The sequence below is a fragment of the Panicum hallii genome, chromosome 5 (genome assembly GCF_002211085.1).
Source record: "Panicum hallii strain FIL2 chromosome 5, PHallii_v3.1, whole genome shotgun sequence".
Classification (NCBI taxonomy): Eukaryota; Viridiplantae; Streptophyta; class Magnoliopsida; order Poales; family Poaceae; genus Panicum; species Panicum hallii.
In genome coordinates, this window is record NC_038046.1 from 15,616,071 (window position 1) to 15,750,528 (window position 134,458).

Below are 134,458 nucleotides of genomic sequence, written 5' to 3' on the forward strand. Positions count from 1 at the left end.
AGCAGGGCAGCCAGATGCTCCGTCTAACCCTATCTCGTCAGACCTCGCGACGTCTCGTCCCCTTCCACCCAGCCCGTTCCGGGCTAGCAACATGCAACTTCCCCTTCCCTCCCTGTGGACAGCAAGCAGCACGGCGCCGCTAATAAAAATGCAAGAGCGACCTGACGCCATGAAAAGGGCGGCAGCATCAGGGTACGACTTGAGAATTGAGATCGCACAGCATGTCGTGTGATTTTCTCGCAATTATTCGTTGCGCCTCTGGACTAAGGCATGAGAGGGGCCGTCCGTGTCTTTCTTCCGGTGCCACGAACTTGACCTCACCTTCTCGCAAGAAGAAGAAGAACTTGACCTCATCGTTTCCGGAGTACTTGCTTGAAAGCGGTCTAGGTGGGTATTGTGCACTTGAAAATAGTTTCTAAGAACATGCGTGGGTATATATTCCCTCCATTTTATCATATTTGTTCATAGGCTCGGGAGAATATGTAACTTCCAAAACATTTATTTATGAAAGAAACTACTGCTTCATTGGCTAGTGCACTTTGGTTATCATTTCACACTGTCTTCCTGTTGGAACTAATGCTTCATTGGTTAGTGCACATGATGAGCCATGGATTAATGGACAAACATAGTAAACAGAGGGCCAGAGAGTAACAATTTAGTTCATGTGTACATGAAGGGGGAAAATAAGCAAAAATATAGTTTATCGGATACGCTTGTATCCTTTGTCGCATGCACACTCTATAAATGTCACTATATGAGATTAAAAATATAGTAAAAGATGTATACAATGATACGCTCATATCCTTCAGTGATTGTTTTAGTATTTCTCGAATCATATAATCGCACAAATCGATATATAGGGGCAATACACACCTAGACATATTTTACTTGCTGGTTTTGGCATCATGCCCCTTAGTTTTTTCGAGGGCCAAGGCCAACATCACCAATCAATTTTCCTGCCATATTGTACAAGCAAAATAACTACCAGCACACTTTAGGCTTGGGTTTATTAGGTTCACAGGGCAAGTAGACCATAAAGAAGCAAAGAGGAGCTTTCCCCAACTGCAAGACACATTTTTTTTAGATTATAACTGCAAACCACATGACGACCCTTTTGTTCCAGATAAGCTGCACACGTTTGTACGGCATCTTTCTGGTTGCAAGTTTGGATGCATGGGAACACATGACACTTCAGCCATACACGCTTGGCAGAAGCCAAGAACAGTTGACCAACAAAATTTCATATGATTGCGTATCTTTGTAGTTGCTCACAGAGTAAGCCACGTTGAAGCAATATCATACAAAGGTATCAAAAGGAGGTTACGATGAACAATCCGAGCAATAATGTTTTGATGTCACTGGTTGGCAGGTCAAACTGCATACTTGCACTGTCGAAACCCCCCGTTATAGTTTCCCAACAAAAAAACATATCATTTTTGGGTAACTTCTGAAACATCTGAAGACAGAGGAATGCAAGCAGAGAAAGAATTGTTTGGAGGGCAGCAGGGCACAGAATGGCATACTTTATTCAACACAGCATTTTTGTCTCCAGAAAATGGCGAAACAAAACAATGCAACTGAATAACTGATGTCAGCATAAAAAATAGAAGTGTGGACATCTGTATGACTTTGCTGAACGGAACACCTGGGGAATACATCTGCATTAAACACAAAATAGAAGGAAATGTGATGTTAACAAGCACAAGGTTCTTAAGTCATATTATTAGCAGAACAAAATGTCATAGCTGTGTGATGTTATCTCATAGTCTCAGCCTACACTAACTAAATAGTTGATTCATGATTGATGTGGCTCCTCCTGTTGTAATCCCAGTAAACACCTGACGGCTTCCATATGGAATTTCAACAAGAGACTAGCATACAAGCAGCCAAGCAGGTGATTTTAACACTCATGATATATATAAGGCATCCATATAAATTTGTTCATCTTGCAGACAGGATTGCTATATTAATTTTCTTTGCAGACACTAGACAACATTGTTCAGACTATTCTGGCAGGACCAATGTCCAATACTTTGTGTCTACACCTTCAAGTCTGAAAACAAGAGCTAAGGTTACTGTCGGTATTAGTTGAACAGGGCATCTTTCATTTCCTTCACCATGTTAGCTTCTTTATCTCAGAGATGAGGTCCTTAAGAATTCACACATCAGAATCGGATTAATTGGCCAAATCACTCAGACAGAGACGCATTCTGACTTTTCTAAGAACGAGGGAAAAAAAGGATACTCAGCTGGTTAAAATCTTATATTGATCTTCAGTTTTCATTCAAGAAAACAAATCATTGCTACATGCTTGAGATAAACAAGGTCTAGACGATGACTAATAGATAAAGTGCACTCAACTATTTGATAAATATAAGATAAAATTTAAAATTTTAGTAACCGGATTGCCACCATGATCTTGGCTTGTCCACAGAGGGACTCCATCACAACCATATATACATCTATCCTCGAAACAACTGAAATTTGTGCTTCTGGCACATGACTACATGAGGGAAGTTCATCCCCTCTCAAATTTAGCAAAGCCTGCAAAGGGTACATGAAAGTAACTTCACTTTCACCTGTTGATGTCTCATTTTGAGCTGCACTCTGTTTTCCTAGCCAGAAATTCCCAGAAAAACACACACTCAATTTAATCATCCGTCAGGTAGACTCTAACAGCAAAACAAAACAGATTTGCTTTACTCGTTAACGGCTAACGTTCAACTGTGACTCTTAATAGCAACTCCCCAACTATCTACCATCAAGAGCGAAAACTGACAGTGCGAGAAAAGGTCACCAATCAGGATAAACACCTTGCATCTTCAAGCGCAACCTTTTCCCAGGCAGTTCAAGCAGCGTTGCACCCTAAAAAAAAGGGGGGAAACATCGGGAAACATCCGTATCATATTATCATAACCAGGATGACAGGAATCCAAAAGCAGCGACCGAAAACAGATAATCCTGCAGAAGGTGGCTAACCTGGTCCCCTCGCAGGTAGGGCAGAGGCATGGATTGACGAACACCGGGTCGTGCATCGGCGACCACTCGATGGTGGTGCTTCCCCGGCAGAGCCTGCACGCGTAGGTTCCCTTCCCCTCGCAGGCGCCGCACGGCGTAGCAAACTTCCTCTGACAAGGTGCTGGGGTCAGTGAGTCGCATGGCAGGCGGCAGCAAAAACGAAAGGATTGAAGGGCTCGCTCTTCGGAGAGCGCGGAACGGGCGCGCGCGAACCTGGTTGGCGTCGGAGAGGGCGCGGAGGGAGCGGACGGCGACGGAGGAGGCGGCGGAGAGGAGGAGGAAGCCGCCGCCGAGGTACGCCGCCAACCGCCCCACCGACTGCAGCTGCCGCCGGACGCCGTCGCCGGCGCCTCGTCGCCCTCCGCCCCCGAGCTCCATGCGCGGCGACTGCAGCAGTGGTGGTGGGGCCGCGTGCTATCCCTCCCGGCCTTGCGTCATCGCATCGAGCTGGCCTGGCCGCCCACGTTGGACCTTTGATGGGTCCTCAGGCCCATGGGCAAATTCGACCCAAGAGCCCTCCGAATCCACCATAACAATCGCCGAAAAATCCTTTAAAAAAACAATCGCCAAAAAGGGATCTCTTGGTGAAAATGTTACTCAACAGCAAGCAGCAGTCGATTACTCAGGTAAAAATGGGTGACTAACCTACTTTAGATACTAGAAAATAGCAGCAGAGGATTAGGAAATACCTCGTACAAAACTTTACCATGTATACTATGGCGATATGGCAACCTGAATTTCACCAGGCCAAATCGTTCGCCACCAGTTAGCAGAGTTCTGTGTGCTTCTTACAATTGGGGTTCGAGGCTTTTGCTGGATGTCGGGAGGTAAGAAAGTGATGCCGCCAAATTGCAAGCGGAAAAGCACCAAATTTTACTACGTAGGTGCTGAATTTTGGTACCTCTAATGTATAATTTATTGGCAACAGTGCTTAACAAGGTCCTCAAAACACTCGTGGAGCCTTCAGCGTAGTGTACCTCACTGAGCGCAGGAAAAGGACCATCTGAAACTGCCGTACGGTCATCCATCATTCTTTGACGCACACGTTCACATTCATGCATGCACACTCACCCCTATGAATATACACACAAACTTTATCTTTATGAACGTATCCGAGAGGCTGAGCCGGTAAATTCTCGAGATTGACGAATTCACGAGCCGGTAGATCGTTAAGATTGACGAATTCACCGTAAGCGTCTCGCTGTCGATGCGCACGTCGCCATCTTTAACCTGCTTAGGTGTAATCGAGCATAAGCAGTTCACCTGCCCAATGATCAGGCTATAGCAGTATGAGTGTATGACCGCAGGATGTACTCTCTTCGGTTCACAGTTTATTTTGGGCACACTATCTAAGATTTCCCCTTTTCATCCCTACTGTATCTGAAGCAATCCGTAGCGCTATTCGAGGTTACATGCTTCACCATTTTATGTCACAATATGCAAGACTAGCAGTTTTCATATGGTGGCGTCTCAAGCTACTGGCATGACAGGGAGTATCCAGGCTACATGATCGAACCTGCACCTGACTAGCTCTAGGGAGATACCTCTTCTGAGCGAGGCAATACGGAACCTGATCGGTCGGGTCGGGTTCGGATCAGGAAAAAAAAAACTCTATTTTTATTTCTTGAGCCCGAGCCTGACCCGATCCGGCCCGAGTTGGATTTTCAGATCCTTTCATAAATCTTATGCATCTTTCTACTTCTGTATTTTCCATAGTTTAGACTCGTGCAATCGCATTGAACGGCTGAGATGGTAGCTGACGTACGAACAAACTAGGCTGGCAGAGTGGCAGGAGCATGGAGGGCTGACTGCTATGCCATTGTCCAAGTCAAAAAAAAAACGGAGAGGACACGTGCCAACAGCTGAAAGGAGGAAATAGGAGGGAATCTATCGTTTGAGTTTTGAATTTCAAATGCAAGTTTCTCTTAAACCATCAATCAATTTTTAAATCCGTTTGAGCAATATTATTGTTTGAAATTAATGGAACAGAATAAAATCCAATATGGATATATTTGTTTTTTTAATAAAAATCCAACAAATATGATGTGTTATTTCAACAATTTTGATATAGTACTTCAACATTTCTAAAAAACTGTTTCAATAATCAATGTATCAAATGTTGAACTATTAGTTGAAAACGCTGAACAAGGTTTCATATACTGTTGAATCAATATTTTCAAATGTTAACACATTACGAACATAGATTGAAACAAAAAAGGGACAGTATACTTGATTATTTCCCCTGCTATCGTGCGTACTCACGCCATAAAAAAAAAAACAGGTCAACCTGCAACTGCTAGTTCTTGCGGGAAAGCTGCTGGATGGTTTCCACGTGTAAAATCATAGCAGGCCGGCGACGATGCGAAGTAGTGGGCCGTGGTAGGCCGTGCGACATAAGGTTTATCTACCTCCCACAAGATAGATAGGCCCATCACGATAACGTGGCTTGATATGTGGTTGATTATCTATCTGACTATCTCGCAAAATATTAGGTGCGAAGTACACATAATGTTACCAATTGAATGGAGAAAAAAGTTACAAAGGCTGAAATGTCGAATTGTCACAATTCTTGGTTATTTTTTTCTAAAATACTACATTAGGTATACTAACATTGTAATTGTTGTTTAAGAATTACAATATTGAGGCAAGCTCTTTTCAAATCATTGCATTATGTCTCATAACATGTGCTCATGTGCATGAAGTCAAAATTCCCAATAGCATTACAAAATTTTGGCTTAACATCGTTTTAAAATATTATGTTAGGAATTTTAATTCGTTGCATTAGTCCTTTTGATTTCCACTGCCGCACATATACAAAGACAAGGGAAAGCAACTTCTATTGTTAGATTCCAAAATGTGTAGGAACATGTCCTCCATAAAATTCTTTAGGTCCATTGTTTACAGGTTGAAATTTAATTTTCTAGGTACAAAATTTTTGCTATGCACCTAGATATACATCATGTATATTACATAGTAAAAATAATGTATCCAGAAAAGTAAAAACAACCTATAATTTGCAATGGAGGGATTAAATTTTTGTGGCCTATCTGTAATTTTGTGAGAAAAGTATTTTGATATATGCAGTTATAGGCTTTGAAAAACTGTTAAGGTATGGAATTTCTTAACCTATGTGTGCTTCTTAGGGTGTTTGGTTGGCTTCCACAATGTGTGCCTACTGTTAGACGAGCCACGCCAAATTTTAGTCGTTTGTTTTGCTTCCACATATGTAACGCGCCATCGCTTAGTTCATTTGGACGCCTAGCTTAACCTCGTCAAAAGCGTGGATAGATGTTATACATCGGCAACCAATCGGACCCTTAGTATTGAAGAAGAATATTCTCACGCAGCCAAGGCTGGCGAGATGGATTTTGCTTTGAGTTTAGTCAAACTCTTAAACACACGGATCATAATAACTGCACCTCAATGCCTAGTTGAGGAGGCAGATGTGAGACCACGGATAGATCATAGATCAATGATAAACAGATGTCAATTTGGATGCATACCCACGTTCCGCGTTGTTATCATAAGAATATACACTATGAAATGGAAATTCAAAATTTATGAGCATGCGTTGCGAAAAATAGATGGTGCATGCGAAAACGAGAGCTCGCCATGCCGTCGTTTGGCAATGCAACGCCGCCGTGCCGTTGTTTCATCGGGAGGTCGATCGTTTGAATTTTGAAAGCTCACCACGAGGCACGAGTGCGAGCGGGCAGTTTCGCTCTCGCCGTCCTGCAGGCGCATGGGTGCCCGGTGGCCTGGTGCGCAGGACGAGGGAGAAAAGTTCAAACAAAAGCACCCGAATCGAACTCGTAGGCTCCCCTAGCGCCTGCCCCCACCTCGAACGTACCCGCAGCCCTACGCGCCGCTCGTTCCCCTGGTCTCTGGGCCCCACCAGAAATTATTCCCCGCCCACTCATTTCCAACGCGCATTCACCCAAACCACCCACCCCAACCGGGCCCGCAATTGAGTGCCTGGGACCCGCATGTCAAAGACGTTATGGAATTTCCCTCTCTTTACCGTTCCCGTCGCGGCAGCCGGGGGGCAGGAGCAAGCGCGGGCAGGTCGCACTCACACCCAGGCGCTGACGTGGCGCCGCCCGTCGCCTCCCTCGTCGGTCGGTCACCCTCACCGGCTCACCCGCTCTCCCCATCACGCCTCATGATTCGCGAAACGACGCCCGCTCCTCGGGCCCACCCGTCATCCTCACCGCCCGCCCACCGCGCGCGCGGCCGCGCCCCCATCCTCCGGGCGCCGGGAGCCGACCGGCGGGGCCCGGCTCGCCGGCCCACGGTGAGGTCGGTTCACCCGAGGCGCCGCGGTGGCCGACAGGGACGGCGCGGAGCCGGGCCGAGGCGCCTAGAGGGGGAACCCTAGCCAACCACGTCACCGTCCACGTCACACCCACCTATAAAGTGGAGCGAGCCACCACGCGACCTGACCCCTTGGTCCCGTCTCGTTTCCTCCTTTCCCTTCCCTTCCCCCCATCGCCCCTGGCTTGGCGTCTACCCGGCGCGACCCGGACCGAATCCGAGGCCGCCGCCGTCGCCCGTCGGTGCTGCCCTCCCCGCCGCCGGCTCCCGTGGACACGGTAAAACCTCCTGCCCCCCTTCCCGTGCACGGCGCCGCAGTCGAACCGGCGGCGCCGGGCGCGGTCTCGCCGCCGGCGCCGATCTGGGCGTCGCCGGCGTTGACCCCGGCCGATTCGGCCCGGGCCTTTGTTGGGCTGCGCGACCTGCGCCTGCGCGTGCGATTACTGGGAAATTTTACTCAGCTGCGGGATTCTCGAGCGGATCAGTTGAGGACATCAACTTCTCCGAGATGCTTTCGTCCGCGAGCCCCGTCCTGGGGAGCGATTCGCAGAGCTTTACAATTTTGAGGGGTCTTCTCAGATGTGGAGTCCTCCAAAGTGGCTACCCGTGTCTGATCCTTTGGGAATCTGACTACTGGACCGGATATTTACCGATTATGCGTGCGCCTTCTAGAGGCGTGAAATCAGAGAGTCTTAGTAAAAAAAACATTTAAATCGGAGTTTGCTCTGGTGACGAATCATGAGTGAATTTCATTTTCTGCAGGCTCGAGATAAATACTGTTTAAATCAGAACTGTTTAATCCTTGTTCATCATATATATGTATGTGTTTGAAGGATACGGGACGCTGTTGCTTGCGATCTGATTAAATTATTTCTTCTTTGTATTATGATTTCCTTTTCAGAGTTTGGAGTAAAGAAACCAACCTTGCATCTGTGTTCTGTCTGTGCCGCTTTCCTTTGGATTCCAGAAAATTTTTTCGAACAAGCCATTGCATCTCACTGACTTGAGGTAACTATGCCAAAGGACAGGAGCTCCCGCATTTCCTCCTACGAGAGTCGACGGTCTCGTGCCTCTCCATACTTCTCATCACCGTCGCATGGACGGAGCGGTTGTTCTCGCCTGTCAGAAGAGTCTTCCGCTGCTGCTGCAGCAGCTGCTGCGAAGCAGGCTGCAGAGTGGGAGGAGGTCCGATGCCCTGTGTGCATGGACCACCCTCACAATGCGGTCCTGCTGGTCTGCTCATCGCACGAGAAGGGCTGCCGGCCCTTCATGTGCGATACAAGCTCGCGGCACTCCAATTGCTACGATCAGTACCGCAAGGCCTCTAAGGATTCTTCCAAGGATTCTGCGGCCGAGTGCAGCGAGTGCCAGCAGCAGGTCCAGCTCTCTTGCCCGTTGTGCCGTGGGCCTGTCAGTGATTGCATTAAGGACTACGATGCAAGGAGGTACATGAACTCCAAGGTTCGATCGTGCACTACAGAGTCATGCGAGTTCAGGGGTGCCTACCAGGAGCTGAGGAAGCATGCCAGGGTGGAGCACCCGGCGGCAAGGCCAATGGAGGTAGACCCTGAGCGGCAGCGGGATTGGCGCCGGATGGAGCAGCAGCGGGACATTGGAGACTTGCTGAGCATGCTGCGTTCAGGGTTCAGCAGCAGTATTGAGGACGACAGCGGCGGTCTTGGAGCCACTGAAGAAGGAGAAGAGGACATAGCCGAGAGGACTCCAGCCTCAATAACAATGGTCTTCATCATGCCGTCAGGTGGTTCGATCATGCAGTACTTGACTGAGCGCAGCAGGGCGATCATTGTGGTCAGTCGGCGGCGAGCAAGCAGCAGTGGTGGGGATGCTGAAGCCACAGCTCCAGACAGCGAGGAAGGTGATGACCCTATGCCATCGGCAGAGGCATCGGCTGGTTCACAGCATTCTTATGAAGAAGAAGCTGATGGTGACCCTGCACAATGACAGATGTAAGCTGGAAGCGGTCCCATGGCGTCCTCGTGACCTGAAGATCCTGGCATCCCAACGTGGTATGTGTAGATTTCGCAGCATAACATGCATACCGTACCTCGTGCCTGGGGGTGAAGAAACATGGACGCTGATGCCTCCGAGGCGTAGTCAGGACATTCTGCCTACGCGGGAGAAGGATTAAGGGAATCAACAACACAGGGAAGGGTTCGAAACCGTGGTGGATCAAGAGGTTGGTCTGTAGTGTCCTTTCTAATGTATCTGCTGAGGTTTGTAGCAACGAAGAAAAAGAAAACAATTGGGTGGTTGTATCTATCTGTCTGGATGGGTTTCCATTTCCTTGCGTTGTAATTCTCTTATTTATGACATCAAATAGATTTGTCCCGAACTAAGGAATCTGGTCGTACTTGCACTGGATAATAATCTCTGTACCGCGTAGTTTGCTGCTGCCCTGTATCGAAGAGTCTGATGGCACTGCTGCTGCAGCAATCGCTAATCGTGTCGACTGTCCTGAAGCTGTTAGTGACATTGTTTTGTTAGGAAAAGCCATCGTGATGACTTTATTGATTATCAAAAGTTGTTAGATCCTCTACGATCCAACTAATGATAAAATCTGGGCTTCATCGACCCAATTAATCTTATGCGAAAAGCAAAAGCAAGCTGTTAATGACATTGTTTTGTTAGGAAAAACCATCATGGCGACTTAGTCGATTATCAAAAATTGTTAGATCGCCTACGATCCAACTAATGATGAATCTGGCCTTCATCGACCTAATCAATCTTATGCAATAAAAAAACAAAAACGAGCTATAATGACATTCTTATATAATTATAGGAGCCGCCAACTCTCGCCAGTAGCCATAGCTGTTACGACTCGGAAACATGGAAGGAGGAAGCCTCCGTAAATAAAATGCATGCAGGTTTGGCAGTTGTACTAGTGTTACAACTCGGAGGAGCTCCGTCCCATCGGGGAACGGCCGCCGGCACCTGTTTGCTGTTGCTCTGCTCGGGCCATCGCCATGGACGAAGATAAAGAGCAGAGGCCAAGCTGCAACTGCAAGAAGACCACCTGCCTCAAGCGGTAAGGAATCGGTGAGCTTCTCGTCGCTCTTCTGCTTCTTCTCTGCCCAGCTCACACTTGGTCGTCCTTGCCCTCGCAGCTACTGCCAGTGCTTCCAGGGCCACTTTTTCTGCTCTCACGCCTGCAACTGCAAGGGCTGCTGGAATAGCGAGCACAGGAGGACCTTCGTGGAGGAGCACGCCGAGCTGAGGCTCAAGACGAAGCCCGGCGCGTCCCAGTCCAAAGACTCCGCGCTGGCGGGAGAGCAGAGGGTGCATGGCAAGGGCTGCACCTGCAACAAATCCGGATGCAAGAAAAACTACTGCGAGTGCTTCAAGGTATGCTATGGAAAAAAAACCATTGGCCTCTGATGGCTCTTGCTTGCTTGATTCTGATGATTGTGTGCTGCTGCTCAAATCCCGTTGCTTGAATTGTGGTTCTGAAGAAACAAGTTGCGTGCACCACGAGATGCAAGTGCCAAGGGTGCGAGAACAGTTACGGGACAGGAGGGGAAGGGCTCCAGGGGAACGGTGATCCGGGTGGACCGTCTGGACAGCCTGATGGAGCACCTGACGGCAGTGATGGATCACCTGGCGGTTCCGGCGAATCCGCGGTGGTCATAGACGAGGAGTTGCTGCGTCCAACAGAAGCGGGAGTGGCTGAAAACGTTGTGGCCATTGACGACCCTTTGGATCCTAGCACGTATTCATGGTAAGCTCATAATCTGAAAATTGTTGTGATTTGTGAAATGTGATTTGCAGTCCTGTTAAACAAAAAATAAAGTTGAACTTAATACCAATTTGGTTATAGTAAGGTAGACAACAATTTGATGGACTAGGTCTCCCGGTGATATGTTCATAGCTGTTCTTGTGACAGTTTATTTCATTGGAATAGCACAAATGACTTTCGTCAGATGAATAAACAATGAACTGCTGTACATTAGGTGCCATGTCAGTGTTCTGATGTTGTATTCCTGTTGTGCATCGCTCTTAGGTGGCATTTACTTCCACCAGAACTCTCAACCCCAAAGGAATCAGGCGCCTGTGCAGGCAACCCTGACACATGAAACTCTAACGACGACAACGAGGATGATTCCAATGCAAGTTGGAGAATTGGAATAGGTCACATAGGTATGATTGCACCTGGCACTAGATATCCGCCCCTGTACAATTTGTAGGCTTTGAAGTTTCTTCTATTTAGTGATTTAGTGTGGTACATAGCTATAACCTTTTCCCTAGTTTGATCTTTGGTTAGTGTAATACTTGCACACTGAAGCTTGGATATATTCTATGTGGTTTCATTCTCAATCTCTGATCTTGTCTTTGGATGATTGCGGGAAATATGTTCTGTTGCAAACTCACATTATATAACTTGAAAATGGAGTAAACTGATCTGGAGCCAACTGTATTAAAGGAGACTCAAGAGCATTACTACTAATGTAATCAAACAAGCAATACAATACTACATTACGGGCATCCTCTTTAGTGGTAACAAGGTACATTACTGGTAAACTAACATGATATGTATCTGTGAGGAAAGCACATGGGGTTACTGCCTACCAAGCCATGATAGTCACAACTCACAATTCACATAACCTATCAACCTTCTGCATATTGTCAATACTTTCTTTCTATATCTCCCTATCAAAGCCATCGCACTGCCAGCATGTTTTCGGGTTAGCCGCGAGGTCGGTCAAGCCCCAACCTTGAGCTGAGCCACTTGCTGACATCGTCCATTTCTTCAGGGATGGTATAGTGACCAAGTCTGCATAAAAAACATCTTGTGAGTTCTGAATCTTAGCCAAAACAAAAAAAATGAATTGTTAAAGCGTCGATGACAAAATTGAAGAATATCAATCTTTACCCATTGTATGCTTTGAAATACGTATATTGGAACCCTGAGGATCGCAGAATCTCAGCCGACCTCTCACCGTTCCTGTAGGTGACAACCTCATCGGCTGCAAAAACACAAAGAAACAAACCAGTTTTAGCTCCTTATGATTTGCAGTAGATTAACAAATTTAAACATATCCACTACGAAATATATCAATGTTAACCTCTTCCATGGTTGAGCAGGATTGGCAAGGCAGAAGCTCTTCTAAGTGCAGTCTGTGAGCTCTCAATCTTGCTCCTCAGGGTCCTGAACAAATAGGCATAAAAAACATTATAATTCAGGATATCAAGAAACCGTATTAATATTACCATTTTTTTCCAAAATTAGAAGGCATAATAAGTCATACCTAGAGCAAGGAAGCCAGCCACTTAAACCGACGACAACACTGAGGGTGATCGGATAGGCAATGCCATTTGTGAATCTCCCATGAGCATAGCATGCAGCAGAGTGAAGGGCAGCGGCAGCACCCATGCTGAATCCTCCGATCCCAAGCCTCACTGTCATTGCAATTTGATCACCATTAACGACATGACTAGTGATCAATTTACATTATTGGGAATTGCACAAATTCCAAGGAAAAATAGAAGTCAAGTAGCTGATCTACGGCTTAAAGTATTAATTTCATTTAGCGCTTGACAATTTATGTGATTTCCTTTTGTCTCGCTTCTATTATGTAAAGCATGAAGTTAGTACCATCGGATGGCTCAGAGGACAGTAAGTTTGCAACATGAGCTGCTGAAGCATCAAGTCCTTCGATATCATCACGGCCATCCAATGAAGTCTCCTCCACATCAAACCCTGTTTTAGATTCAGAGAAGAAATAGAGAATCAGTTCTTGCTCAATAAAAAAAAGAAGAAATATCATCTTTGTCTCAGAATCTGCAGCCAAGTGGCAGCATAAAAACAGCCTATAAGCTTAGGAAAGCAATGTTACAGGGTTTGAGCCAAGTCAAATATAGAGTTCAGAAACCCACATGCAGTGCAAGGGAATCCACCGAAAGCCGCAACAGGCCTTGTTGGTGCAGTAGGGCAAATCCATTTGATCTGCACAAGGATGAGATGAGTTCCAGAGTCAGTGAACTTACAAATGCAGGGTCAATTCTATGGCTATCCTAGCAAGCTGGATAAGTTTTATTACTCTGAAGATAACAGGTTATATGTAGATAGGGGAATAGGTAGATGTCTGTATGAAACTATGAATAATTCAATTGCAAAAGTGAAAGTGTAGCATGGTTTCTTACATTGGGCAGTGGAAGAGAATCCAGGAGCTGGGACCAGCTGCAAATGGGAACAAAAATGAAAAGGATAAGGAAAATAAGTTAGGCCAGTGTTTCAAGTACTGCAGCAAGTGAGCAACTGGTGAAGATATTTTAGTTGTAGCTTCTCTGAAATGACATCTTCTAACATTACATATTGAGGGGCTCTAGGAGCACATATCCATGAAATTTAGTTTCTTTTGGTTTTTCTTGAATCTTACAGCCTAACATTATGGGGCAATAAAATACTTAGGTTAGTCGTGAACATGCCGTTTACTCGGTATTGATTTGAAAAGCACGCGCACAAGTGGGGAAAGAACAATTGAAGCTGACACTTTGGACAGTATGCACATTGATTTTGAGGGAAACAAAGCAAAACTTCATGCCAGCATATTCCTTTCTTTGCTCCCAAAACTCAGAGAGCAGGACAACACCAGGAAATTTTCAGTAGTTTAATGCCGCATCACAGAGCTGAGGTGCTCGAGGCGTTCTTGTTGGCAGACAGAACCTTGCATGAGCTAACCCACAGCTTTGAACATTATTAATTTAACATGTTTCATCCCCCACATCCAAAGAAGAAGCTTCAATTTAACGATATTTGAGCGTGTCAGTTTACGCACTCGCTCTTTTATAAGGAAAAGGGAAAAAAAACAGCGCAGATCCTCTATCTTGATCATGAACATTGCTAAGCTTGCATAGTGCTCCTCTTATACGGGATATGTATGAACAATTTTCCTATTCGAAAGGAGTGGCGCGACGTCAGCTTCTGCTTCCTTTGCCCCTCTTGCTGTACCGGAAAAGCGAACCGGCACTAGTCCCATGGTTCGTTGCTGTTGTTTGTTGGGTAGCGAGAGCTAGGGAGAGGCGGCATAGCAGTGCAAGGGAGGGAGATCGCCAGCTTTGGAGCAAAGCAAATCCTAGGAATATATGCATGCATGGACGCGAATTGTGAGGCCCCTGCCAACCATTTCTAGCAAGGGGTTCAGAATAAAGCATTGTGGAGCAGTGTATGTATATGCATCAACATGCGCGGACAGCCTAACCTAGTCCATCCCCCCATGTCATCTCATCGATCACGTCGATCGATCCCGCCCGCCCTACCTTCACATGCCCTTGTTGCATTCAGACTAGCACCAAACAAGCCATGCTTGCTGTTTAATTGGTTGATTTGTCACCTCTGAGAGACAGAATTTCATGGTCACATCTGAGAGAGATAGTAGATAGAGAGTAGCAATGGGCAGTGATCAGCAAGCATGGCTTGTTTCAGTTACCTTGCGCCATTGTCGCCGAGGCCATGGAGCCACACAATGGTGGCCTGGTGCCTCCCCTTGGGCCTCACCACGTAGGTCCTGCCGTACTCCAGCCGGCGCCCGCCGCGCCCGCCTGCACGCACGCATCAATTTTCCATGGCCTGATCAGTTAAGTTGGCCGCACTCATCGGCAGATAGCCACCATGCACCGCCATGGATCGGCGGTCGCCGACGCGACGGCCATGGGGCCGGGCACAAGACAGAGGAAGGAATGTGTTACTGGAAGACACGGACCAGACGAGCTTCCCCCGTAGCTCATGGTGGCGCCTCCGCTGCAAGCTCCCCTGAACTCTGCCGCCCGGCGAGCCCTCTGCGAGCAGTAAGAGAAGCCGGCCGGTGATCGACGAGTACGCTGGAGTAGTGAGAGCTCGGGGCTTTGTTGGTGGCGTTGCTGTTGCAAGTACGAAGTGCACAGGCCCGATTGACCTCTATTTATAGTGCGAGCTCGGCCGGGGGCGGCGAGCCGGCGAGGCGAATAGTATGAACAGCCAGCCAGCTAGCCGGAGCCCTGAGGCTGCTGCTGCTGTATCCGCCCGCACCCGGTAACAGCTGGCGGCCGGGCGGCCGCCATGTGTCGCCGCGGGCCGTCATGCGAAGCGAATCCGGGCGTCGCGTGGAAAGCGAGAGCCGGGATCGCTACAGCTAGCTACGGCAGGCTAAGCTAGGCTACACGCCGTTGGGGAGTTGGCGCGCGCAGGATAAAAAGACGGAGCCCTTTCTTTCATTTTTTTTCTCACAAGAGGGGAGGAGAGAAGAATCCCACTGACCTAGTAGGGCGGCCATTGCTCGTGTGATTGCGCGTTTGCATTTAATATTTTTGCTAGATACTACCTCTGTTCTCAAATATATAAAATTTAGGACAAATTATATTATTTTTAGACTAATTAGCTTGGCCTAAATAATTTTTTTGCAGGTAGGTTTGTCCTAAATGTTATATATTTAAGAACAGAGAGAATATTAAGGAATATTTATTTCACTATTTTGAAATGATTTTATTTCAGTTGAGCCTTTGCACTTGCACCAAGCAGGTGTGCATGCAGGCATAGTGTGCGCACGCCTATGACGACACCGTGAGAGACAAGGGTTAGGGAGGAGCAGGGTGGGCCCACCGAGCACCTACAGCATCACACAGGTCCTAGCAGGATCAAGGAGGCAAGGAGGCATTTGTGTTGGGCAGGGCACAGGAGAGAGGGAGGGAATTGGAATAGATGCACCCTTTGAGAGTGGAAGGGGAACCGGAAATATACAAATATTACTTTCTTTTCCAAAGAAAATATATTAAATATTGCTTAGGAACCCCTTTCAGCCGCGCCTAGCTATAACCATCCGATTTCCGCCCCTCTCTGATCCTGATAAGGAACTAATGCCCACTAATCTGGCACAATTCCTAATATATAACCTTAATCGAAATGACAAGGAATAAGCATAATTGTACATTGATTTTCCTATTAATTCCCTGGTGAAATGAAGTAAAATAATAGTTAAAATAAAGGCGGTGAATGTCACACTGTCTCGGTGGTGAGGAAATGCTCCTGTGGACAAGAGTAACACCACCCCATGTTTATTAGCAGCAAAAGGCGGAATATTTCGCGCTTTTTTCTCCTCTGTGGGATGTTCCTGCTGGAGGCTTGTTTTCACCATCCTGTCCTACTGTGATCAAAAGTTACAACGGATTCAAATGGACGCCAGCAGAGGTGTGCCATCAGCGTTTTCGGTCGAGCATAAGGCACAATTGGATGCTGAACTGATGGAATTCTCGATAACTCTGCATATGGGTACTGTTCCATATGTATGCTGAAAATACAGTGAAGAACTATGCTGCAGCTAGAAAGATTCCTGAAATATTTTGAAGGTATCTTCGACATCGACAAGAAACAGATATCTTGGGCAACTTGGTACAATTGCAGGTCCTGTGGCACTGCAAAGAATTGAAGTTTTATTTGGTAATAAGGTATCTAATTATATTTCAAGAATTAACAGTACTTACCGATTATATCGTGTGAGTAGCCTTAATCATGGGCATGGTGGGACTATTTATGAATATATCCAAACTGCAGGACAGCAAACTGAACTGCTCAACAGGAAGCATGCATAGGGAAGTGATAACCTGACAGCAACACTTAACTGAAAAATTGCACATTGACAGTAACCAGGGGGGACTACTGTACCGAAGAATTTTCGCGCACCTTCCCGCCCTCTTTCGTACTACTTACATCGCCATTATTCTAAATCTCGTCACGTTTACATCGGCGCAAATATTCCCAATCAGCGACATGCATAACAAACTGCTGTTCTGAGGCTCTTGGCTAAAAGGAAAGCGATGCACCTTTTGTAAATGCTTCAGGGCAGAGGTAGGCTCCGATCCCTTCTCGACAGTGCAAATTTAAAGCCGATTAAAAAAGGGCCTAAGTCAAATCTAAACTAGTAGTGACCGCTAGGCGCACATTGCAGAAGAATAATGCAAAGGAATTGCACTCGGTTTTTTCATCTCAACATGTGACAGGTCCACTACATGCAGTGCAGCAGGCGGAATCATATGCAATCCACCTCTGCAATTTTCTATGCACTGTGATTACCAGCGTGGGGGCAGCTTCAGCTAGATTATGTGAGCTATGCCTGGTTTTTGTCCCTATGTTTGCTTGAGACAACAGATCTTAGCTGAGGTTTGAGGTTTCCCATGGAGACAAGGATATTAACTACCTAATGTTTGCACCTTTCATAGAGGTTGTAGGCCATGATTGTGTTCTGCCATAGGGCTTGGAGGCTGCATATTCATATCTTTTCCTTATATAGCATAGGTTTCTTCTAATGCAGATGCTCCTATGAAATATGAAGCATCCATAAAGTTTTGGTAAAAAATTAATTGTTCTGAAAAGGTTGCACGAGTGAAATATGAACAATTGTCGTTATGAAAAGCTCACAGTCTGTCTGCTTATGTGAACGGATGTCGTTTGCAATTTACTTTTTTCATAATTATTTTCGGTTTAATATATATACATACACCAGTCAATTTTGCAACCAGCTAATCATAAGAAAACTGATAACTTCTTTTTTCTTCCAAAAAAAATTAAAAAGGAGAAAAAAAAACATTGGTATCCTCAAACACCCTGCAAGTAATCTCTCCTCTTTTTTCTGTTGATTGCTAGCAAAAGTTGCAAAGACAAGAAACCGACAAACGTTCACATAAATGAGAATTCAAAGAGTTAAATATATTAGTACTGGAAAACTAGATTTGTGCCTCGATACTTAACACATTACTTTTACAAACTTTTACATGTCAATTGCTATAGTCAATATTTGAATTATCTAAGTGGGCATCAAAGAACAACATTATCACAATATGTGATCACACTTCAACACGGTTTCATATAAAAAACTTCTTCCTTTCTCACAGAGGTCAGAACATACTGCTGAATGTAGTGTGTTTCAAGCATGCTTCTGATTGCACATACTGTTAGGTACCCTTGTTCATCATCTACAACCGAGTAAAACAACAAAAAGATGAGCTACTGTACCAATTGAGTCCACATCAAGGCCTTAGGCCTACTCGAAAAAGGTCAACGACCAAATTGCAACAAAGAATGATGCAAAAATAAAGAGAGGTATTTGAGGCCACCATTGTCTCAAGAAAGAATAATGCCATCTTATAAAGTCTCCAAATTCTCCTGCTGGTTGTAATTACAGGACCTCACCTGAAAATTCTCGAGTAAACCCGTTTCTGTACTTTCTTTCCCTTCTTAATTCTGTTGCATTTCTTTTATGTATTTGATTTGTGTCCTTTTTATTCAGTGTCAGCACTTTGAGGCATTTGAAAGCCTTTTAGGAAGGAAAAGGAAATTAAAGCGGATTTAGTGCTGAACATATACTCTGATCAACCTTGAATAATCCAGAACAAAAGTTGTTCCGTTTATCTGGCCTCTTCTGAGATGTGATAAATGTTCCTGCATGTGGCGGAAAAAATAAGATGACATCAAAAGCTAAAAAAATTATAATATTGTTACCTTCAAATCCAGCTTTTCACATGACCACACATATCATAAGGTTTCAAATATCGGATTTTATTCCATCATTGGGTGGAACCATTCTATGTGGGGAAAAAAAAAATTTGTCAGCATCCTGCGAGTTTATTTAATGATCAGCATGCCATGAGTTTCAAGCCCCAGAAAAGCCGCAGTTACAAGTTCATTCTGCTTGCAGTAACTCCATCTGGATGCACTGAATTAGCTGGGGAAAAAAAGAAAAGGAAAATTCCAACAGAATATGATGATGTGTATGAAACCGTCCTTTTCACACTTTTTTCACAAGGAACTATGCATGGCGCACATTTCCATTAACTACTATACCGTCAAGATCAAAGGGGAAAGGAATTTTATCTCATTTACCACTTAAGCTCCTCTAGTCATTTGAGGTGACAAAATGAAATTGCAAGCCCCCTTTGTAAATATATGTGTGTGCGGCATCCGAAGACACCACGAATTAATGCCTGAAAGTAACACGGCATGAAAGGAGAGGATGGCATTGTCACCATCATCCGGTTCAGCAAACGCCGCGGGAATTTCTCTCCTGTTCTTGGCGCCCTTCTTTTCGCTCCTATTTGCCACTACTCTGAATCGCTACAACACTAGCTGCTGGAAGGTTATGGAATAGGGGAGAATCCAGCAGGCACAACCTTTTCGCAGCCTCACTTTTCTTTTTATCGAAAACTCGGAGAATACCATATCCTGGCACAGGACGTCGGTTTCATGTACATCGAAGGAAAGCCCAGTACATACAGCGGCTGGAAAAGGAAGGGATGGGGTAGGTAGGAGGAGGAACATCGAACAGCTAGACAGCACTGCGCCATCTTGCTTGCAAAGGACGACCTGCAAGACACTTGAGGCTTGAGAAGTCGCCAAACCTAGTAAAGAATCTGATCTCCTTCATACTGACAGTTCTGCGCCCGGGTGTCGTGTCGGGCCGGTGTCGCCTTCGCCGCCGGTGATCTGCCACCAGCGGCGGAGCATGGGCGGAACATTGCTCTGACGCCTCCACATCATTACCCATTCACCCAGAGCATATTTTCAGTTAACGGGCAGCGAGTACGTCCCCTCTAGAGGCGGCGCGCTCCCAAATCCGGCGTCCTTGTCAGTTGGCATCACCGATCACCTCACCGGCGTAGAACCTTTGGCCTTTCTGAGATTTTCCGTAGAGCAGGGAATATTGCAGTGTAATTTGCGCGATCAAAAAAAATTTCTTTTCCGGGAGAATTCGATTTGTGTAGTGTAGGTAGCATAGGGTGTCTGACTGTGCATGAGATGATGTTGGTGCTGTTAAAAGGAAGGACTTGTAAGAGAGTGAGGTGGTGATTGGGAGTATGAAATGCACACAAGAGTAGCTCTCCTTTTGCAATGGCTGGGGGGCTGTAACCAGTTGAGCAGACAGGCCAATTAGCAACTCAAATCGGCTACTGCAGACACGAAAAAGTATTGCATTGTCGTTCAGATCACACATGATAAAAAAGAGGCCTTTTTTTGCGAGAATTGGAAAAGGTGATGGAAAGAACGGAAGAAAGATGAGCTGATTACCCGCCTTTCTCGCTATTCGCAAGCCTTCCCATTCGTCGAAACTGGAATTTTTTGCTACGCAATTCATGCTGGCACGTACGACAGGACGAGGAACAAGTGACACAGAACCTCTTCTTTTTCTGAATGTTGTGAGCTACAGTGTCTCTTGTGCTCAATAGTCAATTGTCGCATAGGTGCTGGTATCTTATTCCAATACGAGGGCTGCCTCCTGTACGTCCAATCTATGCTAACTGAGCTGGCATTTGGCTCTCTGGAAAGTTCATGTACGAGCGTACTTTGTATGATACATCTTCAACGTTCAACCAATGACAGAAATACATGACTACTTTCAGGTTGCATGTTTCAATTTTTTGGTTGATGCATAGACTATGACGATGCTAAACGGGCAGTTAACACGGGGCGCACTGCTGGTACAAAATTATGTATCATCTCATCTCAAGAATCGAAGATCAAACACACACCAAGAATGCAAATTGAACGGGGCAGCCTATGATCCAACTTGGCGTACCATTTCATTTCGCACAGATGAGATACGTACAGCAAAAGAGCTAGGGCAGGTCACAATGGATTTACCAGACCATGCCCACAGGCCTATGGCATCACTGCGCAGAGCGCACCAAACAGACTTAGCCGTGCTGCATGTAAAAGTTAGAACCAGTGATAGCACCATTTGTATCTATGGTTGGTACGATCAACAGCATGCATACCACAAGCTGTAGTCATTATATATTAGCACTTGGAAGATTAAAAAAAATGAAGACTGTCACAGAATAGCACAATTATTCAGATAGCAAAAATAACGAAACAATTATTAGTGGGGAAAAAATCTGTGATCGGTTACTCTCATACTCATAAAATCATTGATCACCAAACTGTCTTGAAACTAGTCAAAGATTTAGGAGGCCTTTTGTAAACTGCCTGCCACACTAAGCAAAGAAATAGGGCTGTTGCATGACTGATATAACATGTCCATCGCACCCGATGGGCAATTAGGTAACAAAAGAAAGCAAACTGATGCAGTCATCTTTTATTCGATGATGCTCTGAAAGAAATGCACAAGTCAAATCGCAAAAAACTTTTGTTTGGACAAAATCCCTAGGTGAAAACTACCACCTGCTTGATGGCCAAATGTCTATATTCATAAACAAGGACCCCGTAGAGCAGTTTGGTGCTAGGAAATAAGTATAATGAAATCATCTGCCTCATCAAATTCATTATTTTCAGAACCACGAGGCATCCTTAGTGATGTCCTTCATCGTCGTCATCATGACCATCTGGATCTCCACCATCACCAATGACCTTCAGCTGCACAAAGCAAGCAACACGAGATCAAAATGGCCCAGCAATGTGCAGACTGGCAATAAATTCATAATAAGCATAACAGCGATTTAGCAATTTAAATTACTAATTACCACAAAGTATTGCGAGCAGACTGGACACTCATGTGGCTCGTCTTTTTTCAACCAAAACCATACAACATCATGTTCATCCTCTGCAAGTTAAGAAGGTAAGGAAAGGTTAAAAAAACAAATAATTTGTTACACAATTGGTTCACACCTGCCACTTAGTGTAAATAAATGAAATGCCAAGGACAACACTGACTTACCTCCTTCACCACCAGGGCAACCGACTATCCGCTTGTTGTAGTAGGACTCAATGACAGCTGGTGCCTCCTGCAGTAGCAGCATTAAATGAAGCAATGAATAACATGGGGCAGAGTACATGAGAAAAATGTAAGAAACTCTCCCTGTTTAGATCCACTGTTAAAGGTAAGAAAGAAGATAGAACAGTGAAACTCTCTGTATTTGCATTCAATACCAGATTTACGCAATAAAGCAAAAAGCTAAGTTTATAATAGCTCATTAACTGTAAGGTGATAGCTTAAATGGTAAGCAACAAATATTATTGCTATGTCTATGAATTTTTTTATAGAACAAATATGTAAAAACTCAATAACAAAAACAACAGACAGATCATCCAAAAATAAAAAGGAAATCAAATGCAAGACATGGTACAGATATATCCTAGTTCTTTGATTCATGTTCGTCCTGAGAACACTGTGCAGATAAGAAATGTGTGTACAAATGCTACAGCTCATGTAGTGTGGACGTTAAATCAGTGCACTTGATGTCAAGAGTTACACAAGGCATTTGATAATACACGTAATATGAATCTAAGAATCTTGATATCAAGGCAGAGTTACATATCAAAACAAAAGCAACCATGATGCAGACTTACTTAAAAAATCATTTTAAAACTTATGTTAATGGTTAAAACTTTTACAATGCACTGTTGAATTATCAAGTTTTTAGTCTATATAGCATTTCAGAACAGAATCCATTCCGTATATCAGACTCCTATTGCAATACTACTTGAGCCAAAGAATTAGTGATACCAGACTATCAGTGTGTCCATTGGTTCTCTAGAACCAAGCAGGCTAATGACAACACTGTGAAGGTAGATATCTGCCATTCAAAAGTCATTTTGTTAAAAGTATAAACATACAATTGTTCTGAGCAAGTGCATCTCACGATTTGATCAGTTTGACATTATTGCCTTTCATGTCTGCATTGCAGCATGAGTATGCAACGAGCATATCCCACTGGCTATCCCAAAAACAGCTTGAAATGGGAAAGGGAACATATGCATGAATGTACAACAATAGTTTGAATCTGTCCAATTACTAACATAGATAGTGTATAGCCTCAAAATTTGAGCTGTATTGTTAGTCCGGTAGATATTAGGCAGGTTGCAGACGTAAAGGTAATATATGGTGTCTAATACATGGTAGTTTGAAAACAAACAGTAATCTATCTAATATGTGGAAAGAAACTTTCTGTGAAGCAGCCAAGCAGGCTTACAGCCTCCCAGAAACAGTCATAAAAGTAGCTATTCACGGCCAAGCAGGCTCACAGCCTCCTAGCTCTAGTCATAAAATTAGCTAGGAAATGTGAATGATTTGCATAACCGTGTGAAACAATACTAACAAATATTCAGCAGAAGACATGGTATGCTAGAGACACAACAAAAAAAAAAGATGAAACACCAGCCGCAAGATACTGCACATGACCCCAAAATTCTTAAAACAATGTAAGATAAGCAGGCTTGATGTTATTATCCAGGCATAGTACAATCAGACAACAAAGCATGAATACTGATAAACGAGGCACCAAGACACAACATCACATATTTTCCCAAATAATCAGGCCAACAGCTTACAGCACAACGCAAACATGATCACTTGCAAGTAATTTACCTAGATGTTATCAAATGTCAGAACCAGCCATTTCATTACAACACCAATACATGAAGCACCAAATGACTCAACAAACCTAAACATTGCTGCAATATATGATCCCGATCCAAGATTCAGATAACAGAAACAACGATCAAATCTATGGCGACCAACTCACCTTGGTACCGAAGGGGCCGACGGGGGCATCCATGTCAAAACGCTTCTTTCCCTGCAAAACCCAGACCAGATCGAGGAATCAGCACCCATTCGACCCAAATCGGACGTGCATTCCGCTCCAGCGGCCCCCCAACAGAGCCCCGAGAAAGGACCGGGCCATCTCACCTGGAGCTCGGCTTCCAGCTCCTCGCGCTCGAGCCCGGTGGCGATGGGCATGACGTCCTCCACCCTCGCCGGCTTGTCCCCTGCAGCACACCCACGCGGTCGCCGCCACTCGATCAGCGCCGGACGCCGCCAGGGAATCCAGATCCGGGGAGAGGGGATCCTTACCTGAGAGGAGCGGGCTGGTGCGGCGGAAGGCGGCGGCCGCCGACGAGAGCGGGGCGGCGCGGGCAGCAGAGGAGGCGGGCGCCGCGGGGGTGGAGGCGGCGGCGGCGGCGGCCCGGCGCAGGGCGGGGGCTAGGGTTTGGACGCGGCGCCACATGGTGGTGGGTGGGGCGGGGTCGGGCTCTCTCTCGACGGCGGCGGTGGCGGCGGCGGCGGAAATGGAGATCGGCTCGATGCGATTTGACCCGGAGATGGAGACGGCGAGGGGTGGAAATAGCCACTAGGGGACGGGGAGGGGCTTGCTCGGGCGGCGAGTCGGGGAGGGGTGGTGGTGGTGCGCGTCAAAATTCGTGCGCGGGTGTGATGGACGGACGGGATCGGGTCTGGGGCGCGTGCGCGGGACACGGGCGTGTGGCCGGGAGCGTGGCGAGGAGACGCTCGCGCGTGAGGTGGCACGTGTGGGAAGTTTGTTGATGGGGTTCGATGGACGGACGCGATTGGATGGGACGCTGGGCTGGGTTGCCAATTGGGAGTGCCAGCTGAGGCTGGATCATGGCACCACTGGAGGTCTAGCTGGGAAGCGCTTTTTTGTTCTTGGAAACGCAAATGAGTTTGGGACGTTTCACCGAATTTCTTAGTCTATTTTGCTTAATAGATTTGTGCTCAAGCTCAACAGCCTTCACTTTTGATTTTGAGGAGACAAAGTATTACACTGAGATGGAACAACCCTCAAACGTCTATAGCAAATTAATTTTTATGATACGTAACAAATATATATGTGTTCATGATAATGGTGTTCATACAAGTGCATTGAGCCCTCTATCATCCCATGTGAAAACAAATTTGATTGAATCTTTTATTTTCTTTCTACAAATAGAACAATTTGGAAATTGCATATGGGGTGTTTATACAGGGTGGATTAATTGGGTGATTTCATTTGCTATTTTGTCTAGTGCCAAAACACAGGCCAATAACCCTCATCCTTCTTCTTTGAGTTGTCAACAAAGATAAGTCCTTTTTTCTCTTGCCCATATTATTCTTACCTTACATTTTCCTTCTTTGTTCTCACCATAATTCGCTACTGGACCATTTGATCAATCGATAGGATAAAAATAATTGTTGCCAAGAGTAATCGTCATGAAAAGCCATTCACTCATGTTTCCTACAAGGCGAATAGCATTAACTATGTCTTGTGATTTCTTCTGTAGAGCTTGACCAAGTTGTTCAGTTATTTCAAAAATTTCCCTCATCATACATAGGACAAACACAAATTCAAAAGATGTCATGTACTTGAAAGAAGTATCTCCATCGGCACGGTTTGCACCAGCTGTTGAATCGGCAGCTAAATTTTGAAGAACTGAACTTACTGGATCGAACATGTCCATAAGGTTGGAAACAGAACCTAAGTGAGAACCCCATCTAGTCTCTCCTGGGCGTTTCAATGAGTGGATTTGATTTGCTCCTTGACCTGTCTCAAGCTCATCAATAGCTAGTAAGCGTGCAAGTTCAACCATTTGGGCATCATGGAGCTCGTCATGACGCTTCGATGATGAGTCAACAGTGTTTACAATAAAGACCAGGTGCTGAAAAAATTGGGTAACAGGAACCACATCCTTTGCTGCTGCGACAAGAGCAAGTTGCAGACGATATGCATAGCAATGGACATAATATGCATAAAAGGACATTCTCTCAGAAAAAGTGCTTGCAGTCCATTTAACTCCCCCCTCATATTGCTAGCACCGTCATAACCTTGGCCATGGAGGTCTAGATATCAAAGGAATACTTGGACAATACAGAACATGATTCCTCTTTTAGTGTCAATGCTTTGGTGTTCTTGACATGTATCAAGTCAAAGAAACGTTCTTGTAAAACACCATCTTTATCAACAAATCTGAAAACAAGTGCCATTTGCTCTCTTTTTGCCACATCACATGTTTCATCCACAAGAATAGAGAGCTTAGCATTGCCGATTTCCTCACGGATATGCTTTCTGACTTTCATTGCAAAAATACTCAATATCTCCTTTTGGATCTTAGGTGAGGTGTAGTTGCAAAATTTTGGAGCACTTTCTAAAACCACACTAGCAATTTCAGGATTGAACTCTGCAAGAAGTTGTATCATTTCAACAATGTTACCCCTGTTTTTTGACTGAGCTGTCTCATCATGACCTCTAAAAGCACACGACTGAGATATTAACCACTTAACAGCTGCAATTGATGTTCTCAGCCGTAAACGATTTTTTTCCTTCTTCCTGTCAGTTGCCACTTCAAAAATATTTTCTATGTGATTTGGTTGATTCAGTATAGCTTGACATTCTCTCACTGCATTGTTGTGATGTGAGCAAGGTGTAGATCCTACATGAACCAAGAATGCACACTTTTTCCCATCATTAACTTTCTTCCAACTGTCGAAACCTTGTGCTGTAAAGACATCCAAACCACCTCGCTTCTTTATATTTTTGCTGCAAAGGAAGCAGAAAAAACAGTATGCACGGCCTCTACTCACTGAGTATTCCAACCAAGAAGGAAATTCACTGAACCAAATGTAATTGAAATGGCGTTGATGCCCTTTGGGTCCAGAGGGCTTGTATTTCTTCAATAACGGCTGCATGGGACCTAACTGCAATTATGCTCGCTGGACTTGATCTCTCTGATCATTTGGGTATTGCCAAATTTGTGGACGCAATGCAGGATCTCTCTCTAAATATTCAATGCCTTGAAATATGACAGATTCATTTGTTTGAATTTCTTCTTCCTCTCTCCCTCCTGCTCCTACTTCTTCTGCATCTTCTTCTGCTGGTTCTGCTTCTGCTTCTGCTTGTTGGTTTTCTTCTTCCCTTGGGGGTTCTGTTGGAGCACGACAACGTCAAGCACTACGCATGCAGCGCAACAGACGCGCACGCCACCATCCGCTCGCTCCGCGGACTGCGTCGCCTCACGTCCAGCAGCTCCGCGTAGATAGCTAGGGATTAGTTATTCTCCTCACCTGTTGTACATGTATATAAACGAGCTCATCCAATCAATACAGATGCGGTTGGTTCAATCCCTTGTTACATGGTATCAGTTATCATCGGATCCTAATCTTCTGCTCTCTCCGCTGCCTCTCTCTATGCTCTGCTCTGCGCCGCCATGGCTTCCCCGGCGCACTCCAACGCTTCCTCCTCCAGCTCCTCCGGTGAACAAACTCCTGCTTTGCCTGCAGCCGCCTCGGTGTTGCAGACCGTCAACATCCGCTCCCATGTGCCCGTTCTTCTCGACATGGACGAGTCGAACTATAGCCAATGGCGCTGCCTGTTTGATTCGGTCCTCGGAAAATTTGGTCTTGAGGCTCATGTTCGCGCTCCTCCGCCCATGGCGCAACGCAACGCGGAGTGGCGCATGATTGATCACTGTGTGGTCAATTGGCTCCACACCTCCATCGCCCAGAACGTCTTCGACATCATCTACAAGCCTCGTGCGTCGGCGTTCACCGTCTGGTCCGACACTGAGGGTCTCTTCCGCGACACCGAGCTCCACCGCTCGGTCTACATCGAAGCCGAGTTCCGCAGCATCTCTCAGGGCGACATGAGTATCGCCCAGTACTGCTCCCGCCTGAAGCAACTCGCCGACAGCCTGCGCGACGTCGGCCAGCCGGTGTCCGAGCCCTCGCAGGTGCTGAACTTACTCCGTGGCCTCAACCCCAAGTACCGCCATGTCAATCCGGTGATCACATCCAAGTTCCCGCCGCACACCTTCACGAGCGCTCGCTCCTATCTGCTCCTCGAGGAGATCCAGCTCCAACACGACGCCAAGCAGCAAGCCGGCCACGCTTTGTACGCCGGCCACGGCCCCGCGTCTAGCTCCACCGACGGCTCCAACACACGCTTCAAGTCCAAGAACAAGAAGCGCGGCCGTGGCGGTGGCGCATCCGGCTCCGGTGGACCTTCCTCCGGCGGCCCGTCATCGACCAATGCCAGCGGCAGTGGCGGCGGCGGCCAAGCGTCGCAGCCTCGCCCCACAACTCCATGGGCCGCGGGCTACAACCCATGGACAGGCTACAACCCACGAACGGGAACGGTGACGCTCCGCTGTGATTGCCCTGGCGATCTCTACCCGCTGAGGCTTCCCCAACATCATGCATTCACTGCATCTTCCTCAGCATCGGTGGAATTGTGGCATCAACGGCTTGGTCACCCCGGCACAAGTTCCCTTTCTCAGGTTTTAAGATCTTTTGATTTTCAGTGTAATAAATCAGTACCACATTCATGCCATTCTTGCAAGATTGGCAAACATGTGCGGCTTCCCTTCACCCCACATATTTCCCTTTTCAACTTGTTCACAGTGATGTTTGGACCTCACCAATTCATAGCAACGCAGGGTTTAAATATTATGTCGTGCTTCTTGATGATTATACGCATTATATTTGGACCTTTCCCATGCCCCAAAAGTCTGAGGTCTTCTCTATCATTCACTCATTCTTCTCTTATGTCTGCACGCAATTTGGGCTCCCTATTCTTGCGCTGCAGACATACAATGGCAAAGAATTTGACTCTTATGCCTTGCGCCATCTCCTATCCGAATACGGCGCCGTTCTTCGTCTCTCCTGCCCCTATACGTCCCAGCAAAATGGAAAGGCCGAGCGCATATTACGTACGCTTAACGATTGTGTGCGAACTATGTTACTTCACTGTGCAGCTCCAACTTCTTTCTGGGCCGATTCGCTGCACACTACGACGTTCCTCCTAAACCACAGCTAACAAGCTCAGCCCGCGACCCACGGCGTGCATCCTCATCGGCTATCCGCGAGATCATCGTGGGTACAGGTGCTACGATCCCGCGACTCAACGCGTCTACACGTCTCGCCACGTTGTCTTCGACGAGCAGCACTTCCCGTTCCGCAACGTCAACGAACGCTCCTCTACAACGCCCACAGCTCCTCCTGGCGAGGACACGGTCGTTGTTCAGCTGCCGGTCCCCGCCGCGCCACCGGCTCCACACCACGCCTCCCCGAGCCCAACATCAGCGCCGGCATCCCCGAGTCCAGCACCAACTCCCTCGGCACCGCCCTCTCCTTCTGCTTCGGCACCCGGCACTTCATCCTCGACTCCGACGGCACCTGCCACCACTCCATCAACTTCGCCTACCGCTGCAGCGTCTGCCGTGCCGCATCCGATGACGACACGCGCTCGCGCGGGCATTGTCAAACCCAACCCCAAGTATGCTCTCACAGGGACTTCGCCGACCTTGTCGCCTACACCGACATCCGTTCGAGATGCCCTGAAGGATCCTAATTGGCGCGCCGCAATGGAACATGAGTTCACTGCTCTCCAGGCCAATCAAACCTGGACATTAGTGCCACGACCGCCCGGCGCACCCATCATCTCCGGCAAGTGGGTTTTCAAAACCAAGCTGCACTCTGATGGCTCCCTCGACCGGTATAAGGCTAGGTGGGTGGTCCGCGGCTTCAACCAACGCCCTGGCGTGGACTTTGGTGAAACGTTCTCGCCCGTGGTGAAGCCCGCGACCATCCGCACCGTGCTGACGCTGGTCGCTTCCCGCAATTGGCTTGCTCACCAACTTGACGTTTCCAATGCATTCCTGCACGGGAACATCAAGGAACGTGTTCTTTGCCAACAGCCAACGGGTTTTGAAGATCCTTCACGACCCAATGATGTGTGCCTTCTGTCACCCTCGTTGTACAGACTCTGGCAAGCACCTCGTATAATGGTTCACGCGCTTCGTCGAGCACATCACCAGCATCGGCTTCGTCCGGTCCCGTGCAGACTCCTCATTGTTCGTGCTTCGACAAGGCTCCTCCATGGCCTACCTTCTTCTATACGTGGATGACATGATCCTCTCCGCTTCTTCATCGGCACTTCTCCAGCGCGTTGTCGCCAAGCTCAAGACAGCTTTCGCCATCAAGGACATGGGACCACTCAAGTACTTCCTCGGCATCGAAGTACACCGTTCCTCGACCGGCTTCTTCGTGAGTCAAGCCAAGTACGTCGACGATGTCCTCGATCGAGCCGGCATGTCGAACTGCAAAGCTGCCTCTACACCGGCGGAAACCAAGTCCAAGGTCTCGTCATCCGACGGTAAGCTTCTTCACAATCCCAGCTGGTACAGAAGCATGCCTGGAGCTTTGCAGTACTTAACCCTGACGCGGCCCGACATCGCGTACTCGGTGCAACAAATTTGCCTCCACATGCATGCTCCGCGCGACGCCCACGCCACCTTGCTGAAACGCATCATGCACTACGTCAAGGGAACATCTATCTACCTTCGGCCTTTATCTCAGCACCACTTCATCGTCGGCACTCACCACCTACAACGACGCCGACTGGGGCCGCTGTCCTGACACCAGGCGCTCCACCTTAGGATTTTGCGTCTTCCTCGGTGATTCGTTGATCCGGTGGTCGTCAAAGCGCCAAACCATGGTGTCACGTTCCAGCACGGAGGCCGAGTACCGTGGCGTGGCGAACGCGGTCGCCGAGTGCACCTGGATCCGTCAACTCCTTAGTGAGCTACACTGTGACATCCACGGGCGACCATCGCTTACTGTGACAACGTGTCAAGTGTCTATATGTCCAAGAATCCGGTGCATCAAAAGAGAACCAAACACATTGAGCTCGACATCCATTTCGTCCGGTAGAAAGTGGCTCTCGGCGAGCTGAGAGTTCTGCAGATTCCCAGCGCCAGTCAGTTCGCTGATGTCTTCACCAAGGGGCTCCCCACGTCCATGTTCAACGAGTTCCGCTCCAGTCTCTGTGTCGGTACACGATCGGCTGAGACTGCGGGGAGTGTTGGAGCACGACTACGTCAAGCACTACGTATGCAGCGCAACAGACGCGCACGCCACCATCCGCTCGCTCCGCGGACTGCGTCGCCTCACGTCCAGCAGCTCCGCGTAGATAGCTAGGGATCAGTTATTCTCCTCACCTGTTGTACATGTATATAAACGAGATCATCCAATCAATACAGATGCGGTTGGTTTAATCCCCTTGTTACAGGTTCCAATCCTAACTGACCTCCTGCTGTTCCTTCTTGTTCTTCTTGTCTTTGAGGTTCCAATCCAGGTAACCCAAGTGCGAGAGGACAATCAAATAGGTCTTCCCCTTCCCCAACAACCTGTTCATCTCTTTTTCTTTTGTAAAATGAATGGAGAGTTTTCAGTTGAACCATTGCTACCTGATTCAGACATTCAACAATCACATCTACTCAATTAATTGTTAACTTGGCAATATCGGACTTATAAAGAAACTAGGGCAAAAGATTGGGGATTGCAAAAATCACCTGCAGGCTGCAACCAAGTTCCAGGAGCTTCCTGCAGTCGAGTGTGACCCTTGATGGCTTGATCTGTTTACCTGCGATAGGATGATGGCGAGCGTGCAGGCGCAGCTGCGGTGGCCGCCTGGCCGGAGCGCGCGGAGTGAAGCCCCGCCGCCGCCGCCCGCTGCGACACACGACTGCTGGCTTCGGCCACGGTTGCTTGCGTGTGTCGATGGGCTTCGCTAGTTAGCTTGTTCGTTTCAGCGCTGAGCATGGGACATCGTGGGCTACTGGGCTGGTAATTTTTACGGGCTGCAGAGACATAGTTTGAAAATTTCTTTTGGGTAGTGGGAGCCCAGTTTCGCCCTCAATGTGGTCCGCCAGTGATTGCCATCACAATTTCCATATCCTAAACCTAGCTATCAAAAGGTACTAGTACAAGCAAGTCGATAACTCACTCACTCGAGAGTAAGGAGTGACCATTTTTTAAGGAAGAAATGGAGGCAAACATCTTGATATTCTTTTAGCAACTTTACCATGTCCGAAAATTCTCATGTATGCAGTGGGACCTAACATATTTATTTAGATTGTAGACGTGGTGAACTATAATAAGAAATATATTTTATTATATCAAGAGGATTCTACATAAATGAATTTGTTCAAATACATAAAATCTTGACTAACTTAGGTATGTGCCATCGTATGGATTTCTGCTGTGCTAGATTTTTACCTTATCTTTCGCACAATAAAGCATGGGGTTCAATTATAACCTCAGTTGGGTTTCCCCTTCTTATTTTTTATATCTATCAAAGTGTGACTAGCATAGATATTTTTACATCTTTTAGATTTATGTGTAGTGCTAGTGGATTTTTCCATAGCATTTCCCCTTAATGTTGTATGTTTATGTATGGGTATAAATCTAGTAGTGCTATCCTTATATTATAATGTATTTTTTTATATGAAATCTGCAGTGCATTGGTTCTAAATTGTAGGTTGTTTTGATAAATATAGATACATAGTTTTTGCTATATATATTTAAATATACATTTTGTCTAAATATATAGTTAGATTTGATAAAATAACCTATAATATAATTTAGAGTTTCACCGAAATTAAAATTTTCAGTGGGAGTGATAAATTTCGATACCCGAAGAAAATTTGTCGGGGTTTAACAGCCGCGCATTCACAGAGTTGACCGGTGACCACTCAGTTCATCAGCTCGGAGCTGTATGTGCCGCAGCCCGCCGCCGCGGACTCTGCTCGGCCGTCGGGGGTGATGGAGGCGCCGGCACCATGGAGAGTGCTCGAGTTCTACAGCGGCATCGGTGGCATGGTCGTATCGGGCACCCTGCTCTCGACCCCTATTCTCCGCATCACCTATCTAATCTAGCGGCGGCTAGGGTTTCGGCGCCTTACTTAATTTGCTCGCAGAGGTACTCGCTGATGGCGTCGGGCGCGCGGGCGGAGGTGGTGGAGGCCTTCGACATCAACGACGTCGCCAACGACGTATACGAGCACAACTTCGGCCACCGCCCCTGCCAGGTACCCTCCGCTTTGACCCCAAAATTGTAGGTGGTTTCGCAATCCTGAAACCAATTCGAAATGTTCTGCGCGGTGCAACGGTATCGATTAATTGTAGCGTAGATTTATCCTAGACCTAAAGCAAAAAATTGCAGTTGTGATGATCACTTGAAGATTCAGAACCTTGGCTATGCAGCCTGATTTACCGCGACCATAATTTGCTGATGTGTATGCATATTGATATTTCGGTAAAAAGTTATCTGTAGCTATGGCCAAGTTGAGTTCAATCAAGGATGCCTTTCTTCATTGCTTGCCCATAGCTTGATGAATTAAGGCGAGTTTTATTAACTCAAGGGAATAGTGGGGAGGTCACATGTATTTCTCATTTTCTGTAGAGTTATGCACTTGGGGCATGTACCTGTGTCCTCCCTTCATGAACGACATTAGCATCTTACTCAAACACTGTTTTTTATGTTTTAGTTTGATTTGTGAATGAACTGAACTATGATATGATTATTAACCATGGATCATTCTCGAACAACAGGGGAACATTCAAACGCTCACTGCTAGTGACCTAGACAAATACAAGGCACATGCATGGCTTCTTTCTCCTCCATGTCAGCCATACACACGGCAAGGTTTCCTTCTCCAGAAGATTTATTGTAGCACTATCTGCTCCTCTTCAATTTTGATCCATAGATAAACCATCATATAGGGCTTCAGAAGCATTCAGCTGATGCTCGTGCGTTCTCGTTCATCAAGATTCTTAACCTCATGCAAAACATGAGCTACCCTCCACAAATGTTATTTGTGGAAAATGTAGTAGGATTTGAGGTTGGTATAAACTTTATTTGAAATTTTATTTTTGGTTTTAATACTTCAGTAGTTCAGCCTCTTAACAGTGTATGGATCTTATTTGTCAACGCCAGGTGTCTGATACACATGACCAGTTGCTGGAGGTCCTTTCAAGTCTAAATTTTAACTTACAAGAATTCATCCTAAGCCCATTACAGTTTGGTGTCCCATATTCTAGACCTCGCTACTTTTGTTTGGTAAGAACTTTTGAGTATTTTGGCATGTCTAGATTTTGTCTCACTGTTATGGCATTCTGGCAGCCCTTGTTTTTATTTTTATTTGCTTATCGCTTTTTAAACTCTCTATTACCTGGGGAAGTCCAGGGAATGTGTTATGTAGGGTTGTTAAAATATGATACTTTTCCAAGCATGTTGACAAAGGCATAATTACTGCAAATGTATCTGTTTCTGTCAGAAACGAGAAACTGTGTCTTTATGGTGCATTTTATGAAAAATCCACTGGATTGTGTAAAGCAATTCTGTGACTACCTGCCAATTTTGCCTCGACAGGCAAAACGAGAACCTATGCAATTTCAAAATGCATCAGTCAACAATAAGTTGCTCCGTACACCTATGTGCCTAAGCCAGACAGTGAACAGTACATCACAGGATAGTGACCACCAAACTGAAGAAGAGCAGGATCCAGTATGTAAACCAGTAAAAGACTTTCTTGGTGAGTAGGAATGGTCACCTGCCAGTCTTGTCAGTATGTTAAGGTCTATGGTTTGTATTTAAATTGACATGATTTTATTTGAGGAAGCTGATTCACAGTTCTAACAACACTGCATTTTATGTAGTCAAGGAGGCTGATGGATGCATTCAAAATGGAACAATTTTGCAAGATTACATAGTCCCGCTAAACTTGATTGAGCGGTGGGGGAATGCTATGGGTATCCTTGGTTCTTTCTTGTACTAAAATACCTTCTTTTTTACTATTTTTATTGTTCCTTAAGTCGGGTTCTTTCTGTTTGTTACTTTGATGCTTTTTAGTTAACTTGTAATGATCAATGTGGTATTGTGATGACTCTTGACTATTTGCAAGATATTGTATACCCTGAATCCAAGCGGTGCTGTTGTTTCACTAAAAGCTACTATCGCTATGTGAAGGGGACAGGCTCCTTGCTGGCTACATCTGAAGTAAGACTCACCCTCAACACTCTTCTCTTTGTGTTTATGTTTGACTCGTTTATACATCCTCTGATTTTGCCTCTTTAATTCTGAGTTCTGATGAGTTCTACATTTTCATAAATGATAACCCACATCAAATACTAGAACCTCAAATGGGTTCCTGAAGAGAAGCTTCCAATTTCTTCACTGAAGGAGTTACGCCTACGGTTTTTCACCCCTCGGGAGGTAGCTGCTTTTTCACATTCTGTATATTTACATCCTTCCACTGGCTATCATTTAGCATGTGTTATTCATAAATTCTGAGGTCGCCAGTTTCCATTTGTTTTTTCCAGGTCGCCAATTTCCATTCCTTCCCTTCAAGCTTCTGGTTCCCGGATCACATAAGCTTTAGGCAACAGTGAGTTTGTGTTCTGCTATACATTCCTGATTTGCTTCAGTGAACTTGTAGAGCATAAGGGTCCGTTTGATTTGGCTTTTGGACGTGCTGTGGCTTTCTAAAAAGTCAAAAGCCAACCAAACACCTGGGCTGTGGCCTTGCTTCTTTTTCAAAAGCAGCTTTTCTCCAATGCAAATCTCACAGCACCCTGGGAGCTGCTTTCATCGGCTGTGGGGGTATGTTTTCGCTAAAATTACCCACTGCCACTGGTTAAGGGCATACCGGTTCGCGTCTTTTTTTCATCTTTCCCCCTCCCCTCCACCCGAGTCCCCCGCTCGCGGCGTCGCCTCCCACCTCGTGACTCCCAACTCGCTACGGCGCGCCTCTCCCCGCTGCTCAGCACCGGCTCCAGGCCGCCTGCCGGCTGGGCCGCCTATCCCCTGCCTGGATCCGGCCTTCCCCTGCCCGGATTCGTCCGTTTCCCTGCCGAGCGGGCGCATGCAGCCCCGCTCCCGCCGGCTAGGGTTGCAGGGCTGGCGTCTGGGAAGGCCACGCAGGCGGCCTGGAAGGAGCAGAGGAGGAGGCCTCACCTCCTCGCGCGAGCTCCCAGCAGGAGCAGCCGAGCGCGCGAGCTCCCAGTAGGGGTGGTGGCGCGTGCTCCCCCGTGCCTGGAGGAGGAGGCGACCGTGGAGGAGGCTCGCGCCGCGTTCCTTCGACCGCGACGGCGACGGGTTCATCGACGCCGCGGAGCTCCGGGCTGTGCTCGGGTCGCTAGGGTTCGGCACCGCCTTCAACCGCGACGGCGACGAGTTCATCGACAGATACAAGGATCATGAAAGCAGTTCAACTCAAAATCTATAGATGTGGATACATGATTTTTTTAATAGCCTTTTTACGTTTCTTCAAAAGCTACAAGGATCATCTGAAAGCAATTCAACTCAATTGCAGGAGAAAGAACACCAAGATTACGATTATAGAATGCAAAATATTGGTCAAGAGAGCACATAGGATGCTCAATGGTTAAGAGAATTTACAAAGAGTTTTTAAAGATTGGGACCATATGTTAATGGTGGATGCAAAATCTAAACAAATTAAAATTTTCTTTCTAAAATAGTTATTTACACATATCAATCTATGAACAGTACAGTATTTTAAGATAATTTTGCATATAAACTGTCTTTCAGGACTTCAGCGCCATTACAGGCATTTCGTACCAAAGCCACACAGTCACAACCAATTCAACCAAATGGCTTTCAGCTTTTTCACACAGCTCGCAGTCCACAACAGCTTTTTGCATAGGGCTTTCAGCTTTTTCACAGCTCGCAGCCCACAACAGCTTTTTTCATAGCTGACAGCCCACAACAGTTTTTTTCACAGCCACAACCCCACCAAACAGTCCCTAAGAACTACAATCGATATAAGAACATGAATGATAAATCTATTTGTTTAGTAACAAATATAGGTCACTATCCGAATGGCTTATGATTACAACCTGCCAGATAACTTGTGAAATTCACATTTTGCAGGTATGCTATGTTGGGCAACAGTCTGAGTGTAGCAGTTGTGGGTCCTTTGCTGCGCTATCTGTTTGCTGAGGCATAGAGAAGCCCACCAGTCAGCTGGTGATGTTAACCTGACACAAACACTTTGGCTGCTCGCTGCTGTGGTCAAAATTTTTCATAATTTAAGCAAGGTTGGTAACTAAGTATGATATGTTCTTCTCCACTTCTCTGTGGGTTTAGATGTGTTGGTCTTCTCCACTTTCTGAACCTGATTGCTTCAGTACAACCATGCTCATTTGAACGATTCTCACACTGCAATGCAACTTGTTAGGTTTTGGGATGTTTGGTTAGTGGTAACATTTTGAAAAGGAGGCTGCTACCCGCAAAGGCGCAACATGTATCACTGAAACTCTGGTGGATCTAACCTACAAGAGAAGCTGTTTCTGCATTGCCTTCCCCCCATGCGCACGTCGTCATGTTGAATACTTGAATGATGGTTGGAATTGTGACATGTGATCCATTGATGTGTACTTGATGAGGTTATTGTAATGATTGTGGATCTGAGCACAAGGAACTTCCACTGAATCCTGTAGCCAATTATTAATAGCGAATAGATTTACCCTTTTTTTTCAAGTTCTCTGCAAGTCCTAAGTTTCACCATATGCATCATCAGTATCCTGTATTCACCACAGCTGTAGAACCAACCACTGAGCAAACTGCGGCTCAATGTACTAGCATACTAGCGATTGCTTCTTCAGTTCTGCTAATAGACGGAATGCTAGATTGCGACTTCGAATGATGATGCAGGCATGCGGATCATGCCAGCAGGTGAGAGCCAGATTCAACTGAGATGCACCTGTGCCTTTGGCTAGGAAAAAGTTTCATACTACCTCCTTCATAGCCTCAAAAAAAACCCTCTATATATTTTATGACGTTTAGGACAAACAAATTACTAATTCAGAAAGAACGGAGGTATAGTATGAAACAGTACGCTTTCTATAGCAATTTGTTAAATCCTTAGAATTCTGATGAGATTGAACAAGAAATGAATCATCGCGAATGGGGAGATTTTCGGAATGTAAAACAGTACAAAACCAAATCTTAGGAGCTGACTTGACTCCTCTCCTGGGATTCCATTGAACCCTGGAACCCCTTCCGCGCCACCATGCGCCCATCACGGCTCCGCGCCGCCGCCGCCTCGCCGCCGCTCCCACGGCGCCGCCTATGCACCGACGCTGCAGCCACCACCTCCTCCGCGGCATCTCCCTCTCCTTCCCCGCCGCAGCAGTGCGCCGCCCAGCCCTTCTCCCCTCTATTCGCCAGACCCCTCGCCGCCCGTGGCCCTGCCGTCGCCGATGACCTCGCCTCCTCCCTCCGCGCGCTCCTCGCCTCCTCGCCCACCCACCCGCGCGCCTTCCCGCTCCTCCGGTCCGCCGCGCTGCAGACGCCCCTCCCACCGGACGCGCTCGTCGACGCCGTCCTCTCCGCCGCGGGCGCCGGCTCTCCGGCCGCGGCCGCGCTCCTCAGCAGCCTCCTCGCCTGGCTCTCCCGTGTCGCCCGCGACTGCTCGGCAGCCACGGCCGCGTACGCCCGCATGGTCGCCCGGGGCGTCGTTCCGGACGCCAAGTCCCGCACCGACCTGCTCGTCGTCATGGCGCGGGGCGCGTCGGCCGCGGACGCGCTCGCGCTGTTCGACGAGATGCGGAGCAAGGGGTACCACGCCGACGCTATGATGTACGACGCCGTCATGCGGGCCTGCGTCAGGGGAGGGATGCACGGGGACGCCGTCAGGCTGTTCGACGAAATGGCCAGCGCCGGGGTCAAGCCCGACGAGTGCGTGTATTCTCTCGCAATCGCAGCCTTGTGCAGGCTGCGCGATGCGGACAGGGCGCTCCAGGTGCTGGGGGAGATGAGGGAGGCAGGCATCAGGCCATGGGGCTACACGTACAATTACGTGGTGGATGCGCTCGTGAAGGCAGGGATGACAGATAAGGCATACGAGCTATGCCGACAGATGATAGAGCAGGGATTGTTGTCAAGCGCATATGAGTTCAATTTGGTGATCAAAGGTCTCTTGAGAGACAAACGGTGGGAGGATGCCACCAGCTTGCTTGAGGTTGTGGTTGATACTGGGGTACTGGATGTCTACACATACAATTGTCTAATTCATTGGCTCTGTCAGCATCACAAACTCCGAGAGGCACTCAACTTATGGGATAAGATGAACGAAAAAGGAGTAAAACCATCTATTATGACATACCACAGCTTGCTTCTGGGTTACTGTGAGAAGGGACGCATGGATGAAGCACTCACGTTATACTCTGAGATGCCTGGGAAAGGATTCACACCTAATGAAGTCACTTACGCAACTCTGATGAAAGGTTACATCAAGAAGAACTCTTTTGACAAGGCCTACGCCCTCCTCGATGAAATGCATCAGCATGGGGTTTCTTGCAACGACTATATATATAACATTCTCATAAATGGACTTTGCATGGTCAATCGTGTTTCTGAAGTTGATGAAATGTTGAAGAGATTTATAAGTAAAGGTTTTGTTCCAACCGTAATGACATACAATAGTATCATCAATGGTTTTGTGAAAGCTGGTATGATGGGCTCAGCATTCGCTATGTATCAGCAGATGTGTGGCAACGGTTTAACTCCCAACATAGTAACATATACCAGTTTTATTGATGGTTATTGTAGGACAGACTGCTGTGATCTGGCAGTGAAGCTGCTCAATGACATGAGGCGCAAAGGCATTCGACCTGACATTGCTGCATACAATGCTTTCATAAATGGGTTCTGCAAACAGGGGAATATGTCACATGCACTCCAGTTTTTTGTTCTTCTATTGAAAGATGGTTTAAAACCAAATGTTACTGTCTACACTAGTTTTATTACAGGGTACAAGAATTTGAAAATGATGGAAGAAGCTTCCAGGTTCTATTATAGCATGCTCAAAGAAGGAATTGTTGCTGACACGGCAACCTATACAACCTTAATTGATGGGTTCTCAAAAGCTGGCAATGTAGCCTTTGCTTTGGACCTGTACTCAGAGATGTTGGCCACTGGCAATATTCCTGATGATAAAACTTTCACAGCATTAATACATGGCCTTTGCCGAAGTGGAGACATTGATGGTGCTAAGAAGTTATTGGACGAGACGAGAAGATTAGATGTAGATCCAAATATTTTTACTTATAACATGCTGATAAATGCATACATCCGTGATGGTAAGCTGCAAGAGGCATTCCAATTGCATGATGAAATGCTGAACAGCGGAGTTGTGCCTGATGATACTACATATGATATGCTAGTTGGCTTGAAACCTGTGGAAGCAAGTCCCGCGGATGCAGAAAATCCTGTTTTAAATTCTGCCAGTTAAAGTATAGAGAACCTTAACTCGAGGCTTGAGCAGATTGAAATTTCCATTGTATGACATTGTTGAGATTGGAAATTTGCACTGTAAATAAAATGGAGTTTTGACAATGTCATATGGAAGCGAAGGTAAGAAGTGGAACATGAATGTAACTGATATTTTTTCATTTTTTGATTTCTACACCACTGTTGATTCTTTACAATAATTTCCACTCCAACATTCCTCTGTCTTTTATCTGTCATAATTACCCTTTTCCAATATTTTTCTTAGTTTTTCTTTTTTATCAAAACTTTCAGGTTCAGTCTTTGGTTGCAAGGTCCAACTGATACTATGTGTACCTTGTGGATGTTCTGAATTCAAACACTTAGTTGTTGGATCTGACCTGAATAGTCAGTGTGTGCCCTATCAAAATCTGTAATAGCCCTGGTACCCACGACCTTTACATTTCAGTATATTAGATATATGTGTGGTATTGCTTGTTGCAATGGCTTATAATTGTTCCTACATAAACTGGATCAGATCAATGCCAAATAGAGCCGGGGTGATTAGTTATAATAGACCAGTTAGATTAGACAAGATTGGTGTAAGTAGATTTATCATGAAAAATACTTCCATAATATATAACTATTTCTATTTGAAATTGTATATTTTTATAGATATTGTTAGCCAAAGTCTTATATGGGAGACCTGATCTCCTAATGGATCCGGCGAACTATTTCGTAAGGTATTAACTTGTTTCCTTAGGCATTTAGCACAATCACCTGATGTTTACTTGGGCTTTAGCACCCCAACAACTGAGATAGGAGTACTTCACCCTCCAAAATTTGAAACCTTTCCATGGGGATGTGTTTCCATGCCTTGAAGGTAGAGGTTCGAGTCCTGGGGGTGCACAATAGCCAGTTTTGTTTCCCCGCAGGTACGATAATAAGGAATTCCCCAGGCATGGATTATTACTAAAGGGTTAAAAATGAATTGTTTCCTTAGCATAACAAGACTATTTTGGTAACTGGGTTCAAACCAAATTCAACCACGGCTGTGAAAAAATCGCCCTGGGTCAGAAAAATTGGAAGTTTGAAACTTTTTAATCCAACCATTACACAGATGGAATTCAGTCAAAAGGGATATTTTTTGTACCATCATTGGAGCCATGTTTTTGAAGGAGACCATTTTAACGTCTTTTCAGGTAGATTTATTCATAATGTTCTCTCTGCTATCCAGGTAAACAGTTGGTCTATATAACTGGTGTGATAGCCATATACCTTGTTTATCTCTTATTGCTGAGTGTTTTTTATTTTTCTTCTCTTCTGGAGAGACTTTGCCTCTCCCAATCTTTGTATCTCTTTTCTTTTATATATATATATATATATATATATATATATATATATATATCTACTTACCGCAGTAGTGATATTTCTTCTCTACTTACCGCATTCCCTTACTCTTTTCGTTCAGGAAAAAAAATTACTACTAGTTCCAGCATTTGCAAGCTAGTTGGCTTATTACTTTATTAGCCAATCATTTTGTGATATTGATCAAACGTCTTTATTTTAACTGGATTTATTACGACAAATACTTCCGTGATATATATGAGTCTATCTATATAAAATTTGTATTTTGTTTTCACAGATATTACTGGTCTAGATGTCATCTTTGGTCCGATTGGGACAGTAGGGACTACCGAAACTAGGAGTAGAGCGGACTACTATACTATCTCCGGCCCGGCCCACTTATCGGCCCCACTGACATGAAAGGCCCACGCTCCCTGGCGGTGGCGGGCACGGGCGCACGGCGGAAGACGCGGGCGAGTCGGGCGAAACCCGCGCGCAGCCGGCCGATGAGCCCCGGCTGCATGCGCCTGCAGGCGCAGCAGAGGCTTCCGGGATTTCCATAGCACGCCGCCGCACCGCGCACAGCAGTGAGCATCACCCACGAGAACCACCACGACCGAGGAGGAAGAGATAGATAGAGGGGGGAGGAGGCCGAGTATGCACCGGTCGTCGAGCTACTACCTGCACCAGTCGTCGTCGTCGGCCGCGTCGCCGTCGCCGGCGGCCGGCGCGGCGGCGTCGGGGCCGAGCGGCGCGGCGGGGGCGATGGACGTGGGCCACCTGCCGACGTACGACCCGATGTCGGACGCGGCCAAGAAGGAGGCCCTGGACGCCTCGCGCGCCAACCTCGCCCACACCCTCGTCCACCTCAACCCCGTCGTCGTGCTCCTCTGCGGCCGTCGCCTCTGGTCGTTCTCCAACGCCGCCGTCCCCGGTAAAGCTTCCTCATACCACAGTGTATGTTAGCACAGGTACAGGGGGCCCACATTGGCCCACGTTGGCCCACTGTTTAGGCAGCTGGAGTCCTTTTTCGAATCATCGCGTGCAAACAGAGTTCAGACGTTAGTACTGTTCGAGTCTTTGTCCGTCCTTCCCTACCCGCCTACAACCCCATCTACCGGCACTGCTACAGCTTCCAGTGACCGGCGAGGCCAGCCAATAAGCTGTCAATGCAGGCAAAGCTGACAGTCAAAAAAGAAAAAAAAAACTTATTTTGAGAGGCCCCTTATTTTCTTAAATAAGTTAGATGCTCATCTTAATAAACTTAAACACAAGAAAGAAAGAAAAAGTAAAAAACACATGTTCCATCAGGTTTGGACAAATCTAGTTGAAAAAGATAGGAACTCCACAGCTCCAAATCATCGGTTTATGAGCTGACTTTTACAAAATGAAACCAATTACGATGTTGCCAAGGCTTTCACGTACGTGTAAAGGTAGATTAACCATATCGTTCACCAACAAAAAAAAAAGCGTGTTTTTGGTATCTAGCGCAAGTTATCCTGCCAATACATATTATATGTACAAGAAAAGTGATCACTAAATGTTAATATTGATTAGATATCATTTCACTCTAGCCTATCCACGTTGGCAGATGACAATATGACAAATTCAGTAGAAACAAATTTGACTTGGTAGAAGCTTTCACCCGTGTAAAGGTAGCTAACCATAATGTTCTCACTCATGTATAATGAGAACAATGATTAAAAAAGACACTTTTTTCCAGTATCTAGCAGTGAAGATTATCCTATCAGTACACTTGATATATCCAAGAAAACAAATCACTAAATGTTGGAACTGACTAGATACCATGTCATCTCTGCCTGATCTAGCTAATAATTTGTTTAGCAAAGGCCAAAATTTTTCTTGAATTACACGATCCATATGTGTATAAATAGGACCTAGAACAATACATAAACCATCTTCCATACCATTCAAACTAAGTATAGCATAAAAAGGCTACACACACTACAAATTCTAAGTAGCAATGGCAGCTAAGATATTTGCCCTTCTCGCTCTCCTTGCTCTTTGGGCTAGTGCCGCTACCGCGGTCGCTATTCCGCGGTTTTATTCTCCATTTGGTGTTCCTAACGTAGCCACTATTCCACAGTTCTTCCCACAAGTGACCGTTGCGGACTCCGCATACTCGTTCGTGCAATCCTACAGGCAACAAGAAGCTTTTGTGGGAGGCATTTCACCCTTATCGGCTGTGATATCGCAACATCCATTGGCCATCTCACAGTTTCCATACCTATACAACCAACTTGCCGTCCCACAGTTGCCATACCTATACAACCAAATCGCCATTCCACAGCTACCGTACATATTCAACCAGCTACCTCACCTATACAACCAATTTGCCATCTCACAGGTGCCATACCTATACAACCAATTGGCCATCCCACAGCTGTCAAACTTATACAACCAACTTGCTTTTACGAACCCCACGGCCTTCTTGCCATTCAACCAACTGGCTGTGAGGAACCCCGCTGCATTCTGGCAACAACCAATCATTGGTGGTGCTTTCTTTAACCAATTGGCTGTGAGGAACACTGCTGCATTCTGGCAACAACCCATCATTGGTGGTGCCTTCTTTTAGCTTAACTATGAGTTGTATTTCAATAATAAAGTTTGCATGCTGATGCATGTGGTTTAATGGAAATAAAGGAAAGAATTGATTATGATATTAGCATCCGATCTATATCCAAGTGTTTTATCATTGTCTCAGTCCTACAATCAAGCACCTTAAACGCTAAATCACACGCACATAAATATACTTGAAAATTATATATTAGCCCATATATATATATATATATATATATATATATATATATCATGAGGCGGGTAGGCAACTCCGAATATGCAGTTGCATCCAAAATATGTGACCATCTCCGCATGGCGTCTAGCCTTAGGAATTCGATATATACATCATTATTATAGGCCTCTCTTACAGTGAAAAATGGATTAGCAATTCTCATGGAACTACACTTCAAACTGGTAGTCATAGTGACAGGAGCATGCCTAAAGAGCTGGCCAGGCTTTGCCTATTTTTTCTTCTAGTGTAATAAGTTGAACACACTTAAGCAAGCTAAGCATAGCTCGGTTGGTGTGGCTCCCAGTTGAGGAGCGCATCCGCCCGGGCTCAAACCCGGCTGCGTGCATACTGGGGCGCGGCCCCTCTGCGGCGCATCCCAGGCCACCACGGTAGCACCGGTGGACCCCTCTGTTAGCCTTTCCTAATGAAAAGAAAACGTTGAACACACTTAAGTACACACACACCTCATCCACCCACGCATAAGTAGTCATTTATATTTTATTTGAAAACACGATAATCCCCTTTTACACGTATTGAGGGATTGTGGTAGAAATGATTTCATTTTCTACTCCAACCAATATAGATTGGGGCACAATATAATGGCTTTATCCAAATAGACCCTTTGCAAGCCACTGTGTTTTTTTAACACAAGCAGGCTCACGCCTTCTATTTAACCTGTGACTCGAGCTGTCCGGGTCCCGGCTAGCTGAGGCTTAAACAAGCCAGCTCGTGCGCAACCAGACGCTGGGGTGTGACAGATGAACATGCACAAAATTCAACCTAATTTGTCTCCCGTGTGTCTATATATATATATATAATTCATTTTACACGCGTTTGTAGCTACTCCTACATATATATCTCATGATATAGGACGTATCTGACCCAACGAGAGGTATGTACGAGGTGTATGTGATCATAATAGACCATCTGTGATGGTATATATATATATATCATACATGGAGTATATGGACATATTAGACCAAGCTTGTAATAATATGCTGATCGATGATCATATCATACATATTAGGAATTAGCAAATACTTCTGCAGAATTTGGTGTTGTCCTTTTGAAAGGAAATTATACAAATGCTGCCATTCCAGCTTTGGATAGAACCTAATTCCGCCATTCCAGCTTTGGATGGAACCTAATCACTTGGAAAATTCAGACTCTTTCAAAGTATTTAATTAGAGGTAGTGATTGGAAATATATAATAACTATTTTCTCGATATCCTCAATATTTGTGTATTATGAAATGTTTTCTTTCAAGGCCATGGACAAACATAGTGGAATAAAGAGAGTTGTACTTCACTCTGTGCCGTCCATTAGCTTGGGTAGGGTGAGCGACCCCCCACAGCCCCATGCAAGCTCCCCACCCACCCACCCACCCTAAAACCACACACACATTACACTTTGCGGTCAAGCCTATTGATCTCTATAATTTTAGGTTAATTAGGGCACGGGACATTAACATTGGCCATCCATTGCTCACCCCTGCTGAAAACAGCAAGTCTCATGCATCCCATGCCAAGATTAGCTAGATAGTACTACGAGTGGTAATACTAAGCTATAGTAGTAGTAGTACTAAGCATTTTTTTCACAAGCTGGATCATCATTACCTGTTCGATCTGGACAATATGTAAATCATTGAATATAGATCCACTCTTCACAAACCACAACTCATCTAGATTTGTTTATTATTACCAACCACGTACAAAATTAGTTCTATTCTGAGTGGTAAACATACAATTATATTTGACAAAAATACGTCAACATGTGACGATATTCAACTTTTTTACATGAAACTTAGATTTATCTCACTGATACATGTGACCAGAACTGGGTGTCCTGGTAGAGAAAGGGGACGGGCACACGATGGTCGCGCATGTCACGATGATGCCACAAAACAGTGGAGCTATATCGAGCTGGGAAGGATCAGGGAAGCTGACCGCAGCGTTGGATTCGGATCCAATAGACAAGGCTCATGGAACAAAGAGGAGGGTGTTGAGAAGTGAAATGTAGCGAGGCAACAACTTGACCATGTCATCGAGGGATGGTCTGTAATTGTTGATAGATGTGTCCTCATGTTAGTTAGTGACCTGGTGGCGTCAATAACAGTCCGAAGCTATTTAGTCTCATCTATTGTTTTTTCTTGGTTTTATTATCTCCGCGGGTAGTATTGTATAAGTTAATGTACACATACTATGTAAATAAGTTTTTTTTTAAAAAAGATGATACTTCTTGTCATGTAATTACAGCTCTATCCTTTCTAGGCTTGTGGGCTCCATTAGCATCAATTCTAAATCCAAATGCCGTTGTCGTCCTTCGTGTATCGGTCATACGAGCTGAACATCCAGCTGCTAGGAAATGACACCACTCTCAAAATCTTGGTGTCGACATGAACCGTGAACAATGGTTGCTGCTGTGACTACAAACTTCTCAATTCCCACACCATGCGGTATGATTGTGACTGAACCAGGTGCCTTCTGCCTTTGAAGTAATTTATGTGAACTAGATTGGCATTTGAGGTCATGATTCTTGGCTTTACGAGTTGTTGATCCTGGTTTGACTTCTCAGTTCCGGCTGGTACCGATGGGTTTCTGGTCAAATAAGTTCATTTACCTTGAGTATACGTGTTTCATTTTCAATTTTGTTTTTGAGGTAATCATAAAAGTGAAAACAAGACGGCATCTTTTAACTATTCCCATTCATTTCCACCGCAACCACATACATACCACAAAGTGTATGTTAGCTCATGGGCCCACATCGATCCACCATCTCCTTTTGGCTACTTGAGTGATGATCGAATCATCGGGCAAGTAGATATGGGTGCTCTTTGTTCCTCCCAACCTGTCTACCACACTTTTGCCCACAATACTCTCAGCTTTCAATAACCAGTGAGGCTAGCAAAGTATAGCCAAACAACGAAAGTTTCTAACAAAAAAACATGTTGTCATTTAGAGAGTTCTGATTATGTTAAACAAGGTGCAGTCACATTTAAACTTAAACAAAAAAGCAAAATAAATAACGTATGATTAAGATATATTACCTAATATATCTAAAGTTTTGGACAAACTTGTTAAGAAAATTTTCAAATCCACATTGACAAATTATGAGCTAATATTTTATAAAGTAAAACAATTTTGATGTGGTCAGTGCTTTTTTTACAGGTACTAACCATGCATATTGGTCCCTCATGTATCTTGGAAACACCACCAACAAAAAGGTCACATTTTTCGGTATGTAGTGTAGATTATCGTGCCAATACATTTCATATGTCCAACAGAAACACACTAAATGTTAAAACTGACTAGATAACATATCACTCTTGGTTATCCATTTTGGAAAATGATAACAGTATAAACTTGGTATTATAAAGTAGAAACTAATTTGAAGTGGTTGAAGCATTCGCATGTGCAAAGGTAGACTAACCGTGCTGCTCTCACCCATGTATCATGAAAACAACGATAGTAAAGGCACTTTGAAAGTATTTGTGCAGGATATTTTGCCAATACATTTGATATTACCAAGAAAAGGAATCACTAAATGTTAAAAATGACTAGATACCATGTCATCTAGATCTAGCTTATCCAGCCAAAAATTTGTTTAGCAAAAGCCAAAATCTAGCATGAACTACACTATTCATATGTGTATAAATAGGGCCCAAGTCAAGAGATATTCGATCACCTACAATATTAGACCCAATATAACCTAAGTGAAACACACTACCCAACTCTCAGAAACCATGGCAGCCAAGATATTTGCTCTTCTTGCTCTTCTTGCTCTTTCTGTTAGTGCTGCTACTGCGGTTGTTATTCCACAGTACTCTTCTCCGTTCAGTGCTGCTACCATAGCTAGTATTCCGCAGTTCTTCCCATCAGTTGGAGCTTTTGGATTAGCACAATCTATTGCGCAGTCCTACAGGCAACAATATGCATTTGCAGCAGGCATTCCATCCCTGTCGCCCTTGACGTTCCAACAGTCATTTGCCATTCCGCAGCTGCCATACCTGTACAACCAATTGGCCATCCCACAATTGCCATACCTATACAATCAACTGGCCATCTCACAGCTGCCATATCTGTACAACCAACTGACCATCTCACAGCTATCATACTTCTACAACCAACGTGCCATCTCTCAGTTGCCATATCTGTACAACCAACTTGCCATCTCGCAACTACCATACATGTACAACCAGCTAGCTATCGCAAATCCCACAAACTTCATGCCATTCAACCAATTGGCTGTGAGGAGCCCCGCTACATTCTGGCAACAACCCTTCGTTGGTAGTTCCTGCTTTTAGGTTAAACATGAGTTGTAGTTTGATAATAAAGTCTACATGCTGACGCATGTGACTGGAAATAAGGGAAGTGTTGATTAATATATTGACATCCATTCTATGTCCAAGTATGTTTCATAATTATCTCCCATACAACCATTAACCTTAAACTCTAAATCATACCTACAGTGATATACTCAATAAGTGCACGGGGCATGTAAGCAAGTGCGAACATTTAGGCTTCGTTACATCCCAAATATGATGGCCAATTATAAACATGGTTTCCAAGGTTTAGGAATTCAAGATGTATAGACATCACCGCCATAATGAGATAACTATTGTAAGCCTCTATCTATCCTCTCTAGCCTTCTAAACTTCGTTAACATCTAGTACACTAAATCCAAATGTCATAGGTTGTCCATCTGTAGTGTGAACTTAACCTCAGGTTGCTAGGGAATAATATGAGCCCAATCTCAAAATCTTGGTGTCACATTAAACCTTCCTTTGATGTCAAATCCTTAAAAAAAGTTCCAAATATCCGTTCCTCCCTTCAGCCTCCAACGGTGCAGGTGCAGCTCCACCATGCTGTTATATACCTACCACATTGCCACTCGCCCCCTCGGTGAACTATCGATAAGGTGACCGTTGGTCCATGGTCCTGGACTGGTTGCTACGTGCCACCTAATGCTAGTGAACAATCCTACAGTGGCTTCAAATGTGTCTTTAGTTAATTAAAATATAGTCCAATACTACTATCTTCCATGCCATGCCGGCTTGATGTGTGTGTCTGATTCCATGGGAACGTCTCAAATTGCTGTGTGCTATTTGCGAGGCTATGAACTATGTTGCGTCAGTTTTGTCACGCCATTGATGCTTCTACTGTGGAGGTTAGGGCCATGGAATGCAGTTGTTGTCTTATTCCTGATATAATATCTATATTTCTCTTGTGGCTACAAAACCCCAGCCACCCTCGTATTGTATGTGATGTATCCCCTCCGCTATATATTTATGATTTTTTATTGGAACTTTCATTCCATTAATAAAAAGAACCAGATGCTAGATCACTGGCCACCAGGTTATTCATACAATTTGGAATATTATCAGCAAAGTAAGCAGTACTCAGGACATCTTGCAATCCCAGGTTGGGTGGCATTGGATTGGTCAACTTCAACATGAAAGATGTAGCGTGCTGATGCTGGTAGAGGGGTTGATGGCTTGTGAGGTCGAACGGGGTGAAATAATGTGGGGAGAGAGAGAGAGAGAGAGAGAGAGAGAGAGAGAGAGAGATAACCATAAAAAAATAAATTGACCATGTAAGAGAGATATTAAGAATAAATTTTTGGTAGTCTTTTGGAGAAAAAGATTGAAAAGGGCACTATCAAAAACTGCCCACGGTTTGAATTATCTTTGTTATGTGTTGTGTGCTTGTGACTAACTTGGTGTCTTCATGCCTTTGAAGTAATTTACATGATTGGGGTTGTCATTTGAAGCCATGATTCTTGGCTCTATAAGTCGATGTTTCTTTTTCTATTTGTTTCCCAATTAATGTAATGTGTATTTCCGCTTGAATTAGTTTATTTTTGTTATACCATGGCCGTGCCTATTTTTGAAACAACATATGAAGTTTAAACAGTAGAGGTTTTGTTCCGAACTTCCGTTCATTTTCACCCGAGTATCCTTAGTTTATGCCCGGATTTTGTTTAAGGCTCCAAATTTAGAGGGAAATCGCGCTCTTGAATCGGTTTGCCAGAACCAAAATTTTGGCCAGCCAGAGCCGTCCAAGTTCTTTTTTTTTTGTTTCAAAAATAGCCGTCCAAGTTCTTACCCGGTCAACCGGAGTGCAGTAGAGAAAATGGGCTAAATCTTTTCAAAACATGGCCAAAATTTCAGGACATGTCTAAAATTTTGTCTTTGGGAAACCATCGCCTAAAACCAAATACACCCTATTTGTCAAGAACGACATATAGAGGGGGGGGGGGGGGATCGGATCCAATGTGTTTATTGTGTTATTTATTCCAGATTCATATTGTTTAGACCAATGTTCTCATTAAATATGGGTAATATAATCAGTTTTTAGTGTTGCCGGTTACGACTAGCACGAGCACTGAGGTTTTGGGGCGGTTGCGGGGAGCGGAACTGCGGAACCGACTCCGCCTCCGCCTCCTTTCGAACTGGAATCCTCCGCTGGTGTGCCGCCGCCGCGATTCGCCGGAATCGCCAGAACCGACCTGCGGGTACATCTTCTCGACGTTTGGTGTATCTTCTCTTGTCGATTCCGCTTCTTCTTTTTCTAATCGCCTCGTTTTCGGATCCGTTTCGAGTCGACATCCTTTCCATACACAAGAGGCGACTAGGGATCGAAGTCGCCCTAGAACTCGGCCTCCGATCCGGGACGGTGTTGGGTCCCGCCGAATCGGCGAGCTATATATCTCCACCGATCGAGGCGGTTCGGCACTTCGGCTGCTTGGGGATTTCTCACGCATTGGTGGGAGGACGAGTCCAAGAACCAGCCAAGAAGTGGGGAGCGAATTGAAGGAGAGGAAGAGAGGGTGCGCGGCGGCGGCGGCGGCGGCGGCGAGCGATGAGGATCAGGAAAGGGAGCCAGGTGGAGGTGTGGACGCAGGAGGCGGGGTCGCCGGTGGGCGCGTGGCGCGTCGGGGAGGTCATGTGGGGCAACGGCCACTCGTACACCCTGCGGTGGCACGACGGCGGCGAGGTGTCCGGCCGCATCTCGAGGAAGTCGGTCCGGCCGCGTCCGCCCCCCGCCCCGGTGTCGCGGGACCTGGACGCCGGGAACATGGTCGAGGTGTTCGACGATGACGACTGCCTGTGGAAGTGCGCAGAGGTCCGGGGCCCCGCCGTCGGCGGCGACCGCCGGTTCGACGTCAAGATCGTCGGCGCGGCCAAGGTCCTGACGGTCCCGCCGCAAAGGCTCCGCATCCGGCAGGTTCTCAGGGACGACGACGTCTGGGTCGCGCTCCACAAGGTAAGGCCATCGCCATCGCCGGTTCCTCCTCCACGCGCGCGCAATAGATTGCATTACATCTGCAGAGCTACTTTCCTGACACCTCGCCGTGGGTCTTTGCTTCAGGATAACCAGATCGCCGTCCCGAGCACGATGCCGTTTCACGCCAATGGTGGAAGCGTTGGCGTGGGCACCGGCAGGGGCAAAGGCTGCTACAAACCCATGTTGCCAGGCTCCACACCGCTGTTGCAGAAGAGGAGCTTCGGCCTGTTGGGTTCTAAGACAGTAGCCAATGGCAAGAGATTTGAGGGCACCACCAAGAGGCTTTGTGCCAAGGAAGAGCCCAGATATGAAGCAGAAGTGATTGTCCCAAACGTGTGCCTGAACAAGCAGGTTGATATGTGCAGCCAAGATTGTGATGTGGTTAGCGCAGGCAGTAATTCCGATGACGACCACCTCCAGCAGCAGCAGGAGAACGAGGTGGACGTGGCAGAAAGCGATAGTGAGTCGAACTCATCCTCGGATGACAGCAGCAGTAGCAGCGACAGCAGAACCAGGAGCATGGAAGCCGGTGAGGATTGCAAGGCAGCTCGTGCAAGCGGGCCTTGTAACGATCAGAAGGCGGGTCAGCTGCAACCCAGCGAGAAAGAACATTGCGACAGCGTTGCTGAATCACGTGAGATTATCAAACGTGAGAGCGAGACCCTGAACGATCAGAAGGCGACGGTGCAGGAACACATCCACCGTCTGGAGCTGGAGGCCTACAGTACTCTGATGAAGGCGTTCCATGCATGCGGCAATGCGCTGAGCTGGGAGAAGGTGGAGCTGCTCAGTGACCTCCGTACGCATCTCCACATCACAAACGACGACCACCTGCAGGTGCTCAACGTGATCTTGAACCGCAAGGGGAGATTTGCAGGTTCTCAATTCTGAATACTTGTAGGATCACTATGCATCTTCACTCCCATCTTGTTTTTCTGTTTCAGTGGTTACATGTTTCTACCTGCTTGACAAAATGAAAGAATAGATTAATTCGGTCGTTGTACTGAAATGAGTGATTTTGCGGCCCAATTTGTTGGTGCATATTGATAATTTGTTTCAATTCTGTTTTGGATTCTGGAAATATTTTGGTTCATGTGCTTGAGCATGGTAAAGTATAAAGATGATACTAGTAGTTTGCCAGATCTTTTCTGAAAAGCAAATTTCTAATATGAGCTGAGAAATGCCTGCAAATAAAAAAAGGAGATCCACTAGTGCTACACTTAATTTGATGTATATACATCACATATGACTGCTAGAAATGTTATTACGATGTCTTAGCAAATTTGTTTAAGGTTAAGAATTAAGATTGACAACATTTTTCAATCACTGAACATAACACTTCTTACTGTTTGGAAGACAAGGATGTATCCATGATTATAATCCTTGCAGATTTTGATCCAAAACCATCTCTATGAAGACGCCCAGTTAGCTAGTTATCTAGCAGTGCGTTTGCTCAGCCAGACTCGAACCTACGTCAGAAGGTCCCCCCGAAGAAATAGTTAGCTATAAACACAAGCAAAAGTTAGACTTGAACCCAAGTGAAAAGATTTAACCCAAAAAAAAAACTAGTAGCATCAGTCAGACTTGAGTCCAAGTGACAATGTTCACCATAATAAATCTAATCGATTGAGCTATGCCCGTAAACCTGCACCTGCAACGAATGTGATTCCAAGATATATCGTTCATTTGTATCGATTGACCGTACCACATCTCATTCAGAATGAATTTAAACTTAGCTACAGTCACTGCATTAACTTTGGATGGGTCAACCAAACCAAATCAACTTGACAGGAAAGAAAAATGGACATCAGGGGCGCCGGTGGATATAACTTTAGAGTTACAGGAAAAACAGACGCTCTATTCAACAACCAAATCATTTCCATGGCTAAATGAGGCGAGTTCATCGCATCTACTGGAATCTAACCGTGTGTTTGGTTGGGAAGCGGATCGGAACAGAGCCGCTCCGCTCCCCTTTTCCACGTGTTTGGTTGCAACTGACTAGGAGCGGAGCGGCTCGAGACGCGAATATTCCCGCGAGATGCGGAATGGGACCGCTCGCCCAAATCGACCGGACGCGAGCGCTTCCATTCCTACGTTCGCCCGACCGCCCCCCCCCCCCCCGGCGGGGCGCCGCTGCCAGACAGAGACCCGCCCCGCCGGAGCGCAGGAGCCCGGAGGATGCCCCCCCCCCCCCCCCCCGCGCAGCCCGCCCTGGAGGAGGATGCCCGGCGGTGCCCAGGCGCGGGCGGAGCAGAGCCCAGGCGTTGGCCGGTGGAATGGCTCTGCTCTACTGCACTCTCCAACCAAACAAAAACAAAAAATAGAGCGGCTTCGTTCTGCCTGCCAAACGCAGAACAGAACGGCTCCATTCTTACAAATTGGAATGGAACCGTTCCATCCAAGTTGGCTCCCCAACCAAACGGACCCTGAAAGATCTACCAAAACACCTTGGTCGCTGAGAAAATTCCATCCTAAAGTACATAGGTTTGCTGATGACACAGAACAAGACTATAAACGGGCGATGATGTAAAGCAACATCTACTACTCGATCAGGTCGTCGTCGTCATCTGGCAGTGGTTGGGCTGCAGCAGCAATAAGCTCCGCTTCATGCCTGCAAAAACCAAGCGGTCAGAAAATTGAGCAGCAAGGAAGGTGGCGTAAGTTATGGTTTCCATGGTACTCTGTAGGACACTTACTGCTGCTGGGCGACCAAGTCAATTGTGACATCTGGAGGAAGGAGAGCAGGGCTTTCAACAAAGTGGAGATTGGCATCACTGACACAAGAAAAGATAGGTCGGTTTACCCACGTCCAGTAAATAGATTGCTGAAGAACAACAAGGTAGAAACCGAGACTCACCCAGCAAGCTTCTTGGCAAGGTACAAGAAAGGCTTCTCAAAGTTGTAGTTGCTCTTAGCTGAGACCTCGTAGTACTGCAGGCTCTTCTTCCTGTGGAAAGTCACCTGCTTTGCCTTGACCTGCCTGTTCTTCACATCCACCTTGTTCCCACAAAGCACAATTGGGATGTTTTCACAGACCCTGTATCAAGAATTTTTAGTATGTTAGTATGTTAACACTAGATTAGGTGTCTAAACCATTTATTAAGTCAGGCTCTTTATCTATACCTGCATAAATCACGGTGCCAGGTTGGGACGTTCTTGTAAGTCAGCCGTGAAGTTACATCAAACATAATGATTCCACACTGTCCGTGGATGCTGCAAAAAAATAAATTTACAGTTATTACAACTAGAATGAATTTCCGAGTTGTCTTATGCAGCATAGTACAGTAACGTGCTGAAGCACAACATACAAGTCAGATTGCAGCTGACGAGTTACAAGATATGGCGCGTACACACAAGATATATAAGGAACAGCACATATGACTAGAAATCCTCAAAGCAATCATGTCCAGCACACTAAACTATATGTTAAAACTGAAGGAAACAAATAATAAATTACAAAGTAAATTAAGTAATATCCAACTAAAAGTATCATATATCATTGAAACAAAACTCAGAACCAATATTACCTTACAACACAAAGAAGGCCCTAAAGGTACAAAGTTGAACTGAAGAAAAAGGTAAGAAGATACCAGTGCTTGTCATACGTAGTAAAAAAACATGGTTATTTCTACCACGAAGAATTATTATTATTGTGTACCAAAAGTGTCAATACAATGCCATGATCCCCCTCCCCCAAAGCTCGAGTAAATCCGCTAGTTAACCCCCTTTTTTGTGAAGCTAGAAAAAACCATTACTCAGCACCATTTTCTAACTCTGTCACTAATTCAGATTACCTCATAGGTCACACAGTTACTAATTAAAATATGAAGATAAACTAACTTTAAAATTTGTGTCACTAAGTTCTGAGTCAACATTGCTTCTCCACAATACTTACTAGCTAGTATCCATCCCTAAGCCCACCAAACTTCTCCTGCCCTGCTGTGTCCCAGCAGTAGAAGCGGATCTTCCCGCAGTTGGTGTGGAAGTCCAAGGGATGAACCTCAACACCAATGGTGGCTGCAGCAGGCACAATAAACAAAATTCGTTACAGAAGAGATAGGCGTACATAACTACATGCATAATTCGCTAGAAAAGAATATAGGTACTCACGTTCATACTTCTTCTCAAACTCGCCAGTCAGATGCCTCTTCACGAAGGTGGTCTTGCCTACAAGACGCGAAGATGAGGCTTTCAGAATGGAATACAGAAAAGAGAAACAAAAAGAACAGGCATAGGAAACAAGAAAGTTCTCATCCTAAATACTCATGTCCACAAATCTAAATCTAAACTAGCAAAAACGTATTGGTGTGAATGAACCCAATAATCTCTTTATCTCTTTTATTTGATAACGTTATATCAAATCTTCAACGCTTTGAGCCAAAGGTAAAAACAGTTGTCTTCAATTCCTCACGCATTTGCATCCAAACTAAAATAAACGTCCTCGCGAATTCGGATCCAAACTAACCAACAGTCGCACCTCATCCTCGATCGTGGTTTAGGTATTCCGAATCAAAACCACCATGATCGCACTAAGCAGGAGGCAATGCAATCTCACAAGCCACGGAAACTTCTTATCAGAAACAAATCCGGCGACTCACCGGTGCCGCCGTCGCCGACGAGGACGAGCTTGAAGCTGGGGTAGTCCACCGTCTGCTGGTTGGGGAGCGCCTGAAGAAGAAAACAAAGACAACGGTGGAGAGCGTGAGGAAGGGGACGAGGAGGAAATCGCGGCAAAATAGCGGCGGCGGCGAAAGGGGCGATCACCATTGGCGGCGGCCGCTTCCTTGCGTGGGACTGGGAGGAGGAGATGAGGCCGAGGTCGGTTTCGAATGCCTGGTGGGGGTGAGGTGGCGAGATGGTAGGGGAGAAGTGATTTGTTGGAGGGTTTTATGGGCTGCGGCGGTAGACCTAGTGCTAGTTTCTCCGAGTCAGGGGATCCCACGAGATTTCATGGCGATTCCTGTGGGTGCGGACGTGGCGTCCACGCAAGCAATTGCAACGTATCCCCGGGGGAAGAGATCGGTTGGACCGACGACCTTATCAGCACCATCGTCCGCCCATGGATGCAGATATCCTTTTCGCCCACGACGATCGTGGGTTCTTGGGCTCTGATTTCTTCCATCATCCGCGTGCGTTCAGTCATCAGAAATCCGCGGCTCTTGGTGATCTTCAGGTCTAGTTTAGCAGATTGCATGATTCTATCAGAAATCTTGAGCGCTAACTCGTTCCTGCCATCGGTAGCCAGAGTCATATAGCCCTAGCCTAGGTTCGAATCCAAGCGCCAGTGGGTGAAAGTACTAAACTTTAGTACTAGCTCATCTAGACGGGAGTGCTAATGGGGTGGGCTAAATTTTAGCCAAGACTTAGAAATATTAGCATATACATGAATGCTAATATGTGCTAAAGTTTAGCACTCAACCTTAGCTCATCCAAACATGCTTATAGTAAACAAATTGAACAACGAAGAAGGTTGTTCCAGGCAGACAAGCTCCCAGGTTCATGTGAAACTGAAACTCCGAGCTTTGAAACAGAGCGTACCTGCTCGGATGTTCAAGCAGCCTACTGCATGAGATCAGGCTATCACCATTACCAATCTCCTGCCTGAAACTGTGTCAAGAGGCCATGCGTCATATGCGTTTGAGGCACATGCCGCCGCCGTCCTCGTCTGCAGGTACGTAGTAACTAGTAACAGATGCAATCGCATTTTCCTCTCTCGATCGATCCCCGTTTCAATCCCTCTCTGTCGAAGATCCGCTGATCAGAGTCTAGAACAAGAATACTAGTAGTAGTAACATTAGCCATTAATCCCTTGTCGACTTCAGCCTGGCTTCTCAGGTTAAGTTACACTCGAAAGTCTTGGACCCTCGAGCCAGGCCACCACCCCTTTCTTCTTCACAAGAAAAACTCCACCCATGCGCGCGCCACTGCAGCTGCAACCACTGCACAGGGCACGCACGGCACGGCACGCCACACATATACCAAGCGCACACCAAGCCAAAACGCCTACCAGTACTAGCCACACGCCAACCATATTACATCACTGACGCACGCACGCTACTCGCTCCGCCGGCGAATCGAAGGCTTCACAGCAGCAGGCGGCGGCCGCCGGCGGGCTTCTTGCGCAGTCCGACGAGCGACGCGTCGTCGACGAGGGGCCCGCAGAGCGTGCCGTCGGCCTTCATGTGGTAGAAGGTGCTCTGGAACACGACGCGGGTGCGGTTGGCGATGGCCGTGAAGTCCAGCACGGCGCGCTTGTACCCGCCGGTGCCCTTGGACTCGTAGGGCACCTTGACGGTGGCGCGCGCCGCGAAGGCCTCGGCGACCATGGACCCCGTGCAGCCGTCGGCGGCGTCCCCCACGGCGAAGGCGAGGCGGTAGCTCCACCCGGGCACGGTGCGCACCTCCTGCACGAGCGCGCTCTCCCTGCCGCCCACCAGCTCGACGGCGCGCACGCCCTGGGGCACCTTGAAGTGCGCGGCGTCGACGTACTTGACGGCCTTGGAGGAGACGATCATCCAGGCCGGGAGCGGCGAGTGGTCGTCCTCGATGTTGGGCGGCACGAGCACGCCCCAGGACGCGTTGGGCAGGAAGTAGGGCCCCTCCTCGAAGCCGCCGTTCTTGAGCATGTTCCCGCGGGCGAGCCTGGGCGGGTAGAGCGCCCGGATGGCGACGCCGTCGATGAGCGGGCCGCAGGCGGGGTCCTCCTCGACGCCGGGGTTGTGGATGACGAGCGTGACGACGTCGAGCTTGGCCTTGAAGGCCCAGGCGTACGAGTCCCAGCCGTTGCTGCCGTAGATGGTCTGCATCGGGAGCACGCCCCACTCGGGGCTCACCGAGACGTTGAGGCGCTCCGCCTGCGCGCAGGTGCGCGCCGCGCTGAAGGTGATGGCGTAGTAGGCGCCGCGGGACACGGCGAGGCGCTGGCGGATGGAGGCCTCGTTGCCCAGGCGCACGGCGTGGGCGCCCTGCGGGACGACCAGGAGCATGTCGCCCTGCTTGTGCCCCGACTCGATGTACTCGACGAAGCCCGAGGTCTCCCAGCGCGGGATGGCGTTGGCGCCCTTCACCACCGTGCCGTTCACCAGCGCCGACCTGGGCGGGCCCTCCTCGAAGTTGCCGTTCGGGAGCAGCCCTGCATCAGCGTCGCCATCATCATCAGTGACCGAGCCATCATCGTCAGACTAACTATGCTAGACTACTAATATCCAGTTAACCAGGTTACTATAATTCATTCGTATATTCAGACAAGAATCCCTAGCTTTTGCTGGTGCGAGTATGTGACTGATGGATCATGTGCAGCAAATCAATTGCTTGGCCACTGGATGCTAACAGGGCCTGCAGGCTGGTGATTGCAGATGGAGCTGAATCGAGAGCTGCTACTTGCAGACACCAGTCTCACACGGTCAGGGGCAGGCTGCCCCCTCATGTTCTTAACGGTGAGTATTGATAGTGTGGTGACTGTAACAGGCAGGCTTTTTTTTTTTGAGCTGACAGGGTGCACGTTAGCATGCTAGCCGAGCTACTGTGGCTGCTGGGCGCGTCTCTGACCAAAAGTCTGTTACTTCTGCTGCTGCTGACTGCTGTGTCGGCCGGTCCGTCGGTGGGGGGCTCAGGCGCCTCAACCAGACGCATTCACGGCTGCCCCCATCCACCACATGCGCAGAGATCTGCACACGGACGCATGCAACCGAACGAGACCAGATCAAGCACAGCCTCCTACTCCTGCTTACTCTGTTCTTACTTCATTTTTTTTTACATCAACATGGTCTAGAACACTACTACTAGTATAATAGTACTACATGAACTAGGTTACTAGCGGTGGTAACAAAAGGAAAAAAAAAAAGACGCTGCGATTGTATGAAATGGGTCTCCTTTAAAATTGAGAACGAGATGCTTTGGGCCGCGTTGGGACACACTTTGATTAAGGGCCAGGGTGGCGGGATCCCGCGGTATCAGCATGGCATGTCGACCAGACCAACATGCGATGGGCTAGCCCGATTAATCTACCGGCGGCCATGTGAGGCGCGCGCGGCCGTGGGGCGCCACGCCAGTATCTGCGTGGTCCTCCGCTGATCGAGCCATGGGCGTGCATGATCCGGCCCGTGACAGCGACCCGGGAATCATTCTGTCGTCGTGACGGCCACCGCGCTTTGCTTTTGGAAGCTTCAGATCTAGTGGTGGCAGTAGCTAATAACCAGCCGGGCCATTAACCACGTGCACGGTGACGGACATGGAAGCGTTTGGAGGTGAGCTCGGCGCCGGATAAACCACTGGATGGGTCGCCTAGTGCAGGGAAAGAAGGTTTGGTTATTACGGTAGAGATGTCTTTTTTTTGGATTAAAATTATTATTGCGGTAGAAATGTAAGAGACCGGGCGTGAAAGCGCTGAACAGAGGCCAGTTTGTTAGGGGCAACCTCTGATGGACTGAACGAACTCGCTGAGTTCTTCTACCCTGCGTGTGCTTAGCAGCTTCTACTACCAAAGGAACTGAGCAGCGGCATAACGCAACGAGAGGTAATACGTACTACATACACCATATGCTTACTATATAACTGAGCTCTTACCGTCGGTGACAGCAAGATTAGCTCCCGAGCTCTTACCGTCGGTGACGACCGCGGCGGCGCGCGCCGCCGCGCAGACGAGCAGCAACAGCGCGACGCGGCGCATCGTGCTCTCCTCCTCCTCTTCCTCCTCCCGCCGGTGCTTCTCTTCCTCTTTCGCAAGGACTCCTCTCCCCTGCTTTGCGGTTGCGAGCTGAAAGGACGCGGGACGACGAGCGGAGAAGCGGCCGCGGGCGCCACTTATAGAGCGGCCTCGGACCTAGACGCCCACGAGGCTGGCGTGGAATAACGGGAATGCCACTGAGGTGCGGGGGGCAGAGGCTCGGTCCAAGTCCAAGGCGGTCAGCCCCGCGCCGTACGCGTGTCCGGCGTGGGGGCCGAATCGGACGGACGCGCCGGCCCGGCGGCGCCCTCCCGGTCCTGCCCTCGCGCATCGCAGCAGGGGGGACAGCCCCCGCGTGTGGTCACATGGCCCGTGGCCCCGCCGCCTCAGCTCGCCGCGGGCGGCGCGTTGCCACTCGCTGGCTCGGACACGAGCGCGGCGCCGCTCGGGAGCGGCCGGGAGGGCCGAGGGCACGGCGCGGCGGCGGTCATGAGGGCCAGCCTCGTCATTCCGGGGGGTCCGGCCGCGTCGGTTGCCGGTTGCACGACTGGATGCGCCGTGGGCCTCTCGCTTCGCTTCGGTTCCTGGCAACCCGGCTGCCTGGGCTTGGTTAATGCCACGTCACCGCCATGATGTATCGAGATCGCGGAGTACACTCCGGTACGTACAGCAGTGCGTGCGTAGGTCGTACATGCGTACGTGGCTACTGACTACTGTTCCATTGGCGGACGATCTTTGACGCCGGTCACAGCGTTAGCTTGACCCTTCGCGCCACCAGGGATACGTCTCGTGCATCCAGGATTGAGGATTCTCCTGGCATGTTCGCAGCAGCAACTACCACGACGCGGCCAACGCACGACAAGATCGTTGCCTCGTGGATCCATCTCGGGCGACACCGGCGTAGATACCGCCAACCTCGACGGCCGGCCCGGCCCAGGCACATGGCGCCATGTGTACGTGCGGCGTAAGTCACGCGAGCCCTTGCTTGCCGCCTGAGGAAACCACGTCCGTCCTCGCTCGCCAATCCACACGACAAGGCCGCCGGGGGTCTCGGCCCGCCTGGGACGGACGCGCGCGTCTCCATCCGCAGGGCTCGCGGCATCGCTTGGCGGAGCTGGCTCGACGTATCACCGCCATCATTACCGATCCCGGGGATATATTTTTTTTTCCTTCCACGCCTCCCTTTCGCTCCCGAAAGCTCACCGATCATGCCGTGCCGGGCGGCCGCCGCGGCGAGGGAGCGAGACGGACCGGCTCTGCGACGACGAGCTAGTCATCATGACGCCATTTTCTTCGCGAAAAGAAAAGAAATAATCATCACGCCATCGTATCGTCTGCCTGCACGACGATACGGGTCCGTCCGTCCAGGCCGATCGACGACGACGACGACACGGGTCACCGCGCGTCGCCTTTACTCGCCGGGCGTGGCGCGGCGCGGCGCATCTGCCTGGCCCCATAAAACAAGTGATGGCTTCCATGTGCGGGGGGTTCGGTCGGATCGGATGGGATGCATGATCGGTCAGTGCATGCTGCCGCGCGCGCCGCTGCAGCGCGTGCAGCGCCCCTGCCCGCCATTAGTTAATGGGAGGAAGGGGAAGGGCCTTATCTTCGGAGGAGCTAGCCCGCCACCCATGTGAGCCCTGACTGGGATCGATGGTCGTGGACGCCACTGTGTTCCCGGGCGCCGATTCGGAGCTTGGAACGGAGCAGGAAACTGCAGGCAGGAGCCATGTTGATGGTTCACTTGGCTACTTGCAACAATTCTTTTTAGAGCACCGCAATGGTTCCTTTTTGTTGTTGTTGTTGTTTTGTTGGATTAATCTTTGTTGTTGTTGTTTTGTTGGCTTAATCTTGTCACCTGAAACTCTCACAGACAGAACTCGCTCTCCAGGTTACGGATGGAGCACTTGGAGCTAGCAACGGATACAGAGTTACAGGCAGATGTTGGCGAATAGTCATACGGTCTCGGCAATCGGCACGCACTGCTAGCTTGCTCTAAGCTAGCTACTAGCTGATGTGCTGTGCTGCGCATTGCTTGGGCTGAAAGTGACCCCAGTAAAGCGTCGCCGTTGGGCTCGTTCCGAAAACAGGCACGGTTGCTTGCTTCACCGATCGAGCTCCCGCCGGCGTCAAATTTAAAATCCGGAGCCGCTCCTCTGCTTCCGGCGGCGTCAAAGCGGCATCGGAGTTGATGCGCCGGCTTGCCGCCGCTGCACGGCAAGCCCCTGCCTTGCATCATGCATGTTCCATTCGTTAGCCGACGACTGGAGTGCGTGCGTGTTTGCAGTGTCCGCCTTGTTTCGTCGACCGACGGGGCCAGAAGGGCTCGTGTTGAAGCACATGCAGGCATGCAGCAAAGGGGTTCAGTTTCCGGATAACTTCGGGGACGTGCGTGCTCCGCGCGCGGACAAGGTCACGGTTCAGGGAGCGCAGGTCGCCCATGCACCCTGGCCACTGCTGCTGCTTTGGCTGTCCATCCGGCTCAAATCTTCCGTTTGGACGGGCTCGATCGTCGGCTCCGTGATTTGTGCTTTTGTCCCCGACCCAAATAGCATATAGACTACGTGGTAGACCAATCGTGGTCTGACTCCTCTTGCGTTCATCGAGCAGCTACCAGGTTGGCGGTTTCACTCTGAGCTGAGGTCCACCGTGAAAACGAGACGTGCGTGCCATGACTGTGTGCTTGCAGTGTCGTGGGATAGCAGGCTGGTCCCTGTGTCCTATCCTAGCTGCAGGTCCGTGCTACATGGCATGTGACCTCGACCGATAGCAGCCGCGTACGTACAAACGAAGGTCAGTGAGGTGCGATACGATCACGGTCGGTCGAGAGGCGAAGCTTAGCCTGAGCATGGTCCATCCTTGTTCTGTTCCCCTGCATGCATGCACCGTACCGGGCGGCTGCTGTTGGACGGGAAACATACTACTACGCTCCATGGTTCTCAAAAAAATAAATGAATACATACGAATTCCTTTTTTTCAAACGAAAATGGATGGAAAAAACACTCTCATGCTACTTGCCATGTCTGCTTTTTTTTTCAGTGACGCCTAATTTGCTTAATTCTTCTGAATATCTTCAGAAGGTCGGTAATCATGCATTATTGTCCGGTGATTCTGCCTTCCTAAAACTACAAGCTCCCGGCTCCCCGTCGTCGGTTCCGCTGCCAGACGGGGCCCCTGCCTGCGCCCGCGAGCGACACGGCCATGTGAGCCCCTTGCCGAGCACAAGTAGCGTTGCGGCGGTGAGCGGCTGAGCGCGACGCGCAGCGACCGACACGAGCGCCCGCGGGCGGGCACCGGGCAGGCGCGGCGGGCCGACCGACAGATCGATCGATCTGCCGTCGCCGTCGCGGTGCAGGGTGCGGCCGCGCGCCCGCCCGCCCGCATGTGCACGATCTCCCCGGCCCCGGCCCGGCCTCTCACGCGGCGCCAAGCTAACTCTCCGATCGATCCCGGGTGGGGCCCCCCGGCCAGCCTGCTGCGGTCGGCCGGCTTGCATCCCCCCATCCACTCGCCACCGTTTATTTCCCCGGCCCCTCGATCTATGGCCCGCCTCCCGCTGTCGCGCCGGGGAATAACGATCGGAACGCGCCGACGGCAGGATACGGGCCGCGGGGGGGGCGGATCTCCGCCGCCGTCGCCTTGCGCGCGGACGCGGTCGCGCGGGGCGAGTTGCCGTGGCGTCCGGCGCGGTGGGCGGTGGTCCGCGGGAACGATCGCCGCCGCTCATGATGCTGTTCCAGCTGCTTGCGCGGAACGGATGGACGCCGACCCGCCCGCTCGACGCTCGTACGTGTGCGGTTTCGTGTGTACGAGCGCTAGCTGTCGTCGCTGGAGGGGAGAGCTCGCACCTTGCAGGGGGACCTCGCGGCCGTCCCCGTCTCCGCCCGCCTGGACCGCGCGCGCGAAGCGTTAGCGATTAATGGTTCCGGACGCCGAGGCCGCGAGGACCAGTCGCCGGCCACGAGTACCGGTCGCCGGACGGAATATCTGGCCGGGGCCGGGGCCGGGGCCGGGACCGTGGGCCGTGGCGGGCAGCCGGGAGCGGCGGACGAGCCATCGTCCACCGCCCGCGGTGGAGTAATGTGGTGGGCATCAATCAATCTCTAAAAGACGAAACTTGACCCTGGCATGGGGCCAAAATCGAACACATGATAAGCCACGCCTACGACAAACATTGCCCGTTGGATCGCTGTTTCGTTTAATCGTGCGGGCTCGTTTCCAGCTCCTTCCGGGGAATACGCATCACGTTACTCGAGCACGGCTCCACGAATATCCCAGGACTCTTCTTCTTCTGCAGCTCTCGCATATTCTCTCTCCCTCGATGCTCACAGCTTCCTAACGTAACACACTTGAAAGTTGAAGCTCCCTTCCTCTTAGGAAACCTCGAGCGATTCAATCTGCCAGGGCAAGAAAAAGTAATCCCCTTGAGCACACCTCGATCTGGTATGCAAGGGTATGCTTATCGAGGACGATCTTGCTTCTGTTTTCCTAAATCGGTGATCCAAATGCTATCTGTACTAGAACAGCTACAAGTGCTAGATGGAAACTGTACTCTGAAATTGCAGTACGAACCCCACTCCACAAGTAGCACTAATACCTTAGGTAAATTTTCTTTCCCCTACACACTGAGCCCAGATCAATTGACCTGCCGAAGTGCAGTTACTGGTGAACTCCTTCATTTGCTCCCATGCTCATTTACTGTTTGATAAAATATCAATGTAGCATATACCACATTTTTTATTCAATCTTAGTTCTTAAGTGGAAGGCCCATTTCTTAAATTTAACTACGCAGGAGTAAAGCATGTTTTGCTGCGTGCACTTGTTGAGTTTGTTCCTGATAATAAGTGAAATTTTGTCTTTCATATGTCCATTATGAAGGTATCATATACTATTTGCAGGCAGGCAGAAATTATGAATCACATAAATTTAATAATAATGCTAGAAATATCTCAAATGTATGTAGCTTTGTTCATAAAAAATCCTTATTCTTAAAACATGCTAACGGTTGATATTATTTAGAAGGTACATCCAAGGAGCAAAACAGCACTGCGATGCTTGCTGCTCTCCCATTATGGAAACACTGGCTAAACCCACCGGAGGGCACGGCAAAGCCACGCCAAGTTTCTAGTGTAACCGAATTTGCTGCCCGGTCTGGAGTTCGGACGACGTAGAAGCGCCAAGCTGCCCCTGGTCATGTAGCTTTTTTACACATCGAGCCATTGTTAGTGGACGTCCATGGAAGATCCTTGCATCCACCATGGAGGCATGGACACGGGGGTGAAGGGCTTTCAGCACACACCGCCAATGAGCACCGGTGGTTCGGTTTCGACGTTGCAGGACAGCGGGAGTGGTCTCGCTGACTATTGTTGCTGAATCGCTGGAAACTTCTCCGGATAGTTGCTTGGGCTGGGCATTTGGAACTTGGGAGCGAACTGGGCCGTTTCCATTGGGCTTTTAAAGTTTAATGGGCCTAGACATGGAGACCACTACCACTAGGCTCGGAGGATGCGGAAATGGTGCCATTTTTGCACGAGAAAAGTCGGAATTGCAGCTGCTCCACAAGTATTGTCTCTTTTTTTTCTCGAGAATATGCAGGAGAACTGTATACAATTCTACTAAGAAGAAAAGAAGAATATGCAGAAGAACTGCTCCACAATTACGTCGTTCTCGTAGCTATTGAAGGCATCTGATTGCATATTATAAAAGACGTCAGGTCAACACCGCTGCTTTTCATACCAAAGGTGCCTTTGGTTGGGTTTTGGAAGGTGGTTTAGCTTCCATACAAAGTTAAAAGCCAATCAAAAAGGTAACCACATACACTTAACTCCAAAAAGCTATTTTTCCTCTATACAAATCCCACAAACACCCCTTCCTTGCTTTTACCGGGCTGTGGGGGCAACACTTCCATAAATTTACCCAGCATGCCATCGATTAGTAGTGTACCGGTTCCATTACGTTTCTCCCGTGACCCCCTCCCTCTGGCTCGAAAGTCTACCTCGCTCGTTCCCCTTCGCGGCACCCTCCCGAGAGCGGCTAGGGTTTCGCGGGCAATGTCGGCCTTTCTCCGCCCTCCTCCTCCCTGGCGCTTGCGCCCCTGTAGGCCCCAGCGCCCGTGTCCGCTTCCCTCAGCCTCCTCCTCCAAGCGAGCTCCCCACAAGCGGCCACGTGAGCTCCCCCGCGGACGATGGCAAGGAGGGCTCGAGCTCCCCCTGCGTCCCCCTCTCTCCTTCTCTCACGCAGGGGCGGCGGCGCGAGCTCCCTCGCGGGCAGCCATGTCCTGCACCAGCGCCTTGTCCAGCTCGTGGAAGTAGCGCGCCGGCATTACGTTGTTCATGAGCACGCCGACGTCGAGATCCCGAAAGTATTTTTTTTGAAACAAAAGGTCCCGAACGTACTCGGGGATGGAGGAACACCACGTACGCCACAGCGCGAGGGGCCTCGATTTGGCTCGTCCCTCCATGGATTTGTGAATTTGAGTACTCAAATGGATTCGCAAGACATCAACAGAGCTTTGATTGCAAGTGATTAAGTTGAGATTCAACATGTTGGATGACGAATTTCACCCCAAGAGTGAGCGGCAGGTAGGCGAGTGTGACATTGCCACAAGCTTTTGCAAAAAGACCCTCACCAAAACTTGTAATTAATTGTAGTATTTTTGTGTCTTGATATTTTTATAGAAAACCTCCAAAGTTAAGAGAATTTACAAAAAGTTTTTAAAAATTTAGACAACAAGTTAATGTTCTTTACATGTGAATCTCTCAACATCTCAGGAGCATTACAAGCATTTTATACCAAACCCACACAGTCATAACCAATTTAACCAAACGGGCTTTCAGTTTTTTTACAGTAGTTTTTTTTTCACAGCTCATAGCGCACAACAGTTTTTTAACAGTCACAGTCTAACCAAACATACGTTGAATGTAATACCAAGTTGTTGTTTTGACTTGTGAGGTTTCACGTTAGTCTCCAAATTTCAGATGGCACATCGTACGCAGTAAAAAAAATTGACGACAAATCTATACAAATAAAGGCCTTGTTAATCTTAGGATGCTTATGCGTTGAATAATATAGCTGACCGTGCGATTTGTTGAAAGCGGAAACTTCTCACATGACGCTTCACACTTCGGTGGCTCCGCAGCCTCCGCTCATCCGCTGGGTTTTAGCGGCCTGGGGTGCCTGAGGGCCTGAGGGGTTTGTTGGAGCGGGACGGCCGCGACAGCCCAACCCATGCCGCCCCATCCGAAAACACTGTGCGCACCCTCCCACCGCGAATGCCAGCCGTCCGTTCCAGATCCAACGTCCGTAAACGCCAGCGCGTCAGGGCCATGCTCACTGGCGCGGTGGCGCCACTTCCCCGTGCTCCCGGGTGCCGACACCGACAGGCAGCGGCGCCGACGCCCGTCACGCGACCGCTTGGCCCGCGCCGCGCACGCGCACGGCGCCACCTAACCCCCCTCGCCTCGCGCCACCTCGGCGCAGCCATCCCCTCCGCGGTAATTAAGCTAAAGCTTGCTTGGCTCCTCCTCGCCCGGCGGCGGCGGGAGATGGCGGCGGCGGGGGCGGCTGCGCTGCGGCGGCTGGGTGTGCTGCTGCTCCCCTTCCTCGCCGTCGCGGCCTGCCTCGACGTCCCTTCCCATGGTAATGCACCTACTAACAACCCAGTCATGACTCTATTGACAGAACTCAAAAGCAAACGACGCTCCGGCCCGTTCTTGGCTAGGGTTGCTATTACTAGTTCTTTAATTTGGCTGCCGTCGACCTCTGCTCTGGTGCGTTCAACTGTGACTACTGAGACCATTTCGCTTGGGATGGAGTCCTCCGGCTTTGCCTATTTAGAGTAGCTGAACTGCTTAAATTATCTGGTGTTTAGAGTAGCCGATCCCTGAGGGGGGCGGTTACTTCCTCAATCTGCGTTAATATGCGGCTCTGATGCACTAGCATGGCACAATCAGTGGTAATTTTGTGGAGTAAGGTTCAGACAGGGCAAAATGTGGTGATTGCTAATTTGGTTCAATTTATGCATGGTAAAGGCCAGCCTGATAAAATTGCTCGAACTGAATGCTGAATGCTAAAGGACTTGAGTGATTACTGCTGTATGCTGGATCTCGGATTGGCAAAGGCACCGTTAAGAGTTCTTGAAGAGATTTCGAAACTCCAATGCTGCAGCAAGCTTGTCACATGCATGTCTCATGCCCTCATATTTTTATGGCATGGATTACTACATGCAAACACAGGATGTTTTATCATACTAACCTTTTGGCTCATGGTGAAGTTCACAATCAATCATATTCTCATTTCATCAAAGCATCACATTCAAATTGCAGGGTGCTATTGGACTGGGTGCCAAAGCAAATGGTTTGGAGTATGCGCTGCTCGCCACTTCTTGGATTCTCAATCAGACGATTGTGATGGTCTCTGCATGGAGTCAAAAAGCCCTCCATGCCTTCCACTCCACACACATTTCTATTGCTGCAAACCAGGTCCATACAATGGTTTTACTACATTCAGTTAATGAGAATGACTAGAGCAGTCTGCTGCATCTTGTACTAGTTTGTTTAAATCATGTATGGACATGGACTTTAATACCTACTACATAGCATAAACAGTTTCAGAGTGCAAATTCTTTTAAATTGTTACTGTACCATTTGAATGAATTACTCTAGCATTTTGATACAGATTGTCAATTGTGTGTTCTGAAGGACAGGAATCCCAAAGGTAACAAACAAATGTGGACATTGCAAGAGCAAGCTGGATTTTGGCAAAGAGTTTATATGCTGCACTGATTGCTCTGACCCAACCATTATGGACAAGAATACCAAACTGGGTTACTGCAAAAGTGGTGCTGACTTAACAATGCAATTAAAACCACAAGGTATATTTTCACGACTAGATCATAGGACAAGGCTCAATTGCAGTTTGGCAGCTTTTACTGCGTGCACATGTATTTTGAATCATTTTACTAACTTAAACGATATCTGGTATTATAACACTATTGGTTTTGGGGGGGGGGGTATCTTTCTTGTGTAAATTTCCTATACTGTCCGGTACCTTCACTATCTAAAAAGAAATACTATATTTACATCTTGTACCGCATGATTTTGAAAATACATGGGGTGCTATTGGACTGGTACAATGCAGCATGGCTCTTAAGCAGAGGAAGTGTTTGTAACCATGTTAAACAGCACTTGTGCATGGAATAAACTGCCTAAGTATGTATTCTGCAATTTGTCTCAGCTGATGTAATGCTTATATTTGTTTTCAAAGGTTCAATTGTTGCCACAATTCACCACTTTTGCATTCAGTCTGTGCTTTTTCTTTGCAGTAGTTTCATGCTCAAACTGCTAACCAAGGCCATATTCCCTTCTTTTCTTTGTCTCTTTCTATTCCAATATTCCTTGTTCTGAATATATGCAGAAACTTTTCACTGGGTTGCTGGCCCCTGGATGATATGCTCCTCACCATGTGATGGTGGTGTTCGATATCGTGATGTTGCTTGTTATGGAAGTCTGGATGATAGCACGATCAAACACTACCCTGTGGATGATGCAAGCTGTTCTGCAGATGAGATGGTACTTCAAACTATTCAATTTTATATGTTTGCACCTTAATGGGAATTGTTTGTTGCAACAATAAGACATATTTGTTACTTAGTTTATTTATTAACAAAGACATACCTTGTGTCTAATGATATCGAAAACCAATTTTTATAATAAGGTCATGTCTAGTTATCTAAAAAAAATCACCCATGTCAGAACGGGTGCTGAAAATAGTATTGCAAGGATGATTATGTCAGAATAGTTAGATTTGTACAAATTGTGTTAAGCGTTAGTCATAGCAATCTGCAAGAACAGATTTTTTTTTCATTGACAGACGTATATGCTTAAATTGTTTACGAATTGACTTTTAAATGCTTGCTCAGCATTAATACAAAATATTTTTTGAATAAGTGCAGCTATCTGAAACCTTCACTATCTTGACATAGGATTGACCTAAGCTTCATAAGCAGAATATATTGTGCAGAATTATCTCTTGTTATATGCTGTATTAAGCATATTAAGTATGAGGAACATGAATCTGAAGAGATATCGTATTTCGTTCTCTGCTGCGTTAGTAAATTTTTTTTCTCACTGGTTAATGCTGATTTATTCATTTGTCAGCCTGCAAGACAGGAAGCATGTAATCAGCAGAGCTGTAGCGATCCTGAGATGACACAGTCGATGAATCCCAAGAGAAGTGGAATGTCCGGTTGGTTGGTAGCAATGGTTGTTGTCCTAGGTCTTGGTGCACTTGGTGGCATTGCATTTATCAGCTACACTTATTACAGGAGGTATGCATAAATCTTTCCACAGGATTACATTGTTCACTTTTTTTCCCTCCGTGCTTTTCGTTTTTTTTAATTTTTTTTATGTTTTTGTTTATGGTCATCTTGCTAGAGTTCTCACTTCCCAGTGATTATTTCCTATAAATAATTCATAGATAGTGCACAAATGTAAGATAGCAGTTGCATCAATTTTCAGTTTCAACAAGGAATTAAATGTTGAAATGGCCACTTTTAAATGCACTATTGTTGGGGGTTTTATTTGTCCCGATCAGGGTATAGGGAAAAAAAAAAGAGGTTGATATTGAACATTAGAGGGAAATATATCTTTACTATTGATCACATAGGGAGGTGAATCGACCTGATTCGGATTCCCTGGAGCACAGTTTGGTTGGGTTCTGATTCGCAGTCCTTCTTCCCTCATCTGCTGTTGAGCTGCACGTTTCAAGCTCATGAACTTGCCTGCACATTCCGATGTACATAGCAAAAAAAAGCCTTTTGTAAGGGCCAAATGGCAAGGCCGGAGGTCACATCCCCAACAAATGGCTAACGTTTTTGTTATTTTGAGAAGTGAATATTAATTGTTGATGTAATCTGGACTGCACTTCCTGAAAGAAAATTTACTACTAAATTATTTCAAAGAACATACTAAATGTACTTGCTAATATATGGAGTCATCAGTTGATATTACTTCATTTACTATGAAACCTTGTAAGAGCTTATGCTCTTGGATTTGTAGGTTTCTTGTTTTTTTAGGGATATTGAGAAATTGCTCTACTTGTTTTCAACTCATGTACAACTCTTTTCCTTCGTCTTTTTGTTGTTTACAGGAGAACCTCTGGGCCCAGTGGTTTCGTGTATGTCATGATGGAAGCTTATTCTTGAGGGTTGAGTGGACCGTTTGCCTGTAAGCCTGCGAGCAGTCAGACTGTAGAATATAACTAGAATTGGAGACAACCGGTTGTTCATTCTTTGGTGTGCGGTTTCTGTCGTCAGGAATGGTTTGTCAATCTCTTCCAGCTGATTCATGTGCAGCCAGAGTAGACTGTGCTGGGTGCAGCTGGGGAGTTTTGCACACGTCTGTAGTTGCCAAGGCTGTGCATCCAGGAGCTGGGGATCTGTCAGGAAGGATGTCTAATTCGCTGTTATAACTGCAGCGTGTGCCAATGTGCCATGTGTTCCGTTTCAAAAAAAAAAAATGTGCCATGTGTTCATGTAGGATCCTGTCACACTCCCATGCCAAAAGTAGCCGATGACGAACAATTTCTAGGTACGAAATATGTTTTATCTGCAACTCTCACACAAGTCACAATTAAAGTTTTTAGTTCTTCGATGTCTTGGCAATATAGATACTACCTATAGACACTGAAGTTTAGAAAGGACTGTATTAACTAACCATCCTGAACCTGAAACAAGCCAGTGTCTTCCTTCGTTTCGTGGTGATGGTGGACTGTGGGTCCCAGCCCAATTGGCAAGATCCCACAAAGTTAAAATCCGTCAGTATAAAGAGGGTTAACTGCAAAAACACCATCTTCAAAGGTGATCGACTAATTTTGATCCAAATAAACATTTTAAAAGGATGAATTTGTTTGTTATATTCAAGTTTTAATTAGCCGGCTATAGCGGTTAGGAAGGGCAGCCACTACGATATTTAATCCGCTAAAACCAGCTATAGCATGCTAAATGCCGGCTATAGCCCGCTATACGCCGTAACGACAGTCCTGCAGCTAAACATATGAGCCGGCGATTTAAAAGCTCTACCGCTAAATATATAAGCCGGCGATTTAAAACCAGATTATATATTACATATGGATGTCTCTCTTTCTCTATCCAAACTTCTTATTTCACCTGATCCTGATCCCTGATCTTTCCCAATAAATATCTCTTAATAAAATAGTATTGAAATATCCTAATACCACTTTATAGATTATTGTAAAAATATTTTTACAGTTTCTCAATAATCTCATCCCAATACAACTAATATATTGGGAGAATTAAAAAATTCTCCCTTTATTTGAGAGAAGTTGGGGTAAAATATTGGAACAATTTAATACTTATTGTATAGAGAGGTTCCAAATGCCGAAGCATATTTTTTTATAATATTATCAGATTATTGAGGAAAGGGAGACCGTCGGAGACTGTGAGGTTTGAAAATTTGGTTGCGGACAAGTGAAGGGTAAAATAGCTCGGAGCGGTGAACAAGGAGAAAGAAACAAAGCAAACGAAATTTCAACGAGCTAGAAGAAAAGAAAGAAATATCGCCGATTCTTCGCACGCTGAATTCTCCAAATCCCCCCTTCTCCTCAGTCCTCGCCGAAGACCCCAATTCCGCCCCGAGGTTGGGGTCTCGTGGTTCCAGCGATGCTAGAGCCGCAGAGCATTCTCCGCGACGCCGGCGGCGGCTTCCCCGCCACCACCCTCGCCCCCCTTCTTGCGCACCCGCCGTTGCAGTCCGAGCCCTCGCCTGCGACCGTTGGCTCACCGGAGATAACGGACGAGGAGATCAACGCCGCCACCGCGGCCTGCTGCCGCATCTGCCTGGAGTGCGAGTCCGAGCCTGGTGAGCCCCCGCCCCAGTTGGCTGATGGCGTTCCTTACCCTTTCTTGTTGGTGTGCGCAAAGTGGCAAAGGGACCGTCGGTCCGTGCAACTGCAGCATATGGTTCAGTTGGTAGGTTTGCCGTGACATTGGGTCATGGGTGCTGCTGTCTGCGTTGGATTGGATGTTTGGATTGTTTACTTCGGTGTTAATGTAGGAGAGTATTCCTAGGGTTCAAGGTGATCCTGCTCTGCTGTGGCTCTGTGGCTGATCGATGTTGCTTGTCTTGGCTTCGATGTAGGTGATGAGCTGATATCTCCCTGTATGTGCAAGGGGACGCAGCAATTTGTGCACCGCTCCTGCCTTGACCACTGGAGGTCTGTTAAGGTAACACCTATTTATTTGGTACTGGCGTGGCATTTCTTCTGACAAATTCGACTGTCACAATTTGCTTGTCAAAATATGTTCCGAAGCAAGGTCAAGGAGCAGACTATTATTATTAAGAAGCTTATTATCAGCAAATTTTATTTGGTCAACAACAGATCTTAATAAATCCTCACTGGCAGCAGTTTGAATATACTATAACATACATTGCTGGTTGCTTACTTTTGTTTTTTTTATCTTTTTTTGTAAACTTTAACTGCCTATACTAAGTCAACCTGTAAGATAGTTACTAGTTACTGCTGTCAATTGTTTGATCAAGCATGGTAGCACTAAATGATGCTGTCTTGACATATCTCCTCAGGAAGGAACTGCCTTTTCACACTGCACAACATGCAAGGCACGGTTCCATCTACGGGTTGAATGTCTGGAGGATGACATATGTCGCAGAATGAAGTTCCGGTTGTTTGTTGCCAGAGATGTCATACTTGTATTCCTTATTATACAAGCCGTGAGATCATCTTTCCCTCTGATTACTCTATATTGCTCTTTATTATGAGGCATCAGTTAGCTGCGAACTGCTTGCATCTATTATTTTGTTGAGTGATAGCTTAGTGAACCTGGGTTACTACAGCGGGCATTTATTTGATGTGTGCATCTCATTTGCACTTTTTCAGGCCATCGCTGCCATAGGTGGTATGGCATATTTGCTGGATAAAGATGGTAACTTCAGAAACAAATTTTCTGACGATTGGGATCGGTTTCTGTCAAAGCATCCGGTTCCCTTTTACTACTGTGTTGGTATGTGTTTTCTTCTGCAACTACACTTACAATTGTTACAAAGATTCATATGGTTACTGGTGTTTGAATGCTAAATAATATTAATAAATATCATATGGATGTGTGCACACGTTAGTTTGTAGTCTTGCTTCAGTGCCTATGTTTTGCAATCATGCTTCATGAGCATTATCCCTCAAGGCCTTAAGTTTCTTCTCTTAGATTCTTATGCATTGAAATAGAATTGTTTTGTCAAATTCAAATATTTCACACCATAATGGTGTTGCATTCTGCTGTTCTCCCTAATTTATACAATGGTAACTTTCCAGATTGCAATTCTTAACTGATCTGTTCATGTAAGAGATTAGTATCTCCTTGTGACTAGTTAGTTACTGATATGACCATAAATTCGGTTCAGGTGTGGTGGTGTTCTTTGTACTGGTTGGATTTTTTGGGCTAATAGTGCACCTATCATCTTTCAACAACAACGATCCATGCTTGGCTGGATGCCATAATGGCTGCTATGGGTGTGGTATAGTGGAATTACCTGCTTCAATTGAAGCCTGTTTTGCTTTCGCTGTCATCTTTGTTATTATATTCGCCATCCTTGGAGTTGCATATGGGCTCCTTGCTGCAACTCTGGCCATCCAGAGGATCTTGCAGCGGCACTATCACATACTTACCAAGAGGGAGCTGACAAAGGCAAGTTAAACTGCTTAAAGTGACTCAAAGAGAGAGAAAGAGAGTAAAATATTATTGCTCATTAGCCGCTCAAATATTTCCCATTTGACGATTCACAGGAATATGTCGTGGAGGACCTACCAGGTGGTTACACACCGCCAAAGATGGATCCGGAGCATGAGCAGCGTCTGAAGATGTTGCAGCTCATGTAACTTCCACTCGTGCAAATGGTGGACAGAAGTATCGCATCTTTTTGGTGCATCAATTACATCAGCATATTGTATATATTGTTGGGATAAAATATAAGCATATTCAGTGATCTGCAAGTCCATGTAATGACTACTGCTATAAATAGTACCACGGTTGAAAAAGGGGAATCTCATGCAAACCTATTGAAGTTGACCTGCCGTGAAATGGGGGAAATAGGTACATACTACCTGGTATTTGTCTGCGACAATGCTGCATCATTTTTTTCCCCTGCGAGAATACTACGGTTTTCTGCGAGAATACTGCATCATCCTTTTTACCTGCGAGGATGCGTCTGTTCGAAAAGCACTCGAGGCTCAATTTTTTTTGAAAACTAACTCGAGGCTCAAATACTCTTCTGGGATCCAAAGAATAGCAAGCGCTACTTGTTCACTATTGGTTAGACAGTCAGACCCTGGCTCTTATCTGTCCTCTCTTCTGTTCATGTTCTAGCACAAAAGACAGCAGCTTCAGCTTCGGATGGTATCAGCAGTTTTAGCAACTGACACAAAGGGAACCTGAACCTTTCACACGCGCTGTCAGACCGTCTGTGGTCACACGAGACGCAGTATGTCTGCATGTTGGGTTCAGTTTCTTCAGTGCAGTAGATAGGGGTTGCAATTTTCTCCCCTTCGTGGACAAGTACCTGCTTCTGAAATTGAGTCTGAAACCTATTGCATAACAACATAACACTTGGATTGGGTGCTGTAATGTTGCTTGTCAGGCAGTATGTGCAAACAAAAAAAAATAAAGAAGTGTAAAAATGGGAAGGGAGAAAAAAATATGTAGTCTGTCAGACAACCCCCGAGCCACCCTGACCAACCAAGATTGCACTTTTTGGTGAAGGATGAAGCAGCACGAGCCTATAGAACAGATCCTGTTCAAGTAAGGTCGTGCTGCGTCGGCCAAGCTCCTGGGTTATAAGCTGTGTCATCGTCTTCTAAACAGCCGAGGTGGTGCTATAGTCTCGGTTGGTTACTTCAGCCTTTCGTTTTGCCAGGACATGCATGCAAGTTGTTTTTGGAAAGACACGGACCAATTCATCGTTTGCCACAGCCTAAGTTTGTAAAAGGAGTGTTTATGCAAAGGGAAATTTGTAAAAGAACTGGGCCAGATGGTCAGATTACTGTTTATCCAACGCCGCCGGCCCGTGCGCGCGCGTGTGGAAGGCCAGGCCAGCGCGGCAGGGGGGTTGCATGTGCCACGGCATTGCCATTTCGGTGTGTGCGGTTGAGGGTTTAGAGTGAGTCCCTGCGCCGAAGCAACGTCCTCTTTTGAGCAAGAGAACGCACCGCCCACTCCTTGATCTTCTCCTCCTCCTCCGGTTGATCACTTCACTAGCTACTCCGATCCCCATCCCCGTGCCTCGTCCCCCCTCCGGTTTTGTCCCCCAAAATTCCCTCGATCCGTCCCCTGCACGCGCGACGAGCCGATCCACATACATCCACCGACACCGATCCTCCTAGGCACCCGCCGCCTCCCGCTCCCGCCCCCGATCGATCGGGGAATGCCGCCGGCGGCTGGGGATGGGGTCGTCTTGCCGGAGGCGACGGACAAGGACGACGTCGAGGCCTCGCCCGCCGCGTGCTGCCGCATATGCCTTCAGCCCGACTGCGCCCGCGGTCGGTACCTCACCTCGATCTGTTAAAAGTTTCTGTGTTAGATTTGTGAGGTCTTGCTTTTGCCTAGCCATCTGCGCTACGCACGCTTTCTGAATGCCGCTTATTTCAAATTTTTTTTCACTCATGACTGTGTATGCATGCATGCCTACGTTAACCATCTTCTACACTGGACCTTGTGGAAGTAGCTAGTTGAATACATGGTTTGGCGTTTATATCCACGAGCATATACAATCGCTCTAAGCCTGTTGTTAGTTATTAGCTTGACGACGGTTTGGAAGCTCCATCTATTTGTTCCCTTCCCTCTTCACACCTAGTATGGTTGGAGAAAACAAGTTTCAGTAGGATGATTCACCGTCTTGGCGTCTTCTCTGTCCACAGAAGGAGTAATCAAATGGAAACGAGTTTGAGTAGGACGAGGCACTGTGTTCTCTACCCACATAAGGCGTAACCAAATGAAACAAAAAAAAGTAACTTATACACTGATTAAAACAACTTTTTACTAGAGGATCAATGTGGATAAAGGGGAAAATTAAACTTGTTACATTGAGACCCCAACTCCACTGTTGCTGATCGATTTTTCTTCTCTTGGTTTTGGAGTAGGCGATGAGCTCATATCTCCCTGTAGGTGCAAGGGGACACAGCAGTTTGTTTATCGTACATGCCTCGATCACTGGAGGGCTGTCAAGGTATGGCTATTTGCTGGGCATTATGTTTAGTCTCTCGAATTTCTAAATTTTCATAGAATTTTACATACAAAGGACATGGAGCACTTGAATATGTCGAACTATGTACTTGCTTCACTCTTTTAGTTATAAAATTTGACTCAGATTGGGCCATTACTTTTTTCATCTCGCCAATTGACAGTTTGGCACCATGTCTAAGAAACAGAATTTGCAATAATTTTGACCGACAGCTTTCATAAGAAACATCCTTCAAATTTTTTTGAGTACATCTAGTGACAGAAGTCTAGTGATGTGGTCATCATATATCAAACTTAAAACATATTGACATATGCAAACTTTTTTGCAACTTGAAATCACTAAATTATTAGATTCGATCTGAAGCTTTAAATGAAAACTCCAACAGATTGTCGTTAGGACAGAATGTAGTCAACACAATATTATCGTCAGGAGACTCACTATCAGCAACACATTTGCATCCAACAAATTAAATGTTCTCACACAAATCCTTCTTTAAATTGCAGGCGGTTGAATATGACAAGAACATTAGCTACCATAGATTGATAATGTGCGATAGCATGGCATGACTGAGAGTTGATCAGCCATTGTTAGACCGGAAACGAGATGTTAGCACTAAATTATTCTGTCTGCATATTTCTGCAGGAAGGGACTGCATTTTCACGCTGTACTACTTGCAAAGCACAATTCCATCTTCGGGTTGAGTTTATGGAAGATGACATGTGTCGTAGAATGAAGTTCCAGTTGTTTGTTGCTAGAGATGTCTTCCTTGCAATACAAGCAGTGAGATCACGTTTCCCTCTTATTACCCCCTGTTGCTGTTCACTGTTCAGAATAATCTGGCAATATAAAACTGCACAGAGATTGCATATTGTGTCTTTGGGTAAAAAACTGATGGAACATGGATTACTAAAGTAGAGCATTTATTTTGTCTTCATAAGAGTACGTTCACGACAGGTTGATGTTGGTTAGTTTCTGGTATGGAGTGTGGAGGGGTAGATGTGCTGTAGTTGATGTTTCTCTTGTTCTGGTTTAGCTCTTGGGTGGTGAGTAGTTGAAGTGGTTACATTTTGCGCTGCTTTGTAAATTGGTAATCCCAGTATAAAAGCTGTAATACCCTGTTACACTTTCTATAAAGCCGTGCGTTATAAAAAAAATAGAGCATTTAGTATTGTGTTTCAGAATCAGGCTTTACCCTATATTATCATTGTAATTTGTAATGTTGGGTAATCAGCATGCAGTGTTAGCATTAACTTAAAAGTTTTTTTTTTGCGAGGAAAACTTAAACATTGTTGAATGCTTATTGTGCAAGATACTTGCGATGGGTATCTCATTTGTTTTTTTTTTGTCCTCTCAGGTCATTGGTACCATTGCTGGTGTGGCATATCTGTTGGATAGAGATGGAAAATTAAGAAACAGCTTTACTAAGAATGGAGATCACATCCTGTCAAAGCATCCAGTTTTGTTCTACTATTGTCTTGGTAAGTTTTTTTTCTACTTTTGACTTCAATTGAGATTGGCGCGTGCTGATGGTGCAGTGTTTACTGGGTGGCTTGGAACTAAACAGTAAGTACCATATACACTGCATGTGGGCCTGCATCAGTTTGTCTTAGTAATCTCGGTCTCTATTATCGCGGTAAACTCTCTTATGACTAATGTCTTTGAAGCTGTTTTCTTGTTCGCTGAAGATAGAGTGCTTTACAGTAACGCAAACTCAACATGCCATGTCACACAATTGCTAATGCTATCTTCTTCCTAAATTGGTACAACTGCAGTGAAAATATAATATTACAATATAAGCTTTTCAAACTGCATATTAACTGATCTATTAAAGTAAAGGTAAAAGGGTAGCTAACTGATACCGTCTGTGCCAACTAAATTGCTCCAGGTGTGTTGGTGTTCTTTGCACTGATCGGACTTTGTGGGCTGCTGTTACACTGCTTCTCCTCCGACAACACCGACCCATCATGCCTGGCCGGATGCTCCTACGAGTGCCTGGAATGCTTCGCGGCCTCGGGGGAAGCCTCCTGCCTCGTTCTTGCTATCGTCGTCGTCATCGTCTTCGCCATCCCTGGTGTCATCTACGGCTGCATCGCGGCGACTCTGGCCTTCCAGAACATCATGCAACGCCACTACCACATCCTCAACAAGAAGGAGCTGACAAAGGCAGGAGCCTCTACTGATGATCGGCTGAGCATTTCGTTTTCATCCAATCAGATTTTGTTGGTTTGTTCGTTAACCGGTCGAAACATTTTTCGGTGAGCAGGTGTACGTCGTGGAGGACCTGCGAGGGGGGTACGCGGCGCCACCCAAGATGGACCCGAAGCACGAGCAGCGCCTGAAGATGTTGCAGCTCATGTAGCTGCTGCTGCCACTACGTGCATCTCGTAACCGGTTCATCCAGAACATTATAGCATGCATGCTGTGTATATATATAGTATACGGGTAGATATATGGTACGTAAATATAGAAGTATAGAACCATGGTTAAAGATGCATACTTGCTCACATATATTATACTTGCGGAGTGGACATGCATGTTGATTATTAGCCGCAGAACAGGGGAGGGGAGGGGATGTACATACTGAATTACCGATACTACTTGATCGGATTACGAACCTAAGCAGCAACCTAATTAGTAACTGTCTTGATACATGTGCCTCGCTTGTATCGACAGGTCGTTCTTCGGACTCCCGTGCAAATCTCGAGCCGGATTATTTGCAGTTAGCTAGATTTGTTAGTCTCAAACCACAGCTGGAGAAAGGCACATCAGTACTGGTCACAGGAAGCTTTAGTGCCGGTCCCTGTGACCGGCACTAAATGGCCGGCACTAATGTGACAGTCGTTAGTGCCGGCTATATTGACCGGCACTAAAGGGCGAGTGTCAGTGCCGGTTCGAAATACCAGCCGGCACTAACGTGCCCGACCCCGCCCGGCCCCTGGCAGCAAGGTTAGTGCCGGCTGATATAACTGGCCGGCACTAAATCTTTTTTTCTATTTATCTTTTGTTTTTCGTTTTTATACGTATTTCTACCGTATGCGACTATATAATCGTACTTTTTGCATTGCACATTAATATTAGGACAGCATATTACACTAATATTATATATATATATATTCATCATGTATGGAACACTTAGGAGTTCAAAACTACTTGAGATATTACAAATTATTAAGAACATCAACTATAGTAATTTATCAGCTTCCCCGTCGTCGGATCTTTTTTGGCGACGCTTGTACGAACATCGTTATAAAATTCGCCCTTAGGATTTATGACTTCATCGAGCAGGAATTCGCAAATAGCTTCTTGAATTGCCCTGATCCGAGCCATTTCAATGAGTTCTTCTTTCATCCGCCAATGCTGTCACATTTTTCGATAAAAATATGAGAATAAAAGATAATAAATTAAAATGATGAGCAGATGTGATTGTGCTCACGTACATTGAATGCCTCCACTGTCATTTGCCCTTTTTCACTTGCAAAAGAGTTGATCCACTCACATACGTAGTATCCACATAAGTTGTTTCCTTGTTCCTGTCTCCAACACTATGGACAAATGTGGGTTAAGATATAGAATTTTTCTGATGTTTATTGCGAATGACATTAGTAGCGAGAGTATATTCATATCGGAAAATCAGTCACCCAACAAAGAGGCTCGATTTCACATATGGGCAAGCCTATGTGTTTGCGGAGGTAGCGACGCCATGCAGTATTTACCACCTCGATAAGATCTTGGTACTTTGATTTATCTTGCCTTAACGAGTCGTACACCAAGACCTTGTGCTCGTCAATCAATACAAAGCGTTTTTGTTGCTAGCGCAAAGGCTGCCTCCTGGTGAGAAAGTGCAGAAAGTTTAGTCAAGCAGACTCATTCCTCTTTTTTTTTTAAATTCAGTATAAGGAACAGCATATCTAGTTGCTAGATTTTTTTTTACTTGTCTAGGCATCTATTAATTGTGTTTAGTCCTGGGTTAGTTGATCTAGTATCTCTAGGATTAGTTTATCTTCGAACAGTCGCTCAACATGCTGGAAGCTTTTCAAATCCTTTTTTGTTTAAGTCCAGGACAGAGGTGAGTTTGTACTTTTACTTTTGCCACAATGATCTGTTACTCGAGTTGTCTTGCATAGAAGTTGTCTGGTTTTTTATTTAACCCCATGTGTGGCCTGTAGATTTTTCCTTGCACTGTTAATTTAATCATCTGTTGCTCTGTCAGGCCATTATGTTGTAGTTGCATTGTTCCAGTAGCTAGCAACTCTTTGTTTTTATATCAGCTAACTCGAGCTACAACAGCAACACTTATGTGCTTTTTGTTCAGAGCTTGCCTCTTGTGAATTGGCTAATTAGTAAGTTGGTTAAATGGTGCATTATCAGCATCTTGGTTTGCTCGTCTGGATTAGCTCTTTTGTGCAGGCAGGTCAATTCAGTAGCTGCAGCTACAGCTCCATCAACAGCTTCAAGTGGACATAATCAGAATGCTCGGTTTTCACTGATCAGGTGAATTAATCTTGATATCTTTCTCATGCTACAGTTCCAGTGATTAGACAATCATTGCTTGCTTGGTCCATAATTTTTTGTAATGCTTTAAACTCTAGTAAGATTTCAGTCTTATCTGCCTACCTCTTAGTTAGCACTTGAATTGATCATTTTGAAAATTAGTTAGTGCTAATCTTGGCCAGCTGATTGTTTGTATCTTTGCTTCCGCGATACTTTGATAAATTCCTAACCATTCAGTCATCTATGGTCCTTTTATCCCCAAGACAAATTCAACAAGTTGACCTAAACTTATCAGGAACAGAATAGTCAATTAGCATAAACAAAAACAATCCCATGTGATTCCTCATTCTTTTTATTCTTTTGACACATGATCAAATGCTTATGTGCAGAATGTGTTTGGGAAATCAAGTTCGAAAATATATGGATTGGCTACCGGGACCCTTGCATCAGTTGATGACTTACTGCAATGTAAGGTGATGCATGGACAAGGTGCTCACCGCGAATCTGTTTTTGCGATCGGAGGGCGAGGAGGAGGTCCGGAGGGAGGGGTCGACGGTGGGGGCCGGAGCTTCGGGCGCCGCAGCAATGGCGCGAGGACGCCGAGCAGTGGCGCGAGGACCTCGAGGCGGCAGGGGCAGCCGGGCGGCCGGGCTGCGCGGAACGGGCCGCGGCCGGAGCTTCGGGTGGCGGCAGCAATGGCGCGAGGACGCGGAGCAGTGGCGCGAGGACCCCGAGGCGGCAGGGGCAGCCGGGCGGCCGGGCTGCGCGGAACGGGCCGCGCGCGAGGACGACGAGGTGCGCGGCGGCCGGAGCTTCGGGCGGCGGCAGCAATGGCGCGAGGACGTCGGGGCGGCGGGTAAGTTGGGGGCGACGTCGATCTGAATTGGGCGAAGGGGCTAATTTGTTGGGGGGATGGCTCGGTTAGTGCCGGCTGACATTACCAGCCGGCACTAACGCGCCCACGTGACGTCAGATGGACAAGTTAGTGCCGGCTAGTGTTACTAGCCGGCACTAACGTGCTCAAGTTAGTGCCGGCTGGTATTACCAGCCGGCACTAACGTGTACCATCCGCGCGGAAATTGGCCACGCCAGTTCCTATTTACACTAAATTTTTAATATTCATAAATTTATTCATAATAGGCTTAATAATTAGAATAATATAACAAAAATTTATATCTTATTTTTAGCTACACAATAATTATAGTAATTATATGTACACAATAATAATAGTAATTGAAGTAAATTAACGAATATGCAACCATTATCAATTATGTGTAGCGTAAAGGGTTTATATGTGTATATGTTTCTGTTATTCATAATAAATCGAAAACATTTCATTTTGATCCATGCAAAATTCTTCAAAAAACTTTTCAATAGTAGCCTATACAATGATGTAATCAATTCGCATATTACTTGATTATTTGTTTGTAATTTAATGTTTCAATGCTTCTAGTAATGCAAAATTAGTGAATGTAAATAATATTTATACCATGCAAAAATATAATATTATCTGAAGATGATATTATGTCATAATTGGAGAAATAGTATCAAGAATTGAGATAAATACGATGCGGTGCGTTACATTACATCACTGATTGAGAGAATTCAATACATAATTTATATAAAACTACTACTCATTATCATTATCTACTGGAACATTGATAATCTTCCTTTTGACGAAAGTGTCTTGAGCGTGATCACAGCGTAAGTAAGGTGTGTCCTCTTTGGATAAGAGGATGCTAGGGTCAACGTCAACTGAGAATGAAGGAAGGTCATCAATCTGGTCATAATCTTCCGAATTGTCCGAAATATCCTCAACTCCAACAACTTTTCTTTTTCCTGGAAGAACTATGTGCCGTTTCGGCTCATTTGCAGCCTTGTCTGCTTCAGGCGTCTTATCTGACTTCTTCTTCGGTTTGCTCGACATGTCCTTCACATAGAACACTTGTGTCACATCCTTGGATAGAACAAATGGTTCATCTTTATATCCAATCTTTTTAAAGTCAACTATGGTCATCCCATACCGGTCCTTCGTTACGCCTCCTCCAGCCACCCATTCGCAACGAAATAAAGGGACAACTATGGGTCCATATTCAAGTTCCCATATCTCCTCTATGACACCATAGTAGTTGTTATTTTCTCCATTACTGTTTACTATACACATACGGACACCACTGTTTTGGTTGGTGCTTTTTTTGTCTTGAGCTCTCGTATAAAATGTATACCCATTGATTTCGTACCCTTGGTATTGCTGGACAGTGATTGATGGTCCCCTAGCTAGCCATTGAAGTTCTTGATCAACTGTGTTGTTGCCCAATAATTTTCGTCTGAACCAGCCGTCAAAAGTTTTTATACGTTGGCGTGTAATCCAAGCAAGATTCTTTTGTGGATTTTCAGACTGTATAATATTCATGTGCTCATCAATATATGGAACCACCTTGGATGAATTCTGAAGAACCGTGAAGTTTGCTTGGCTGAATTCACTACAAGGGATGTTCACACTACATTTCTTTCCTAGTGTGTCTTTTCCCTTTAGTCGCCCCTCATGGTGTGACACGGGGAGCCCAATCGGATTGAGATCAGGAAGATAGTCAACGCAAAACTCAATGACCTCCTCGGTTCAATAGCCCTTAGCAATGCATCCTTCTGGGCGAGAACATTTACGCACGTACTTCTTCAATACTGCCATGAACCTCTCGAAAGGGAACATATTGTGTAGAAAAATAGGATCCAGAATAGTTATTTCTGTCACAATATGAACTAGAAGGTGTGTCATAATATTGAAGAAGGAAGGTGGGAAGACCATCTCAAAGCTGACAAGACATTCGACAATATCTTTCTGCAGCTTTATTAGATTATTTGGATTAATTGCTTTCTGTGAAATTTTATTCATGAATGCACAAAGCTTTACAACTGCCAATCTCACATTTTCCGGTAGAACACCTCTCAGTATAACCGGAAGTAATTGTGTCATCAGAACGTGGCAGTCATGGGACTTCAAGTTTTGGATTTTCTTCTCTTTCATATTTATTATGCCCTGTATATTTGAGGAGTACCCAGACGGGACCTCGATACTGTTCAAGCAATCGAACATGCTTTCCTTCTCCTCTTTACTCAGATTATAGCTGGCAGGTTTTAAATAGTGGCGTCTTTTGTCTCTCTTCTGGGGTTGCAAGCCTTATCGTCCAGCTAGCATCCACATGTCGCGCCTTGCTTCCAATGTGTCTTTTGACTTACCATACACTCTCAGAAAGCATAGTAGGTTGACGCAAAGATTCTTCGACAGATGCATCACATCAATTGCGTTGTGAATCTGTAAGACTTGCCAATAAGGTAGGTTCCAAAATATAGACTTCTTCTTCCACATTGGAACATGTCCCTGGTCATCCTTCGGAACAGGTTGGCTACCGGGACCCTTTCCAAATACTACCTTCACATCCTTGATCATCGAGAACACACGCTTTCCATTACGGAATAGAGGCTTACGACGAGTTTCGGGCTCTCCTTTGAAATGCTTCCCTTCGGTTCTTAGAGTGATCGGTAGGAAGGAATCGGCGATGGCCCATGTATACGCACTTCTTACAGTGTTTCAAATAAATGCTATCGGTTTCATCATAATAGTGGGTGCAGGCCATGTATCCCATGTTCGACTGTCCCGAAAGTTTTGCAAGTGCAGGCCAATCATTGATGCATACAAAAAGCAAAGCTCGGAGGTTGAGAGACTCCTGTTTATACTCATCCCACACATGTACACCTTCTTCTTTCCAGAGCAGTAAGAGATCATCCATCAAGGGTTGCAGGAGCACATGAATATCGTTGCCAGGTTCTTTTGGCCCTTCTATAAGCACCGGCATCATGATGAACTTACGCTTCAGGCATAACCAAGGAGGAAGGTTGAACATACATAGGGTCACGGGCCATGTACTATGAGCGCTGCCAAACTCACCGTATGGATTCATTCCATCCGCACTTAGAGCAAATCTTATATTCCTTGGGTCGTTGTCAAATTGAGGATACTCTCGGTTAAGGTTTCTCCACTGGGACCCATCTGCTGGGTGTCTGATCATGTGATCCTCCTTACGGTCTTCTTTGTGCCACCGTATCAACTTAGCGTTGTCTTTGTTTTTGAAAAAGCGCTTCAGACGTGGTATTATAGGGAAGTACCACACCAACTTTGCGAGAACTCTCTTCTTTACCGGCTCCCCATCAACATCACCTGGATCATCTCGCCTAATCTTATACCGCAATGCGCTACAAACAGGACAAGCTTCCAAGTTCTCGTATTCGCCGCGATACAGAATGCAGTCGTTAAGACATGCGTGAATCTTCTACATGTCCAATCCAAGAGGGAAAACCATCTTTTTAGCTTCGTACGTTGTTGACGGCAGTTCATTACCCTCAGGAAGCATGTTCTTTACAATCTTTAATAGCTCACCAAATCCCTTATCGGTGACACCATTAGTTGCCTTCCATTTCAGCATCTCTAGCGTGGTACCCAACTTCTTCTGCTCCGGTTTGCAACTAGGGAACAACGTCCTTTTGTGATCCTCCAACATCTTCTCAAACTTTAATGCCTCCTTCACAGTGTCACTGTCTTTCTGTGCATCAAGCAACGCCTAACCTAGCTCGTCAGGTGACTCCTCTTGTGCAACATTTGCTTCACCCTCGTCCATTGGTTCATCTTGAAAGCCACCTGCTTCATGAACCCATGCCCAATCTGGAAGATTGTTATCACCATCGTCATCTTCTTCATTATCTTCCATCATAACTCCAACTTCGCCGTGCTTAGTCCAAAGGCTATAGTTACTCATGAAACCATTCAAGGCCAGGTGATTCCATAGAGTTTCTCTTTTTCGGAATTCCTTTTTATTTTCGCAAACATTGGATGGACAACACATTAAACCCTTTGGCGACCTATTTGCCATTGCTACCTTGAGAAAATAATCTAAACCCTGAATCCACGCCGAGGTGCTCCGGCTTCCGTGCATCCATTGCCGGTCCATCTGTACAAATTAAAAAAAAATCATGCTCATTATCCCTAAAAACAGGTTACTATGAAGTAATTCAAAAAAAATGTAAATGTGTCATAGGCCACCTATCTAGTAAATTTAAACTAAATAGCAAAATAAATTGGCACAATAACATATACACATGTCACCATGAAATAATTAAAAAAATCATTCTAAATGTGTGATTGTCAAACTATATAGTAATCATTCTCTAAAAAGCAACTAATCAATTCTATCTTGCTCAAATTAATGAACAAATTAATGAATCATGCTCATTGTCCCTCATCCTTAAAATCCCTAAAATTTTGCATAATAACATATACACATGTCCCCGTGAAATAATTCAAAAAAATTACTCTAAATGTGTCATAGTCAAACTATCTAGAAAACCTTCTCTAAAAAATAACAAATCGATTCTATTTTGCTCAAATTAATGAACAAATCGGAAAATTATGCTCATTTTTCCTCAACCTTAAAATCACTATTTTCTTTATCTAGAAAGCATGAAATAAAGAATAAACACCGTGAAAGAATAGTGGAAGAAGCTACTAACCTTTGGTGCACTTGGATGGGTGAAATCCTCACAAATTTGGGGAAAAATAGGCAGCACCTCCCCAGTAACACGTCATGAGAGTGAGAAAGAGCTCGGTTGGAGGGCTCGGGAAGAAGGACACTGCCAAATGAAATGGAGGGCTGAGGATGTAGTGGCCGGTATATACGGGGCAAGTTAGTGCCGGCTGGGCACTAACTTGTAATTGACCAAGTTAGTGCCGGCTAGATATGCCGACTGGCACTAATGTGCGTTTTGACCGTTGTGGCAGCCGTCTGACTGTTGGGGGATGGCACGTTAGTGCCGGCTGGGATTTCAAGCCAGCACTAACGTGCCCGCCTTGCACTGTTCAGGCACGTTAGTGCCGGCTCGTTTTTGACCGGCACTAACGTGCTGGTACCAATATGACATTCTCCGGCAATGAACGGCAAGTACTGTAGGGCGTAATTCTAATATCTAGGCAACAGTATGGGTGCCTATATGAAATATACGGGACGGAAGTGTCTATAACAATTAAGATCTCACTTATAAACTTATATATCTAAACGTTTCTTATTCCATTGCGTGGCTACTCTTTTACCGGTCACAATGGTAATTATCGTTATCGATCTGGTTCTTCTCTTACTTTGGAATGGCTATAGTCATGACCATCTGAACTAAAATACACTTGTGCGTTCGATGGCGCAAATCGGATGCCTATAAATTCAACTCGCTGCGAGAAGGGATTTACCATTTCAGTCTCACGAGTGGTCTAGTGGTAGAATAGTAACCTGCCATTTTAGTGTATGGTTGATCCGAGGATACGTACATCTAGAAAAAACCGCTTTGGAGTTCTGGACACGGGAAACGTCGTACGTGTCAACGCAATCCCAAGGCGTACGTAGATGTTCTCGCGTGCGTACGTGATGCCGCGCACGCTTCCGACCCCGTCGCCGCTCTCGCAGCCACGAGAGGGACACCGCCGCCCCCTCGGCGACCGGTTGATTCGAATGCGGCCGCGCCGCCGTGAGCGAGAGTGATGCGCCTCGCCTCCTCCGCCTTCCTACGCCGCGCCGCCGCCATGTCCTCCTCCTCATACGGCGTACGCCTCCCTCCCGACTCCCCACCTCTTGTCTCATCTCCCCTCCAATCTCTCTTCGCGTCTAAACTCCGCTCCCCTTGCAGCGCAGAGGCTACCCGCGCCCCCGCCGCGGGTACTCCGCCAGACCCTCGCAGCCGCCGCCCCCGCCCCCCGACGCTGGCGCCGAGCTCGTCAGCGGGGATTCCCACCTCAGCGCCGTGCGCTCCGCCAACGAATCCCTCCGCCGAGGCGGCGTCCGCGGGCCTCCGCCGCCCTACAGGCAAGGGCCTCAGCCTCACCAGCCGCACTACGGCTACGGATATGGCTATGGCTACGGATACGGCCGGCCACAGCACCCGGCTCCGCCTTACGGGGCTGTACCGTACAACTACGGCCACCCGCAGCAGCAGCAGCAGCTGCCGCCGGGCCCTCAGTACGGCTACGGGGCTCCGAACCCGTACGTTCATGGGCACCCGCAGCCACACGGGCGCGCCCCAGCTGGTGCAGGGTTCCGTCCTGGCGCGCATCAGCTGACTCCCAGGCTGGCAGATTACCGCAGACGGTGGCGGTTTGCAAAACAGCGGCTGCCACGCCAAGCTGGTAACATTTTCCAGAACTGGTGATACATTTCCCTTTCAATCCTTGCCAAGCTTGTAGAAAATTGTGTAGCTAATAAGTACACTCGAGAGCGACACTCGTAAGTTGAAATTTTACACTGGTTAGTTTATTTCCTTTCTTTTTCAAATTGTAAAAGTTTTCCGGATCGGATTGGCACCAGTCATTTAACTAAATTTGGGATTGAATTGCAATTTGATTTATGAGTAGTAATTACTGGACTATAGTTCCACTCAATGTGCTTATGGACATGAGGACATCAAACGTGTTGCTTGTTATCGCCTTCCTATCTTTCCAATTGAATGATTCATTGGTATTTCAATTTCCATTATGTATGTGAAATAATACTCATTATTCTACTAACCATGTTTGCCTTTTGGTCTTGACTTGAGTAACCATAATGTGTGTGCGGTCCCCATAAATCCGCTATTCTAGTAGAGTTTACATATCTGGCTTTGGTATTTAAGCATTGCACTTTTGAATGCACAGAGAGGTTTAAGGTTCTATCGTACAATATACTTGCGGACTATCTCGCCCAGGAGCACCAATTTCTTTATGAACGAATACCATCTTTCATCCTGGATTGGAACTGGCGCAAAGAAAAGTTAGTGTTTGAGTTCAGCTTGTGGTCTCCAGATATTCTATGTCTTCAGGTAGTTCACAAGAAGTGTGCCGTGCCATACTTATCTTAGCAGGATTTGCTGCTTCTTTTGTTATTATACATAAAAAATTTGCAAGCACAATTGTATGCGATGTTGGCAACTAAATGCCATGAACATGATATAATGGGCCAGATCTTTATACTTGTTGATGGAACCTTTTGATAAACATTTCTTCCATTTTAGTTGAAATTCACAACTGTTTTGTAGCCTATATACAGATTATAGAGTATTTGGCAATCCAATAAATGTGTGTTTGATTGTATTCCTTGTTTGTGCTTTTAGGAGGTTGACAAATTTACAGACCTTGAACAAGAAATGGCAAGCCGAGGATATAACGGCATATGGAAGGTAATGTTTTTTTGTTCTATTTACTCTGGTATATTACACTTTTAGCAATATTTTGTTAAGAGAGAGTGCCTAATTTTTTTAGTTTACATTAACATAATAATCTTAGTTAGTTAAGTAAAATGTGTGATTTTGAAACTTAATCAGTTATTTCCATTGTCAAAGCAGAACAATATTTTTCTTGAATCTTCTTGACTGTTTGGTAATCCTATTTTTGCTGAACGGGCGACAGATGCGGACTGGAAACGCTGTTGATGGATGCGCTATCTTTTGGAGAACAACAAGGTAATTGGTTTAACCTTTCTATTTTTGATGCGATCCAAAGTTTGTTTCACATTTTATCATGCTGAACATGTGGAAAGTTTTCAACTTTAGCTTGTGTTTCATAGTTAAGCAAGACCTTCACTTCTTATCAGGTTCCAGTTGCGCTATGAAGAGGACATTGAGTTCAACAAGCTTGGACTTCGTGATAATGTTGCGCAAGTCTGTGTTTTAGAGGTGTGCTATTGGGCAACTTTATGAGCCTTTGAACTGAAGTTTGTTTTCCATATGCTGCTAATCTTCTGCTATTTGTTTCCTTGTTTGTTCAGTCGGTGGTCCCGCAAAATGTGCAAACTAACTCAAGTAATCTATCTACAAGGTAATTGCAACTTCAGGACTTGAGAACTGTAGTGTGCTTTTACCTTTATTGTAAAGAAATTTTAGGCTACTTTCTGCTCCCTGGGAATATGAATTAAAACTTGCCCTTGATTTAAGGGTTAATATGACCCATCATTGGCGCCAAATTTTCAACCTAAATAAATCATAGCATAAACCGATGTAGGTGCTACTAATAGCCTAATACCCACCAGCACAAATCCAATTTCAATAGCTGATGCTGGTTATCAATGATATAGCCTTGCCCTTCCTCATGAGGTCCAGAGCTTGACATCTACTGCTACTTCTATTTTTTCTGTTCTCTAGATTGTATGGAAGATTTTTATGAATTAATGAGCGGACGAACAAATGAACAGAAGACATAGTGCTATCTGCATGGTCTGGTCCAACATGGTTGCTATCATCGGATTGAACATTTGAATGAGTAATGGGGATTATGCTGGATCTTGGAAGATGATCTTGCCATCCAATTTGCTCACTTAGAATATTAGTTCTTTAGATAACGGGTCTCCCTAATATTCAGTTTGGAGGTCAACGATGTCTTAGTCAATCTGATTCAGACTCGAGAAGTTTTGACGCTGTAGAATGATTGGTGCTTACTGTAAAGGTGATCTAACTGTAACTATAGTTGTGGTGCAATTATTCAGCTGCCTTCTGTACCCTGGGTGATCCCAATTTGTGTATATTACTGTACCCATGCGCAACAGTCTTTTGTCTTTAAGTATCATGCTATTTATTCATGTTTTTTTTTTGTCTTACAGCTTAAGTCATCCACAACAAGCTAAACAAGTTGTTGTATGTAATATTCACGTTCTTTATAATCCGAAGAGAGGAGAAATCAAACTTGGTCAGGTACATTGATGGCCGATTTGGTTCTTTTTGAGCTGTTGACTTCCTGTATTATTTGAAACATATATAGCGAGCTTATTATTGCCTATCTTAGTGGCTTGACCTGATTGTATTTTTTTCGTTATACTCAATTTGAGCATAACTACGATGGAGTTGCATATGTTCAACACGCTAATAGTAACACTGCCACTTTATTAGATCCTATTTAGTACAAAACAGAATGATGTGTACCTTGATGATTGCTGTTTAATGCTTCCTTGGCATGATTTGTAGAATGTGTTAAGTGTCTTTTCTCCTTTCTCTTTATTCTTGACCATATAATAAGCACTCTTTGCACCTTAATATTATATTTTCTTTTTGCTTCCTGATTTTATGCTCCTACAGGTCAGGACACTTCTTGATAGAGCTTACACTGTATCTAAGATGTGGAATGATGCTCCAGTGATACTTTGTGGAGATTTCAATTCTACACCCAAGGTAGTTTTTGTACTTTTCTGTTTATCTATGCAACATTTCATGACAATGTACTATATTTTTTGTGCTGTCATGCTAATGCTTAACTCTAAGAAGGTGTTTAATGTTTGTCTCATTTCTTTCTTGTTCAGAGTCCGCTCTACAATTTTGTGTTGGAGCAAAAGGTAGCGGTTTTTTTTTTGTTTCTGTATAACCCATGAGCATTACTGATTTCATATAGCTGAAACTTACATGAAGCTTCCAAATTGTGCAGTTGAATTTGTCCGGCCTTGCGAAAAATACTATATCTGGACAGCAAACTAGTGGTAGTTCACAGGGGCTATATACTGGCCCTAGTATATCTCGGTGATTCTTCTGCTACTTGAAATTGTTTACTGTATTTGTTTTCAGCAATCTCTCCTACATAATTCTATCCTGTCTTTCAGCATAGATGTGCACTTATTGGTTGCTTTTTGATGTGTGACAGATCCCATCCACCTTTTTATCCAACCAACAGTAGAGGGGGAAACATAACTCTTTTAAATGACCGTGAGCCTCAGACTGAAACAACAAAGTCGATGAAGAATTCTTGCCCTGCTGGAAGAGAGCATGTAACGGACACCTCTTCAGAATCCCTCTTCGACTCCAAATCAAGTAACAACTGTGGCAATAATATACCCTGTTCTGGCTCTTCTAATCTTGACGAGCAAGGGTTATCGAACTGTTTGGAAGGTCCTGTAAAGGATGCCTTTGCTTCTGATGCTGACGAAGAATGTACATCCATCGACAAACCCAATGAAGGGTGTTTCAGATGGATCAAAACTGAATCTGGACAAGGACCTGACATTACAGATGTTCCATCTGCTCCAGCCACAGTTTGTGCTGAGATCCTTAAGTCAGGCTCGTGTGAAATAGTTGATAGCAGTCAGCTGCTTTCTTCTGACAATTCGTCCGGTGATGTGATTTGTGAAGAATTTACATGTACTTCTGAAGCAAACTGGGTCCAATCAGATCAACTTTTGGCCACCTTAAAAGATAAGTCTAATGAAAAGGAAAGCGCTATTGAAACCATCTCTGCTCAAGAGAATTGTGCAACTAATGAGCCAGAGTCATCTCATTTGAATGGTTCTCAGAATGTCACTGATGCCCTTCACCAGATGAGTAATCTGAGTCTAGAAGGAGAAAGTAGTACTGGACCCGCAGAATCAGTACGTCAACCCAATGGTGCTGTTTCGGATGCCTTTGGCAATCAATGTTCTGCTGAAGTGATAAACAAGCATTCAGTCTTTTGCGGAGATGAGTCTGAAAACAATTCTCATGCTTTTGAGGATGATATAACAACTGATGAAGTTAGCTTCTCAGATGTGAATTCTGACCCTTCCTTCTTTGAAGAGTTATGTGGTGGTAATGATCGTTTGCTTGAAGAGGAAGACCAGCTGCCAGCAACTTCAGATAGTTCACCATCTTCTTCTCAACAGATGGTTAGTTCCAATGAAGGGTATTACTATTATGATCCATACAGGTGGACTCCAGAAGAAATAAAAGCTGCCTCTGGGAATGATGAATGCACTTCCGTAGAACACAGTTTGAAATTAAGGAGTGTATATACTGACGTCGAGGTGCGTACGACTTTTTTTTTACTTTGGCCACATCTTCACCAGTTTATCTTAAATCATGAAATATGTGCAGTCTTTTAACCTTATTAGAAGGTGTAGTTTCCTTTAAGTGAATGCTGTCCTGTGGCTAGATAAGATTTCAGCAACCCACAGAATGCAATTGGTTCCTATTAGTAACTATGGTTTGAACAGGACTTTGAAGGGACAAAAGACACCAACAATGAGCCGCTAGTAACCAGCTACAACAGAAAATTCATGGGAACAGTTGACTATATATGGTAAGCAACTATTTTCTGAAGCTAATGCAATTTACCCCACCTCTGCATTCAACAATCTAAATTGGCAATCGTATGCTACAATGAAGGGCCACGGAAGATCTGCAGACTGTTCAAGTCTTGGATACATTTCCCAAAGAAATTTTGAAACAAACAATTGGGTTCCCGACAAAGGTACTGCCAGATCCATATTTCTCTCATCCATTTTATGTGCACAACTCTTTGCTGTTTCACGAACCATTTCCGATACCTACACACACTAATCTGGGCTATCATCATGTTGGTCAACAGAAATGGGGAAGCGATCACATCGCCCTTGCCTGCGAATTGGTGTTTACAAGATAATGCCCATCAAACGGGCCGAGAAGATACCTGCACAGTTGCGAGTAACCAAGCACATTACCTCAGGAGCAAGAATAGTCTACGGACGACTAACAGTCATTCTATATTATAATCCGGAACCAAATTTTGCTCTTTTAGAGCTCGTTCATTTATTTCTTTGTTTTCCTTCGGCATACCTTTTAAATTGTACATGAGTGGAGGGATACATCATTTGAGGCCATGTTTGTTTACAAGCAAGATTATATAATCTAGCATATAGGTGATGGATTATATAGTCTGGATTATTATAAACTTGAGAGAAATAATCTATGAGCTGTTTGGCATTGATTATTTGAGGTCTTAGATTACTATAATCTGAAAATAAGCATGTTTTCAGCAGCTTATGGATTATTATAATCTAGGGGGTGTAGATGATATAATCTGGTGAATAAGCTGGACTGTATGTTTCCTTGTGAGATTATTTTTCAGATTTTAAGCTGGATTATATAATCTCATGAGCAAAACAATCAGGGTCTGAGTCCAGTTTTAGAGCACGACTCCTGTTCAATTGACTGTGGAGAGTGTATCGTGTGATGTGCGTACATTCTACTCGCACGGGGGTACCAAGTAAGTGTTCTCTGCAGTAGTGCAGGGGACGCGAGGCTACTGATATATGGGCCTGAGTGCAACTAGGCCCGTATGTCGATCTCTGCAGTACGGATGCTGGTTCCGCCATGAGAAGCTGATGAAACGTCTCACTGGAGGTCCATCCGCAGCAATTCACTGTACTGCGTTGGCCAGCTAGTTTTGTGAATTTAAACCCCGCGTTTAAATAGTGCCAAAAACAGAATTGGGACTTTGGGAGGTGATAAAGTTTGAACACTCAAATATGCTTCCACAAGTTTGAACTCAAATCTTCTCGTTCGCACGAAAGAAACGAGAGGGTAATTTTGTCAATCAAGTTTCTGGATGCCCCTCCAGAAACGGAGTAGTTCTTACGGATAATCGTAATAGGGATTTTATGACGAGTTTTATGGTATTAATTATCATGACACATCAGCATTTTTGATGATGTGGCACTGATTTAATGAGGGAAGAGAAGGAACCAGTTTCATCCTCATGACACTCTGCTAACTTGTTTCCAAGACGTTGGAAATGACGTGAAACGACCACTATGACCGCCGTTGTTCCATGGGGATCCCGTGTGCCAATAGATCAACTAGCATTTAGTTACACTGGTTAGTTTTAGAAACAGTGAAATAAAACTCTCCATTGATATACAGTGTTTCATTCATCCGTTAAAGTGACGTGGCTTTCTTGAGAAAATAGTGATATGAAATCCCCTACTATGATCAGCAATAGCTGCAAGAGCAACACGACGGTTAGCACTTTATCTCCCCCAAGCAATCGCCCACGCCGACACTGTTCACGTAAACAGAGTTCGCCAGGTGGGCCCGCGTTGGGTACAATCCAACGAGAAGCTGAAGCCGCCAGCGCGAGATCCCGCAGCGTAGCGTAAACCATTCCACCCATCTTCAGCACGCAGCCGGCCTGACTTCCCAGTTCCCACCCCCTTCCCGCCAGAGCCGTCCGCCGTCGCCGGCGAAGATGATGTCCGGCGGTGGGTACTCCTCCCTCGACGACCCCAAGGCCTCCGGATCCGTCCCGGTAAGCAATCGCCCGCCCGCCCTCCCTGCCAGCCTCCTAGCTCCTCCTCCCGCGCGGCACGCCTCCCTCACTGTCTCCTCTTCGTCGCGTCCGCGCAGGCGGCGACGGGGCCAGATCCGCCGGCCATCAGGTTCACGGATTCCAACCTCCAGACGTTCCCGCCGTCCGACGCCAGGGGCAAGATCTCCGGCGCCTACCGCCCGCCCACCGACGCCGACGGTCAGATCTCGCGGCCTCGCCTCCCGTGCCCCTCACGTTTCTCGTCGGATCTGGCCGGCTGACCTGGCTGCGGTCGCATTTTTTGCGCAGATACCTTCTCGTCCAAGGCTGGAGGAGGCGGTGCCGGTGCTGGTGGCAGAGGCGGCAGCGCCGGGTCGGACGACGCCGCGCAGGGCGGCTGGTTCCGGATATTCTCCGTGGCGGCGTACAAGCCCTACTTCGATGTCGACACCTCCGACGTCGTCGAGAGGATCTGGGAGTCCGTCTTCCCCTTCCGCGGCACATTCACTGAGAAGACCTCCGACAACCCCGACCTGTATGCTTCAATCGCTTCGTAGCTATCTCTCAGAGGACATAGTTTAGCTTCATATTGTTTCACTGCAGATAACTTTGCGATTTTGGTAGCAAGTGCGGTATCTCAGTGAGGTTACACTGCCTGGTCTAGTTGTTTGTTTGTTGGCGCTGATTCTGCATAAATTGTCCTTGGGAAGTGGAATGTGGGTTTGCTTGGTTTGGCCTGTATGCTTTGATTGCCTGTCTAGTCCTGTTTTGGAATACATATTTTATTATTCTTCACATTGTTGCATAGCAAAGACCTACTCCATTAAGGACTGAATGCATTGGAACTTAGGCGGTACTCTGGTACAGCAGGATGAGTTGCTTTTCGCTGGACTGATCCTTAGAGTAATGATCAGTTCTGGGTTTTTATTTCAGCTGTACTGACCTACACTAGTATGTCAGGTTGGAATTGCTTTAGTCTGTTTCATATCTTTAATTGTTCTGTCATAAATTATCCTTTTGAAGGCATTTTGTTTGTTTGCAACTAAATTGTTATTTCGCTATGTTTTGTAAGGTCACCTATATTGTATCTACATGAGAGTAGACTTGAATATGCCTGAGAAGTTGTGTTGTGTGCTTCTCCCTGAAAAAAACAATACAACTATCAACCATGCCAATTTAGGGCATTGCGGTCAGCAAGTTTTTGTAATTCATTATCCAGCTATGTGATAACATGCCAGATAACTTTCTGAATGTCAGACACCTGAAAGATTTGCATTGTACGAATGATTAACTCTTAGTAATTTTCAACTCGTTAACTGATTATGCCTTCCTGTTTTAATTTGTGTTTCGCAGGTATGGGCCATTCTGGACATGCACCACCCTGATTTTCGTTGCTGCTTCTATTGCCACTTTTGTCACCTACCTATCACACAAATGGCACAAGAAGGAGTGGAACTATGACATTAATTTGGTTACCTGGTCTGCTGGCTTATTCTATGGCTATGTGACGTTTGTTCCCCTTCTCTTATATGTTATTCTTAAGTACTTCTCAGCACCTGCTGGTCTGGTGCAATTGTGGTGCCTCTATGGATACTCCCTGTTCATCTTCATTCCAGCATCGGTAAGGACCTTACCTAGAACATACATATACTTAGGTGTTACGACTCTACTGTGCAATTTGTGCTGCCATGGCATTATTGTTAATCTTTTGTAGTTTTGGCTTCTATTTGGAATGTTGTAGAAGTGCACCGAAGTTTTAAAGTTTTGAAATGAGCAGCATGCTTGCAGTCCTGAACATTCTAATAGATTAGTTTCCAATACCTACAGTTGCATTTATAAGTTGTTTGATGAACATTACAATTGCAAGTCATAAAACATGTATAGATATAATAAAAGAGTACGTTTCATGATGAATCTCTATATACCAATGGTCAATGCAAGCAAGAAGAAAAAGAACAATCTACTGGCATGAACTCTAGGGCTATAAAATTTGTCGTCAGTGGGAGCATCCCTAAGCTACATGACATTTACTGTTTCATGATGAATTCATATAATATCATTTCAAGTGATGTTGATTAATTTCTACCCCATTCTCTTGCATTACAATTTAACTATTTTCGGTCTAAGCCTAACATTTATCGTTTCATGTGACAGCTTCTGTCGATTGTGCCAATAGAAATATTCAGATGGGTGATTGCTGGTGTCGCTGGATTCATGTCTGCTACCTTCGTCGCTGTAAATCTCCGTGCCCACATTGTAAATTCCGGCGAGCGATGGTTCCTGATCGTTGCAGGGATATTCTTGTTGCAGTTGGGGCTTGCTGTCTTACTGAAACTCTATTTCTTCACGATAACTGTATAGGGTTGTAACATCAATGCTTGTATTAGTCAGGAATACACACAAATTTTTCCATGTCGAATCGCTTCCATATTCATTGAACATTGATGTAATTTTCCAAGTATACATCTTTCTTACACGAAACTTGGGCAGCTTCTGAAATCGTATTAGAGCAGCTAAACATGATTCATAGGAGGTCAAGAGTCTGTTCTGGAGCCTAATGTTCCACTGCATGGTATGAATAACAAATCAGGAATCACTATATTTTCATATTATGTCCTTATATGAAGTTATATGGCTGCAAGCCAGTAACCTGAAATCTCGGTGAGCGGAGATCTCAGTGATTGTAGGTGTTCTAAAAGTTTTAACCTGACAGAATTTGAATATCTGAATGCTGTTTGAACAATCAAATGTACTACCTCTTTATATGACGTTTTGGACCGCAGAAAAGGACTGCAAGCAAGCTAAACTCATTGTCTGATACGTCATTTAAAGTTGAGAAATGTCTTGCCGGCATGTTTTTTTTTGAAAGACCATTACAGGCATGTTACTGGTATATGATACTGATAGGATCAAGGAACCTGAAATTGACCTGGGATTGGTAAGGGCACTCTAGTTGTAACAACAAAATACGAATTTGAAATGGAATTTTAGCGTTTCACAAAACTCAGTGTCCTGTATATCTAGCATGATTTCTATACGCATTGTCCTGTACTATAATATCTACAGGAACGGGGACACGGACACGGGCACCACTAAAAATTTAATCAAGCGCCATGTCCGCCCTCGCCGTCGGCGTTGTCCTGCTTCTCCATCGAGACGGCGCCTGTCTCGACGTCCTCCTCTCCTCCGAGCTAACGCCTCGAAGCATTATCAAGCCTATCATCGCACTCGATATGGGCTCCCCGTACTTGTCAGTCATTTCAACCTTCGACATCGTCTCCGGCGGCGCCGACTCGCCCGGCTCCGCGGCCGCGCCGGCACGCGCCGCCGGGGACGACGCAGCCGTCTGCGCCGGCGCGTCCGGCTTGACGCGTTGCTTCTTGGGCTTCTTACTGGCCACCGGAAGCGACGGCCCCGTGCCTTGGAAGTCGTCGTCATCGTCGCGGTCGACGGCGCGCCTCCTGTGCTCGTGGTGCAGCAGGACAAGGCCGAGGGAGCCGTCCGGGTGGAAGTGGTCGGGCACCTGCAGCTGCTGCTGCCGCTCCTTGTCCGGCATCCCGCCATCGCCGATGGCCCTGACCAGCTTCCCGTTCTCGTCGACGGGGGGCTGCCGCTTCAGCGCGCGCGACCGGAACGCGCGCAGCTCCACGTCGACGTCGCGCGTCCACCGGCCTCGGGAGTCCAGCTCCATGCCGTTCCGCTTCAGGAAGTCCTTCCACCCGGAGATGAAGCGGTAGCCGCCGTTGGACTGGAGGAACTTGCACGTCAGCGTCTGCGCGACGCCGTCCCGGTCCAGCGCCGTCACCACCAGCCCGACGTCCTTGTTCCGCACGCGCTGCCACTCGCGGGGCGAGAAGCACGCCGTGATGGGGCACCCCTCCAGGCCGGTCTCGCGCTTGCACGACACCAGCAGCCGGTTCTGGTTCGTGCACACGTCGCTCTTCTGGAGGGCCTTCCGGTACACGAACCGCGGCCGCGTGGCGCCCAGCTCCGCGAGGCGGCGCCGAAGCGGCTCGCCGAGGTCATCGGCGTCCGGCCGCGGGACGCCGTCGCTCCGGCTCCGCTTCTTTTCATCTCCCGCCGCTGCCGCCGCCGCCAATGCTTCGGCGGCGTGACGACGTCGCTCGTTGGACGGGGCGAAGCTGCGGATCCCGTCGTGCATGAACTTCTTCGCTGGCGGTTGGGGCGCAACGACGGCGGGGCTCCCCTGCTTTGGGGCTATCCACTTGCCCTTTTTCAACCACTTCGTGGCGGCGGAGCAGGCCTCGGCTTTCGCGTCGGCTTTCGCTGAAGCCGCCGCTACCGCACCCGCTGCCGGCACCGGGCGTGGAACTGGAGCCTCGCGACCTCCGGCGTCGTCGTCCTTGTTCTCGGCACCGACGCAGCCGCCCACCCGTGTCTTCTTGGGCGAATCATCGGGGCTGCTGCCGCGGCCACCGCCGTCGTTCAACGCCCTCTTCTTCAACGGCAAGTGCGACATCTTGACCCGTGGCCGTGGCCTCCAGGCTCCCGGTCGATCTGCGCGGGTAAAAGTTTTGGGAGGCGATATACCCTAACCGTATAGGGCTCGGCACTTATTTGTCAACCGAAAGATGCAAGCTAGAGGTTGGAGTCCGTCACGATTACTGATCGTGAACATGAGTCCGATTCTTATAGGACGTCAACTAGAGAGAGGGGACATAGAGAGCTACGACCTGCAAATATGAATCTAAATGTTGGTGGATATATGTTTTTTTTGGGAGTCCGATCCGGTCGCTAGCATCGGACGGTTGCCTGACTAAAAAAGTACCCGCCGCAACATACGTTGCATGTTTCGTGCAACGTTAAGAAAGAAAGTTGCTGCTATAAACTTTGATAAAATGAAAAAAAATCCCACAGCAACATATATGAATGTTTCACGCAACATTAAAGTTTAAAAATTCTACAATGACAACTGATTGTTGTCCTACAAGACCACAACATTCCCTTGAACAAGTTCTTGCAACATTGCATATGAACAGTTGAAACATATGAATAAACATATCACAATACTGGGGAAAAAAAAGCTAATCCCAACAATTACCTATTACATTGTCAGAAAAAATCGCAACACCACAGTTCAACTGTTGTAACATTCTAAAACAACGTTGCAACGTGGGGGAAAGGTAAATCTCAACTAAAACTCTTACTGTAATATCCAAATCACATGCTGCAACATTAGAAACAACTAATTTCAACATTCTGAATCACCAAGTGCAACATCCTAAATCTCTAGTTGCGACATTAAAAAAAAGTCTAGCTAACTACAGAGAGGAAATTGGTGGAAACAGGATGGTGTCTAGTTGGTGCTCAAGTGCTCATTAGACCCACCGTGAACCAGCTGGGGTATCGGCGAGAAGCTTCCCTCCTTGATCTTGTTTGGTGATTTGTCTTACCTCCACGCACTGATGTTATGCCGGCTTCTCGTCTTCATGCCGGGGGCAGGTCCTGACCTTCGCCAGCTGCTCCTGACCTCCGCGAGGTGCCCCTGAGGTGGCTCATCGCCTTCGCATGCAGCTAGGGGTGAGGATCTGGTTGCGCCGCCCATGGGACAGTCCTCGCTCATGGAGAAAAAGCAGAGAAGAAGCGGTGGATGAGAATGGGAGATCTGGTGAGAGGAATGAGTATTTAAAAAATAGAGGCCCATAGTCTAGAATAGCCCCCTGCGTCGCAGAACACTAGGGATCAGGATCTCTCTATGATACGTCTGACCGATGCCTGCTCTCGAAATGCCGCAAGGATATGAACCTTGGTTGTCTACTATAGAGGCTGAGGCTGGTTCAGTGACCGTCTGGGTTCTCCTCCCATCCCCAGAGAAATAAGTATTGAATGAATGAAAAAAGATACAGTTGTAAAAATACGTGGAGCACGTTACGCCACGCGTCCGTCCGGAGACATCGGAGCGCTCCCATCTCATTCGTTCAGAAGCCATGCCCACGGTGGCGAAAAATGACAGAGTGTTTACAGGGCCACGAGCACCAATTTTTGGTACCATAGACCGTAAACGGGCTCCTACTAAGATCATGTACCATATATAGGTGGCTATCTTTTCTCTTCTTTTCTTGAGGCCATGTCATGACTCATGACGTGTTTTGTTATATCCTTTTAAAAATGGGAAAATAAATATTTTGTATTTATCATCCACTAAGAACAACAAAATTTTATTTGGAAAAATAGATACATCAATAAAAATGTATATGCAAAAGAGCATTTTCTAGAGATCCACTTGTGTATGCAAATCCATGTAAGCAACTCTTTCCATTCTCAAACAAATTAAAACAGTTCATTCATTCAATAATATTGAAAATTTGAAAAGCATTGCAGGGAAGTAATTAAGGACCAAAACTCAAGAAACAAACTTCAAAAGTTGGGTCCTCAAAACACCCCTACATGCATAAGTCCCTAATAAGAGGTTTGGCTGGACGGCCTAAACCTTACTTATTTGCCTAATGAGAAGCTATAACTAGATACCAAATTTAACTCATTGGAAACAGCAAAACCATTACAACAATTCCTGCATCATCAGCTAGTAGCAAGGGAAGTTGAAGTCACCAAGATTGCTTCCTGCATTACCAGCACCAGAGCTTTCTCCGGCAGGAGAAGACTCAAGCGCAACTCCAGTCCCACCATGACCTTGTAGGGTAGTAGATGAATCAAACCCCTTGCTATGACCACCACCGGTTTGCCCTCCATTACCACCAGTGTTTCCCAAGTCAACTTTCAGTCCAAGTGAGCTGTTGTAGAATGGCTGATGAGAGGGAGTCAAGGGCGAGCTAGCATCTGCATAGTTGTGATGAGGTGGCTGCACAAAGTTGTAATTCTGCGGGTTGAAAGAAAACTGTTGGGACTCTAGGTGTGGTGGGGATGAAAGCTGTGGTGACAGCAATGGAGGCGATGAACCATTTGATGCTGGAGTTTGCAGTGACGATGGTTGAGGTGGTGTTGAAGGCGATACAGGAGACAATGAGAAGGGGTGTGAGCTGTTACCATTGATGTCCAGCCCATGGATATGATAGTTGTAAGGGTAGGCTTCCTTAGGCAGTGGTGCTTGGAGTCTCACCACGATGGAAGGAGCATGTGGAGCTAGAGGGTGCTGCTGCAATTCTGATTGCATCTGCTGTGATGGAAGCATCAGCGGGTTTGGAAGCGAGGAGCCTGACCTCGCTAGCATTGGATGAGACGTGGATGGCCATGGATGCTGCTGGAAGGATGCTTGTGATAGAGACAATGGAGAATACTTCGGCGGCGGGGAAAACTGTGAAGCTAGTGATGAACACCACCACTTGGGCTGCAACAGTGATGGATCTCTCAGGCGGCCCCCAGCTTCCACATGGTTATCACGGAGTAGGGCAGGCGAGCAATCCTTAATCTCTTGCATGACCCATGTGAGCTTACGGTACATCTCATAAAGCTCGGTGACATCAAGATCCTCTTCCTTACCATAGGCATACTTGGCCGTCCTTGAAGCTTCCTGGGCCTCCTTGATCCGCACCATGTTCTCCTTCTGCCTCTTGTCCGCCATGGCCTTGTCTTTCTCCAGCTGGAACAATTCATTCTGTAAGTCGGTGACTTTGGCTTTCTGTTCTTCACTAGTATCAGACTCTGTTGGCACGCCCCCTGAAAGGAAAGCATCAACGATAGGGCTAGCGTCTGGGGTACCGAAAGAGGAAAACCTCTCGTTTTCGGACTCCAACACGACAGCCACCCTCACACCCGTAAGGGTGGAGAGGTCAGAAGCAGCCTTGAAAAGCCCGGAACGCCGCTTGAAGAAGGTGAGACCACGGCCTCTACCATCCTCAATGAAGCTCACTCCTGACCTCCTACCCCGCTTCGGCATCTTGAAATGAAGAACAAAAAGGCTACTATATATGATGGATATGTGACCAAGATAAGAAATGTATTTCTTGTGAGAGCAAATGTGTTTTGGTGAGAATGGGTATGCACACCCCCACCCCTTATATAGAAGAAATATTGGTGTATCGGGAAACAAATCTCCTAAGTTTGGAAGTGTACAATATTTCATGTAAAGTTTTACCACATGTCTCTGAACACTGGGTCATTCTTTTGTGCGAACAAAATGGGCCTAGCTGTCAGTAACCTTAAGAAATCTTTAAATAAAATAGTGCGTAAACAACAGAATTCTTGTAGATTGAACTAGACTATGTACATCTGTTTGCAAATTATTAGTCAAATATTAATTGATTCTAAAAGCAAAAGGTGTATATTTATCCCGATCCTTTAACTATCACATTACCATTTTAGCAAGAATTGATTAACACCCTTTTTTAGTCTCCAGCTAAGCTTTTATGCAATCAATATATGATTTTTTTTATTGCAAATACCAAACAAATCTTATTCGTATAAATTAATCACCATTATTAAATTATTTGAATCCAATCTTTTGCATTCATTACTTACTATAAAATTGTATCTCAATCATTGGAATTGTAACAGGTAATATGATCTATCAACCTGCCAGTTGGATGCATAATAATGTACTAAAAGTACCACCTACGAAATCTAAGCATCAATTGTAAAAAAAGTACCAGTCTTCAAACTTGGCTCCGGAGTGACATGTAGATCCCGAAACTCCCAAAATGTACAATATCCGTAAATTTGCTAATTGTTTCATAGTGAGGTCCAAATCTCCATAGCTTTCATTAAACATGTCTAAGTGGCAGACTGATTGGGTGACGATGTAGGCATGGCATTCATGTGGGGCCTGCAGCCCTATCTTCCTCCTCCACCCCTCTCTCTCTCTCCTCTCTCTAATTTCCCTTGCCCGCGAGGTTGTCGCCGGTGGTCCCTCACGTGCCCGCGGCGCCGCCACCGACCAGCACGTCCTCGCCTGCGTGGTCGGCGCTGGCCGACGTGTTCTTCCCCCTCTGCTGCCGGCCACCTCGGCCTCCTCGCCCTCGTCCTTCCCCTCCGCCGTTGGTCGCCTTGGCCTTCTCACCCGTGTCCTTCCCCCTCCTTGCTCGCCGTCTCGGTCGCGCCTTGGTGATCTCGGCGTCCCCGAGCTCGTCACGTGAGAGAGGAGTGGAGGGAGACAGGGTTGACATGCAGGTCCCACATGTCTGGTCCACATTATTGTCCAATCAGCATGGCACTTAGATACGTTTAATGGAAGGTATGAAAATTTGGGCCTCACATAAAACAGTTAGTAAGTTTTGGAATTTGAATGTGCATTTTGAGAGTTTAAGGTCCGACAGGACACTTTGAGCTAAGTTTGAGGACCAACGGTGTATTTTAATGTAAAAAATGTGGGATCAAACTTCTCAATATAAGTGTATTGACGTGAGATCACTTGCATCTGGTCTAGTCTAATTCCTCAGGATATGAATGGATCTTCTCAAATGCCGATCACTTTTCGCCATAAAGTTAGGCCCATCACCACCACCACCTAAGCTGCAAAGAAATGATCAGCCGCCTACCCATCTTTTCCCCAGGATAATTCAGGTGGTGGTCGTCTTCTGGGTGGTAATATGGATAATTTTAGGGACAACTAATGCTTTGGAGGGAGAAACGGGTGAAGCCCTTATTTTTTACTCGTTCCCCTCAGCGTAAGCCATTTTAGGGTTTAAGGAGAGCTTCTCCGACGAAATCAAATTTTTTTTACGGTAATATTTCTACAAGGGCGTCCGAACGTGCCTCTCGCTCAGGTCGGAGATGTGGTATGGATCCAGCGACACGGACCCGAGTTTTTCCTTCAAAGCGTGCCTTTTCAAATCCAGCCAACAGCCCACCGCTGTTTCCTTCGTTTTTTCCCTCAGGCTGCTCTAATCAATTTCCCAGGCGTCTTCACCAATGGCATCAATAGCTGGCCTACGCTGCCAAGCTCAGCCTCACCTCCGTCGTCAGTGTGCTCGTATCTCACTCCCGAAGCCTTGGGAGCGCTTCGTTGGGTAGAACCGCGCCCCCGCAGCATCCTCTGGCACCCTTATGCATGGAGTCATAGAAGTCATCTCCTCCAGCGACGGCTACTCAAGGCGCTCGATTTTTCTGTGGCGGGAGGAAGGGGTTGGCGCATGTGCAAGGGGGACTTCTCTAGGGCCAGAGGCGAGCGTCCGCCCAATGCGAGCAGGGGCGGGCGACCGGTGGCTAGCAGCGGGCAGGCGTCCGCGGGATGCATGCACTGGGTGGAGCGTCGGACGGCCTTAGGGCACCGAGCTGAGATGTTACGAAGATTTTTTTTGGATGTTGCAAGAGATGATTTATGTTGTTGCAACAAGTGATCGGTTTTCATTCGATGTTTTCAATTTGTGATTTCTGATGTTGCAACATATAATTTTGGATCCCAAAAGGTAAAAGTCAATGTTGCAAATATTGTTTCTGCTTGTTATCATTTTAAGTGGATGTTGCACGATGCATAATGTACACGTTGCGAGAGGAATAATTTTACGTATGATTTTATATGTTGCAAGAGGTGACGTCCGATGTTACCTTAGTGAATTCTCGATGTTGCGACGAAGCGTCCCATAGGAATTTTCCCATCGGACGTCCGTGCGCTAGCAGCGCCATTTTTTTATCCATTTGGAAGGTTTAACCAGATACTACTGGTGGAGAAGCCTTACCAAACTGGCCTCGATCGACAGGATCGGCAATCGATCAGAGTGGCATTCGGTGTTAAGCTGAACAAGGTTATCACACATCTGAATCGTCATGACTCTTATCCAAAACGAGCATGCCAACGGGCATAGAGAGATCAATGCCGATCCCATTGTTAGATCGTAGCTCTCCCACGAACACGGCGAATCACAAAACTGTTCAGGCATGAATCCATGCCCTGAAGCAAGACGGAGGGGTAAAAAAGATCAGTCTCAATGTAAATGATAGTCTCAGTTCTGTAGCAAAGCTACCCAGGCGTCCATAGCGTTAAAGCTCACAAAAATGGAAACACAGCACAAACTGTGACAGAACCACAACTACCTTCCGCCGTAACTCAGGTGGTCATGGTCTTACAAAAGATGGGCAGGCGGCTGATCATTTCTTTGTAGCAGCCTGTCCAATAAATTTCGTAAGGACATAGCAATCTGGTGGCGTTATGTTCATGTAGTAGTTATGTATCGTCTGTGTTATTTCGAACCCAAACTTCTTGTAGAAAGAGATGGCGTCGTCGTTGTTTGTCTGAACATGCAAGTATATCTCAGAGATGTTCTGCTTTGCAGAGAGATCAAAAACATGGTTCAGCAACTTCGTCCCTGTCAACATAAAATCAACCAATTATAAGATGCTATAGATCCTATTGCAGTACATTTTTATGTGTAAAGTGCAAAACTTCAGAATTTGTTTTTCTCTTTGCAGTTTGTAGCCCAACCATGGGAAGTCAACGAAAAATAAACATATTTTTTTCAACTACCATCCATCTTTGAAAGCAAGAACAGCACAGGTAGCAAACAGAAGTTGGTAAGGAATATCATACAGATACAAACTTTCTTATCATGTGTTCTCGCGTCTTTTAAAGACTTCTAAAACCGCTATGTGGACCTATTTGCTTTTAGTATGGACTCAAGTGTAAACGGCAGAAATTGTGGCAGAATGTCCACATGTAGTATTAGATTTGATTGTTAGCTCCTAAAACTCAAACTGGAATCCATGACGCTTGACAGCAAGAAAATAGATAGCAGAGTCAACAAGTGGTGTTACCTTATTATTTAGCAGGCTCAGAAACAATCAAAATAGTAAAGGTGACTAGTTTTGAGGGAAAGAGACTAGCTGTCAAAGGCTTAACCTTATAGGCAGAGCCAGGCTTAAAACATGTGTGGATTTTAGTAAAAAGAAAATGCACCATACTGGCAAAATCCTAGACAAAGTCATTATCATGCTACACAATTATTGCACAATGAATTTTTAACCTTTCTGTTTAAGTTAGAAAGTATTTTATCTTTGACATGGAAAGAACAATCAAGTAATAACACTGATTATTTAACATGAGGGTTCAGTTGTACTGAAGAACAAGCACACTAAGCATTGAAAAGCATCAGCAATATGCACCAACTCTAGCAGTTAAATGCAAACAAGTTGAGAAGATACTAACATGAATGGTACCAGCAATTTGGAATCACCCTAGCAAGTACAATGAACCACATTCTTAAAGAAGATCAGTTAACAATAATATTGTCCACTAAACAGCGCATAAGATGTTCCATACAACATAAAAGCATCTTCCATGAAGTTGGTAAGACTACTACTTTTTTAGGTAGTGTGTTAAAAGAAGGTATGGTGTTAGAACATTGTTAACAAAGTTAAGATAAATTCTAGAATAAAATGGCAGTGGTGCATTTTAATCTGTATACAACTATAATGCAATTACTTTCACAATGTCAACTATCAGGAACCGATGTGTGCATACTCAAGATGTAATCACCGCATATCTATCCAAATCAATGATGATGTACGCATATCTATTCACTTCCAGAGGTGCTCCCATCTAACATGGAAAACAGGTTGATCTCTTCACATCACTGAAAAACATGAATTAGACAGGAAAACACTCACCGATACCAAGGCCACGGTACGGTGCCAATACACCCAAGGTCATGATGTAAACTCGGACCGCCCCTCCTTCCTTCTTCTCCAGGCGACACGCTATTGCACCGACGCATATATCGCTGTAGTAAGCTGCATCAAATGCAAGGAAACGAGCATAAGTTATCAGCATCACTCATCCAGAGGGGCCGCAACCAATTCAATCCAGAATCAGCTGGACCCAAGTCCCAACAGACGAATCAATATACACAGTATCTGCCCCAAATGCATCCGTACAACCTGGGGCAATCACACTTCAGTGCCCAGCCTAAACACCACAGCTACCTATCACCCCTTTTTACGCATCACATTCGTGTGAATCCTAACTGCTTGGTTCTTAATCAGGCCGTAAATGCTCATATGTTGGGACTCTAATCGTAGATCCAATGACTCCAGGAAACCAATCGTGGATAGAATCATCGAACAAGGAATAAAGGAGGGCGAGACGGAGAGGAGAGGGGTGGGATGGGATGGGTGGACGAGCGCACCGAGCTTGGAGAAGTCCTTGGATGCGATGGTGTCCTGGTAGTACTTGTCGTTGTAGCGGACGGGGAAGAGCGCCGTGTTGAGCTTTTTGAGCTGCATCACGTTCTTGTCCCGCACGCCGTCCAGCGACGTCCGCTCGGCGCCGCCGCCGCCGCCGCCCTTCTCCTTGCTCGTGGCGGCCTCCCCGTCCCCCGCGCCCATCCTCGCACTCCCTCCTTCCCGTAAGGCACCTGTCCTCTTTCTTCCTTGGCCGCGCTCTCTCTCTCGTCGGAGTTTGAGACTTGCGTGCGGCGCGAGCAAGGCGGCGGCGGTGTCTGGCTGACCTTCCCTCTGGTGCGGTTGGTCTCCCAGCCAAAAACCCTTCTTCCGGCTCTCTTTGGCTGTCTGGCTGTTCCCGGCTCCTCTCGCTGCCAAGTGGGTCCCCCTGCAGCCACGGTGGAGCGGTGGTCTGCGAAGAGCCAAAGATAATGTTGCGTTGCGTGCACTTACAACCAGATCATGCCTTCTTCTTTATTCTTCCTTTTAGCTTATAGGTAGAAAATGATACAAGTATTTCCAAATCCAAGCGATCGGATCGTTTTATACTTTTATATTTTATATGAAGAAATGAATACTACTTTCTATCTCAAGAAGTATACGTGGCTCCCGTCTGGACTTTTGATACTTCGATGATAAAATATAATTTATTGTAAGTCATTTTGATTGTTTGAAATGCCAAGTAATTTTGAATGGAGGCAACATTATGGTTGTGGTATCCATAATCAATCTTTAAAAGAAGAGAAGAGAGAAAAGATTGTATCTCCCGTATATTCAAGTTTAGGAGGAAACTCGACTGTCAACAACAACTTTGTTCTTTACACCTCCAAAAAAGAGTATAAAGCCAATTTGATCCTATAAACAATTCAACTTTGCCCAATCTATCCCTAATGAATTTTATCTTCTTTTTATTTCTTCATGCAGGTTGTATTCAAATATTGTGGGTGGTAGTTGACATTATGACACATGTTAGAAATACAGTTTGAAGCAGTTATGAATATATGATATATTTTATCCTTTAAGATATGAAAATGCATGAAAAAGCAAAATATTGAAGTATAGTTGTGATGTAGGTTTCGATGGCATTTAACACCTCAAAAAAATTAAACCTGAAACATAATTCTATAATAGGAAAAAAAATCCTAATTCGTCTAGAGTAATTAGATAAAATTTTCAGAGTAAATCAAGTCGATATTTGGTATAGAGGTTAACAAGATAAATGATTTGTCTGTATTGTCACTCTCCGTTAGGTTTAGGTTTAACATCTGAAGTGAAGGAAAAGCTTTGTTAAATATCTACATGGACGAGCGTGGTATATATATCTACAAGAACGAGTGAAATACATACTTTGACAAGACATGAAAACATTTTCAGTTCATTCATCGGTAGCCATTAATAGGCGTGATACAAAGGTTTGGGTAAAAACAAAACACCGCACGAACTATCAAAAGGCGACAATGTACTATTATCAAGGACATTTTTCTAAAAAAGATTGCAGTTCAAATATAGAGACTCATACACAAATACTCAACCTTACAAACACGTGTATGCAATATACCTCTACGAATACCTTTGAACGACCACACCGGAAGATCTTAATATTGGTGAAGTTATCATAGGTGTCATATTGACGACAGGTACGATACTTACCACTGAAAGAAAAATTAGTCGTAAATATGTGCCCCCTTACTGAATGGAAAACTTGAATCCATATTGATAAGTTCCACCATAAGTAATCTAACCAGCGTAGCAGTCACAGCAAGATTATGGAACCAGATTCAGCCTTGCCTCCAACAAACCATAGCATATCCTTTGGATGACCGCGGAGCGACATTACCCAGATAGGAACCGATAATTGAGCTTAGGGAGAGAGTCACTGACGGTGATGGATATCTGAATACAAACTAATAACGAAGAGGAGAAAAAGGAAAGAGCTATGATCTCTGCAAACTGGTCCGGCCGCGGATACGTAACAGCAGGACCGTGGCAGCTGCTCTGGGTGGCAAGCAATGACCAGTGACATCTCGGGACAACTCTCGACGGCGGCTATTGAACAGTACCTGCAATGTGGCACATTGCAGAAGGTGTTCAGCTACGACCTGCGGTCGAGGACACCTTCAGGTGGCGTTGGTCTCCTGCTGCGACCTACTCTGCCCGCTCCGCGTACCGATTGTTCTTCGCTGGCTCCACGCAGTTCGCTGCTGCTAAACCAATTTGGAAGGCTTGGGCACCGCTGAAGGTGAAGCTCTTCATGTGGCTCGCCGTCCGAGGCTGGCTTTGGAGGGCCGATCGTCGCCTTAAGCGTGGCTTGCAGGGAGTCAGCACTTGCCCGCTCTGTGATCAAGAGCCCGAGACGGCGGACCACTTGTTTTGCTCCTGCTCCTACACGAGACAAGTCTGGCACATCGTGCTAACCATCTTGGGGCCGAGTCTGGGGAGAGTGCTCCCTGCTCAAACGCTTGAACTCTGGTTGCAGCTCCGCGCAGGCCTGAATGCAGAACTCCATTTTCATGCTGGTTTCTTGGCGCATATGGAAGGAGCGGAATGGTAGGGTCTTCCGACGACAGCAAGCCCTAGCGGCAGCCTAACTGACGGAGCTCATCTTGGAAGAGGGTCGCCTATGGGTTCAGGCTGGAGCCAAGCTTGTTGCGGCGCTCGGGTGGCCGGACGCTGCTCACAATTAGGAGCGCTTCTCGCCCGCCACTTTCGGTTGTTTAGTTTCTTGTATAAGTCTGTAATCCCCTGAAAAACGTGTGCGTGCGCCCGGATTGGTCCGCGTTGTAACTAAATTAACTCTTTTCTTCTTAATTGAATGATATGCAGTTCTCCTGCATATTCTCGAAAAAAAAAAAGGAAAGAGCTATGACCGTGACGCAGTGTGCCATGGACGTTTTACCTAGCTGGCCTGGCAGGTGTGGTAACGGGCAAAGCTGTCAGCAACGCCAAATCATTCCGAGACTCCCGAGCCCTGATTCCGAAGAGAATCATGTGCTCCCGCGGATAAAATGTGCATAAAAAATTCCAACAAAAATATAGATGGGTAGTTCATGAAATTATTTATTTTGATGTAACTTCAGGATTGAACAAAAAAAATGTACAAAGAAAAATCGGCATATGAATAGGTGCGGATTAAAAATGACATGAACAATTGCACCGCACCAGCTCCAATTGGCTATATATTCCTCTCTTTTTTTCCTCCTTGCACAAATTTTACATAAAAACGCAAATGATTTTTTTGTTAGAAATTCAGACTTTGGATTTATATTATTCAGGCAGGAGAACAGGAAATTCCCTTCCTGATTCCCCTGAAACATTCAGGGCTCTCGTCTCCTGCATGGTTATGTCCAACGAAGCAATGGTCCCGATTCCCGTTCCTCTACAAACACCACTGCATACAAACATTTGCATTGGTAATGGTTAAATGTCATATCGCCACATTTAGCTCAATAAACTTCTTTGAATTTTGGTTTCCAACATCTAAAGGTAGACCACCCTATGCCTTCCACCATAAAGGCCTTCCAATTTCATCAACGAATATATCTTGTAGCGGAACAGAGGGTTCATAAACCAGTGCCGGTGCCTTGCAACCAAGCCCCCCTGGATGGGATAAACAAGCCATGGACTCGGGAGTATATACACATTCCATGAATTGCTACCCAAGGCGCAGCAAGTGATGCGCATCATTGATACGCTGGCATACTTAACTGGTAACCATATGTTAGCCTAAAACAACCTAAAGCCACCAAATTTTCTGCAATGGCTACTTCTGCCTAGCTACTCTGAGTTCTAAAGCTACCTTGCAACTTTTTCTCTTTTCCTTTCCTAACATGAATTAACATCAGCAGTCACGGTTCGGTGCAGTTAGTCCCCTCAATGAATGCATTGACTAAATCGAAAACCTCTGTGCACAATCCTCTTCCAGAGAGAAGAAACTTGCTGATCATAAAGTGCATCTGGGAGTGACCACCAAGCTCTGGAAGGTGATAATTGAGAGGTCCATCTCGTATAGCACAAGAACCAGCCAGCTACTTTCCTGCCTTTGAGCCCTTGCTGCCAATACTAGCAAACCCTTTCCTGTCATCTTTATGCCGCTACAAACCGATTGAACATGCAAATTAAGGTCTGGATGTGAGATGCGAGACAGGACACGCATACAAATATTCAACACAATTGTACCTACCTTGTGAAGTATTTCGAATTTTTTCTCTTGCTTTGCTCGAAGAAGCATCCAGTCCAAGGCCAAGTCATACTCGATTGTGTTCGGCTGAGAACAATGTGAGGTCGATACAGCCTTCTTCTGCAAAAAGGACAGGTGAAAATTATCAAGCCAAAGAATGGAAAACATCGCAGAATATAGTTATAAAAAGCACAAACCTGCTCTTCTCGCTGCTTTTGACCAATTTTAATATTATATAAGTTTAAGTGCCCAACAAAAGTTCCTGAAGATTTTGGAACCTTAAGTAACCCTTTGCTGCAGTAAAGAGGTCTGCAAGATGTACAGTAGGCAAGCAATTATCAGTATCTAACCAAGAAACTCAACCACCACCCCCCCCCCCCCCGGTTGCGCGTGGGGAAATTGTTGACAGATCGGAAGCTGTAGCTGACTATTCTTGCTATTTTGTACTGCTGGCACAAGTGCTACTCTTAGAGTTCCTCTCAACAAGCACTTATGGAAGGAATTCTAATTGAAACAACTCTGCATAAGACAAGGGTCTCAAGGAAAACTGATTGAAGAGTCAGTGGGTTAGAATCCCCACAGAAGATTCTTTGTTCTAATTCATAAATTTTGACAGTTGATTTGTTATGAGATTTCAACAATTGAAACAAACATACAACCCCACTTGAAGCAAAATCCATTACAGGATAAGACATGCTGGCACTGAACACAAAATAAATAGCATCAAGTATAAACGCATACCTTCCACCAACAACCAAGCCTGAATTGATTTTTGAAATAGCAACATCAGCAGCATTTTTAGTTTTGAAGATAGCATATGCTTTTCCTACAGATAAGAAGACCACTTGTGGTTAAATCGCAAGAAAACAGAAGGAAAAAACCAGTCTGTTGTTAACTGGACAAAGCTGGCTGGCCAAATATAAGTCAAACTTTGGATGTTAGGACACACACCCCCCCCCTCCCCCCCCCCCCCCCCCCCCCACCCCCACACACACCAAAAGAAAGGAAAAGGTTGATTTCTTCATATCAAATCTGTCAGATTTTTAAACCATCGAAGCTAGCTAACACAGAATATACAACCCATATACCTCTCCTCGATTTACATAGAAATTTGACATTATAACACTAGTACGAAAGAACTGTAAATGCTACAAATCCAGTAATCCATATGTGATACAAAGACAAAATGATTTAAGTAGCCACGAAACAAAGTAATAAACCAAGAAAAGGCAAAACAAATACAACTTATAATACAAAAGAGCTCAAGTTATATTAACTTGAAACAATAAGAAACTGTGTGAACTGTGAAGAACTGTAAATGCTACGGATCAAGTAACCCATATGTGATACAAGACAAAATGATCTAACTTACCACCAAACAAAGTAATAAACAAAGAAGAATCCAAAACAAATAATACTTACAAATGCTAAAGAAGTAAAGATACATTAATTTTAAACAATACGAAACTGTGAAAAAACAGTAACCAAGGTGCACATCACAAAGCAAAATGAGATTGGCTCAAAATCTGACAGATTTTGTTGCAAACAATCTATCAGCAGATATATAGTCTTTTTCAAAGAAAAACCCACCCACCAACCCAGAAAAAAAAGAAAGTAAACTGACTCATGCCGGGCTGGTCACATTTTTCGGCACGGATCTTCAAGGGAGTCGCACAGTACCTCACCTCCCTCCATTCAACAGATATATAGCTTTTCCCTTTAGTTAGTGAACAACTCACCATTGTTTGGATCATCATAGGTCGGGTGGTTAATGGGCTTCGCAGTACAACTTAGCTGTAATGCCTTAACAATCAGCTCCTGCAAACAGGATTACCGTCAAAAATGCTGAACGGATAATTATTGTAGGAGCCAATAAAACCAAGAAACATGGTAATCACGAAGCCTAAAACAAAGGAGTAAGAAGATTGAGGTTAAAAAAAATGTACTGTTAGAAAGAAAGTTGTATGAGACAATGTAGAATTGCAAGCGAAAGACAACAGAAGATATTAACATAATTGAAAAATACTAGGCCAGGAATATATAGAGAAGCAGCTTGGGCTTTACGACAACCAAAGAGACAGGATGCTACCTCTATGTCAGCAGCTGCAAAGTGAATATCAAGATTTTGAATATATACAAGTGTCCCCTGCTCATCAGCCCTCCTTACTTTGTCATCCCATGACTGAAAATTTTGTTACAAAGATCAATCAAATAAAATCAAGATCAGACAACATATTGATCAGTTTATTGTAATTCTGATTAATGAATATAATAAAGCACAATTAAAACATGCAGAGGAGATTCTGTAGCAAGGAAAGTTCACTCACAAATTTAAACCATTTGCTTCTGTCCTGTTAAATAGAAGAAAAATGCATTAGCTTTAAAAAGAAAAGATGGTGAAAAATCAGTAGATCTGTAAATAAAAATTGGCAAAAAAAAATAGCAAAAAAATTGTCCAGACAAATGATCCATGAGCAGAACGAATATTGCTTCTATGCAGTAGACATGGGACAAACTCTAACTGAGTTGACAGTTAAAAATTCATAAATATTAAGATTGTTGGCAAATAATGAATTGAAAGGACCACATGACCATATGCCCTATTAATCTTGTGGTCATAACTGCACTATTGGTCTCCTCATTCCACCTCATTAGTGGCCAATGAATAAAGAGACATGGGTCTGGAAAAATGTAAGCATGTAGTACAAAATTTGGCATGAAGCAATTTAGAAAGATGCAGTTTTGTCTTTTATTCCGTCCTGTAAGGCTGTAGCATTAAATAAAATAAGGAGCAGGCTTGCAGTCCTGAAACATCTAATGAAAAATAACAGCAGGAGTAGCATGTTGGATATAGGAATAGTCAGTTCAAAGAAATTACAGCTTGTCTTGATGGTAGCTCAAAAGGTCTGGTCTCAGTAACAGCTGGGGTCATGTTCTTCAATGTAGCTTCTTGGGATAATTTCAACTTTTTTGGCGGCCTCTCGCCATTGTGAACATTCTGTGATTGTGTATGTTTGGCATTGTTCTCCACAACTGCTGACCGTGGATGGGGGGTCGAAGCAACTGGTTTCTCTTCCTCCTTGACTGCTGATTGGGAAAGGGAAATGGCAGCGACTGATTTCTCTTCCTCCTTGACTGCTGATTGGGAAAGGGAAATGGCAGCGACTGATTTCTTATCCTCTTTCTTGATCACAGACTCGGAAATAGGAATGGCAGCAACTGGTTTCTGGTCCTTATTGACCACTGATTGGGAAAGGGGAACCGCGGCAGGCAACTTTGCATCCACCTCCTTAGCTGCTGGCTGGGAAAGAGGAACTGCAGCATCTGGACTTTCATTCTCCTCTTTAACTGCTGAATGGGGAGGGGGGGCTGTAGCAGCCAGACCATCATCAGCATTTGGATTCAGTGGAACATTAACTGTGTTAGGACTGGATATGACTAACTCATCTTTTGGATTCAGCAGAACCTTAACTGCACCAGAGGGATGATAATTAGATTCACACTAAAATTGAAAAAAATTACCAAACAAATTTGTAGGGCATAAATCTAGATGCTGTACTGACCTTCCAACCCTGCAATTTTATCAGGCAACTGATCAGAAAGGGTACAGTTTTCAACATTGAAGAACCTATAGAAGATATAATCAGCCATTGCTTGTTCCTGAGGGGAAGGTTGCCGATTTCTCTCATCTTTTGAAATGCATATAACAGTGCATTTTCCAGCAACAGCTTCCTAATTGAGAAATAAACATATGACCATTACAATCTTTTAATAGGTCCGAAAATGGACAGATGACAACATTTACAACTTTGATATTAGAGCAGGAAGCTTCAATCATGCATATCTGTTGCTGATAATTGATACATGATACCATGATTTACTTAATTAACATGCACAACTGGCTGAAAGAATGTTAACATTTGACCTCCAACGTGAAATGACTCCATGCTTGTTATCCTAACCAAGCCGGTTCCGCTGGGGCTTTGCAAACGAGCAAGAGAAGCGTAATAAACCTGAGCGCCGCAGTCAACCTTGACTATTACCTACTTGTTTTCAAAAATAGACTTCTAAAATATGTAATAATGCGACTGATCTTTGCAAATTGTTGGCACACTTCTTGTGCATGGCCATTCGAACTTCTTTGGCACTGAACTACACTTCAAATTTGTAAATATTATGAAAATGCAACGTGCAAGTATGATACCAGGGTGGCAACGTTTCCTATTCATGCCATTTTTCTATATGTACTATGTAAATTTGAATGAATAAACAATTACAAGACACGGTTAAAATGGGTTAAAATGGATAACTCATATTTAGCTCCAACAGTTAGCCGGCAAGGAGACGAGAATTTACTAATCAAGACATATGTATTAATGGCTGATTTGGTATGTTACTCGTAGTCATAGACATTTTGGAATTGCAAGTCCAAGAATATTCAACTCGAGTAAAAGATGTATAAAGGAGGTAAGCAATTACTACTGATAGTTGAATGAACAACAAAATTACCACCACATCAATAAAGCAGACCAAGATCATGCACTTATTTCAATTATAGCTCTCATACTCAAACCTATCAGTGAGAAAAACCTTAAAAAACAGACAATTGCGATCGACAATAACTTCAACTCTTCAAGCATTTTTATCCATTAATTCCAAACCAATTAGAAGCAAACACTGATCAACATTGATAAAATACTTAATAGACTCAAAATGCAAGTCTGTAAGTATGATGTGAGTACACAAGTTAAGGATAACAGAACACAGAACATAAGGAATGAAGTTATGATAAACATACCAGTGGGTTGATATCTGCAAGCCCAATACCATCACCAGAAGCAAGAAAGATCTCCTTTTCCATCACAGAGCCTCTTAAATATTTCTGAATCTCATCAGGAAGGAAAAACCAAAGAATTTTTACTTTCTTAGCCTGATTTTGCTCCCAAATCTTCACTATTTTTCCAATATATGGTTCAGGATCCCCATGCTTAAACAAGTAGACACAGTCATACAGTGAATATTTCACATTATCCAATGTGAAGGACTCATAAAACCGTGTATCCATCTTAAGGCCACCCTTTGCTCTACGCTTCCCCCATGAGAATTGGATTTGCTTATTACTCCTATCCATTATGGCACCATAAGTGGTGGTTCACTCACCACTTACCATAAGCCTACAATGAGAAAAAAACAGCACATTGAAATAAGAGATGGATAGAGCAATACCAGGACACTAAAGTTGACTTATCAATAATGGTTGCAAAGCATGAAACCAGTTTGTTAAGCCGGTGACACCAGGCACAAATCAGTTTGCTACATTATTTGTTTGGCATGAATTTCACACAAGCACTACTAGTATGAAAGAAAATTTTAAAGGTCCCAAGAATGCTGAATACTCATAGCCAAATATGAATATTGAATAGTACTTGAGAAGGGGCAACACCACATATAAAACTTGCAACTCAATAGCATATGCATTTGATCAATGTTTTCGTCAAAACAGCAAGAGAATAATATATATATATATACACACACATATACATATATAAGTGCCTTTAGGAATAACAAATTCACACTAGTCCTACTTTCCTTGTACAACCCCACATGCTAAAAATACATAAAAAAATTGATCTGCATACAAGCTTTACAATAAGCCAATAACCATTTGCTTTGATCATCCACAAAAGCTGCATTCAAGAAGTTTTTGCAAAATTCCTTAGAATGAGGATCCATCACCACAGTTTATCCCAATTTTCTGAATCTCGTGAATCACTTGCACATTTGAGAAATAAGTTTCCAAGTCAAGTAAAAGATAAGCCAAAAGTCAGACATGTCCCTTATACATGCATCACCTACTTATGGAGTACTTCCATCACTGCTCAAACGAATAATTGACAAATAGAAACACCACACATGCCCATAGATGATAGAAAACTGGACCCTAATTAAACAGCAATGTGAACCACGGTATGAATGAAATTCCCCAACAAGAGAAAGGCAGAACCAGCATTACAGGATCGCCATGCGTAGCAAAGCAAAACCCCACAAACAGCGAGGCGGTGGATTTTGGGGGGCTAGCTAGGGTTCGAGACACGGGAGGAGCCGTATTAGGAACGGTGCTATAGCTGACAACCGTAAATCTGTATTACTAATGCGAGATAGTTGACTGAAGATGACCGAACTGACGGCTAAGGGAATACAGAATAGAAACCCTAGACACCCACGTAATGGGAGGGATCACGCCCAAAAAGAAAACTGAAACCCATATCGACCAACCGACAGAGAAAAGGGCGCCGCCCTCCGCTCGAGCGCAAGGTCGGAGCACAGCGCGGCGCCGCGGCGCGCGGGGTCGAGGACGCGCGGCGCCGGCGCTGGCGGAGGAAGAGACCCCCCAATGTGGAGGACGCCTGGGAGACGCCGCCGGAGCGGCCCCCAATGGCCCAATATCTCGTCTAGCCAACAGAAACAACAACGACCCGTGGTACTGCGAGCGGAAGGAGACGAACGGGAGGGGAGGGAAAGCTGGGAACTCACCGTTAGGATCGCCGGAGGGGAGGGCGCGCTGCGCTCCGGGAGGATGCGACGAGGATTGAGGAGCCGGTGAGCCGGAGCCCGGAGGGGGCTTGGTTTGAGGCGGGGGCGGAGGCGTCTCTTGTGTTTTTCCTACTTTTTCCTGCGCTGTTGGAGACGAGGGAAGCGGCGGGGGCAGTTGCCCTGACGCTGCGTGGGGCGGTCGCTGCTCGTGTGCGTGCGGCTGGCTGTCCTGTTGGTTCAATGCTCGTACGAGTTTACGAACCCTCCTCAGCCAAAACGACTCGTCGCATTCCATAGGATCGTTCTAGAATCGCGCTTCATCAGTTCGTAAAATGCAGTTGGAATCACGCTCAAGATCGTACCGTGGCATCTGGATTTGATTGCTCCTCGCTCCCATTATGTTTTGACCTTTTTTACGTTTGATAACATGCATTTATCAATCAAAATCAAGTGTTAAAGGACAATAAGTACTTTAATAACCTTTACATTTATACAACAAACTTACAAATAAGTCTTCGGTTCGATCTAGAATCTGCAATTTTAACAGCTTGAGTTATATCATTATGCCTATGATAAATCGTCTAGAAAGTTTAAGAGTACAATAGATTTTGTAAAATTTACAGAACCATAAGTTCCACCGTTATAATTGACAAGCCCATAGGCTTTGTGGATCACAGTTGGAAAAAAAAAACGTCGGTTTGCCATCAAGTCATTTCAGATATATTTTTCTACTGTGCATTTTCAGATTTTCAGAGTGGAAGCTATACCAGACAGCACACGATACAAGATTGCTTAGACTAGAATCCAACCCCTGCACAAAGGCAGTTGGGCTTTAAATCTGAATGTCTTATCCTGGCAAGCGCAACCTCTAACCAAAAAACTGATCCAGCGAGCAGCGATAGCACGTAGCATCAGAGCATCACTTGCAGACACCTTCACAAAAAAAAAGTACCCATTCTGCTACCCATTTATGTCATATACATCACAAGATTGATACCATGACGCCCAGAGAAATGTGGCTAAAAAAAATTCATCTTATTCAGTTCCAATGCATTTATTGAATAAGCTGAGTGTGTCTTACAACAGCAATAGCACCTACAAGATATCCAGCACACATGGAGTCTCAGCAGTAGGAATATCAACTCTACAATCGGATACGCTATGGGCTCCGAATAAAGTGTTTTGCCAAAAAGGTGCAAAAGAAAAGGAGAGGCAGGTAAAGACAGAAGGACCACATCTTGACAATCGGATACATTTCATTCGAAATAATTTACAGCGCGATAAGTGGGGAAAATCAAGCTTTGGCCGGCCATGACGCTTGAGATGACATGATGATGCCCACAATGACTCCGAACAGCCCCAGAGCGCTGCCGAAGATCTCAATTACCAAGATCTTTACAAAGAGCGACGAGTTCTGAGCATCAGACAGTGCGCAGCTGCTTCCAATTATCCCCACACATACCCTGTAGATAGGAAATTTAATCACCTGAAACTGAAAAACATATTTCACCAGAGAAAACAAGATAGAGGGCCTGATGCCTACCCGCACACAAGATTAGCAAAGCCAACAATAAGGCCAGATGCAAAGATTGCATAGCCAGCTCGAAGAGACTCCGGAGCATACATTTGAGATGATGGCACACTTTCAAGCTTCGTCTGGAGGATGATTGCCACAATTACACCATAAATTGCGACAGCCTCACAGAAGATGACACTGCAAAGCATAGGTAGATGTATAAGTATCATTACACAAAAGAAAAAACAAAGACACCATAAAGAACAAAAGTTTATGAATCAACAGAAGACAAATTTGTAACATGAAGCTAGGACTAAGCTTCTACCGTTGCTATCAGACAATAACATGCCAAACACGACATACTTAAAAATGGATCTATCATGATGCTATTGAACAATAAGATGAAAAGCATGGCATACCCCAAAACTGGAGCAGTACAGATCTCAAATTTCTAGAGGAACATTGCAATACCCCTCCAATATCCAAATTTTTCAATCATTTTCTGCATAAGCAGGCAATTTAAGCTCAACTCTGTTCTCAAGACAAACACAAAGTTTATGCTCCTAGCTGACTGCTGCTCATCCTAAACACCAAATGCATGATGCATGGGCATGCTTCCTTTTCTACTCAGAGGTTGTGCTAAATATTACTATAAACTTCTAATGAAACATTCCGCGTCACACAACTAAATGTTTTCAGATTATCTACCTGTCCTAGAATACTAGGATAAATTAAGAATCCCAAAACTATTTAGCACCACATCAGCATCACTGCAACAGATCATAATGTAGCTCACTCCTAGAGCTATTGATCACGCCCACCACAACAAACGCAAGGATAAGAGCTGAAGCCAACCAATGGATGCTGAGCTATAAATTAAATTTTACAAGCAGACCAAGGACGTCCATTGGGACCCAGAAGCACAACTGAAGGACTTGACTACACTAGCCACAACAACAGAAGAACAGCACAGCTAAAAATTGTCATAGCTTCGCTTGCGTGTAGGTATAGTATGTGAATTGGCATGTGTGCATGTCAAACACTTAGCAAACAGCACCAGCACTAACATGGGCATCAGGGATCAAAACATATCCAGGTGTCCAGCATGGTAACCAGAAAAAACATGACCTGGAAGCACTTGTATACTTCTCAAAAAATAAAATAAATAAAAGCATGACTACATTACACCAGAACTCAAAAATAGCAATCATCTGCATAATTTGTCTAACTTTTATGCTTAGATTGTGAGAAAATAGCAATTGAATTCTTCATTAATAGAATAATAAATTTAATTCACTGAGAGAAAAAACCCTATCAAGCATGAAATGCAAGAGATGAGGAGGTCCATAACTTGAAGAAACAGTGAAGGGTCTAGATTGCAATGGTAGACAGTAGTAACAACAAGATGGTGCCCACATAACAACATCCAAAGACATAAACAAAGAAGCATTTCGTATGTGTCGAAGGAGGCCAGCGGTTCTTATAACAACAAAAGGACATGAAAAAACGGATGGCTAAATAGTTGCATTGAGAGGCGTGGTAAACTGGTAATCTCCCTGTAATCCAAAGCATATAAAGTTTTGCTAGGTGGTTGGTTGCAGCTTGTTGCTATCTATAAGCCTCTCAATTCCACAGATATCAATGCATAAAAAACTTAAAATGGGATGGCACCTAAACCTTCCTAACAAGAAAGCTATCTAAGTCAATTTATGGCACTAAAACTTGACAAATCTACTAGATAGAGTAATCATGAGGAGGATCATTCAATGGACATGAATTCTAGTTCTAAGCTGATGCCCCAATGTCAACATATTTGGAAAACTGAGCATGGACGCAAAGTCGCGAAATATGATAATGTTTGTGTTCCCCAACTCCCCAAGCAGCTATCACTGGCGGAACTACAGCACGTTGCCATACACGCAACAAACCCTGGGTACCAACTACGAACTCACAGCCCACCACGCAAAGCAAAATCTAGCAACAGGCCAACAGCATCTCAGGATAAGACTGAACGCGTAGTACGAGTCCAAGCATCGAGATTCCGCACCTGATGAGGTTCTTAGATGTGATCCTGGGCGCCTTGATGGCGGCCCCGATGAGGCTGCTCCCCGTGATGAAGATGCCCCTGGAGATGCAGAGCGGAAGCAAACAGCAAGGGCAGTGAGATGCAAGCAGGCGGAAGCACGGATGGGCAGGGGCGGCAGATCTAGCCAGACAAGGTGCAGGGGCGCGGACTCACCATGCCGCGCCGAGGACGGAGACGCCGATGGAGACGGCGATGCCGATGGCGGAGAAGGTGTAGGGCGAGATCTGCACCAAGGCGCGCGCCCACGACGACGAGTCCAACGACATCTCCGCGCGCGATCTCGGTATCTCCTCTCGCTCGCTCTGCCTCGGCGTCGCTGCGGGGCTGGATCGGGGAAGGAGGATTGGGGAAGAAGAGCTGGGTCGGATCGAGGGGAAGCGATGCGAGCCCGTCGACAGGTGCGTGCGTGGTATGCACGGGGCCAGACGTGGTCGGGCACGGGTCCGACACCGCGTGGTCCGTCCGATCCTCGGATGTACGGTTGGGATGAAGGGGCCGATGCAGGCGTCGGGAACACGTGCCGGTCACGAGCTCGATGCTAAGAAGCCCAGATCTGTATCAGGACATAATTCGAGCCCCGCAGTAACAAGTTCCTTGGATATAAAAACTATAACAAGTTCCCATAAAGAAAAATGTAACAAGTTCCTGAAATATCGATGTGGACACAAACCGGCCCATAGGGCCCAATTAGAGTTAGAAGTACAAGTAGGAAACCCATTTATGTAAACTTGGACTCCGGATGTCCCATCTTGTATGAACAGATCACCAAAGAGCATATTCTTTTCTGTACTTTTTGTCTATCGTTCTAATTAAGTAATTATTACTTCTGTGGGGTTATAACGTTCTACAACGATAATTTCATTTTTTTTAACTGAGAGAGTTTCATTCTATCTATTATAAAATAAAGCTCACCCTGCTAAAAGCTATTTCTATTACTTAAAAGTTAAAAATGCAGTTTTAGTGAAATTTTTGGCCGGTATTTTTCTTTCTAAATAATAGATAAATTTTATACAGTTTTAGTACCTCTCCATTTGAGTTTAAGACTATGCTTGATTCGATGCTACACCGAGAAGATTATGCACGCCCTACATCGATGAAATTCCACCGCCAAATTTAGTCCAAATTCTAAGATAGGCTTCTTTCGTGAACTCAACAAGCAATCATCTTGATGAATAGGAAATAGCTTGAGAAACCAAGAGCACTTTCTTCTCGATTGAACGGTAGATAATTGTGTATATTATGCAGCTCAAACCATGGTTGACACCTTTACACGGAACAAGCATGGTTCAATTATTCTTGGATGGTAATGCAACTTCTATTGTTGCTGGCAAAAGGCAAAACTGCATCAAGTTGGAAGTAACGCATCAGAGATGCAATCTCATGCGCTCTGATACTGAACTACAGCCAGTTAGGGGAACACGGTGCAGGGCAAATGGCTGGCCTCGCAAAGTGCGGTTCAAACGTGTGGCTCGCCACGAGAATTGCTCAGACCCATCTGCTCCTTTGATGATGGAGGTTCTTGCATCTTTGTTGGACTCGATGCTCTGAAATCGGAAATACGGAGCACGTGTGCAATCGAGCAGCTCAGCCACTGCCTTGGGAGTTGGGTCCTTGTGTGCAGGCACGCGGGCTCCGCCGACGCCGACGAGCTCCCCGGCACCGACGGCGGCGTTCGCCACGCCGGCGCCTGCGCTCTCGTCGCCTCATGCGGAGCGACGGGGACCGGCCGGAACGCCTCGTGAGCCGCGCGGCGGGGACACATGAGCGATCCACCGGGAACATGTCCGCTGCTGCTTCTCCGAAACACGTCCGCTGCCACCGCTGCGCAAGCTGCCGATGCCGCCTCCAGAGATCGCGGGGCTGCAAGATCGCACGGACGCGGGTGGAGGCGTCGGCCGATTCGCGGCGCGCGAGGCCGAGTCGGACGCGGATCGCGGCTCGTCATCAGGTGAAAATGGCGAGCACGTCTTCGCGGCGCGGTCTCTCCGTGGCGCGAAATCGGAGCCGAGCGCGGATGGGCCCAGCCGTCAGCCGCAGGGGCTTCGTCGACCCGGAGTGGAGACCGCGGAAGACCGCAAACGCGGCGGCCCGACTCCTGCTCGGGAACGGAAACAGACGCCGATCCCGACATGGAAACGGGGAAGCTCCGCTCGCTCCGGCCATAAAGGTTCCGAGGCATCAGGTCCGCTCCTGCCTTATTCCGCGCCTCTTGAGATTGCGAGAGATCTCCGCCTCTCCCACGAGCGCTCTCCTCCTGCGGTCCTGCTGTTAACCGCTGCCCTTCTCGGTCCTCGCCGCCGATCGACAGGCCGGTGCTGTCAGCATGGCGGCCGACTCCGCCGAGAAGGCGCGGGCGCTGGAGCAGTGCGAGAGGGATCTGGACCTGGCGATCGAGCGCCTGGTCAACCTGCGGCTGGACCCCGAGCACGACGCCGTCGAAGGCGCCGCTTCTGACATCAACGGCGACGTCGTCCGTCACGCCCCCGCCGCCGCCGCCGCCGCAGTCCCTGTCCCGTCAGGCGGCGGCATCATCAGCCGCGCGGAATGGGTCGAGAGGCTCATGGCAGAGATGTCGAGCGCCGCGGACGCGGGCGACGCCAGGGCCCGCGCCGCGAGGTTCCTGGAGGACTTCGGCGCCGCCGCCGCCCCCCCTTCCCGCGGGGAGCGGTACACGGCCCTGCGGGAGAACGCCATCCTGAAGAAGGCCGTGCGCCTGCAGCTCCGGCTGGACAGGGAGAAGGAGGCGGCGAACCGGGAGCTCCAGCGCCAGCTCGCCGGGTTCCAGGAGCGCGTGAGGAGCCTGGAGGCGGACAAGTACGCGCTGACCATGCACCTCAGGCGCGCGCGGCCGCAGGAGGGCTCCATGAGCGGGCGGTTCCACCCGGAGGTTTTCTGAACAAAGAAGGAAAACGATAGGCAATGTAACTAATCTAACAAGAATGTACGCCTCTCGCCAACTAACCTAGAAGAGTTATGACAAGTGCAACCTGCTTCTGAATGAGGCTCAGAAACGGAGTCATGACCTATCTTAGCCTCCTCACACACCCACACCATGACTGATGGACACTGCAGCGAACAGCACAGGAGCCATGGAGTGACGGTGGTTCTGATAATCTGATCTGAAGGACGGAAGATTTTTTTTTTCTGTTGTCTTTATTTCCTACCATACGTATTCTCGAAATGTCCCCGTCTTGCTTGTACGGAGACCACCGGTTGTACTTTGATTATTAAAAAAACAAAAATACGGATATCTATACATGACACATCTTGTCCTTCGACTCTTCCACAGATCCACTTCCTCCCCATACCAGTACAGTGACACCATGTATACGTACTATACAGCACTCTGGATTTCAAGCTGCTGTACCGTACCGTCTGACTGAAAACGGAAAGTGAAACCGTTCGGTTACTGTGTTGACCTGAGACCGTACTGCCGTTCCGGCGGCGTCTCAGGTTGTTGCACCTACTGCCGAGAGACCGACGGAGTGGTCAACAAGCCGTTTGCACAATTGCATCGCAGGCGTTGATCTGTTCCTCGTCCTCCCTCTCATGTGGAACAGAAGAAAAGTTTGACCGCCTGCTCTGCCACGCCACTTGGTGACTTGGCACCAGTCAACGTCGATCCTACTACTTGGCTCCTCCTGGTCCGCAGGACCAAAGCGAAGCACGAACTGTGAGGGGGCAGCACCGCAGCAGGCAGCAGCTCCGCGCACATGCGTATTCAGATCTGTTGAACTGAGCTGCTGATCGATCGCACGGTTGGACGCTCCAAAGCACGTCGTTATCTGCTTCAGACATTGGAAGCTTCGGCTGCTTTCAGGGAGTCGATTGCAGTCAGCGTTGGGATTGAGCAGAACCGGTTCTTGCAAGACCACGTACTGTGTGTGTTGTTCCTGTTTGAACCAATGGCTAGCTGCTAAATTTCATGGAAGAAGATACACTTCTATGCCATGAAAAAACAAAGAGGAAAAAGAAGAAAAACGCCGTGTGCTCGCTAAAAAGCAGGTCAAGATTCAAGAACAACATCATATTCATCATGCGGTCGCAGAAGAAACCCGAGTCGCCTCTCGGAGTATATCTTATCATCTTAACGCTGCAGGCTCAGAATTCCGCTCCCGGCGTTGACGGTTTCCTGTTTTCTTCCGCGCTGGCAGCTGAGCTCTCCGGTCAGCGGAGCCCCTGCCTCTGAAAAAAGAAGCAAGAACTAGCCTGTTCACTACATCTGGTAAGTACGCATGCAGTCAGGTTTCGACGCCGTCGTTTCATTCAATAGACAAGATGATGATCAGGCATTCAGGCTACGTGCTTCACTGCTTCCATCTGTCTGACCTTCAGGGTTTGGTGGGTGAGAAGGTGGGGACTGGCATCTGAGGCGCTAGCACCTCCGTTCTGACGGCTTTGGGGACGTGTGAACTCGAAACCGCAGTCGTCTGCTCCGTTGAATCGGTGAAACTTTATTTGGTGACGATGTGAATTTCGTGAATTGGAGTTTGATTCTGCACTTTTTTCCGAAAAAAAAAGTTTGATTCTGCCGGAGCAGAAGCAGCTGATGGTGGAATTCTCTCCTCGTGAGGAGGAGAGGAACATTCAGTATCGCTCGATCATAAAACACCTAGCGTCCCTCGCCAAAGTTTGCAGGTTTTCACCGAAAGGTAAGTCGCCGTCCTTTCTTCCCTGATATTACATCGGTGACGCGTACTCACAACAGGACGCACGCACACGAGACTCACTCACGACATCCCTTTCTTCTTCGGTTCTTCCCTCGACACTAGTCCAGCTTGGACCGTCACCGCGGTGGAAACAAGCACTCGAGTTCCAAGACAGAAACGGAACGGCACCACCATGGCCATGGACGTACGCTGCCGTCGTACGCGCGCTCCTCAATTCAGCAGTCCACTGTTTAGCAGCTCTTCTTCTAAATATCTGTCGAGATCGGTGATCTCATTGCAGAAGAAGTTTGTACAGAGGCTGCGGCCACCGGACGAAGTTAGATTAGCGTCCTTTTCAAAAAAAAAAGAAGAGAGAGGTTAGATTAGCGTCGTCGTCCTCTTGCCGGAAACTCGCCTCTGCCAGTCAGCACAGCACGGCCATTCTTCCGGGTTGTTCAAAGCTCGTGCGTTTGAGAAAGCGCAAGTTACTTTCGCATGCTGCCCGCTACGGGTTTCGTCTGAATTATTGCTGTTTGCGTGATAGGGATAAATGAAGTTAGGTGCTGTTTGGATCCAAGGGCAAATGGCAAAAGGGCAAATGGCAAAATTTTTGCTCCTGTCACATCAGATGTTTAGACGCTAATTAGAAGTATTAAATATAGTTTAATTAAAAAACTAATTATATAGATGAGGACTAAATGACGAGATGAATCTATTAAGCCTAATTAATCCATAATTAGCAAAATTACGGTAACATTTGCCCTTTTGCACTTTGGGGTGTTTGGATCCAAAAGTGTAAAAAAAAGTGCAAAAGAGCAAAAGTTTTACACTTTCTCTTTCTCTTTCCATTGGATCCGAACAGGCCCTTTCTCAGAAAGGGAGATCGTTGAATCTAGTTTTCGAGGCGGTAGCCGTCGATGACAGGAACCTTGAGTGGTTTTACCTTGACACATGCGCTGGATCTTACCTGGTGCTGGATTGGATTGGGCACTAGGTAGGGGACTGTGAGGTTCTTAGCATGTTCCACACCTCAGTTTCCCAAACCGGAGGCAAACTAGCAATCAACAGTTCCTACTACATGGTGGCAAAAAAAAAAATGGCCAATGAGATCAGTCAAAATTTGGCTTGGAACAAAGTGTGCTGCATGGTGCGAAAATGTACTCGAACACTGAGTGGGCTAAGCAAGAACACTAGAGTACCTTTCATCGATATACGACGACGATTGCGGTTTATGACCAGTTCTAATGTCCAAACTGCGATATAGAATTTCAGCGCTGGACATTTCCCTGCAGAATTCCACATTTGAACTGTTTAATTTGATGGCATTACCATTTTTTTTGAAACGACTACTAAGATCAGCTGAATACTTCAACTCGCAAGACATAAGGTGCTTCATTAAATCACCTAGAGTTGAGTCAGGAAACCACGAAATGATATGAAATCATCGGTCAAGCGATTTTTGTCAAGTCCAGGAGACAGACTAACAAATTTAAGCAACCTACGTTTGAAATGGTGAGCTCCTCACACTTAAATAAACATCACCTTATTTGATTAGTAGAAATGGTGAGCTCCTCACACTTGGATAAACAGCACCTTATTTTCCTGCAACTTGTAGTGTGCCATCACCATGTCGTCGTGATGTCCAGACCATCAGAGTAAAAAATGAGGGCAAGTTGCAGTCGATATAATCAAATAACTAAACCGAATCGATCAAATAACCGATTTGAATCAATCAAACTAGCTAAATGCGAAAAATTGGAGCTCAGCTCAAAGGTAAGCTGTAAGCGCTTTCCCGGTCATCAGCGAAGAAAACCAAACATTTGACTCGATTATATGTACACAAACATCGTTAGTTAATTCCTTTTAGCTAGCTAGGGAGGTAGACTCTTGAGCCCTTGCATCAGAGGGCACGAAATTGTCAACACCTACTCCTTTGGAACAATCCTAAAGCAGTTTTTTTTAATTTCCTGGGATACAGTAATCCTGAGAAAGATAAAAAGGATAAGAAAGGACGTTAAAAGGACCCATGCGGTGAAGCCCACTCGTTACTGATCAAGAGCCACCAGGCAACAAGCAAATATTAAGACAGTGTACACTTGGAAAACACGCATCATGCGTGCGTTGTTCATTGCCAAAAGATATCTTTAAAAATGGGCATGGTAATTAAGTGCAAGTGCTTCCTGAAGAACTATTTCCTTAAAATTTCAATTGGTGATGGCGAGATGAGAGCCAAATTGTCCTATATCCCGAAGAAAGCGACACCGGACTGTACTAAATATCCAAACAAGCTAGAAACCGAGCAAGAGAACTCATGGAATTGCTATTGTAATACTTGAATTGGACCGCAACCTTCGCCGAGAGATGTAGCGAAACCCAGTCCAGATAATGTTAAACATTTTTTCCGACCCCGAAAGCGACACGACGCTATTAACCTGCTGATTGAACTAAACGCAACGCAATGAAGCAAGCAAGTTCAACTCGAACGAAATTTGCGTACCAAGATATTTTTGTAAATCCACTATTATTGAACGATCACGATCGCACGGACCAGTCAACGCTCGGCGGTCAGCATCGGTGTCGACACTCGCCGCTCGACTCCAGCACCACGGCTGAGAGCCGTCGGATCAGCAATCCGACGGTCCTGATCACCCACCCATGGATTGTAGCTGGGCAAGGGATTTTGTTCAACTGCAGCTACTACGAATCCACGGCATGGAAGCAGCAGCAATAATAGGATAAGAGGATTAATTCCAGCCTTTGGATGAGCCGTCGATCGGCCACATCAGAGGGGCACCCACCACCTACCGCTGGTCCGCTGCGATGAACCGGGACGTTCAGAGAGACGAAGCAGCCCCGAACGACGGAGCCCCGCCGTCGGGGCGGGCCCCACGGGGGGTTGCATGTTGACCGCCTCCCTGCATCCCGGACAGGACAAAGCTCTCCCCCTCCCCCGGTGATGCGAGGAAGCTCCCGCGGTCAGGTATAAACACGCGCGCGAATAGCACCGGCTAATAATCAAATGGGATCAGCAGCAGCAGCCCATGCCAAGTCCAAGCTAGGATATCAACGTACTGGTGGTATGTCTGTGTGTGTGTGAGGGGGTCAAGGGTCAAGGAAGATAAGAGGGTGCTCGCTCTGGTCTTCACCAACTTCGCAGCCAGGGCCTCCGTATATATAGCGGCTTCTCCTCCTCCGGCAAGCTCAGCGCATACCCGCAGAGAGATTGAGCTAGGCTGAGAGGCGGAAGCCTAGACACCTACCCACGGGCTGGCAGCTCCTCCAACCAGGGAGTTGCATGCTCATCATCAAGCTAGCCTTCGTGCAAGATTAATTTTGTTCGGAAGCAATCGGAGAGAGGTAGCTAGCAGCTGGTAGAGTTAGCAGCAGGCGGCGGCAGCCATGGATCGGGGGGAGATCCACCGGGTGACGAGCCTGCGGCGGGACAGCTCGCTATGGCGGCGCGGGGACGACGTGTTCTCGCGGCAGTCGTCGCGGTTCCAGGACGACGAGGACGACGAGGAGGCGCTGCGGTGGGCGGCGCTGGAGCGGCTGCCCACGTACGACCGGGTGCGGCGGGGCATGCTGGCGCTGGACGAGGACGGCGAGAAGGTGGAGGTGGACGTGGGGCGCCTGGGCGCCCGCGAGTCCCGCGCCCTCATCGAGCGCCTCGTCCGCGCCGCCGACGACGACCACGAGCGCTTCCTGCTCAAGCTCAAGGAGCGCATGGACCGCGTCGGCATCGACTACCCCACCATCGAGGTGCGGTACGAGCACCTCGAGGTCGAGGCGCAGGTGCACGTCGGCAACCGCGGCCTGCCCACGCTCATCAACTCCGTCACCAACACCATCGAGGTGATCATCGTTCTCTCTCGTTCGATCCAATCTATCCAACACCACCAGCAACTTTTCTTTTCTTTTAATAATTACTGTGACCGTACGTACGCCAGAGCTAGCTGCAGCCTCTCGGGCTTCTCTTCTCTATGGCTACTTGCCTCGTGCTCGACAGCGACGCCGGAGCGGGGGAAGGAGGATTTTTCATCTCTTCTCGGGGAGTTGGGGCTCTCCCGGCTGCTGCAAGTTGCCTGCTTCTTTACTCGGTAGCTAGCTTTGCTTAGGGTAGGTGACGACTGACCTGTGACCCTTTCCGGCTGGCTGGCTGGGCCTGGTACTCCGGTCAAACGGTCGACGATCGGAGGTCGATGACGACGATGCTACATCGATCCGCCTCGTGGGAACGAAGGCGACGGGGTATTATGCTAGTACTAGTAGTCGCATTGGACTGCTCCTAATTAGCACGCGATCGAGGTAGAGGGTGCCGACGCCACCAAACACGGGTTGAGCCGTTCCAACAGTTCGGCTTCTAGCTAGCTAGCTAGGCAGCCATCAGCGGCAGCATGAAGCGAACCTGGCCCGGAGTTAGCGAACAACTTTTTTATTTTTTTAACTGCTTCTCTTGGAAGCAGCTTGAAATTTCTTTTGTTTAGGTTGTGAAAACAAACACAAGAGGAGAAGATTCGGTGGAGCCCAGCAAAAGCCCAATCTTTTGATTGAAACAGTCCAAGGACGGACCAGGCCCCACAGAGGCCTTTTCTCCCTAACTAACCCAACTGCCTTTCCGCTAAAAAAAACAGTATACAGTAGTAGGGGAAAAGAAAAGGACCAAGTGGTGATTCCACCCGACCTCCCCTCCCGCCACCCGCCACCAAACCACCCATAGTCGCCGGCTCGCCGCGGCCGCCGGCGCCTTTCCTAGTTGCCTGGCACCACCCCCGTTATCTGATCTCCATACACAAGGCGGGGATCGCCATCATGACGTCAGCTCGCCGCGCCGCGGCGCGGCGGCTCTGTGGCATTTCGTCGAGCGCCTGCCGTGCGTGCTCAAGACTTGCACCATTCTTCTTGCTTAGCACTTAGCAGCCGCGACTTCGTGATTACTCGCTGGAGCAGCTAATTCATGTACCTGTGCACATGCTAAAATGGATGTTTTTTTTTCCTTTCCCCTCCAGTCCATCGGGAACGCGCTCCACATCTTGCCCACCAGGAAGCAGCCGATGACCGTCCTCCACGACGTCAGCGGGATCGTCAAGCCCCGGAGGATGACTCTGCTGCTGGGGCCTCCCGGGTCGGGCAAGACCACCTTGCTCCTGGCGCTGGCCGGGAAGCTCGACAAGGACCTCAAGGTCTCGGGGAAGGTCACCTACAATGGGCACGGGATGAACGAGTTTGTCCCCGAGAGGACCGCGGCGTACATCAGCCAGCACGACCTCCACATCGGGGAGATGACCGTGAGGGAGACCTTGCAATTCTCGGCGCGGTGCCAAGGTGTTGGCACTAGATACGGTACGCGGCGCGCTTGAACATTGTCTTGGCTCGACACCATTCAATGGGTTACGCCATCTGTGGATAAGCACTAAGCTTTGTTGTTTGCCTTGGTCTAGAAATGCTCACTGAGTTGGCCAGAAGGGAAAAGGCAGCGAACATCAAGCCAGATCATGATATTGATGTCTATATGAAGGTAAGGATGTTATCTGTTATTTGATGTGTCGTACCTGTTTATTTGCAACTAGCCAAGTAGTAACAGTTGTTTCTTTATTAACTCCTGTAGGCTTCAGCTATGGGTGGGCAAGAATCAAGTATTGTTACAGACTACATACTGAAGGTACGGTTTGCTAGCTGTAACACAAGGGATGATTTTTTTTATCACGTAATTCAAATCTCATGCCTGCTGCTCGGCTATATACCTGCAGATATTAGGATTGGAGGTCTGTGCTGACACAGTGGTAGGAAATGAGATGTTGAGGGGTATTTCTGGTGGTCAACGGAAGCGTGTCACAACAGGTATGCCAATGATCAAAATACACATCTAGAACGGTTTTCCCCTCTGAATTGACGTCTTCTTCTGCCAAAAAAAAGGCTACAAAACACATCCTGACCTTCTTATTTGTCTTCATTGCTTAGGTGAAATGCTTGTTGGTCCTGCAAGAGCTCTGTTCATGGATGAGATATCCACTGGACTGGACAGCTCAACCACATACCAGATTGTGAATTCCCTTAGGCAGACTATCCACATCCTTGGCGGAACTGCAGTCATTTCCTTGCTCCAGCCAGCGCCTGAAACATACAACTTGTTCGATGACATTATACTCCTCTCTGATGGCCATGTTGTGTACCAGGGCCCCCGTGAACATGTGCTTGAGTTCTTTGAGTTCATGGGCTTCAGATGCCCTGCCAGAAAGGGTGTGGCTGACTTCTTGCAGGAGGTATGTGCATGACCTAGAAATCCTCCCATCTAGTGATTTTGATTTTTAAAGCTGAAGTGTACTGATATGTTAACGTATTCAAAAGGTGACATCAAGGAAAGACCAGGGGCAGT

At 46.2% G+C, this 134,458-nt stretch overlaps 23 protein-coding genes across 29 annotated transcripts in view; 14 read left to right on the forward strand and 9 right to left on the reverse strand.

Moving 5' to 3' along the window:
• Positions 1 to 1,389: 1,389 nt before the first annotated feature.
• LOC112892251 lies at positions 1,390 to 3,463 on the reverse strand. Of its 2 annotated transcripts, none has more exons than XM_025959390.1 (4): positions 3,232 to 3,463; positions 2,980 to 3,128; positions 2,814 to 2,865; positions 1,390 to 1,658 (listed from the first exon to the last, which is right to left on the reverse strand). In XM_025959390.1, exons 1-3 carry the CDS (start codon positions 3,394 to 3,396, stop codon positions 2,823 to 2,825), a joined length of 357 nt encoding a protein of 118 aa, XP_025815175.1. In that variant the 5' UTR covers positions 3,397 to 3,463; the 3' UTR covers positions 1,390 to 1,658; positions 2,814 to 2,822. The 2 variants fall into 2 exon arrangements, with proteins under 2 accessions (XP_025815175.1, XP_025815176.1); XM_025959391.1 differs by lacking the exon at positions 1,390 to 1,658 and adding an exon at positions 2,347 to 2,615.
• A 3,995-nt stretch (positions 3,464 to 7,458) lies between these two features.
• LOC112893828 lies at positions 7,459 to 9,717 on the forward strand. 3 transcript variants are annotated; one of them, XM_025961328.1, is made up of 2 exons: positions 7,459 to 7,610; positions 8,361 to 9,717. In XM_025961328.1, exon 2 carries the CDS (start codon positions 8,536 to 8,538, stop codon positions 9,292 to 9,294), a length of 759 nt encoding a protein of 252 aa, XP_025817113.1. In that variant the 5' UTR covers positions 7,459 to 7,610; positions 8,361 to 8,535; the 3' UTR covers positions 9,295 to 9,717. The 3 variants fall into 3 exon arrangements, with proteins under 3 accessions (XP_025817113.1, XP_025817112.1, XP_025817115.1); XM_025961327.1 differs by having other exon boundaries at positions 7,470 to 7,610; positions 8,234 to 9,717; XM_025961330.1 differs by having other exon boundaries at positions 7,473 to 7,610; positions 8,356 to 9,717.
• Positions 9,718 to 9,932: 215 nt separating this feature from the next.
• Positions 9,933 to 11,472, forward strand: LOC112891616 (protein lin-54-like). The gene is made up of 4 exons (XM_025958521.1): positions 9,933 to 10,378; positions 10,458 to 10,695; positions 10,803 to 11,068; positions 11,351 to 11,472. The coding sequence occupies exons 1-4, from the start codon at positions 10,317 to 10,319 to the stop codon at positions 11,421 to 11,423; spliced, it is 639 nt and encodes a 212-aa protein (XP_025814306.1). The 5' UTR covers positions 9,933 to 10,316; the 3' UTR covers positions 11,424 to 11,472.
• A 263-nt stretch (positions 11,473 to 11,735) lies between these two features.
• On the reverse strand, positions 11,736 to 15,286 carry LOC112891617 (acyl-protein thioesterase 1 homolog 1-like). Of its 2 annotated transcripts, none has more exons than XM_025958523.1 (9): positions 15,052 to 15,286; positions 14,778 to 14,881; positions 13,492 to 13,528; positions 13,225 to 13,294; positions 12,944 to 13,048; positions 12,597 to 12,747; positions 12,414 to 12,496; positions 12,221 to 12,314; positions 11,736 to 12,121 (listed from the first exon to the last, which is right to left on the reverse strand). In XM_025958523.1, exons 1-9 carry the CDS (start codon positions 15,073 to 15,075, stop codon positions 12,034 to 12,036), a joined length of 756 nt encoding a protein of 251 aa, XP_025814308.1. In that variant the 5' UTR covers positions 15,076 to 15,286; the 3' UTR covers positions 11,736 to 12,033. The 2 variants fall into 2 exon arrangements, with proteins under 2 accessions (XP_025814308.1, XP_025814307.1); XM_025958522.1 differs by having other exon boundaries at positions 14,778 to 14,889; positions 15,051 to 15,281.
• Positions 15,287 to 21,208: 5,922 nt separating this feature from the next.
• Positions 21,209 to 24,440, reverse strand: LOC112895676 (putative cytochrome c oxidase subunit 5b-like). The gene is made up of 6 exons (XM_025963657.1): positions 24,123 to 24,440; positions 23,958 to 24,037; positions 23,794 to 23,844; positions 21,987 to 22,053; positions 21,793 to 21,872; positions 21,209 to 21,685 (listed from the first exon to the last, which is right to left on the reverse strand). The coding sequence occupies exons 1-6, from the start codon at positions 24,274 to 24,276 to the stop codon at positions 21,620 to 21,622; spliced, it is 498 nt and encodes a 165-aa protein (XP_025819442.1). The 5' UTR covers positions 24,277 to 24,440; the 3' UTR covers positions 21,209 to 21,619.
• An 8,104-nt stretch (positions 24,441 to 32,544) lies between these two features.
• Positions 32,545 to 37,380, forward strand: LOC112894919 (tRNA (cytosine(38)-C(5))-methyltransferase). The gene is made up of 12 exons (XM_025962764.1): positions 32,545 to 32,699; positions 32,798 to 32,908; positions 33,432 to 33,525; positions 33,603 to 33,721; positions 33,817 to 33,939; positions 34,252 to 34,414; positions 34,539 to 34,631; positions 34,784 to 34,878; positions 35,014 to 35,094; positions 35,202 to 35,266; positions 36,772 to 36,938; positions 37,079 to 37,380. The coding sequence occupies exons 1-11, from the start codon at positions 32,643 to 32,645 to the stop codon at positions 36,845 to 36,847; spliced, it is 1,077 nt and encodes a 358-aa protein (XP_025818549.1). The 5' UTR covers positions 32,545 to 32,642; the 3' UTR covers positions 36,848 to 36,938; positions 37,079 to 37,380.
• Positions 37,381 to 37,847: 467 nt separating this feature from the next.
• LOC112895749 (pentatricopeptide repeat-containing protein At3g54980, mitochondrial-like) lies at positions 37,848 to 40,547 on the forward strand. Its single transcript, XM_025963742.1, has 2 exons — positions 37,848 to 40,257; positions 40,426 to 40,547. Exon 1 carries the CDS (start codon positions 37,913 to 37,915, stop codon positions 40,133 to 40,135), a length of 2,223 nt encoding a protein of 740 aa, XP_025819527.1. The 5' UTR covers positions 37,848 to 37,912; the 3' UTR covers positions 40,136 to 40,257; positions 40,426 to 40,547.
• A 2,894-nt stretch (positions 40,548 to 43,441) lies between these two features.
• On the forward strand, positions 43,442 to 44,053 carry LOC112892472 (zein-alpha PMS1-like). Its single transcript, XM_025959627.1, has one exon. It carries the CDS (start codon positions 43,442 to 43,444, stop codon positions 44,051 to 44,053), a length of 612 nt encoding a protein of 203 aa, XP_025815412.1.
• A 3,958-nt stretch (positions 44,054 to 48,011) lies between these two features.
• LOC112892473 (zein-alpha 19B1-like) lies at positions 48,012 to 48,572 on the forward strand. The gene has a single exon (XM_025959628.1). The coding sequence runs from the start codon at positions 48,012 to 48,014 to the stop codon at positions 48,570 to 48,572; it is 561 nt and encodes a 186-aa protein (XP_025815413.1).
• Positions 48,573 to 50,695: 2,123 nt separating this feature from the next.
• Positions 50,696 to 52,618, forward strand: LOC112894692. The gene is made up of 2 exons (XM_025962474.1): positions 50,696 to 51,534; positions 51,640 to 52,618. Exons 1-2 carry the CDS (start codon positions 51,130 to 51,132, stop codon positions 52,444 to 52,446), a joined length of 1,212 nt encoding a protein of 403 aa, XP_025818259.1. The 5' UTR covers positions 50,696 to 51,129; the 3' UTR covers positions 52,447 to 52,618.
• Positions 52,619 to 53,858: 1,240 nt separating this feature from the next.
• LOC112893665 (GTP-binding nuclear protein Ran-1) lies at positions 53,859 to 57,195 on the reverse strand. Its single transcript, XM_025961118.1, has 8 exons — positions 56,320 to 57,195; positions 56,154 to 56,223; positions 55,666 to 55,722; positions 55,455 to 55,572; positions 54,679 to 54,768; positions 54,413 to 54,592; positions 54,252 to 54,329; positions 53,859 to 54,166 (listed from the first exon to the last, which is right to left on the reverse strand). Exons 1-8 carry the CDS (start codon positions 56,320 to 56,322, stop codon positions 54,097 to 54,099), a joined length of 666 nt encoding a protein of 221 aa, XP_025816903.1. The 5' UTR covers positions 56,323 to 57,195; the 3' UTR covers positions 53,859 to 54,096.
• Positions 57,196 to 57,335: 140 nt separating this feature from the next.
• On the reverse strand, positions 57,336 to 60,317 carry LOC112893664. Of its 2 annotated transcripts, none has more exons than XM_025961117.1 (2): positions 60,157 to 60,317; positions 57,336 to 58,687 (listed from the first exon to the last, which is right to left on the reverse strand). In XM_025961117.1, exons 1-2 carry the CDS (start codon positions 60,221 to 60,223, stop codon positions 57,639 to 57,641), a joined length of 1,116 nt encoding a protein of 371 aa, XP_025816902.1. In that variant the 5' UTR covers positions 60,224 to 60,317; the 3' UTR covers positions 57,336 to 57,638. The 2 variants fall into 2 exon arrangements, with proteins under 2 accessions (XP_025816902.1, XP_025816901.1); XM_025961116.1 differs by having other exon boundaries at positions 60,121 to 60,317.
• Positions 60,318 to 67,482: 7,165 nt separating this feature from the next.
• On the forward strand, positions 67,483 to 71,689 carry LOC112894367. The gene is made up of 6 exons (XM_025962052.1): positions 67,483 to 67,858; positions 68,545 to 68,700; positions 68,925 to 69,092; positions 69,635 to 69,789; positions 70,378 to 70,547; positions 71,369 to 71,689. Exons 1-6 carry the CDS (start codon positions 67,492 to 67,494, stop codon positions 71,421 to 71,423), a joined length of 1,071 nt encoding a protein of 356 aa, XP_025817837.1. The 5' UTR covers positions 67,483 to 67,491; the 3' UTR covers positions 71,424 to 71,689.
• A 1,050-nt stretch (positions 71,690 to 72,739) lies between these two features.
• Positions 72,740 to 75,346, forward strand: LOC112893862. Its single transcript, XM_025961378.1, has 6 exons — positions 72,740 to 73,098; positions 73,378 to 73,463; positions 73,822 to 73,968; positions 74,135 to 74,258; positions 74,653 to 74,936; positions 75,035 to 75,346. Exons 1-6 carry the CDS (start codon positions 72,900 to 72,902, stop codon positions 75,125 to 75,127), a joined length of 933 nt encoding a protein of 310 aa, XP_025817163.1. The 5' UTR covers positions 72,740 to 72,899; the 3' UTR covers positions 75,128 to 75,346.
• A 1,322-nt stretch (positions 75,347 to 76,668) lies between these two features.
• On the forward strand, positions 76,669 to 79,843 carry LOC112892474. The gene is made up of 6 exons (XM_025959629.1): positions 76,669 to 76,783; positions 77,384 to 77,469; positions 78,127 to 78,264; positions 78,839 to 78,962; positions 79,370 to 79,647; positions 79,748 to 79,843. The coding sequence occupies exons 1-6, from the start codon at positions 76,669 to 76,671 to the stop codon at positions 79,841 to 79,843; spliced, it is 837 nt and encodes a 278-aa protein (XP_025815414.1).
• Positions 79,844 to 88,458: 8,615 nt separating this feature from the next.
• LOC112894819 (carbon catabolite repressor protein 4 homolog 6) lies at positions 88,459 to 94,738 on the forward strand. Its single transcript, XM_025962636.1, has 15 exons — positions 88,459 to 88,615; positions 88,699 to 89,194; positions 89,699 to 89,862; positions 90,154 to 90,219; positions 90,449 to 90,501; positions 90,633 to 90,714; positions 90,807 to 90,856; positions 91,635 to 91,725; positions 92,107 to 92,199; positions 92,328 to 92,360; positions 92,450 to 92,541; positions 92,663 to 93,794; positions 93,984 to 94,069; positions 94,156 to 94,240; positions 94,358 to 94,738. The coding sequence occupies exons 1-15, from the start codon at positions 88,553 to 88,555 to the stop codon at positions 94,409 to 94,411; spliced, it is 2,640 nt and encodes an 879-aa protein (XP_025818421.1). The 5' UTR covers positions 88,459 to 88,552; the 3' UTR covers positions 94,412 to 94,738.
• Positions 94,739 to 95,855: 1,117 nt separating this feature from the next.
• Positions 95,856 to 98,667, forward strand: LOC112891371 (protein YIPF1 homolog). The gene is made up of 5 exons (XM_025958213.1): positions 95,856 to 96,055; positions 96,154 to 96,274; positions 96,365 to 96,590; positions 97,409 to 97,676; positions 98,210 to 98,667. The coding sequence occupies exons 1-5, from the start codon at positions 95,996 to 95,998 to the stop codon at positions 98,414 to 98,416; spliced, it is 882 nt and encodes a 293-aa protein (XP_025813998.1). The 5' UTR covers positions 95,856 to 95,995; the 3' UTR covers positions 98,417 to 98,667.
• Positions 98,668 to 102,599: 3,932 nt separating this feature from the next.
• Positions 102,600 to 103,910, reverse strand: LOC112892475 (transcription factor RLM1-like). Its single transcript, XM_025959630.1, has one exon. It carries the CDS (start codon positions 103,908 to 103,910, stop codon positions 102,600 to 102,602), a length of 1,311 nt encoding a protein of 436 aa, XP_025815415.1.
• A 2,968-nt stretch (positions 103,911 to 106,878) lies between these two features.
• On the reverse strand, positions 106,879 to 109,465 carry LOC112891872 (N-alpha-acetyltransferase 50). Its single transcript, XM_025958868.1, has 3 exons — positions 109,090 to 109,465; positions 108,572 to 108,694; positions 106,879 to 107,274 (listed from the first exon to the last, which is right to left on the reverse strand). The coding sequence occupies exons 1-3, from the start codon at positions 109,286 to 109,288 to the stop codon at positions 107,057 to 107,059; spliced, it is 540 nt and encodes a 179-aa protein (XP_025814653.1). The 5' UTR covers positions 109,289 to 109,465; the 3' UTR covers positions 106,879 to 107,056.
• A 2,888-nt stretch (positions 109,466 to 112,353) lies between these two features.
• LOC112894574 (protein ANTI-SILENCING 1) lies at positions 112,354 to 120,059 on the reverse strand. Of its 2 annotated transcripts, none has more exons than XM_025962328.1 (11): positions 119,835 to 120,059; positions 118,099 to 118,474; positions 116,864 to 117,032; positions 116,179 to 116,771; positions 115,628 to 115,651; positions 115,390 to 115,482; positions 115,040 to 115,118; positions 114,042 to 114,126; positions 113,498 to 113,609; positions 113,304 to 113,420; positions 112,354 to 112,511 (listed from the first exon to the last, which is right to left on the reverse strand). In XM_025962328.1, exons 2-11 carry the CDS (start codon positions 118,429 to 118,431, stop codon positions 112,500 to 112,502), a joined length of 1,617 nt encoding a protein of 538 aa, XP_025818113.1. In that variant the 5' UTR covers positions 118,432 to 118,474; positions 119,835 to 120,059; the 3' UTR covers positions 112,354 to 112,499. The 2 variants fall into 2 exon arrangements, with proteins under 2 accessions (XP_025818113.1, XP_025818112.1); XM_025962327.1 differs by lacking the exon at positions 112,354 to 112,511 and adding an exon at positions 112,531 to 113,214.
• A 789-nt stretch (positions 120,060 to 120,848) lies between these two features.
• Positions 120,849 to 123,840, reverse strand: LOC112895794 (V-type proton ATPase subunit c''2). The gene is made up of 4 exons (XM_025963783.1): positions 123,590 to 123,840; positions 123,398 to 123,475; positions 121,378 to 121,548; positions 120,849 to 121,297 (listed from the first exon to the last, which is right to left on the reverse strand). Exons 1-4 carry the CDS (start codon positions 123,700 to 123,702, stop codon positions 121,129 to 121,131), a joined length of 531 nt encoding a protein of 176 aa, XP_025819568.1. The 5' UTR covers positions 123,703 to 123,840; the 3' UTR covers positions 120,849 to 121,128.
• Positions 123,841 to 125,759: 1,919 nt separating this feature from the next.
• LOC112892477 lies at positions 125,760 to 126,332 on the forward strand. Its single transcript, XM_025959631.1, has one exon. The coding sequence runs from the start codon at positions 125,760 to 125,762 to the stop codon at positions 126,330 to 126,332; it is 573 nt and encodes a 190-aa protein (XP_025815416.1).
• Positions 126,333 to 131,170: 4,838 nt separating this feature from the next.
• Positions 131,171 to 134,458, forward strand: part of LOC112891958 (ABC transporter G family member 37) — a 7,964-nt gene continuing 4,676 nt past the window's right edge. Inside the window, exons 1-7 of the mRNA XM_025958973.1 lie at positions 131,171 to 131,937; positions 133,092 to 133,425; positions 133,524 to 133,600; positions 133,691 to 133,744; positions 133,833 to 133,923; positions 134,044 to 134,345; positions 134,431 to 134,458. The exon at positions 134,431 to 134,458 is cut by the window's right edge and continues 254 nt beyond it. Of these exons, the coding sequence (XP_025814758.1) occupies positions 131,485 to 131,937; positions 133,092 to 133,425; positions 133,524 to 133,600; positions 133,691 to 133,744; positions 133,833 to 133,923; positions 134,044 to 134,345; positions 134,431 to 134,458 (1,339 nt within the window). The 5' untranslated portion in view covers positions 131,171 to 131,484. The remainder of the gene's footprint in view (positions 131,938 to 133,091; positions 133,426 to 133,523; positions 133,601 to 133,690; positions 133,745 to 133,832; positions 133,924 to 134,043; positions 134,346 to 134,430) is intronic.

Coding starts and splice junctions, on each gene's coding strand:
- LOC112892475 (XM_025959630.1), bottom strand. CDS start 103,910: ATGCCGAAGCGGGGTAGGAGGTCAGGAGTGAGCTTCATTGAGGATGGT.
- LOC112894819 (XM_025962636.1), top strand. CDS start 88,553: ATGCGCCTCGCCTCCTCCGCCTTCCTACGCCGCGCCGCCGCCATGTCC. Junction 92,200..92,327: donor ATTTCAATTCTACACCCAAG/GTAGTTTTTGTA, acceptor TTTCTTGTTCAG/AGTCCGCTCTACAATTTTGT. Junction 92,361..92,449: donor ATTTTGTGTTGGAGCAAAAG/GTAGCGGTTTTT, acceptor CAAATTGTGCAG/TTGAATTTGTCCGGCCTTGC.
- LOC112894919 (XM_025962764.1), top strand. CDS start 32,643: ATGGAGGCGCCGGCACCATGGAGAGTGCTCGAGTTCTACAGCGGCATC. Junction 33,722..33,816: donor AAAATGTAGTAGGATTTGAG/GTTGGTATAAAC, acceptor TGTCAACGCCAG/GTGTCTGATACACATGACCA. Junction 33,940..34,251: donor GACCTCGCTACTTTTGTTTG/GTAAGAACTTTT, acceptor TTGCCTCGACAG/GCAAAACGAGAACCTATGCA.
- LOC112891616 (XM_025958521.1), top strand. CDS start 10,317: ATGGACGAAGATAAAGAGCAGAGGCCAAGCTGCAACTGCAAGAAGACC. Junction 10,379..10,457: donor AAGACCACCTGCCTCAAGCG/GTAAGGAATCGG, acceptor TTGCCCTCGCAG/CTACTGCCAGTGCTTCCAGG. Junction 10,696..10,802: donor ACTACTGCGAGTGCTTCAAG/GTATGCTATGGA, acceptor GTGGTTCTGAAG/AAACAAGTTGCGTGCACCAC.
- LOC112892474 (XM_025959629.1), top strand. CDS start 76,669: ATGCCGCCGGCGGCTGGGGATGGGGTCGTCTTGCCGGAGGCGACGGAC. Junction 77,470..78,126: donor ATCACTGGAGGGCTGTCAAG/GTATGGCTATTT, acceptor ATATTTCTGCAG/GAAGGGACTGCATTTTCACG. Junction 79,648..79,747: donor ACAAGAAGGAGCTGACAAAG/GCAGGAGCCTCT, acceptor TTCGGTGAGCAG/GTGTACGTCGTGGAGGACCT.
- LOC112892251 (XM_025959390.1), bottom strand. CDS start 3,396: ATGGAGCTCGGGGGCGGAGGGCGACGAGGCGCCGGCGACGGCGTCCGG. Junction 3,129..3,231: donor CCCTCTCCGACGCCAACCAG/GTTCGCGCGCGC, acceptor GCACCTTGTCAG/AGGAAGTTTGCTACGCCGTG. Junction 2,866..2,979: donor CCTACCTGCGAGGGGACCAG/GTTAGCCACCTT, acceptor CCTTTTTTTTAG/GGTGCAACGCTGCTTGAACT.
- LOC112893665 (XM_025961118.1), bottom strand. Junction 54,769..55,454: donor GGGCTTAGGGATGGATACTA/GCTAGTAAGTAT, acceptor ATTTTTTTGCAG/CATCCACGGACAGTGTGGAA. Junction 54,330..54,412: donor CTTGCCAAGAAGCTTGCTGG/GTGAGTCTCGGT, acceptor TTCTTGTGTCAG/TGATGCCAATCTCCACTTTG.
- LOC112894692 (XM_025962474.1), top strand. CDS start 51,130: ATGAGGATCAGGAAAGGGAGCCAGGTGGAGGTGTGGACGCAGGAGGCG. Junction 51,535..51,639: donor TCTGGGTCGCGCTCCACAAG/GTAAGGCCATCG, acceptor TCTTTGCTTCAG/GATAACCAGATCGCCGTCCC.
- LOC112891371 (XM_025958213.1), top strand. CDS start 95,996: ATGATGTCCGGCGGTGGGTACTCCTCCCTCGACGACCCCAAGGCCTCC. Junction 96,056..96,153: donor AGGCCTCCGGATCCGTCCCG/GTAAGCAATCGC, acceptor GCGTCCGCGCAG/GCGGCGACGGGGCCAGATCC. Junction 97,677..98,209: donor TCATCTTCATTCCAGCATCG/GTAAGGACCTTA, acceptor TTCATGTGACAG/CTTCTGTCGATTGTGCCAAT.
- LOC112893828 (XM_025961327.1), top strand. CDS start 8,347: ATGCCAAAGGACAGGAGCTCCCGCATTTCCTCCTACGAGAGTCGACGG.
- LOC112892477 (XM_025959631.1), top strand. CDS start 125,760: ATGGCGGCCGACTCCGCCGAGAAGGCGCGGGCGCTGGAGCAGTGCGAG.
- LOC112892473 (XM_025959628.1), top strand. CDS start 48,012: ATGGCAGCCAAGATATTTGCTCTTCTTGCTCTTCTTGCTCTTTCTGTT.
- LOC112893862 (XM_025961378.1), top strand. CDS start 72,900: ATGCTAGAGCCGCAGAGCATTCTCCGCGACGCCGGCGGCGGCTTCCCC. Junction 73,099..73,377: donor GGAGTGCGAGTCCGAGCCTG/GTGAGCCCCCGC, acceptor GCTTCGATGTAG/GTGATGAGCTGATATCTCCC. Junction 74,259..74,652: donor TCCCTTTTACTACTGTGTTG/GTATGTGTTTTC, acceptor AATTCGGTTCAG/GTGTGGTGGTGTTCTTTGTA.
- LOC112895794 (XM_025963783.1), bottom strand. CDS start 123,702: ATGTCGTTGGACTCGTCGTCGTGGGCGCGCGCCTTGGTGCAGATCTCG. Junction 123,476..123,589: donor TCCGTCCTCGGCGCGGCATG/GTGAGTCCGCGC, acceptor CTGCATCTCCAG/GGGCATCTTCATCACGGGGA. Junction 121,298..121,377: donor TTTGCTAATCTTGTGTGCGG/GTAGGCATCAGG, acceptor TCCTATCTACAG/GGTATGTGTGGGGATAATTG.
- LOC112893664 (XM_025961116.1), bottom strand. CDS start 60,223: ATGCGCCGCGTCGCGCTGTTGCTGCTCGTCTGCGCGGCGGCGCGCGCC. Junction 58,688..60,120: donor TAATCTTGCTGTCACCGACG/GTAAGAGCTCAG, acceptor ACGCTGATGCAG/GGCTGCTCCCGAACGGCAAC.
- LOC112891617 (XM_025958522.1), bottom strand. CDS start 15,075: ATGAGCTACGGGGGAAGCTCGTCTG. Junction 13,295..13,491: donor ATTCTCTTCCACTGCCCAAT/GTAAGAAACCAT, acceptor ATCCTTGTGCAG/ATCAAATGGATTTGCCCTAC. Junction 12,315..12,413: donor CCTGCTCAACCATGGAAGAG/GTTAACATTGAT, acceptor GTGTTTTTGCAG/CCGATGAGGTTGTCACCTAC.
- LOC112891872 (XM_025958868.1), bottom strand. CDS start 109,288: ATGGGCGCGGGGGACGGGGAGGCCGCCACGAGCAAGGAGAAGGGCGGC. Junction 108,695..109,089: donor CAAGGACTTCTCCAAGCTCG/GTGCGCTCGTCC, acceptor CATTTGATGCAG/CTTACTACAGCGATATATGC. Junction 107,275..108,571: donor GTACCGTGGCCTTGGTATCG/GTGAGTGTTTTC, acceptor TTATGTTGACAG/GGACGAAGTTGCTGAACCAT.
- LOC112894367 (XM_025962052.1), top strand. CDS start 67,492: ATGCCAGCCGTCCGTTCCAGATCCAACGTCCGTAAACGCCAGCGCGTC. Junction 67,859..68,544: donor CCTCGACGTCCCTTCCCATG/GTAATGCACCTA, acceptor TTCAAATTGCAG/GGTGCTATTGGACTGGGTGC. Junction 68,701..68,924: donor TTTCTATTGCTGCAAACCAG/GTCCATACAATG, acceptor TCTGAAGGACAG/GAATCCCAAAGGTAACAAAC.
- LOC112894574 (XM_025962327.1), bottom strand. CDS start 118,431: ATGGATAGGAGTAATAAGCAAATCCAATTCTCATGGGGGAAGCGTAGA. Junction 117,033..118,098: donor TTGCAGATATCAACCCACTG/GTATGTTTATCA, acceptor TTTCTCAATTAG/GAAGCTGTTGCTGGAAAATG. Junction 115,119..115,389: donor TTGCAGCTGCTGACATAGAG/GTAGCATCCTGT, acceptor TCCTGTTTGCAG/GAGCTGATTGTTAAGGCATT.
- LOC112895676 (XM_025963657.1), bottom strand. CDS start 24,276: ATGTGGCGCCGCGTCCAAACCCTAGCCCCCGCCCTGCGCCGGGCCGCC. Junction 21,873..21,986: donor TTGCCCTGGTGGTGAAGGAG/GTAAGTCAGTGT, acceptor CTTAACTTGCAG/AGGATGAACATGATGTTGTA. Junction 21,686..21,792: donor TCTGCTCGCAATACTTTGTG/GTAATTAGTAAT, acceptor TGCTTTGTGCAG/CTGAAGGTCATTGGTGATGG.
- LOC112892472 (XM_025959627.1), top strand. CDS start 43,442: ATGGCAGCTAAGATATTTGCCCTTCTCGCTCTCCTTGCTCTTTGGGCT.
- LOC112895749 (XM_025963742.1), top strand. CDS start 37,913: ATGCGCCCATCACGGCTCCGCGCCGCCGCCGCCTCGCCGCCGCTCCCA.